The sequence below is a fragment of the Mytilus californianus genome, unplaced genomic scaffold (assembly GCF_021869535.1).
Source record: "Mytilus californianus isolate M0D057914Y unplaced genomic scaffold, xbMytCali1.0.p SCAF_10, whole genome shotgun sequence".
NCBI lineage: Eukaryota > Metazoa > Mollusca > Bivalvia > Mytilida > Mytilidae > Mytilus > Mytilus californianus.
Genome location: NW_026262582.1, coordinates 65,123,721 through 65,267,899, shown reverse-complemented (window position 1 = coordinate 65,267,899; position 144,179 = coordinate 65,123,721). Strand labels below are relative to the sequence as shown.

The 144,179-nt window shown below is 31.3% G+C and overlaps 2 protein-coding genes and 4 long non-coding RNA genes across 10 annotated transcripts; 4 read left to right on the top strand and 2 right to left on the bottom strand.

Annotated features, from left to right (window-relative positions):
• Nucleotides 1-3,962: 3,962 nt before the first annotated feature.
• On the top strand, nt 3,963-6,878 carry LOC127719004 (uncharacterized). Its single transcript, XR_007990086.1, has 3 exons — nt 3,963-5,026; nt 5,499-5,668; nt 6,454-6,878. It is a non-coding gene; the product is annotated as an uncharacterized LOC127719004 (long non-coding RNA).
• Nucleotides 6,879-57,598: 50,720 nt separating this feature from the next.
• On the bottom strand, nt 57,599-62,204 carry LOC127719012 (uncharacterized). Its single transcript, XR_007990097.1, has 3 exons — nt 62,098-62,204; nt 59,350-59,437; nt 57,599-58,374 (listed from the first exon to the last, which is right to left on the bottom strand). It is a non-coding gene; the product is annotated as an uncharacterized LOC127719012 (long non-coding RNA).
• Nucleotides 62,150-76,717, top strand: LOC127719005 (uncharacterized). 3 transcript variants are annotated; one of them, XR_007990089.1, is made up of 3 exons: nt 62,150-62,266; nt 75,408-75,513; nt 76,067-76,717. It is a non-coding gene; the product is annotated as an uncharacterized LOC127719005 (long non-coding RNA). The 3 variants fall into 3 exon arrangements; XR_007990088.1 differs by lacking the exon at nt 62,150-62,266 and adding an exon at nt 70,371-70,853; XR_007990087.1 differs by lacking the exon at nt 62,150-62,266 and having other exon boundaries at nt 73,784-75,513.
• A 1,805-nt stretch (nt 76,718-78,522) lies between these two features.
• LOC127718972 (uncharacterized) lies at nt 78,523-90,718 on the top strand. Its single transcript, XM_052225047.1, has 18 exons — nt 78,523-78,703; nt 79,845-79,890; nt 81,401-81,583; nt 81,931-82,049; nt 82,316-82,396; nt 82,765-82,880; nt 83,359-83,489; nt 83,861-84,060; nt 84,752-84,853; nt 85,184-85,302; nt 85,707-85,745; nt 86,417-86,480; nt 87,662-87,811; nt 88,519-88,637; nt 89,154-89,327; nt 89,811-89,921; nt 90,228-90,330; nt 90,588-90,718. The coding sequence occupies exons 1-18, from the start codon at nt 78,523-78,525 to the stop codon at nt 90,653-90,655; spliced, it is 2,106 nt and encodes a 701-aa protein (XP_052081007.1). The 3' UTR covers nt 90,656-90,718.
• A 2,175-nt stretch (nt 90,719-92,893) lies between these two features.
• Nucleotides 92,894-114,783, top strand: LOC127718975 (uncharacterized). Of its 3 annotated transcripts, none has more exons than XM_052225049.1 (5): nt 92,894-93,019; nt 103,572-105,360; nt 108,877-109,074; nt 110,617-110,778; nt 113,163-114,783. In XM_052225049.1, the coding sequence occupies exons 2-5, from the start codon at nt 105,343-105,345 to the stop codon at nt 113,745-113,747; spliced, it is 963 nt and encodes a 320-aa protein (XP_052081009.1). In that variant the 5' UTR covers nt 92,894-93,019; nt 103,572-105,342; the 3' UTR covers nt 113,748-114,783. The 3 variants fall into 2 exon arrangements, 1 of the variants encoding a protein (XP_052081009.1); XR_007990069.1 differs by lacking the exon at nt 92,894-93,019 and having other exon boundaries at nt 103,093-105,360.
• A 9,621-nt stretch (nt 114,784-124,404) lies between these two features.
• Nucleotides 124,405-128,439, bottom strand: LOC127719003 (uncharacterized). The gene is made up of 2 exons (XR_007990085.1): nt 128,335-128,439; nt 124,405-124,705 (listed from the first exon to the last, which is right to left on the bottom strand). It is a non-coding gene; the product is annotated as an uncharacterized LOC127719003 (long non-coding RNA).
• Nucleotides 128,440-144,179: the final 15,740 nt, after the last annotated feature.

Here is a 144,179-nt window from a genome sequence, read left to right as displayed (position 1 = left end):
TAGCTAAAACGAGCAAATTGGCCTGCTAGTTTTGAAAATTGGTTCAGAAATAAATATTTTATGAAGGTTAGCAGTTGACACTGAAATGCAACAAAAAAGTGATTTGGTGAAACATACCATGTCAAAGTGTAAATTCTCCTTTTTTAGTCAAATTTCTAAAACTATACCTTCTGTGCTTGTCTTTTCTTGTTTAAAAACTTAAATTAACCTTAACAGTAGACAAATTTTACAAGTTAAAGCTATTTTAAGACTTTAGAATGTCAATTTTGTTGTGTATTAGCATACCAAAGCCTTGGTTAAAATTTAGCAAATACTGAATTAATTTATAACAGCGGGAACAAATTTAGACTTAATTCATGCTAAATTGTGACTTTATACTTGCTAAAATAATAAATTTGATTTAGTCGCATGAAAAAATATAAAGCGTTCCCTTCTGAGGTTTCTACATAACGCGCATTGTTTCTTTTCCAAGGGGTAGCCAATAAAGTATCAATTTATGACCGAACCAAGTCTTTGTGTCAAAATGTCTATATTGGTTGCTAAGGACAATAAACAACAAAACTAACATATATTGTCATACTAAAAGATGTTTCTCCCTCAGAATTGTATCTATAATCTAAATATCAATAGATTTGTGGTATGATTTGTCTAAAAATAAGCAATTCTGTGCTTCGTCAAATGCCATAAGGTAGCAAAACACAGTTAGGAAAAAAACTTAAAATTGACACTCATAATTTTTAAACACCCTCTTTCCCTTCCTTTCTAACAAATAAGGCTTAATATTTGTGTTATGCATGTGTATATTTATAGAAAGAAAATCTTCAATAGATTTGATTTCTAATGGTTATAATGGTGAAATATAATCTCTTTTGGGTGTAACCATGGCAACAATCTGCATTTCTTTGATACAAAATATTGCAAAAAAAGGGGGTGAACATGTCACAAAAGTCTCCAAAATTTGGTCCAAAGGAAAATTTCAATCAATTACAGTGATACCTTTCCTGAATCCATAGACATATATCTATCAAGAGGTCCAAAAAAAAATCATATGCATTTCTGCTCGTTTGTCCATAAAATTGAATTGAAAAGATCGAGCGCAAAATCTTTGTTGACAAACACTACAATAATTTATGAACCTATGGGCGGTACGGATAGGAAAATACGGACTGTCAAACAGAAAAATGGCCTATAAAACATGTTAAAAACAATCTAAATGTTCATATAAACCCACTAAGAAGTCTATATTATTCTTCAATTATCTAAAAATCAATTTTATTGTACAAAAACTTTCATATTTAAAAAATTCACCATGGCCATAATGCGAAACTAAACTTCTAACTGTGTATTGCTACCTTAAGTTAAGGATAAACATTTTTTTTTCCAATTCCATTTTAAATGGATTTCTGTGTTCTGCTAGCTAAAACGAGCAAATTGGCCTGCTAGTTTTGAAAATTGGTTCAGAAATAAATATTTTATGAAGGTTAGCAGTTGACACTGAAATGCAACAAAAAAGTGATTTGGTGAAACATACCATGTCAAAGTGTAAATTCTCCTTTTTTAGTCAAATTTCTAAAACTATACCTTCTGTGCTTGTCTTTTCTTGTTTAAAAACTTAAATCAACCTTAACAGTAGACAAATTTTACAAGTTAAAGCTATTTTAAGACTTTAGAATGTCAATTTTGTTGTGTATTAGCATACCAAAGCCTTGGTTAAAATTTAGCAAATACTGAATTAATTTATAACAGCGGGAACAAATTTAGACTTAATTCATGCTAAATTGTGACTTTATACTTGCTAAAATAATAAATTTGATTTAGTTGCATGAAAAAATATAAAGCGTTCCCTTCTGAGGTTTCTACATAACGCGCATTGTTTCTTTTCCAAGGGGTAGCCAATAAAGTATCAATTTATGACCGAACCAAGTCTTTGTGTCAAAATGTCTATATTGGTTGCTAAGGACAATAAACAACAAAACTAACATATATTGTCATACTAAAAGATGTTTCTCCCTCAGAATTGTATCTATAATCTAAATATCAATAGATTTGTGGTATGATTTGTCTAAAAATAAGCAATTCTGTGCTTTGTCAAATGCCATAAGGTAGCAAAACACAGTTAGGAAAAAAACTTAAAATTGACACTCATAATTTTTAAACACCCTCTTTCCCTTCCTTTCTAACAAATAAGGCTTAATATTTGTGTTATGCATGTGTATATTTATAGAAAGAAAATCTTCAATAGATTTGATTTCTAATGGTTATAATGGTGAAATATAATCTCTTTTGGGTGTAACCATGGCAACAATCTGCATTTCTTTGATACAAAATATTGCAAAAAAAGGGGGTGAACATGTCACAAAAGTCTCCAAAATTTGGTCCAAAGGAAAATTTCAATCAATTACAGTGATACCTTTCCTGAATCCATAGACATATATCTATCAAGAGGTCCAAAAAAAATCATATGCATTTCTGCTCGTTTTTCCATAAAATTGAATTGAAAAGATCGAGCGCAAAATCTTTGTTGACAAACACTACAATAATTTATGAACCTATGGGCGGTACGGATAGGAAAATACGGACTGTCAAACAGAAAAATGGCCTATAAAACATGTTAAAAACAATCTAAATGTTCATATAAACCCACTAAGAAGTCTATATTATTCTTCAATTATCTAAAAATCAATTTTATTGTACAAAAACTTTCATATTTAAAAAATTCACCATGGCCATAATGCGAAACTAAACTTCTAACTGTGTATTGCTACCTTAAGTTAAGGATAAACATTTTTTTTTCCAATTCCATTTTAAATGGATTTTTGTGTTCTGCTAGCTAAAACGAGCAAATTGGCCTGCTAGTTTTGAAAATTGGTTCAGAAATAAATATTTTATGAAGGTTAGCAGTTGACACTGAAATGCAACAAAAAAGTGATTTGGTGAAACATACCATGTCAAAGTGTAAATTCTCCTTTTTTAGTCAAATTTCTAAAACTATACCTTCTGTGCTTGTCTTTTCTTGTTTAAAAACTTAAATTAACCTTAACAGTAGACAAATTTTACAAGTTAAAGCTATTTTAAGACTTTAGAATGTCAATTTTGTTGTGTATTAGCATACCAAAGCCTTGGTTAAAATTTAGCAAATACTGAATTAATTTATAACAGCGGGAACAAATTTAGACTTAATTCATGCTAAATTGTGACTTTATACTTGCTAAAATAATAAATTTGATTTAGTTGCATGAAAAAATATAAAGCGTTCCCTTCTGAGGTTTCTACATAACGCGCATTGTTTCTTTTCCAAGGGGTAGCCAATAAAGTATCAATTTATGACCGAACCAAGTCTTTGTGTCAAAATGTCTATATTGGTTGCTAAGGACAATAAACAACAAAACTAACATATATTCCCTACTGAAAATGAGTACGGGATTCCACTGGATTTCCAGTGAAATTACACTGGTATTCAGTGGAAAAAAATATTCCGATGGAATCCCATTAGAATTTCATCCAAAACATCTGGAATATTTTTCACACTGTAATTCCAATGGAAAATCAGTGAAATTTCCAATGAAACTTCCAAAGATTTTCCAATTAATTTCCAGTGGAATATTATTGTTTATATTTCAGTGGAGTTTTGATTTAATGCAAATATTCCAGTGGAATTTTGGACTTAGAAATTTAAAGGAATATAAACTTCTAATTTAAATTTTTCAAATAATTAAGTGCATGATTATTATATAAAGGATTTAATTTGTAACATATAATTTGCTGGCCTGATAAGAAATTAGATATTATAATCATGATAATATATGGGATGTAATGAATATTTCATAAACCTACATATATACATGTATATATGAAACGTTTGTTCAAAAAATGTTACATGGTTAAATGTAATATGAAATCACTTGCCTAGTAACAAATGAAAATAATCATTTGGTCTGAAAGACCCCACCCCCCCTCCCCCCCATATAAAATAAGTAAAATGGTAGCTCCTCAGATGTAGGGTGAATATAATGCATCACCATATAGCCTATGAGTATGACACATTGAAAGGATACATTTTAACTATTAAGAAATAAAATTAAATGTGCAATAATCAGATAATATAAATAAAGAAATGAATATTTTATATCAAATTGGGTTGAGAATAAGATTCTGTTTGATTTAACGAACAAAAACAATTAAGATTCTTTTTGAAAAATGTGCATGGCTCTTAAAAGGGCCGTTTTAAAAAGATCTGTAGCAGAAATTATCTTCAGACTGTACGAATTGTTAGGATAACTCCGTTTTTTTCTTCAAGTGACCGTACTGGCAACTGCCCTGCACTACAGTCTACATGTATACAATAATATAATTATTTCTCCTTTGACTTCATCATGTTCATTAACTGTTACTGGTCTACTGTTCTTTTGAGAAAAGTAAAGTGAACGGCTTTCATTTTCCACATTGTTCTATAAACTGTTTCGGTATCTTAACTTTGTCGGTGTGAAGAATTTTTCATCATTTTCATGTCCTGAACTCGGCACTGGAACTCGGGTCATATAAGTTAATCTATAGAAACATTTCACATATAATCCGCTCCAATCAATTGTACGCTAAATGTCAGTGTTTTGGCATAATTTGAGCAGAAAATTCGTGAAACTGTAGTCTTTAATGTTGTTTTTCAACACACATGTTTACATTCATGGAAGCTGCCATTTTTTTCTACCAGACTATATATATAACCGCTGATTTGATTGGATAACTCTATTTCCGGGATTTCCGATCGGCCAATCAGATAGTCGTTCTCATTAATACACGGAATGTGTTCAAATTTGAAACTAAAAATATTGTACGAGTATGTATCCTGTCCAGCATTGTCCAGCTGTGGTTACATTAATCATGTTAATAATAATTAATACTCAACAACCTTCGATAAATAAAGAAATAGACATTAAAGGCAGAACATTTAGGTATGACATTAGCTGTTGAACCAAGAATTTACGATGAGACGATGTGCTGATGTAGGGCAGACGTACAGCAGATACAGGTAATTTTTAAGAGATTTTACATTTGATTTTTACATCATGAATATTTTTAATTAAAATTTAAAAAAAAGATATACACCCCCTTTAGTTTCATTCATGGGCTCTGTTAGTTCACACTTTGAGAATGACCATTTGGTGTTCTGAAAAGGGGGAGGTGGGAATGTAATAATAATTTTATTATTCAATATTGAATTACATTGTGTGCCTTCACAATCAAGGAAAGATGTTTACAGTTTACTACACAATGTCAGGCACATTCAACTTAATTTTGTCATGTTCTGATTTGGATGGACATGCAACACAAAAAATCCCTAAAGGTTATAATATTGTGTTTTAGAGTCTTTATACTTAACTGAAAGAAGCTTCTTAATTATATATGTACATTGTATGATAAATATCAGTAATATATGATGCATACAGGTCATGACCAGAATTAAAAATTATTAATAAAATGTTTTTACATTTTTTTTTTAGGTTGTCCATATATTAAAAGGTATTGATCATGGTGAAGGTACAAAGCTGCAAAAATGATGACTGTGCATCGATCAATATCCACTCAATAATATGAAAACACGATGAAAACAAACGATGAAAACAAACGAACCAGCAGCAGAAAAGAAATTTGAGTATAAGATTATTGAAAGGTACTTATTGAATTATTTTTTCATCCTTCCCACACTTGAAATAAAAATACATTAATCATGTTAATCATTCACATCTATAAGCTGTAAACAGATCTCAAAAACATTGATCTGATCATCATGCACAATGGTTAATCATGGCTATTATGTAAACAAAATGAGGTGTCTGGTATGCTTCAACCAGATAGTAAACCAACAACAAACACAACACAAAGGGAAAGATAATATGAGGCTAAATAAAAATATATGCATGGTTCCAATTACCTTACCTACCTTTTTTTTTAGTCTTAACAATAGCCTACCCTAAAGATTTTTTTGTCATTTTTCAGTAAGTACTGTTTAAGTCAGAATGTTGCTCCCATAGACATGATAGACTCAATGTAAAAAAAAACCATAAAATAACAAAAATTCTTACCTACCTACCCTAATTTTTTTTTAAATGTAACTGGAACCACACATACTATTTTATTTGGCTTTGAGAGACACCTGATCAATGAACAATAAAAGTCTATTTTGATAAAAAGAGATGTGTGTTATAAGTCTAAGAGACAGCAACCCAACAAATATAGCCAAAGATATCTAGAGAACACATAGTCTTCAACAATAGACATACATGTGTCTAAATTGCTCTAAGTGTATAAATGTTGTGAATAAATTACACACAAACACAAATAAAATATGCCAGTAACATATATTTTTGAATAATTGCAGACTGGAGCATGGTATTGTAATGTTATTTTAATTCAAAATTCTATGCATGTTATGATGTATGATTTTTTTTCTTTCAGATTAATCAATGAAGACTTAATGGAACAGGATTGGAATGCAGAAACTGTGGACTTAATTCATGAATAATATCAATGGATGATGAAGAAAACTGACCAAACTGACAAAGTATTTCGTATGCATGTAAACTGGACATTTTTGTTTGTTTAATGCACAATAAACAAATTTGTAAAATTGAAAATTAAAACCATTTGTGAAAGATTTCAAGAGGACCAAAAGTTACCATGGACTTATGAATGATTTAACCAGAAAAATGATTTACATGTACAATTAAGTAAATACATCTTTGACTAAAAAATGATAATTTGTCAACGTTAATATTTTAAAGAGGTTGATCTTTTTGTTTAAAAGGTCTTAAATGTGGATGATGTATAAACTGTTGTAATTTCTTTAATTGTTGACTTGCATTAAAATGGTTATTGTCTTATTTCAAGTTTTCTTATTAATTCATTCAAAAATAAGCAGTGCATGCAAAATGATATCTAACATTTCAGTGGAATTGTCAATTTCCATTGAAATATCACTGGTTTTCTTTGGTTGATTGTTACAATTTCCAATGGAATTACCACTGGTATCCCAGTTGAAAACAATAAATGTCCAGTGGGAAAACAATGGTATTCCAACGAAGTTTTCACTGGTATTCCAATGGAATTTCCACTGTATCCCACTCGAGTATTCACCGGAATCCCACTGGATATTCCACTGATATCCCAATGGAAAACAATGAATGTCCAATGAAAATCCCGACCAAATTTCCCAGTGGTAATACAGTGGTATTCCAATGGAACTCTGATGGAACTCCACTGGTATTTTCAGTGAAATCCCACTTTACATTTTCAGTAGGGTTGTCATACTAAAAGATGTTTCTCCCTCAGAATTGTATCTATAATCTAAATATCAATAGATTTGTGGTATGATTTGTCTAAAAATAAGCAATTCTGTGCTTTGTCAAATGCCATAAGGTAGCAAAACACAGTTAGGAAAAAAACTTAAAATTGACACTCATAATTTTTAAACACCCTCTTTCCCTTCCTTTCTAACAAATAAGGCTTAATATTTGTGTTATGCATGTGTATATTTATAGAAAGAAAATCTTCAATAGATTTGATTTCTAATGGTTATAATGGTGAAATATAATCTCTTTTGGGTGTAACCATGGCAACAATCTGCATTTCTTTGATACAAAATATTGCAAAAAAAGGGGGTGAACATGTCACAAAAGTCTCCAAAATTTGGTCCAAAGGAAAATTTCAATCAATTACAGTGATACCTTTCCTGAATCCATAGACATATATCTATCAAGAGGTCCAAAAAAAATCATATGCATTTCTGCTCGTTTTTCCATAAAATTGAATTGAAAAGATCGAGCGCAAAATCTTTGTTGACAAACACTACAATAATTTATGAACCTATGGGCGGTACGGATAGGAAAATACGGACTGTCAAACAGAAAAATGGCCTATAAAACATGTTAAAAACAATCTAAATGTTCATATAAACCCACTAAGAAGTCTATATTATTCTTCAATTATCTAAAAATCAATTTTATTGTACAAAAACTTTCATATTTAAAAAATTCACCATGGCCATAATGCGAAACTAAACTTCTAACTGTGTATTGCTACCTTAAGTTAAGGATAAACATTTTTTTTTCCAATTCCATTTTAAATGGATTTCTGTGTTCTGCTAGCTAAAACGAGCAAATTGGCCTGCTAGTTTTGAAAATTGGTTCAGAAATAAATATTTTATGAAGGTTAGCAGTTGACACTGAAATGCAACAAAAAAGTGATTTGGTGAAACATACCATGTCAAAGTGTAAATTCTCCTTTTTTAGTCAAATTTCTAAAACTATACCTTCTGTGCTTGTCTTTTCTTGTTTAAAAACTTAAATTAACCTTAACAGTAGACAAATTTTACAAGTTAAAGCTATTTTAAGACTTTAGAATGTCAATTTTGTTGTGTATTAGCATACCAAAGCCTTGGTTAAAATTTAGCAAATACTGAATTAATTTATAACAGCGGGAACAAATTTAGACTTAATTCATGCTAAATTGTGACTTTATACTTGCTAAAATAATAAATTTGATTTAGTTGCATGAAAAAATATAAAGCGTTCCCTTCTGAGGTTTCTACATAACGCGCATTGTTTCTTTTCCAAGGGGTAGCCAATAAAGTATCAATTTATGACCGAACCAAGTCTTTGTGTCAAAATGTCTATATTGGTTGCTAAGGACAATAAACAACAAAACTAACATATATTGTCATACTAAAAGATGTTTCTCCCTCAGAATTGTATCTATAATCTAAATATCAATAGATTTGTGGTATGATTTGTCTAAAAATAAGCAATTCTGTGCTTTGTCAAATGCCATAAGGTAGCAAAACACAGTTAGGAAAAAAACTTAAAATTGACACTCATAATTTTTAAACACCCTCTTTCCCTTCCTTTCTAACAAATAAGGCTTAATATTTGTGTTATGCATGTGTATATTTATAGAAAGAAAATCTTCAATAGATTTGATTTCTAATGGTTATAATGGTGAAATATAATCTCTTTTGGGTGTAACCATGGCAACAATCTGCATTTCTTTGATACAAAATATTGCAAAAAAAGGGGGTGAACATGTCACAAAAGTCTCCAAAATTTGGTCCAAAGGAAAATTTCAATCAATTACAGTGATACCTTTCCTGAATCCATAGACATATATCTATCAAGAGGTCCAAAAAAAATCATATGCATTTCTGCTCGTTTTTCCATAAAATTGAATTGAAAAGATCGAGCGCAAAATCTTTGTTGACAAACACTACAATAATTTATGAACCTATGGGCGGTACGGATAGGAAAATACGGACTGTCAAACAGAAAAATGGCCTATAAAACATGTTAAAAACAATCTAAATGTTCATATAAACCCACTAAGAAGTCTATATTATTCTTCAATTATCTAAAAATCAATTTTATTGTACAAAAACTTTCATATTTAAAAAATTCACCATGGCCATAATGCGAAACTAAACTTCTAACTGTGTATTGCTACCTTAAGTTAAGGATAAACATTTTTTTTTCCAATTCCATTTTAAATGGATTTCTGTGTTCTGCTAGCTAAAACGAGCAAATTGGCCTGCTAGTTTTGAAAATTGGTTCAGAAATAAATATTTTATGAAGGTTAGCAGTTGACACTGAAATGCAACAAAAAAGTGATTTGGTGAAACATACCATGTCAAAGTGTAAATTCTCCTTTTTTAGTCAAATTTCTAAAACTATACCTTCTGTGCTTGTCTTTTCTTGTTTAAAAACTTAAATTAACCTTAACAGTAGACAAATTTTACAAGTTAAAGCTATTTTAAGACTTTAGAATGTCAATTTTGTTGTGTATTAGCATACCAAAGCCTTGGTTAAAATTTAGCAAATACTGAATTAATTTATAACAGCGGGAACAAATTTAGACTTAATTCATGCTAAATTGTGACTTTATACTTGCTAAAATAATAAATTTGATTTAGTCGCATGAAAAAATATAAAGCGTTCCCTTCTGAGGTTTCTACATAACGTGCATTGTTTCTTTTCCAAGGGGTAGCCAATAAAGTATCAATTTATGACCGAACCAAGTCTTTGTGTCAAAATGTCTATATTGGTTGCTAAGGACAATAAACAACAAAACTAACATATATTGTCATACTAAAAGATGTTTCTCCCTCAGAATTGTATCTATAATCTAAATATCAATAGATTTGTGGTATGATTTGTCTAAAAATAAGCAATTCTGTGCTTCGTCAAATGCCATAAGGTAGCAAAACACAGTTAGGAAAAAAACTTAAAATTGACACTCATAATTTTTAAACACCCTCTTTCCCTTCCTTTCTAACAAATAAGGCTTAATATTTGTGTTATGCATGTGTATATTTATAGAAAGAAAATCTTCAATAGATTTGATTTCTAATGGTTATAATGGTGAAATATAATCTCTTTTGGGTGTAACCATGGCAACAATCTGCATTTCTTTGATACAAAATATTGCAAAAAAAGGGGGTGAACATGTCACAAAAGTCTCCAAAATTTGGTCCAAAGGAAAATTTCAATCAATTACAGTGATACCTTTCCTGAATCCATAGACATATATCTATCAAGAGGTCCAAAAAAAATCATATGCATTTCTGCTCGTTTTTCCATAAAATTGAATTGAAAAGATCGAGCGCAAAATCTTTGTTGACAAACACTACAATAATTTATGAACCTATGGGCGGTACGGATAGGAAAATACGGACTGTCAAACAGAAAAATGGCCTATAAAACATGTTAAAAACAATCTAAATGTTCATATAAACCCACTAAGAAGTCTATATTATTCTTCAATTATCTAAAAATCAATTTTATTGTACAAAAACTTTCATATTTAAAAAATTCACCATGGCCATAATGCGAAACTAAACTTCTAACTGTGTATTGCTACCTTAAGTTAAGGATAAACATTTTTTTTTCCAATTCCATTTTAAATGGATTTCTGTGTTCTGCTAGCTAAAACGAGCAAATTGGCCTGCTAGTTTTGAAAATTGGTTCAGAAATAAATATTTTATGAAGGTTAGCAGTTGACACTGAAATGCAACAAAAAAGTGATTTGGTGAAACATACCATGTCAAAGTGTAAATTCTCCTTTTTTAGTCAAATTTCTAAAACTATACCTTCTGTGCTTGTCTTTTCTTGTTTAAAAACTTAAATTAACCTTAACAGTAGACAAATTTTACAAGTTAAAGCTATTTTAAGACTTTAGAATGTCAATTTTGTTGTGTATTAGCATACCAAAGCCTTGGTTAAAATTTAGCAAATACTGAATTAATTTATAACAGCGGGAACAAATTTAGACTTAATTCATGCTAAATTGTGACTTTATACTTGCTAAAATAATAAATTTGATTTAGTCGCATGAAAAAATATAAAGCGTTCCCTTCTGAGGTTTCTACATAACGCGCATTGTTTCTTTTCCAAGGGGTAGCCAATAAAGTATCAATTTATGACCGAACCAAGTCTTTGTGTCAAAATGTCTATATTGGTTGCTAAGGACAATAAACAACAAAACTAACATATATTGTCATACTAAAAGATGTTTCTCCCTCAGAATTGTATCTATAATCTAAATATCAATAGATTTGTGGTATGATTTGTCTAAAAATAAGCAATTCTGTGCTTTGTCAAATGCCATAAGGTAGCAAAACACAGTTAGGAAAAAAACTTAAAATTGACACTCATAATTTTTAAACACCCTCTTTCCCTTCCTTTCTAACAAATAAGGCTTAATATTTGTGTTATGCATGTGTATATTTATAGAAAGAAAATCTTCAATAGATTTGATTTCTAATGGTTATAATGGTGAAATATAATCTCTTTTGGGTGTAACCATGGCAACAATCTGCATTTCTTTGATACAAAATATTGCAAAAAAAGGGGGTGAACATGTCACAAAAGTCTCCAAAATTTGGTCCAAAGGAAAATTTCAATCAATTACAGTGATACCTTTCCTGAATCCATAGACATATATCTATCAAGAGGTCCAAAAAAAATCATATGCATTTCTGCTCGTTTTTCCATAAAATTGAATTGAAAAGATCGAGCGCAAAATCTTTGTTGACAAACACTACAATAATTTATGAACCTATGGGCGGTACGGATAGGAAAATACGGACTGTCAAACAGAAAAATGGCCTATAAAACATGTTAAAAACAATCTAAATGTTCATATAAACCCACTAAGAAGTCTATATTATTCTTCAATTATCTAAAAATCAATTTTATTGTACAAAAACTTTCATATTTAAAAAATTCACCATGGCCATAATGCGAAACTAAACTTCTAACTGTGTATTGCTACCTTAAGTTAAGGATAAACATTTTTTTTTCCAATTCCATTTTAAATGGATTTCTGTGTTCTGCTAGCTAAAACGAGCAAATTGGCCTGCTAGTTTTGAAAATTGGTTCAGAAATAAATATTTTATGAAGGTTAGCAGTTGACACTGAAATGCAACAAAAAAGTGATTTGGTGAAACATACCATGTCAAAGTGTAAATTCTCCTTTTTTAGTCAAATTTCTAAAACTATACCTTCTGTGCTTGTCTTTTCTTGTTTAAAAACTTAAATTAACCTTAACAGTAGACAAATTTTACAAGTTAAAGCTATTTTAAGACTTTAGAATGTCAATTTTGTTGTGTATTAGCATACCAAAGCCTTGGTTAAAATTTAGCAAATACTGAATTAATTTATAACAGCGGGAACAAATTTAGACTTAATTCATGCTAAATTGTGACTTTATACTTGCTAAAATAATAAATTTGATTTAGTCGCATGAAAAAATATAAAGCGTTCCCTTCTGAGGTTTCTACATAACGCGCATTGTTTCTTTTCCAAGGGGTAGCCAATAAAGTATCAATTTATGACCGAACCAAGTCTTTGTGTCAAAATGTCTATATTGGTTGCTAAGGACAATAAACAACAAAACTAACATATATTGTCATACTAAAAGATGTTTCTCCCTCAGAATTGTATCTATAATCTAAATATCAATAGATTTGTGGTATGATTTGTCTAAAAATAAGCAATTCTGTGCTTTGTCAAATGCCATAAGGTAGCAAAACACAGTTAGGAAAAAAACTTAAAATTGACACTCATAATTTTTAAACACCCTCTTTCCCTTCCTTTCTAACAAATAAGGCTTAATATTTGTGTTATGCATGTGTATATTTATAGAAAGAAAATCTTCAATAGATTTGATTTCTAATGGTTATAATGGTGAAATATAATCTCTTTTGGGTGTAACCATGGCAACAATCTGCATTTCTTTGATACAAAATATTGCAAAAAAAGGGGGTGAACATGTCACAAAAGTCTCCAAAATTTGGTCCAAAGGAAAATTTCAATCAATTACAGTGATACCTTTCCTGAATCCATAGACATATATCTATCAAGAGGTCCAAAAAAAATCATATGCATTTCTGCTCGTTTTTCCATAAAATTGAATTGAAAAGATCGAGCGCAAAATCTTTGTTGACAAACACTACAATAATTTATGAACCTATGGGCGGTACGGATAGGAAAATACGGACTGTCAAACAGAAAAATGGCCTATAAAACATGTTAAAAACAATCTAAATGTTCATATAAACCCACTAAGAAGTCTATATTATTCTTCAATTATCTAAAAATCAATTTTATTGTACAAAAACTTTCATATTTAAAAAATTCACCATGGCCATAATGCGAAACTAAACTTCTAACTGTGTATTGCTACCTTAAGTTAAGGATAAACATTTTTTTTTCCAATTCCATTTTAAATGGATTTCTGTGTTCTGCTAGCTAAAACGAGCAAATTGGCCTGCTAGTTTTGAAAATTGGTTCAGAAATAAATATTTTATGAAGGTTAGCAGTTGACACTGAAATGCAACAAAAAAGTGATTTGGTGAAACATACCATGTCAAAGTGTAAATTCTCCTTTTTTAGTCAAATTTCTAAAACTATACCTTCTGTGCTTGTCTTTTCTTGTTTAAAAACTTAAATTAACCTTAACAGTAGACAAATTTTACAAGTTAAAGCTATTTTAGGACTTTAGAATGTCAATTTTGTTGTGTATTAGCATACCAAAGCCTTGGTTAAAATTTAGCAAATACTGAATTAATTTATAACAGCGGGAACAAATTTAGACTTAATTCATGCTAAATTGTGACTTTATACTTGCTAAAATAATAAATTTGATTTAGTCGCAGGAAAAAATATAAAGCGTTCCCTTCTGAGGTTTCTACATAACGCGCATTGTTTCTTTTCCAAGGGGTAGCCAATAAAGTATCAATTTATGACCGAACCAAGTCTTTGTGTCAAAATGTCTATATTGGTTGCTAAGGACAATAAACAACAAAACTAACATATATTGTCATACTAAAAGATGTTTCTCCCTCAGAATTGTATCTATAATCTAAATATCAATAGATTTGTGGTATGATTTGTCTAAAAATAAGCAATTCTGTGCTTTGTCAAATGCCATAAGGTAGCAAAACACAGTTAGGAAAAAAACTTAAAATTGACACTCATAATTTTTAAACACCCTCTTTCCCTTCCTTTCTAACAAATAAGGCTTAATATTTGTGTTATGCATGTGTATATTTATAGAAAGAAAATCTTCAATAGATTTGATTTCTAATGGTTATAATGGTGAAATATAATCTCTTTTGGGTGTAACCATGGCAACAATCTGCATTTCTTTGATACAAAATATTGCAAAAAAAGGGGGTGAACATGTCACAAAAGTCTCCAAAATTTGGTCCAAAGGAAAATTTCAATCAATTACAGTGATACCTTTCCTGAATCCATAGACATATATCTATCAAGAGGTCCAAAAAAAATCATATGCATTTCTGCTCGTTTTTCCATAAAATTGAATTGAAAAGATCGAGCGCAAAATCTTTGTTGACAAACACTACAATAATTTATGAACCTATGGGCGGTACGGATAGGAAAATACGGACTGTCAAACAGAAAAATGGCCTATAAAACATGTTAAAAACAATCTAAATGTTCATATAAACCCACTAAGAAGTCTATATTATTCTTCAATTATCTAAAAATCAATTTTATTGTACAAAAACTTTCATATTTAAAAAATTCACCATGGCCATAATGCGAAACTAAACTTCTAACTGTGTATTGCTACCTTAAGTTAAGGATAAACATTTTTTTTTCCAATTCCATTTTAAATGGATTTCTGTGTTCTGCTAGCTAAAACGAGCAAATTGGCCTGCTAGTTTTGAAAATTGGTTCAGAAATAAATATTTTATGAAGGTTAGCAGTTGACACTGAAATGCAACAAAAAAGTGATTTGGTGAAACATACCATGTCAAAGTGTAAATTCTCCTTTTTTAGTCAAATTTCTAAAACTATACCTTCTGTGCTTGTCTTTTCTTGTTTAAAAACTTAAATTAACCTTAACAGTAGACAAATTTTACAAGTTAAAGCTATTTTAAGACTTTAGAATGTCAATTTTGTTGTGTATTAGCATACCAAAGCCTTGGTTAAAATTTAGCAAATACTGAATTAATTTATAACAGCGGGAACAAATTTAGACTTAATTCATGCTAAATTGTGACTTTATACTTGCTAAAATAATAAATTTGATTTAGTCGCATGAAAAAATATAAAGCGTTCCCTTCTGAGGTTTCTACATAACGCGCATTGTTTCTTTTCCAAGGGGTAGCCAATAAAGTATCAATTTATGACCGAACCAAGTCTTTGTGTCAAAATGTCTATATTGGTTGCTAAGGACAATAAACAACAAAACTAACATATATTGTCATACTAAAAGATGTTTCTCCCTCAGAATTGTATCTATAATCTAAATATCAATAGATTTGTGGTATGATTTGTCTAAAAATAAGCAATTCTGTGCTTTGTCAAATGCCATAAGGTAGCAAAACACAGTTAGGAAAAAAACTTAAAATTGACACTCATAATTTTTAAACACCCTCTTTCCCTTCCTTTCTAACAAATAAGGCTTAATATTTGTGTTATGCATGTGTATATTTATAGAAAGAAAATCTTCAATAGATTTGATTTCTAATGGTTATAATGGTGAAATATAATCTCTTTTGGGTGTAACCATGGCAACAATCTGCATTTCTTTGATACAAAATATTGCAAAAAAAGGGGGTGAACATGTCACAAAAGTCTCCAAAATTTGGTCCAAAGGAAAATTTCAATCAATTACAGTGATACCTTTCCTGAATCCATAGACATATATCTATCAAGAGGTCCAAAAAAAATCATATGCATTTCTGCTCGTTTTTCCATAAAATTGAATTGAAAAGATCGAGCGCAAAATCTTTGTTGACAAACACTACAATAATTTATGAACCTATGGGCGGTACGGATAGGAAAATACGGACTGTCAAACAGAAAAATGGCCTATAAAACATGTTAAAAACAATCTAAATGTTCATATAAACCCACTAAGAAGTCTATATTATTCTTCAATTATCTAAAAATCAATTTTATTGTACAAAAACTTTCATATTTAAAAAATTCACCATGGCCATAATGCGAAACTAAACTTCTAACTGTGTATTGCTACCTTAAGTTAAGGATAAACATTTTTTTTTCCAATTCCATTTTAAATGGATTTCTGTGTTCTGCTAGCTAAAACGAGCAAATTGGCCTGCTAGTTTTGAAAATTGGTTCAGAAATAAATATTTTATGAAGGTTAGCAGTTGACACTGAAATGCAACAAAAAAGTGATTTGGTGAAACATACCATGTCAAAGTGTAAATTCTCCTTTTTTAGTCAAATTTCTAAAACTATACCTTCTGTGCTTGTCTTTTCTTGTTTAAAAACTTAAATTAACCTTAACAGTAGACAAATTTTACAAGTTAAAGCTATTTTAAGACTTTAGAATGTCAATTTTGTTGTGTATTAGCATACCAAAGCCTTGGTTAAAATTTAGCAAATACTGAATTAATTTATAACAGCGGGAACAAATTTAGACTTAATTCATGCTAAATTGTGACTTTATACTTGCTAAAATAATAAATTTGATTTAGTTGCATGAAAAAATATAAAGCGTTCCCTTCTGAGGTTTCTACATAACGCGCATTGTTTCTTTTCCAAGGGGTAGCCAATAAAGTATCAATTTATGACCGAACCAAGTCTTTGTGTCAAAATGTCTATATTGGTTGCTAAGGACAATAAACAACAAAACTAACATATATTGTCATACTAAAAGATGTTTCTCCCTCAGAATTGTATCTATAATCTAAATATCAATAGATTTGTGGTATGATTTGTCTAAAAATAAGCAATTCTGTGCTTTGTCAAATGCCATAAGGTAGCAAAACACAGTTAGGAAAAAAACTTAAAATTGACACTCATAATTTTTAAACACCCTCTTTCCCTTCCTTTCTAACAAATAAGGCTTAATATTTGTGTTATGCATGTGTATATTTATAGAAAGAAAATCTTCAATAGATTTGATTTCTAATGGTTATAATGGTGAAATATAATCTCTTTTGGGTGTAACCATGGCAACAATCTGCATTTCTTTGATACAAAATATTGCAAAAAAAGGGGGTGAACATGTCACAAAAGTCTCCAAAATTTGGTCCAAAGGAAAATTTCAATCAATTACAGTGATACCTTTCCTGAATCCATAGACATATATCTATCAAGAGGTCCAAAAAAAAATCATATGCATTTCTGCTCGTTTTTCCATAAAATTGAATTGAAAAGATCGAGCGCAAAATCTTTGTTGACAAACACTACAATAATTTATGAACCTATGGGCGGTACGGATAGGAAAATACGGACTGTCAAACAGAAAAATGGCCTATAAAACATGTTAAAAACAATCTAAATGTTCATATAAACCCACTAAGAAGTCTATATTATTCTTCAATTATCTAAAAATCAATTTTATTGTACAAAAACTTTCATATTTAAAAAATTCACCATGGCCATAATGCGAAACTAAACTTCTAACTGTGTATTGCTACCTTAAGTTAAGGATAAACATTTTTTTTTCCAATTCCATTTTAAATGGATTTCTGTGTTCTGCTAGCTAAAACGAGCAAATTGGCCTGCTAGTTTTGAAAATTGGTTCAGAAATAAATATTTTATGAAGGTTAGCAGTTGACACTGAAATGCAACAAAAAAGTGATTTGGTGAAACATACCATGTCAAAGTGTAAATTCTCCTTTTTTAGTCAAATTTCTAAAACTATACCTTCTGTGCTTGTCTTTTCTTGTTTAAAAACTTAAATTAACCTTAACAGTAGACAAATTTTACAAGTTAAAGCTATTTTAAGACTTTAGAATGTCAATTTTGTTGTGTATTAGCATACCAAAGCCTTGGTTAAAATTTAGCAAATACTGAATTAATTTATAACAGCGGGAACAAATTTAGACTTAATTCATGCTAAATTGTGACTTTATACTTGCTAAAATAATAAATTTGATTTAGTTGCATGAAAAAATATAAAGCGTTCCCTTCTGAGGTTTCTACATAACGCGCATTGTTTCTTTTCCAAGGGGTAGCCAATAAAGTATCAATTTATGACCGAACCAAGTCTTTGTGTCAAAATGTCTATATTGGTTGCTAAGGACAATAAACAACAAAACTAACATATATTGTCATACTAAAAGATGTTTCTCCCTCAGAATTGTATCTATAATCTAAATATCAATAGATTTGTGGTATGATTTGTCTAAAAATAAGCAATTCTGTGCTTTGTCAAATGCCATAAGGTAGCAAAACACAGTTAGGAAAAAAACTTAAAATTGACACTCATAATTTTTAAACACCCTCTTTCCCTTCCTTTCTAACAAATAAGGCTTAATATTTGTGTTATGCATGTGTATATTTATAGAAAGAAAATCTTCAATAGATTTGATTTCTAATGGTTATAATGGTGAAATATAATCTCTTTTGGGTGTAACCATGGCAACAATCTGCATTTCTTTGATACAAAATATTGCAAAAAAAGGGGGTGAACATGTCACAAAAGTCTCCAAAATTTGGTCCAAAGGAAAATTTCAATCAATTACAGTGATACCTTTCCTGAATCCATAGACATATATCTATCAAGAGGTCCAAAAAAAAATCATATGCATTTCTGCTCGTTTTTCCATAAAATTGAATTGAAAAGATCGAGCGCAAAATCTTTGTTGACAAACACTACAATAATTTATGAACCTATGGGCGGTACGGATAGGAAAATACGGACTGTCAAACAGAAAAATGGCCTATAAAACATGTTAAAAACAATCTAAATGTTCATATAAACCCACTAAGAAGTCTATATTATTCTTCAATTATCTAAAAATCAATTTTATTGTACAAAAACTTTCATATTTAAAAAATTCACCATGGCCATAATGCGAAACTAAACTTCTAACTGTGTATTGCTACCTTAAGTTAAGGATAAACATTTTTTTTTCCAATTCCATTTTAAATGGATTTCTGTGTTCTGCTAGCTAAAACGAGCAAATTGGCCTGCTAGTTTTGAAAATTGGTTCAGAAATAAATATTTTATGAAGGTTAGCAGTTGACACTGAAATGCAACAAAAAAGTGATTTGGTGAAACATACCATGTCAAAGTGTAAATTCTCCTTTTTTAGTCAAATTTCTAAAACTATACCTTCTGTGCTTGTCTTTTCTTGTTTAAAAACTTAAATCAACCTTAACAGTAGACAAATTTTACAAGTTAAAGCTATTTTAAGACTTTAGAATGTCAATTTTGTTGTGTATTAGCATACCAAAGCCTTGGTTAAAATTTAGCAAATACTGAATTAATTTATAACAGCGGGAACAAATTTAGACTTAATTCATGCTAAATTGTGACTTTATACTTGCTAAAATAATAAATTTGATTTAGTTGCATGAAAAAATATAAAGCGTTCCCTTCTGAGGTTTCTACATAACGCGCATTGTTTCTTTTCCAAGGGGTAGCCAATAAAGTATCAATTTATGACCGAACCAAGTCTTTGTGTCAAAATGTCTATATTGGTTGCTAAGGACAATAAACAACAAAACTAACATATATTGTCATACTAAAAGATGTTTCTCCCTCAGAATTGTATCTATAATCTAAATATCAATAGATTTGTGGTATGATTTGTCTAAAAATAAGCAATTCTGTGCTTTGTCAAATGCCATAAGGTAGCAAAACACAGTTAGGAAAAAAACTTAAAATTGACACTCATAATTTTTAAACACCCTCTTTCCCTTCCTTTCTAACAAATAAGGCTTAATATTTGTGTTATGCATGTGTATATTTATAGAAAGAAAATCTTCAATAGATTTGATTTCTAATGGTTATAATGGTGAAATATAATCTCTTTTGGGTGTAACCATGGCAACAATCTGCATTTCTTTGATACAAAATATTGCAAAAAAAGGGGGTGAACATGTCACAAAAGTCTCCAAAATTTGGTCCAAAGGAAAATTTCAATCAATTACAGTGATACCTTTCCTGAATCCATAGACATATATCTATCAAGAGGTCCAAAAAAAATCATATGCATTTCTGCTCGTTTTTCCATAAAATTGAATTGAAAAGATCGAGCGCAAAATCTTTGTTGACAAACACTACAATAATTTATGAACCTATGGGCGGTACGGATAGGAAAATACGGACTGTCAAACAGAAAAATGGCCTATAAAACATGTTAAAAACAATCTAAATGTTCATATAAACCCACTAAGAAGTCTATATTATTCTTCAATTATCTAAAAATCAATTTTATTGTACAAAAACTTTCATATTTAAAAAATTCACCATGGCCATAATGCGAAACTAAACTTCTAACTGTGTATTGCTACCTTAAGTTAAGGATAAACATTTTTTTTTCCAATTCCATTTTAAATGGATTTTTGTGTTCTGCTAGCTAAAACGAGCAAATTGGCCTGCTAGTTTTGAAAATTGGTTCAGAAATAAATATTTTATGAAGGTTAGCAGTTGACACTGAAATGCAACAAAAAAGTGATTTGGTGAAACATACCATGTCAAAGTGTAAATTCTCCTTTTTTAGTCAAATTTCTAAAACTATACCTTCTGTGCTTGTCTTTTCTTGTTTAAAAACTTAAATTAACCTTAACAGTAGACAAATTTTACAAGTTAAAGCTATTTTAAGACTTTAGAATGTCAATTTTGTTGTGTATTAGCATACCAAAGCCTTGGTTAAAATTTAGCAAATACTGAATTAATTTATAACAGCGGGAACAAATTTAGACTTAATTCATGCTAAATTGTGACTTTATACTTGCTATAATAATAAATTTGATTTAGTTGCATGAAAAAATATAAAGCGTTCCCTTCTGAGGTTTCTACATAACGCGCATTGTTTCTTTTCCAAGGGGTAGCCAATAAAGTATCAATTTATGACCGAACCAAGTCTTTGTGTCAAAATGTCTATATTGGTTGCTAAGGACAATAAACAACAAAACTAACATATATTGTCATACTAAAAGATGTTTCTCCCTCAGAATTGTATCTATAATCTAAATATCAATAGATTTGTGGTATGATTTGTCTAAAAATAAGCAATTCTGTGCTTTGTCAAATGCCATAAGGTAGCAAAACACAGTTAGGAAAAAAACTTAAAATTGACACTCATAATTTTTAAACACCCTCTTTCCCTTCCTTTCTAACAAATAAGGCTTAATATTTGTGTTATGCATGTGTATATTTATAGAAAGAAAATCTTCAATAGATTTGATTTCTAATGGTTATAATGGTGAAATATAATCTCTTTTGGGTGTAACCATGGCAACAATCTGCATTTCTTTGATACAAAATATTGCAAAAAAAGGGGGTGAACATGTCACAAAAGTCTCCAAAATTTGGTCCAAAGGAAAATTTCAATCAATTACAGTGATACCTTTCCTGAATCCATAGACATATATCTATCAAGAGGTCCAAAAAAAATCATATGCATTTCTGCTCGTTTTTCCATAAAATTGAATTGAAAAGATCGAGCGCAAAATCTTTGTTGACAAACACTACAATAATTTATGAACCTATGGGCGGTACGGATAGGAAAATACGGACTGTCAAACAGAAAAATGGCCTATAAAACATGTTAAAAACAATCTAAATGTTCATATAAACCCACTAAGAAGTCTATATTATTCTTCAATTATCTAAAAATCAATTTTATTGTACAAAAACTTTCATATTTAAAAAATTCACCATGGCCATAATGCGAAACTAAACTTCTAACTGTGTATTGCTACCTTAAGTTAAGGATAAACATTTTTTTTTCCAATTCCATTTTAAATGGATTTCTGTGTTCTGCTAGCTAAAACGAGCAAATTGGCCTGCTAGTTTTGAAAATTGGTTCAGAAATAAATATTTTATGAAGGTTAGCAGTTGACACTGAAATGCAACAAAAAAGTGATTTGGTGAAACATACCATGTCAAAGTGTAAATTCTCCTTTTTTAGTCAAATTTCTAAAACTATACCTTCTGTGCTTGTCTTTTCTTGTTTAAAAACTTAAATTAACCTTAACAGTAGACAAATTTTACAAGTTAAAGCTATTTTAAGACTTTAGAATGTCAATTTTGTTGTGTATTAGCATACCAAAGCCTTGGTTAAAATTTAGCAAATACTGAATTAATTTATAACAGCGGGAACAAATTTAGACTTAATTCATGCTAAATTGTGACTTTATACTTGCTAAAATAATAAATTTGATTTAGTTGCATGAAAAAATATAAAGCGTTCCCTTCTGAGGTTTCTACATAACGCGCATTGTTTCTTTTCCAAGGGGTAGCCAATAAAGTATCAATTTATGACCGAACCAAGTCTTTGTGTCAAAATGTCTATATTGGTTGCTAAGGACAATAAACAACAAAACTAACATATATTGTCATACTAAAAGATGTTTCTCCCTCAGAATTGTATCTATAATCTAAATATCAATAGATTTGTGGTATGATTTGTCTAAAAATAAGCAATTCTGTGCTTTGTCAAATGCCATAAGGTAGCAAAACACAGTTAGGAAAAAAACTTAAAATTGACACTCATAATTTTTAAACACCCTCTTTCCCTTCCTTTCTAACAAATAAGGCTTAATATTTGTGTTATGCATGTGTATATTTATAGAAAGAAAATCTTCAATAGATTTGATTTCTAATGGTTATAATGGTGAAATATAATCTCTTTTGGGTGTAACCATGGCAACAATCTGCATTTCTTTGATACAAAATATTGCAAAAAAAGGGGGTGAACATGTCACAAAAGTCTCCAAAATTTGGTCCAAAGGAAAATTTCAATCAATTACAGTGATACCTTTCCTGAATCCATAGACATATATCTATCAAGAGGTCCAAAAAAAATCATATGCATTTCTGCTCGTTTTTCCATAAAATTGAATTGAAAAGATCGAGCGCAAAATCTTTGTTGACAAACACTACAATAATTTATGAACCTATGGGCGGTACGGATAGGAAAATACGGACTGTCAAACAGAAAAATGGCCTATAAAACATGTTAAAAACAATCTAAATGTTCATATAAACCCACTAAGAAGTCTATATTATTCTTCAATTATCTAAAAATCAATTTTATTGTACAAAAACTTTCATATTTAAAAAATTCACCATGGCCATAATGCGAAACTAAACTTCTAACTGTGTATTGCTACCTTAAGTTAAGGATAAACATTTTTTTTTCCAATTCCATTTTAAATGGATTTCTGTGTTCTGCTAGCTAAAACGAGCAAATTGGCCTGCTAGTTTTGAAAATTGGTTCAGAAATAAATATTTTATGAAGGTTAGCAGTTGACACTGAAATGCAACAAAAAAGTGATTTGGTGAAACATACCATGTCAAAGTGTAAATTCTCCTTTTTTAGTCAAATTTCTAAAACTATACCTTCTGTGCTTGTCTTTTCTTGTTTAAAAACTTAAATTAACCTTAACAGTAGACAAATTTTACAAGTTAAAGCTATTTTAAGACTTTAGAATGTCAATTTTGTTGTGTATTAGCATACCAAAGCCTTGGTTAAAATTTAGCAAATACTGAATTAATTTATAACAGCGGGAACAAATTTAGACTTAATTCATGCTAAATTGTGACTTTATACTTGCTAAAATAATAAATTTGATTTAGTTGCATGAAAAAATATAAAGCGTTCCCTTCTGAGGTTTCTACATAACGCGCATTGTTTCTTTTCCAAGGGGTAGCCAATAAAGTATCAATTTATGACCGAACCAAGTCTTTGTGTCAAAATGTCTATATTGGTTGCTAAGGACAATAAACAACAAAACTAACATATATTGTCATACTAAAAGATGTTTCTCCCTCAGAATTGTATCTATAATCTAAATATCAATAGATTTGTGGTATGATTTGTCTAAAAATAAGCAATTCTGTGCTTTGTCAAATGCCATAAGGTAGCAAAACACAGTTAGGAAAAAAACTTAAAATTGACACTCATAATTTTTAAACACCCTCTTTCCCTTCCTTTCTAACAAATAAGGCTTAATATTTGTGTTATGCATGTGTATATTTATAGAAAGAAAATCTTCAATAGATTTGATTTCTAATGGTTATAATGGTGAAATATAATCTCTTTTGGGTGTAACCATGGCAACAATCTGCATTTCTTTGATACAAAATATTGCAAAAAAAGGGGGTGAACATGTCACAAAAGTCTCCAAAATTTGGTCCAAAGGAAAATTTCAATCAATTACAGTGATACCTTTCCTGAATCCATAGACATATATCTATCAAGAGGTCCAAAAAAAATCATATGCATTTCTGCTCGTTTTTCCATAAAATTGAATTGAAAAGATCGAGCGCAAAATCTTTGTTGACAAACACTACAATAATTTATGAACCTATGGGCGGTACGGATAGGAAAATACGGACTGTCAAACAGAAAAATGGCCTATAAAACATGTTAAAAACAATCTAAATGTTCATATAAACCCACTAAGAAGTCTATATTATTCTTCAATTATCTAAAAATCAATTTTATTGTACAAAAACTTTCATATTTAAAAAATTCACCATGGCCATAATGCGAAACTAAACTTCTAACTGTGTATTGCTACCTTAAGTTAAGGATAAACATTTTTTTTTCCAATTCCATTTTAAATGGATTTCTGTGTTCTGCTAGCTAAAACGAGCAAATTGGCCTGCTAGTTTTGAAAATTGGTTCAGAAATAAATATTTTATGAAGGTTAGCAGTTGACACTGAAATGCAACAAAAAAGTGATTTGGTGAAACATACCATGTCAAAGTGTAAATTCTCCTTTTTTAGTCAAATTTCTAAAACTATACCTTCTGTGCTTGTCTTTTCTTGTTTAAAAACTTAAATTAACCTTAACAGTAGACAAATTTTACAAGTTAAAGCTATTTTAAGACTTTAGAATGTCAATTTTGTTGTGTATTAGCATACCAAAGCCTTGGTTAAAATTTAGCAAATACTGAATTAATTTATAACAGCGGGAACAAATTTAGACTTAATTCATGCTAAATTGTGACTTTATACTTGCTAAAATAATAAATTTGATTTAGTTGCATGAAAAAATATAAAGCGTTCCCTTCTGAGGTTTCTACATAACGCGCATTGTTTCTTTTCCAAGGGGTAGCCAATAAAGTATCAATTTATGACCGAACCAAGTCTTTGTGTCAAAATGTCTATATTGGTTGCTAAGGACAATAAACAACAAAACTAACATATATTGTCATACTAAAAGATGTTTCTCCCTCAGAATTGTATCTATAATCTAAATATCAATAGATTTGTGGTATGATTTGTCTAAAAATAAGCAATTCTGTGCTTTGTCAAATGCCATAATTATGGTAGCAAAACACAGTTAGGAAAAAAACTTAAAATTGACACTCATAATTTTTAAACACCCTCTTTCCCTTCCTTTCTAACAAATAAGGCTTAATATTTGTGTTATGCATGTGTATATTTATAGAAAGAAAATCTTCAATAGATTTGATTTCTAATGGTTATAATGGTGAAATATAATCTCTTTTGGGTGTAACCATGGCAACAATCTGCATTTCTTTGATACAAAATATTGCAAAAAAAGGGGGTGAACATGTCACAAAAGTCTCCAAAATTTGGTCCAAAGGAAAATTTCAATCAATTACAGTGATACCTTTCCTGAATCCATAGACATATATCTATCAAGAGGTCCAAAAAAAATCATATGCATTTCTGCTCGTTTTTCCATAAAATTGAATTGAAAAGATCGAGCGCAAAATCTTTGTTGACAAACACTACAATAATTTATGAACCTATGGGCGGTACGGATAGGAAAATACGGACTGTCAAACAGAAAAATGGCCTATAAAACATGTTAAAAACAATCTAAATGTTCATATAAACCCACTAAGAAGTCTATATTATTCTTCAATTATCTAAAAATCAATTTTATTGTACAAAAACTTTCATATTTAAAAAATTCACCATGGCCATAATGCGAAACTAAACTTCTAACTGTGTATTGCTACCTTAAGTTAAGGATAAACATTTTTTTTTCCAATTCCATTTTAAATGGATTTCTGTGTTCTGCTAGCTAAAACGAGCAAATTGGCCTGCTAGTTTTGAAAATTGGTTCAGAAATAAATATTTTATGAAGGTTAGCAGTTGACACTGAAATGCAACAAAAAAGTGATTTGGTGAAACATACCATGTCAAAGTGTAAATTCTCCTTTTTTAGTCAAATTTCTAAAACTATACCTTCTGTGCTTGTCTTTTCTTGTTTAAAAACTTAAATTAACCTTAACAGTAGACAAATTTTACAAGTTAAAGCTATTTTAAGACTTTAGAATGTCAATTTTGTTGTGTATTAGCATACCAAAGCCTTGGTTAAAATTTAGCAAATACTGAATTAATTTATAACAGCGGGAACAAATTTAGACTTAATTCATGCTAAATTGTGACTTTATACTTGCTAAAATAATAAATTTGATTTAGTTGCATGAAAAAATATAAAGCGTTCCCTTCTGAGGTTTCTACATAACGCGCATTGTTTCTTTTCCAAGGGGTAGCCAATAAAGTATCAATTTATGACCGAACCAAGTCTTTGTGTCAAAATGTCTATATTGGTTGCTAAGGACAATAAACAACAAAACTAACATATATTGTCATACTAAAAGATGTTTCTCCCTCAGAATTGTATCTATAATCTAAATATCAATAGATTTGTGGTATGATTTGTCTAAAAATAAGCAATTCTGTGCTTTGTCAAATGCCATAAGGTAGCAAAACACAGTTAGGAAAAAAACTTAAAATTGACACTCATAATTTTTAAACACCCTCTTTCCCTTCCTTTCTAACAAATAAGGCTTAATATTTGTGTTATGCATGTGTATATTTATAGAAAGAAAATCTTCAATAGATTTGATTTCTAATGGTTATAATGGTGAAATATAATCTCTTTTGGGTGTAACCATGGCAACAATCTGCATTTCTTTGATACAAAATATTGCAAAAAAAGGGGGTGAACATGTCACAAAAGTCTCCAAAATTTGGTCCAAAGGAAAATTTCAATCAATTACAGTGATACCTTTCCTGAATCCATAGACATATATCTATCAAGAGGTCCAAAAAAAATCATATGCATTTCTGCTCGTTTTTCCATAAAATTGAATTGAAAAGATCGAGCGCAAAATCTTTGTTGACAAACACTACAATAATTTATGAACCTATGGGCGGTACGGATAGGAAAATACGGACTGTCAAACAGAAAAATGGCCTATAAAACATGTTAAAAACAATCTAAATGTTCATATAAACCCACTAAGAAGTCTATATTATTCTTCAATTATCTAAAAATCAATTTTATTGTACAAAAACTTTCATATTTAAAAAATTCACCATGGCCATAATGCGAAACTAAACTTCTAACTGTGTATTGCTACCTTAAGTTAAGGATAAACATTTTTTTTTTCCAATTCCATTTTAAATGGATTTCTGTGTTCTGCTAGCTAAAACGAGCAAATTGGCCTGCTAGTTTTGAAAATTGGTTCAGAAATAAATATTTTATGAAGGTTAGCAGTTGACACTGAAATGCAACAAAAAAGTGATTTGGTGAAACATACCATGTCAAAGTGTAAATTCTCCTTTTTTAGTCAAATTTCTAAAACTATACCTTCTGTGCTTGTCTTTTCTTGTTTAAAAACTTAAATTAACCTTAACAGTAGACAAATTTTACAAGTTAAAGCTATTTTAAGACTTTAGAATGTCAATTTTGTTGTGTATTAGCATACCAAAGCCTTGGTTAAAATTTAGCAAATACTGAATTAATTTATAACAGCGGGAACAAATTTAGACTTAATTCATGCTAAATTGTGACTTTATACTTGCTAAAATAATAAATTTGATTTAGTTGCATGAAAAAATATAAAGCGTTCCCTTCTGAGGTTTCTACATAACGCGCATTGTTTCTTTTCCAAGGGGTAGCCAATAAAGTATCAATTTATGACCGAACCAAGTCTTTGTGTCAAAATGTCTATATTGGTTGCTAAGGACAATAAACAACAAAACTAACATATATTGTCATACTAAAAGATGTTTCTCCCTCAGAATTGTATCTATAATCTAAATATCAATAGATTTGTGGTATGATTTGTCTAAAAATAAGCAATTCTGTGCTTTGTCAAATGCCATAAGGTAGCAAAACACAGTTAGGAAAAAAACTTAAAATTGACACTCATAATTTTTAAACACCCTCTTTCCCTTCCTTTCTAACAAATAAGGCTTAATATTTGTGTTATGCATGTGTATATTTATAGAAAGAAAATCTTCAATAGATTTGATTTCTAATGGTTATAATGGTGAAATATAATCTCTTTTGGGTGTAACCATGGCAACAATCTGCATTTCTTTGATACAAAATATTGCAAAAAAAGGGGGTGAACATGTCACAAAAGTCTCCAAAATTTGGTCCAAAGGAAAATTTCAATCAATTACAGTGATACCTTTCCTGAATCCATAGACATATATCTATCAAGAGGTCCAAAAAAAATCATATGCATTTCTGCTCGTTTTTCCATAAAATTGAATTGAAAAGATCGAGCGCAAAATCTTTGTTGACAAACACTACAATAATTTATGAACCTATGGGCGGTACGGATAGGAAAATACGGACTGTCAAACAGAAAAATGGCCTATAAAACATGTTAAAAACAATCTAAATGTTCATATAAACCCACTAAGAAGTCTATATTATTCTTCAATTATCTAAAAATCAATTTTATTGTACAAAAACTTTCATATTTAAAAAATTCACCATGGCCATAATGCGAAACTAAACTTCTAACTGTGTATTGCTACCTTAAGTTAAGGATAAACATTTTTTTTTCCAATTCCATTTTAAATGGATTTCTGTGTTCTGCTAGCTAAAACGAGCAAATTGGCCTGCTAGTTTTGAAAATTGGTTCAGAAATAAATATTTTATGAAGGTTAGCAGTTGACACTGAAATGCAACAAAAAAGTGATTTGGTGAAACATACCATGTCAAAGTGTAAATTCTCCTTTTTTAGTCAAATTTCTAAAACTATACCTTCTGTGCTTGTCTTTTCTTGTTTAAAAACTTAAATTAACCTTAACAGTAGACAAATTTTACAAGTTAAAGCTATTTTAAGACTTTAGAATGTCAATTTTGTTGTGTATTAGCATACCAAAGCCTTGGTTAAAATTTAGCAAATACTGAATTAATTTATAACAGCGGGAACAAATTTAGACTTAATTCATGCTAAATTGTGACTTTATACTTGCTAAAATAATAAATTTGATTTAGTTGCATGAAAAAATATAAAGCGTTCCCTTCTGAGGTTTCTACATAACGCGCATTGTTTCTTTTCCAAGGGGTAGCCAATAAAGTATCAATTTATGACCGAACCAAGTCTTTGTGTCAAAATGTCTATATTGGTTGCTAAGGACAATAAACAACAAAACTAACATATATTGTCATACTAAAAGATGTTTCTCCCTCAGAATTGTATCTATAATCTAAATATCAATAGATTTGTGGTATGATTTGTCTAAAAATAAGCAATTCTGTGCTTTGTCAAATGCCATAAGGTAGCAAAACACAGTTAGGAAAAAAACTTAAAATTGACACTCATAATTTTTAAACACCCTCTTTCCCTTCCTTTCTAACAAATAAGGCTTAATATTTGTGTTATGCATGTGTATATTTATAGAAAGAAAATCTTCAATAGATTTGATTTCTAATGGTTATAATGGTGAAATATAATCTCTTTTGGGTGTAACCATGGCAACAATCTGCATTTCTTTGATACAAAATATTGCAAAAAAAGGGGGTGAACATGTCACAAAAGTCTCCAAAATTTGGTCCAAAGGAAAATTTCAATCAATTACAGTGATACCTTTCCTGAATCCATAGACATATATCTATCAAGAGGTCCAAAAAAAATCATATGCATTTCTGCTCGTTTTTCCATAAAATTGAATTGAAAAGATCGAGCGCAAAATCTTTGTTGACAAACACTACAATAATTTATGAACCTATGGGCGGTACGGATAGGAAAATACGGACTGTCAAACAGAAAAATGGCCTATAAAACATGTTAAAAACAATCTAAATGTTCATATAAACCCACTAAGAAGTCTATATTATTCTTCAATTATCTAAAAATCAATTTTATTGTACAAAAACTTTCATATTTAAAAAATTCACCATGGCCATAATGCGAAACTAAACTTCTAACTGTGTATTGCTACCTTAAGTTAAGGATAAACATTTTTTTTTCCAATTCCATTTTAAATGGATTTCTGTGTTCTGCTAGCTAAAACGAGCAAATTGGCCTGCTAGTTTTGAAAATTGGTTCAGAAATAAATATTTTATGAAGGTTAGCAGTTGACACTGAAATGCAACAAAAAAGTGATTTGGTGAAACATACCATGTTAAAGTGTAAATTCTCCTTTTTTAGTCAAATTTCTAAAACTATACCTTCTGTGCTTGTCTTTTCTTGTTTAAAAACTTAAATTAACCTTAACAGTAGACAAATTTTACAAGTTAAAGCTATTTTAAGACTTTAGAATGTCAATTTTGTTGTGTATTAGCATACCAAAGCCTTGGTTAAAATTTAGCAAATACTGAATTAATTTATAACAGCGGGAACAAATTTAGACTTAATTCATGCTAAATTGTGACTTTATACTTGCTAAAATAATAAATTTGATTTAGTTGCATGAAAAAATATAAAGCGTTCCCTTCTGAGGTTTCTACATAACGCGCATTGTTTCTTTTCCAAGGGGTAGCCAATAAAGTATCAATTTATGACCGAACCAAGTCTTTGTGTCAAAATGTCTATATTGGTTGCTAAGGACAATAAACAACAAAACTAACATATATTGTCATACTAAAAGATGTTTCTCCCTCAGAATTGTATCTATAATCTAAATATCAATAGATTTGTGGTATGATTTGTCTAAAAATAAGCAATTCTGTGCTTTGTCAAATGCCATAAGGTAGCAAAACACAGTTAGGAAAAAAACTTAAAATTGACACTCATAATTTTTAAACACCCTCTTTCCCTTCCTTTCTAACAAATAAGGCTTAATATTTGTGTTATGCATGTGTATATTTATAGAAAGAAAATCTTCAATAGATTTGATTTCTAATGGTTATAATGGTGAAATATAATCTCTTTTGGGTGTAACCATGGCAACAATCTGCATTTCTTTGATACAAAATATTGCAAAAAAAGGGGGTGAACATGTCACAAAAGTCTCCAAAATTTGGTCCAAAGGAAAATTTCAATCAATTACAGTGATACCTTTCCTGAATCCATAGACATATATCTATCAAGAGGTCCAAAAAAAATCATATGCATTTCTGCTCGTTTTTCCATAAAATTGAATTGAAAAGATCGAGCGCAAAATCTTTGTTGACAAACACTACAATAATTTATGAACCTATGGGCGGTACGGATAGGAAAATACGGACTGTCAAACAGAAAAATGGCCTATAAAACATGTTAAAAACAATCTAAATGTTCATATAAACCCACTAAGAAGTCTATATTATTCTTCAATTATCTAAAAATCAATTTTATTGTACAAAAACTTTCATATTTAAAAAATTCACCATGGCCATAATGCGAAACTAAACTTCTAACTGTGTATTGCTACCTTAAGTTAAGGATAAACATTTTTTTTTCCAATTCCATTTTAAATGGATTTCTGTGTTCTGCTAGCTAAAACGAGCAAATTGGCCTGCTAGTTTTGAAAATTGGTTCAGAAATAAATATTTTATGAAGGTTAGCAGTTGACACTGAAATGCAACAAAAAAGTGATTTGGTGAAACATACCATGTTAAAGTGTAAATTCTCCTTTTTTAGTCAAATTTCTAAAACTATACCTTCTGTGCTTGTCTTTTCTTGTTTAAAAACTTAAATTAACCTTAACAGTAGACAAATTTTGCAAGTTAAAGCTATTTTAAGACTTTAGAATGTCAATTTTGTTGTGTATTAGCATACCAAAGCCTTGGTTAAAATTTAGCAAATACTGAATTAATTTATAACAGCGGGAACAAATTTAGACTTAATTCATGCTAAATTGTGACTTTATACTTGCTAAAATAATAAATTTGATTTAGTTGCATGAAAAAATATAAAGCGTTCCCTTCTGAGGTTTCTACATAACGCGCATTGTTTCTTTTCCAAGGGGTAGCCAATAAAGTATCAATTTATGACCGAACCAAGTCTTTGTGTCAAAATGTCTATATTGGTTGCTAAGGACAATAAACAACAAAACTAACATATATTGTCATACTAAAAGATGTTTCTCCCTCAGAATTGTATCTATAATCTAAATATCAATAGATTTGTGGTATGATTTGTCTAAAAATAAGCAATTCTGTGCTTTGTCAAATGCCATAAGGTAGCAAAACACAGTTAGGAAAAAAACTTAAAATTGACACTCATAATTTTTAAACACCCTCTTTCCCTTCCTTTCTAACAAATAAGGCTTAATATTTGTGTTATGCATGTGTATATTTATAGAAAGAAAATCTTCAATAGATTTGATTTCTAATGGTTATAATGGTGAAATATAATCTCTTTTGGGTGTAACCATGGCAACAATCTGCATTTCTTTGATACAAAATATTGCAAAAAAAGGGGGTGAACATGTCACAAAAGTCTCCAAAATTTGGTCCAAAGGAAAATTTCAATCAATTACAGTGATACCTTTCCTGAATCCATAGACATATATCTATCAAGAGGTCCAAAAAAAATCATATGCATTTCTGCTCGTTTTTCCATAAAATTGAATTGAAAAGATCGAGCGCAAAATCTTTGTTGACAAACACTACAATAATTTATGAACCTATGGGCGGTACGGATAGGAAAATACGGACTGTCAAACAGAAAAATGGCCTATAAAACATGTTAAAAACAATCTAAATGTTCATATAAACCCACTAAGAAGTCTATATTATTCTTCAATTATCTAAAAATCAATTTTATTGTACAAAAACTTTCATATTTAAAAAATTCACCATGGCCATAATGCGAAACTAAACTTCTAACTGTGTATTGCTACCTTAAGTTAAGGATAAACATTTTTTTTTCCAATTCCATTTTAAATGGATTTCTGTGTTCTGCTAGCTAAAACGAGCAAATTGGCCTGCTAGTTTTGAAAATTGGTTCAGAAATAAATATTTTATGAAGGTTAGCAGTTGACACTGAAATGCAACAAAAAAGTGATTTGGTGAAACATACCATGTCAAAGTGTAAATTCTCCTTTTTTAGTCAAATTTCTAAAACTATACCTTCTGTGCTTGTCTTTTCTTGTTTAAAAACTTAAATTAACCTTAACAGTAGACAAATTTTACAAGTTAAAGCTATTTTAAGACTTTAGAATGTCAATTTTGTTGTGTATTAGCATACCAAAGCCTTGGTTAAAATTTAGCAAATACTGAATTAATTTATAACAGCGGGAACAAATTTAGACTTAATTCATGCTAAATTGTGACTTTATACTTGCTAAAATAATAAATTTGATTTAGTTGCATGAAAAAATATAAAGCGTTCCCTTCTGAGGTTTCTACATAACGCGCATTGTTTCTTTTCCAAGGGGTAGCCAATAAAGTATCAATTTATGACCGAACCAAGTCTTTGTGTCAAAATGTCTATATTGGTTGCTAAGGACAATAAACAACAAAACTAACATATATTGTCATACTAAAAGATGTTTCTCCCTCAGAATTGTATCTATAATCTAAATATCAATAGATTTGTGGTATGATTTGTCTAAAAATAAGCAATTCTGTGCTTTGTCAAATGCCATAAGGTAGCAAAACACAGTTAGGAAAAAAACTTAAAATTGACACTCATAATTTTTAAACACCCTCTTTCCCTTCCTTTCTAACAAATAAGGCTTAATATTTGTGTTATGCATGTGTATATTTATAGAAAGAAAATCTTCAATAGATTTGATTTCTAATGGTTATAATGGTGAAATATAATCTCTTTTGGGTGTAACCATGGCAACAATCTGCATTTCTTTGATACAAAATATTGCAAAAAAAGGGGGTGAACATGTCACAAAAGTCTCCAAAATTTGGTCCAAAGGAAAATTTCAATCAATTACAGTGATACCTTTCCTGAATCCATAGACATATATCTATCAAGAGGTCCAAAAAAAATCATATGCATTTCTGCTCGTTTTTCCATAAAATTGAATTGAAAAGATCGAGCGCAAAATCTTTGTTGACAAACACTACAATAATTTATGAACCTATGGGCGGTACGGATAGGAAAATACGGACTGTCAAACAGAAAAATGGCCTATAAAACATGTTAAAAACAATCTAAATGTTCATATAAACCCACTAAGAAGTCTATATTATTCTTCAATTATCTAAAAATCAATTTTATTGTACAAAAACTTTCATATTTAAAAAATTCACCATGGCCATAATGCGAAACTAAACTTCTAACTGTGTATTGCTACCTTAAGTTAAGGATAAACATTTTTTTTTCCAATTCCATTTTAAATGGATTTCTGTGTTCTGCTAGCTAAAACGAGCAAATTGGCCTGCTAGTTTTGAAAATTGGTTCAGAAATAAATATTTTATGAAGGTTAGCAGTTGACACTGAAATGCAACAAAAAAGTGATTTGGTGAAACATACCATGTCAAAGTGTAAATTCTCCTTTTTTAGTCAAATTTCTAAAACTATACCTTCTGTGCTTGTCTTTTCTTGTTTAAAAACTTAAATTAACCTTAACAGTAGACAAATTTTACAAGTTAAAGCTATTTTAAGACTTTAGAATGTCAATTTTGTTGTGTATTAGCATACCAAAGCCTTGGTTAAAATTTAGCAAATACTGAATTAATTTATAACAGCGGGAACAAATTTAGACTTAATTCATGCTAAATTGTGACTTTATACTTGCTAAAATAATAAATTTGATTTAGTTGCATGAAAAAATATAAAGCGTTCCCTTCTGAGGTTTCTACATAACGCGCATTGTTTCTTTTCCAAGGGGTAGCCAATAAAGTATCAATTTATGACCGAACCAAGTCTTTGTGTCAAAATGTCTATATTGGTTGCTAAGGACAATAAACAACAAAACTAACATATATTGTCATACTAAAAGATGTTTCTCCCTCAGAATTGTATCTATAATCTAAATATCAATAGATTTGTGGTATGATTTGTCTAAAAATAAGCAATTCTGTGCTTTGTCAAATGCCATAAGGTAGCAAAACACAGTTAGGAAAAAAACTTAAAATTGACACTCATAATTTTTAAACACCCTCTTTCCCTTCCTTTCTAACAAATAAGGCTTAATATTTGTGTTATGCATGTGTATATTTATAGAAAGAAAATCTTCAATAGATTTGATTTCTAATGGTTATAATGGTGAAATATAATCTCTTTTGGGTGTAACCATGGCAACAATCTGCATTTCTTTGATACAAAATATTGCAAAAAAAGGGGGTGAACATGTCACAAAAGTCTCCAAAATTTGGTCCAAAGGAAAATTTCAATCAATTACAGTGATACCTTTCCTGAATCCATAGACATATATCTATCAAGAGGTCCAAAAAAAATCATATGCATTTCTGCTCGTTTTTCCATAAAATTGAATTGAAAAGATCGAGCGCAAAATCTTTGTTGACAAACACTACAATAATTTATGAACCTATGGGCGGTACGGATAGGAAAATACGGACTGTCAAACAGAAAAATGGCCTATAAAACATGTTAAAAACAATCTAAATGTTCATATAAACCCACTAAGAAGTCTATATTATTCTTCAATTATCTAAAAATCAATTTTATTGTACAAAAACTTTCATATTTAAAAAATTCACCATGGCCATAATGCGAAACTAAACTTCTAACTGTGTATTGCTACCTTAAGTTAAGGATAAACATTTTTTTTTTCCAATTCCATTTTAAATGGATTTCTGTGTTCTGCTAGCTAAAACGAGCAAATTGGCCTGCTAGTTTTGAAAATTGGTTCAGAAATAAATATTTTATGAAGGTTAGCAGTTGACACTGAAATGCAACAAAAAAGTGATTTGGTGAAACATACCATGTCAAAGTGTAAATTCTCCTTTTTTAGTCAAATTTCTAAAACTATACCTTCTGTGCTTGTCTTTTCTTGTTTAAAAACTTAAATTAACCTTAACAGTAGACAAATTTTACAAGTTAAAGCTATTTTAAGACTTTAGAATGTCAATTTTGTTGTGTATTAGCATACCAAAGCCTTGGTTAAAATTTAGCAAATACTGAATTAATTTATAACAGCGGGAACAAATTTAGACTTAATTCATGCTAAATTGTGACTTTATACTTGCTAAAATAATAAATTTGATTTAGTTGCATGAAAAAATATAAAGCGTTCCCTTCTGAGGTTTCTACATAACGCGCATTGTTTCTTTTCCAAGGGGTAGCCAATAAAGTATCAATTTATGACCGAACCAAGTCTTTGTGTCAAAATGTCTATATTGGTTGCTAAGGACAATAAACAACAAAACTAACATATATTGTCATACTAAAAGATGTTTCTCCCTCAGAATTGTATCTATAATCTAAATATCAATAGATTTGTGGTATGATTTGTCTAAAAATAAGCAATTCTGTGCTTTGTCAAATGCCATAAGGTAGCAAAACACAGTTAGGAAAAAAACTTAAAATTGACACTCATAATTTTTAAACACCCTCTTTCCCTTCCTTTCTAACAAATAAGGCTTAATATTTGTGTTATGCATGTGTATATTTATAGAAAGAAAATCTTCAATAGATTTGATTTCTAATGGTTATAATGGTGAAATATAATCTCTTTTGGGTGTAACCATGGCAACAATCTGCATTTCTTTGATACAAAATATTGCAAAAAAAGGGGGTGAACATGTCACAAAAGTCTCCAAAATTTGGTCCAAAGGAAAATTTCAATCAATTACAGTGATACCTTTCCTGAATCCATAGACATATATCTATCAAGAGGTCCAAAAAAAATCATATGCATTTCTGCTCGTTTTTCCATAAAATTGAATTGAAAAGATCGAGCGCAAAATCTTTGTTGACAAACACTACAATAATTTATGAACCTATGGGCGGTACGGATAGGAAAATACGGACTGTCAAACAGAAAAATGGCCTATAAAACATGTTAAAAACAATCTAAATGTTCATATAAACCCACTAAGAAGTCTATATTATTCTTCAATTATCTAAAAATCAATTTTATTGTACAAAAACTTTCATATTTAAAAAATTCACCATGGCCATAATGCGAAACTAAACTTCTAACTGTGTATTGCTACCTTAAGTTAAGGATAAACATTTTTTTTTCCAATTCCATTTTAAATGGATTTCTGTGTTCTGCTAGCTAAAACGAGCAAATTGGCCTGCTAGTTTTGAAAATTGGTTCAGAAATAAATATTTTATGAAGGTTAGCAGTTGACACTGAAATGCAACAAAAAAGTGATTTGGTGAAACATACCATGTTAAAGTGTAAATTCTCCTTTTTTAGTCAAATTTCTAAAACTATACCTTCTGTGCTTGTCTTTTCTTGTTTAAAAACTTAAATTAACCTTAACAGTAGACAAATTTTACAAGTTAAAGCTATTTTAAGACTTTAGAATGTCAATTTTGTTGTGTATTAGCATACCAAAGCCTTGGTTAAAATTTAGCAAATACTGAATTAATTTATAACAGCGGGAACAAATTTAGACTTAATTCATGCTAAATTGTGACTTTATACTTGCTAAAATAATAAATTTGATTTAGTTGCATGAAAAAATATAAAGCGTTCCCTTCTGAGGTTTCTACATAACGCGCATTGTTTCTTTTCCAAGGGGTAGCCAATAAAGTATCAATTTATGACCGAACCAAGTCTTTGTGTCAAAATGTCTATATTGGTTGCTAAGGACAATAAACAACAAAACTAACATATATTGTCATACTAAAAGATGTTTCTCCCTCAGAATTGTATCTATAATCTAAATATCAATAGATTTGTGGTATGATTTGTCTAAAAATAAGCAATTCTGTGCTTTGTCAAATGCCATAAGGTAGCAAAACACAGTTAGGAAAAAAACTTAAAATTGACACTCATAATTTTTAAACACCCTCTTTCCCTTCCTTTCTAACAAATAAGGCTTAATATTTGTGTTATGCATGTGTATATTTATAGAAAGAAAATCTTCAATAGATTTGATTTCTAATGGTTATAATGGTGAAATATAATCTCTTTTGGGTGTAACCATGGCAACAATCTGCATTTCTTTGATACAAAATATTGCAAAAAAAGGGGGTGAACATGTCACAAAAGTCTCCAAAATTTGGTCCAAAGGAAAATTTCAATCAATTACAGTGATACCTTTCCTGAATCCATAGACATATATCTATCAAGAGGTCCAAAAAAAATCATATGCATTTCTGCTCGTTTTTCCATAAAATTGAATTGAAAAGATCGAGCGCAAAATCTTTGTTGACAAACACTACAATAATTTATGAACCTATGGGCAGTACGGATAGGAAAATACGGACTGTCAAACAGAAAAATGGCCTATAAAACATGTTAAAAACAATCTAAATGTTCATATAAACCCACTAAGAAGTCTATATTATTCTTCAATTATCTAAAAATCAATTTTATTGTACAAAAACTTTCATATTTAAAAAATTCACCATGGCCATAATGCGAAACTAAACTTCTAACTGTGTATTGCTACCTTAAGTTAAGGATAAACATTTTTTTTTCCAATTCCATTTTAAATGGATTTCTGTGTTCTGCTAGCTAAAACGAGCAAATTGGCCTGCTAGTTTTGAAAATTGGTTCAGAAATAAATATTTTATGAAGGTTAGCAGTTGACACTGAAATGCAACAAAAAAGTGATTTGGTGAAACATACCATGTTAAAGTGTAAATTCTCCTTTTTTAGTCAAATTTCTAAAACTATACCTTCTGTGCTTGTCTTTTCTTGTTTAAAAACTTAAATTAACCTTAACAGTAGACAAATTTTACAAGTTAAAGCTATTTTAAGACTTTAGAATGTCAATTTTGTTGTGTATTAGCATACCAAAGCCTTGGTTAAAATTTAGCAAATACTGAATTAATTTATAACAGCGGGAACAAATTTAGACTTAATTCATGCTAAATTGTGACTTTATACTTGCTAAAATAATAAATTTGATTTAGTTGCATGAAAAAATATAAAGCGTTCCCTTCTGAGGTTTCTACATAACGCGCATTGTTTCTTTTCCAAGGGGTAGCCAATAAAGTATCAATTTATGACCGAACCAAGTCTTTGTGTCAAAATGTCTATATTGGTTGCTAAGGACAATAAACAACAAAACTAACATATATTGTCATACTAAAAGATGTTTCTCCCTCAGAATTGTATCTATAATCTAAATATCAATAGATTTGTGGTATGATTTGTCTAAAAATAAGCAATTCTGTGCTTTGTCAAATGCCATAAGGTAGCAAAACACAGTTAGGAAAAAAACTTAAAATTGACACTCATAATTTTTAAACACCCTCTTTCCCTTCCTTTCTAACAAATAAGGCTTAATATTTGTGTTATGCATGTGTATATTTATAGAAAGAAAATCTTCAATAGATTTGATTTCTAATGGTTATAATGGTGAAATATAATCTCTTTTGGGTGTAACCATGGCAACAATCTGCATTTCTTTGATACAAAATATTGCAAAAAAAGGGGGTGAACATGTCACAAAAGTCTCCAAAATTTGGTCCAAAGGAAAATTTCAATCAATTACAGTGATACCTTTCCTGAATCCATAGACATATATCTATCAAGAGGTCCAAAAAAAATCATATGCATTTCTGCTCGTTTTTCCATAAAATTGAATTGAAAAGATCGAGCGCAAAATCTTTGTTGACAAACACTACAATAATTTATGAACCTATGGGCGGTACGGATAGGAAAATACGGACTGTCAAACAGAAAAATGGCCTATAAAACATGTTAAAAACAATCTAAATGTTCATATAAACCCACTAAGAAGTCTATATTATTCTTCAATTATCTAAAAATCAATTTTATTGTACAAAAACTTTCATATTTAAAAAATTCACCATGGCCATAATGCGAAACTAAACTTCTAACTGTGTATTGCTACCTTAAGTTAAGGATAAACATTTTTTTTTCCAATTCCATTTTAAATGGATTTCTGTGTTCTGCTAGCTAAAACGAGCAAATTGGCCTGCTAGTTTTGAAAATTGGTTCAGAAATAAATATTTTATGAAGGTTAGCAGTTGACACTGAAATGCAACAAAAAAGTGATTTGGTGAAACATACCATGTTAAAGTGTAAATTCTCCTTTTTTAGTCAAATTTCTAAAACTATACCTTCTGTGCTTGTCTTTTCTTGTTTAAAAACTTAAATTAACCTTAACAGTAGACAAATTTTACAAGTTAAAGCTATTTTAAGACTTTAGAATGTCAATTTTGTTGTGTATTAGCATACCAAAGCCTTGGTTAAAATTTAGCAAATACTGAATTAATTTATAACAGCGGGAACAAATTTAGACTTAATTCATGCTAAATTGTGACTTTATACTTGCTAAAATAATAAATTTGATTTAGTTGCATGAAAAAATATAAAGCGTTCCCTTCTGAGGTTTCTACATAACGCGCATTGTTTCTTTTCCAAGGGGTAGCCAATAAAGTATCAATTTATGACCGAACCAAGTCTTTGTGTCAAAATGTCTATATTGGTTGCTAAGGACAATAAACAACAAAACTAACATATATTGTCATACTAAAAGATGTTTCTCCCTCAGAATTGTATCTATAATCTAAATATCAATAGATTTGTGGTATGATTTGTCTAAAAATAAGCAATTCTGTGCTTTGTCAAATGCCATAAGGTAGCAAAACACAGTTAGGAAAAAAACTTAAAATTGACACTCATAATTTTTAAACACCCTCTTTCCCTTCCTTTCTAACAAATAAGGCTTAATATTTGTGTTATGCATGTGTATATTTATAGAAAGAAAATCTTCAATAGATTTGATTTCTAATGGTTATAATGGTGAAATATAATCTCTTTTGGGTGTAACCATGGCAACAATCTGCATTTCTTTGATACAAAATATTGCAAAAAAAGGGGGTGAACATGTCACAAAAGTCTCCAAAATTTGGTCCAAAGGAAAATTTCAATCAATTACAGTGATACCTTTCCTGAATCCATAGACATATATCTATCAAGAGGTCCAAAAAAAATCATATGCATTTCTGCTCGTTTTTCCATAAAATTGAATTGAAAAGATCGAGCGCAAAATCTTTGTTGACAAACACTACAATAATTTATGAACCTATGGGCGGTACGGATAGGAAAATACGGACTGTCAAACAGAAAAATGGCCTATAAAACATGTTAAAAACAATCTAAATGTTCATATAAACCCACTAAGAAGTCTATATTATTCTTCAATTATCTAAAAATCAATTTTATTGTACAAAAACTTTCATATTTAAAAAATTCACCATGGCCATAATGCGAAACTAAACTTCTAACTGTGTATTGCTACCTTAAGTTAAGGATAAACATTTTTTTTTCCAATTCCATTTTAAATGGATTTCTGTGTTCTGCTAGCTAAAACGAGCAAATTGGCCTGCTAGTTTTGAAAATTGGTTCAGAAATAAATATTTTATGAAGGTTAGCAGTTGACACTGAAATGCAACAAAAAAGTGATTTGGTGAAACATACCATGTTAAAGTGTAAATTCTCCTTTTTTAGTCAAATTTCTAAAACTATACCTTCTGTGCTTGTCTTTTCTTGTTTAAAAACTTAAATTAACCTTAACAGTAGACAAATTTTACAAGTTAAAGCTATTTTAAGACTTTAGAATGTCAATTTTGTTGTGTATTAGCATACCAAAGCCTTGGTTAAAATTTAGCAAATACTGAATTAATTTATAACAGCGGGAACAAATTTAGACTTAATTCATGCTAAATTGTGACTTTATACTTGCTAAAATAATAAATTTGATTTAGTTGCATGAAAAAATATAAAGCGTTCCCTTCTGAGGTTTCTACATAACGCGCATTGTTTCTTTTCCAAGGGGTAGCCAATAAAGTATCAATTTATGACCGAACCAAGTCTTTGTGTCAAAATGTCTATATTGGTTGCTAAGGACAATAAACAACAAAACTAACATATATTGTCATACTAAAAGATGTTTCTCCCTCAGAATTGTATCTATAATCTAAATATCAATAGATTTGTGGTATGATTTGTCTAAAAATAAGCAATTCTGTGCTTTGTCAAATGCCATAAGGTAGCAAAACACAGTTAGGAAAAAAACTTAAAATTGACACTCATAATTTTTAAACACCCTCTTTCCCTTCCTTTCTAACAAATAAGGCTTAATATTTGTGTTATGCATGTGTATATTTATAGAAAGAAAATCTTCAATAGATTTGATTTCTAATGGTTATAATGGTGAAATATAATCTCTTTTGGGTGTAACCATGGCAACAATCTGCATTTCTTTGATACAAAATATTGCAAAAAAAGGGGGTGAACATGTCACAAAAGTCTCCAAAATTTGGTCCAAAGGAAAATTTCAATCAATTACAGTGATACCTTTCCTGAATCCATAGACATATATCTATCAAGAGGTCCAAAAAAAATCATATGCATTTCTGCTCGTTTTTCCATAAAATTGAATTGAAAAGATCGAGCGCAAAATCTTTGTTGACAAACACTACAATAATTTATGAACCTATGGGCGGTACGGATAGGAAAATACGGACTGTCAAACAGAAAAATGGCCTATAAAACATGTTAAAAACAATCTAAATGTTCATATAAACCCACTAAGAAGTCTATATTATTCTTCAATTATCTAAAAATCAATTTTATTGTACAAAAACTTTCATATTTAAAAAATTCACCATGGCCATAATGCGAAACTAAACTTCTAACTGTGTATTGCTACCTTAAGTTAAGGATAAACATTTTTTTTTCCAATTCCATTTTAAATGGATTTCTGTGTTCTGCTAGCTAAAACGAGCAAATTGGCCTGCTAGTTTTGAAAATTGGTTCAGAAATAAATATTTTATGAAGGTTAGCAGTTGACACTGAAATGCAACAAAAAAGTGATTTGGTGAAACATACCATGTTAAAGTGTAAATTCTCCTTTTTTAGTCAAATTTCTAAAACTATACCTTCTGTGCTTGTCTTTTCTTGTTTAAAAACTTAAATTAACCTTAACAGTAGACAAATTTTACAAGTTAAAGCTATTTTAAGACTTTAGAATGTCAATTTTGTTGTGTATTAGCATACCAAAGCCTTGGTTAAAATTTAGCAAATACTGAATTAATTTATAACAGCGGGAACAAATTTAGACTTAATTCATGCTAAATTGTGACTTTATACTTGCTAAAATAATAAATTTGATTTAGTTGCATGAAAAAATATAAAGCGTTCCCTTCTGAGGTTTCTACATAACGCGCATTGTTTCTTTTCCAAGGGGTAGCCAATAAAGTATCAATTTATGACCGAACCAAGTCTTTGTGTCAAAATGTCTATATTGGTTGCTAAGGACAATAAACAACAAAACTAACATATATTGTCATACTAAAAGATGTTTCTCCCTCAGAATTGTATCTATAATCTAAATATCAATAGATTTGTGGTATGATTTGTCTAAAAATAAGCAATTCTGTGCTTTGTCAAATGCCATAAGGTAGCAAAACACAGTTAGGAAAAAAACTTAAAATTGACACTCATAATTTTTAAACACCCTCTTTCCCTTCCTTTCTAACAAATAAGGCTTAATATTTGTGTTATGCATGTGTATATTTATAGAAAGAAAATCTTCAATAGATTTGATTTCTAATGGTTATAATGGTGAAATATAATCTCTTTTGGGTGTAACCATGGCAACAATCTGCATTTCTTTGATACAAAATATTGCAAAAAAAGGGGGTGAACATGTCACAAAAGTCTCCAAAATTTGGTCCAAAGGAAAATTTCAATCAATTACAGTGATACCTTTCCTGAATCCATAGACATATATCTATCAAGAGGTCCAAAAAAAATCATATGCATTTCTGCTCGTTTTTCCATAAAATTGAATTGAAAAGATCGAGCGCAAAATCTTTGTTGACAAACACTACAATAATTTATGAACCTATGGGCGGTACGGATAGGAAAATACGGACTGTCAAACAGAAAAATGGCCTATAAAACATGTTAAAAACAATCTAAATGTTCATATAAACCCACTAAGAAGTCTATATTATTCTTCAATTATCTAAAAATCAATTTTATTGTACAAAAACTTTCATATTTAAAAAATTCACCATGGCCATAATGCGAAACTAAACTTCTAACTGTGTATTGCTACCTTAAGTTAAGGATAAACATTTTTTTTTCCAATTCCATTTTAAATGGATTTCTGTGTTCTGCTAGCTAAAACGAGCAAATTGGCCTGCTAGTTTTGAAAATTGGTTCAGAAATAAATATTTTATGAAGGTTAGCAGTTGACACTGAAATGCAACAAAAAAGTGATTTGGTGAAACATACCATGTTAAAGTGTAAATTCTCCTTTTTTAGTCAAATTTCTAAAACTATACCTTCTGTGCTTGTCTTTTCTTGTTTAAAAACTTAAATTAACCTTAACAGTAGACAAATTTTACAAGTTAAAGCTATTTTAAGACTTTAGAATGTCAATTTTGTTGTGTATTAGCATACCAAAGCCTTGGTTAAAATTTAGCAAATACTGAATTAATTTATAACAGCGGGAACAAATTTAGACTTAATTCATGCTAAATTGTGACTTTATACTTGCTAAAATAATAAATTTGATTTAGTTGCATGAAAAAATATAAAGCGTTCCCTTCTGAGGTTTCTACATAACGCGCATTGTTTCTTTTCCAAGGGGTAGCCAATAAAGTATCAATTTATGACCGAACCAAGTCTTTGTGTCAAAATGTCTATATTGGTTGCTAAGGACAATAAACAACAAAACTAACATATATTGTCATACTAAAAGATGTTTCTCCCTCAGAATTGTATCTATAATCTAAATATCAATAGATTTGTGGTATGATTTGTCTAAAAATAAGCAATTCTGTGCTTTGTCAAATGCCATAAGGTAGCAAAACACAGTTAGGAAAAAAACTTAAAATTGACACTCATAATTTTTAAACACCCTCTTTCCCTTCCTTTCTAACAAATAAGGCTTAATATTTGTGTTATGCATGTGTATATTTATAGAAAGAAAATCTTCAATAGATTTGATTTCTAATGGTTATAATGGTGAAATATAATCTCTTTTGGGTGTAACCATGGCAACAATCTGCATTTCTTTGATACAAAATATTGCAAAAAAAGGGGGTGAACATGTCACAAAAGTCTCCAAAATTTGGTCCAAAGGAAAATTTCAATCAATTACAGTGATACCTTTCCTGAATCCATAGACATATATCTATCAAGAGGTCCAAAAAAAATCATATGCATTTCTGCTCGTTTTTCCATAAAATTGAATTGAAAAGATCGAGCGCAAAATCTTTGTTGACAAACACTACAATAATTTATGAACCTATGGGCGGTACGGATAGGAAAATACGGACTGTCAAACAGAAAAATGGCCTATAAAACATGTTAAAAACAATCTAAATGTTCATATAAACCCACTAAGAAGTCTATATTATTCTTCAATTATCTAAAAATCAATTTTATTGTACAAAAACTTTCATATTTAAAAAATTCACCATGGCCATAATGCGAAACTAAACTTCTAACTGTGTATTGCTACCTTAAGTTAAGGATAAACATTTTTTTTTCCAATTCCATTTTAAATGGATTTCTGTGTTCTGCTAGCTAAAACGAGCAAATTGGCCTGCTAGTTTTGAAAATTGGTTCAGAAATAAATATTTTATGAAGGTTAGCAGTTGACACTGAAATGCAACAAAAAAGTGATTTGGTGAAACATACCATGTTAAAGTGTAAATTCTCCTTTTTTAGTCAAATTTCTAAAACTATACCTTCTGTGCTTGTCTTTTCTTGTTTAAAAACTTAAATTAACCTTAACAGTAGACAAATTTTACAAGTTAAAGCTATTTTAAGACTTTAGAATGTCAATTTTGTTGTGTATTAGCATACCAAAGCCTTGGTTAAAATTTAGCAAATACTGAATTAATTTATAACAGCGGGAACAAATTTAGACTTAATTCATGCTAAATTGTGACTTTATACTTGCTAAAATAATAAATTTGATTTAGTTGCATGAAAAAATATAAAGCGTTCCCTTCTGAGGTTTCTACATAACGCGCATTGTTTCTTTTCCAAGGGGTAGCCAATAAAGTATCAATTTATGACCGAACCAAGTCTTTGTGTCAAAATGTCTATATTGGTTGCTAAGGACAATAAACAACAAAACTAACATATATTGTCATACTAAAAGATGTTTCTCCCTCAGAATTGTATCTATAATCTAAATATCAATAGATTTGTGGTATGATTTGTCTAAAAATAAGCAATTCTGTGCTTTGTCAAATGCCATAAGGTAGCAAAACACAGTTAGGAAAAAAACTTAAAATTGACACTCATAATTTTTAAACACCCTCTTTCCCTTCCTTTCTAACAAATAAGGCTTAATATTTGTGTTATGCATGTGTATATTTATAGAAAGAAAATCTTCAATAGATTTGATTTCTAATGGTTATAATGGTGAAATATAATCTCTTTTGGGTGTAACCATGGCAACAATCTGCATTTCTTTGATACAAAATATTGCAAAAAAAGGGGGTGAACATGTCACAAAAGTCTCCAAAATTTGGTCCAAAGGAAAATTTCAATCAATTACAGTGATACCTTTCCTGAATCCATAGACATATATCTATCAAGAGGTCCAAAAAAAATCATATGCATTTCTGCTCGTTTTTCCATAAAATTGAATTGAAAAGATCGAGCGCAAAATCTTTGTTGACAAACACTACAATAATTTATGAACCTATGGGCGGTACGGATAGGAAAATACGGACTGTCAAACAGAAAAATGGCCTATAAAACATGTTAAAAACAATCTAAATGTTCATATAAACCCACTAAGAAGTCTATATTATTCTTCAATTATCTAAAAATCAATTTTATTGTACAAAAACTTTCATATTTAAAAAATTCACCATGGCCATAATGCGAAACTAAACTTCTAACTGTGTATTGCTACCTTAAGTTAAGGATAAACATTTTTTTTTCCAATTCCATTTTAAATGGATTTCTGTGTTCTGCTAGCTAAAACGAGCAAATTGGCCTGCTAGTTTTGAAAATTGGTTCAGAAATAAATATTTTATGAAGGTTAGCAGTTGACACTGAAATGCAACAAAAAAGTGATTTGGTGAAACATACCATGTTAAAGTGTAAATTCTCCTTTTTTAGTCAAATTTCTAAAACTATACCTTCTGTGCTTGTCTTTTCTTGTTTAAAAACTTAAATTAACCTTAACAGTAGACAAATTTTACAAGTTAAAGCTATTTTAAGACTTTAGAATGTCAATTTTGTTGTGTATTAGCATACCAAAGCCTTGGTTAAAATTTAGCAAATACTGAATTAATTTATAACAGCGGGAACAAATTTAGACTTAATTCATGCTAAATTGTGACTTTATACTTGCTAAAATAATAAATTTGATTTAGTTGCATGAAAAAATATAAAGCGTTCCCTTCTGAGGTTTCTACATAACGCGCATTGTTTCTTTTCCAAGGGGTAGCCAATAAAGTATCAATTTATGACCGAACCAAGTCTTTGTGTCAAAATGTCTATATTGGTTGCTAAGGACAATAAACAACAAAACTAACATATATTGTCATACTAAAAGATGTTTCTCCCTCAGAATTGTATCTATAATCTAAATATCAATAGATTTGTGGTATGATTTGTCTAAAAATAAGCAATTCTGTGCTTTGTCAAATGCCATAAGGTAGCAAAACACAGTTAGGAAAAAAACTTAAAATTGACACTCATAATTTTTAAACACCCTCTTTCCCTTCCTTTCTAACAAATAAGGCTTAATATTTGTGTTATGCATGTGTATATTTATAGAAAGAAAATCTTCAATAGATTTGATTTCTAATGGTTATAATGGTGAAATATAATCTCTTTTGGGTGTAACCATGGCAACAATCTGCATTTCTTTGATACAAAATATTGCAAAAAAAGGGGGTGAACATGTCACAAAAGTCTCCAAAATTTGGTCCAAAGGAAAATTTCAATCAATTACAGTGATACCTTTCCTGAATCCATAGACATATATCTATCAAGAGGTCCAAAAAAAATCATATGCATTTCTGCTCGTTTTTCCATAAAATTGAATTGAAAAGATCGAGCGCAAAATCTTTGTTGACAAACACTACAATAATTTATGAACCTATGGGCGGTACGGATAGGAAAATACGGACTGTCAAACAGAAAAATGGCCTATAAAACATGTTAAAAACAATCTAAATGTTCATATAAACCCACTAAGAAGTCTATATTATTCTTCAATTATCTAAAAATCAATTTTATTGTACAAAAACTTTCATATTTAAAAAATTCACCATGGCCATAATGCGAAACTAAACTTCTAACTGTGTATTGCTACCTTAATTGGTTTCTGATCTTTTAATTCACCATGTTCGTACATATGGAATACCTGAACTACTTTACTATAAGCCCTTCTTCCCATCATAGCCAGATTAATTAATGGTTGATAACTTCGTAAATCCTACAGAAGTCACAATGATATAAATACAAATACGCTACATATTTCTTCAAAAAGAATTTGCTTCTGCTTCGCCAAATCTATTGATAGATTTTTCATTTAATTAAATTTTGGCTATAACAGTTATGGTCCGTTTAAAAAAAAATAGTGTGCTTTGTCATTCGTAATTCTTTCAAAAGTGTTAATGCTAAGTAAAATTAATTTTTCCATGGAATTACATTATAGATTCAAAAGTAAGCAGTTATTCACTTTAAAGGATATGTTTTATTACTTTCCGCAGACAATTACACTTAAACCTAGAGCCAAAAGATGTTACCTTATTATATGCGGGAGTAATTTTGCAATTCTTTCTCTCCATATTCTTATCTGTACGAGATTGTTTACTCTTTCTTCAGAATTTGTGTTCAGTTGCCTTCTAAACAACTGGACCTTCAAAACAGTTTATTTTTAGTTGAATCATGAATTTCTGATAAAAGAGATGTTTCGGTGTATAAATATCTGAATATTGCAAGGTAATCTAATGTACCATAAACCATTAACCAAATAATGAAATTTGAAACACTGAATGATGACGTACGAATAATGATAGATTCTATATAAATAGCATATAAAAATAATATAAATGGCTGATTTATAAATAAAGTGTGATGAACTATTTACGTTAATTTGTCTGCAAATACAACAATTAATTTTAAAATGAAAATGCCAATCCATTCCTTGATGAAAAGCAATTTGTAATAGATTTGTTAAGCTTTCAATTATTTCCAAAATTTCTGTTAACTTGACAAGAAAGATGTATTACCATGTCAAAATTATTCAAATCTTTAACATAGTGACCAACTTCATTGTGCAACTTTGCCACGATTAGACACTCTTCGTCTGTCAGTTCTACATAAATTTTGGCCAATACATGTTTCTTATGCAGCTTTTCATAAGCACATTTGCAATAAAATATGAATAAGTATGAATAAAACGAATTCATAAGAAGCACAATAAGCATGTTGATAAGCATCGGTTTGATCTACAGTGTAAAGAACTTCATGTTAATTACTGCAAAACTTTATCTATATCTAATGGAAATAAAACAAAGAATAACCATATTGAATTAAATCGCGTGAAGAAGACCTATAAAGACTATGAACGTAAAGTAGACGTATATATATGCGACAAGAAGGAGATGCCCTATGTAAATTAAGGAATGACAATCCTGAGAAATATTATTCTGTAATCACAAGAAGCAGAAATGTGTTTTTGAAGAACTAGATATGGATATAACCATAGATGAATTTATTAAAGCTATTCACGACTTAAAACGTGAGAAAGGTTATGGCCCAGATGGTTTGTTAAACTAATTGTTTCATTGATTATAAATAAATAAATAAAATAAATAAATAATCTTTATTTCAAGAGGATTATCCCATATTCTAATGCAACATCGTTTGTAACGTTAGTTTTGATTGGATAACGTCACTGATTTTCATGGCATCAATTCACAATTGATGCTATGAAAGTGTACGCGCAAGCGCAGACGACGTATGACAGATTAAATGTATGATTTGACGTCGGTTTCTGTCAGTTACATTAGAATGAAGATAACAATATTGTATTTTAAGCTCAGACTCCTAACGCGTCGCCAGTAAACTTAATTTGCGACCATTAAATCACCAATTGATGCTTTCGGAGCTTAAAATACAATACAGTTATCTCCTAAATAGTTAAAACTAATCTTCCTGAGAGTCCTCAAAATAAAAATAACATACAGTTTTATAATCATATATTATACACAATATACAATTGTATCTAGATAATAATAAAAAGCATATTAATTTCCACAATTCATGAAAAAGATATCAGGGGAGTTATCTTTTCTTATCTGCTAGTCAACAGGAGTTAATAACATAAATGGAAACAGAATAGAAAAGTCAATCGAGTAATTTAGTCTTTAAATGTTCGTAATTCTTGTACATGACTGTTCTGAAGTATTTTATAATTAAGTTGGACATCATAATCGATTTTAGGATCACCTTAAATGATTGCCACCTAGGCAAATAAAGTCGTAAATATCCACATTTGATTCCTCAAATTCCTCTTCTTTTAAGTTTGGTATAAATAATGCCAGTGGCTGGGATACAATGTTCCCACACATTTCCATTTCTGTCTTTATCTTGAGTAAAAAAAAAAACCCAACTTACATCTATGAAAACAAGTTTACATATCTTAATTAGTATCATATAATATATAAACATTTTTGTAGTTCAGTGGTTGTTGATGGTTCATGTTTGTCAATTTTGTTTTCTTATTTTGTTTCACTCACCGTCAGATTCGCAATTGTTTTTTTATTTTTTTATTTTTCATGTCGGACCATTGTAAAGACGACCATACGGTATATGTTTTCTCATTGATGAAGGCCTTACAGTTACCTATAACTGTAAGCATACCAATCTTGAAATTTGGAGGATAGCTGTCTCATTATCAATCATACCACATCGACTTATTTTCATACAAATAGATATTTTAAACTTAACAAAATTTGTGCTGTTGTTTAATTGTTCTCATTGATTAAAAATATTTATTCAACAGCTGTTAAATTAACAAAATACCCTGGTCCAATAGTAGTTGTTAAGACAGCGATATATATTTACATTAATCATCTGTTTTTGATTTTTTTTTAAAAATGTGATAGTGTACTTATTCAATTAAAAATGTGCCTATCAACAATTGTCAAAATACCAGAAGCACAAAGCCGTGTTCTCGTTGTTGTTTTTCAACTTTACTAAACTATATTGATTCCATAATACTAAAGTGTTTGAAAAAAAATATACTTATATACCTGATCTACAAAGTCACTGTCAATATCCCTGAGGCGTATATTTTCAGGCGATTCACTTATCTGCTCCAGTTCAATTTGATATATTCCTTAAAAAAATACGAAAAAATTATTAAAAAAATATTCAAACAGGGACAATGTATGTTGTAAAATCTTTTTAGGGTATATGATACTTCTTGATAACATAAGCGAAACTTGACTACGCTTACTTACGATGTTTTACAATAAAAGCGTATACTCTCTATTTCTCTAAGAATTGGTATATCGTCCTAAAGATTAAGACATTTGACAACAATTTCCGATTAGTTTTATTTTGGTATTGATATAGGCTCATACCAGGCATGTAATACCATAATATTATATTTATTGTTATACGATACAATATGCTATAAAAAAAATACTTGGCATAATGCTTTTATACTTTACTTGTTGTAATTATTTAAACTAATATTCGATGATGCGCTAATAGATATATTGGGTGTGATTTGTAAATGATATACGTTAACTTTTGTCTTAGCTGTAAGAGGTTACCATCAAGCATTTTTTCTTCCAGTGACTTATTTTTTTTTATTGCTGGTTCCACTGGCGACATTAAAACTGGTATCAGGTTTTTTTTTTTGAACTGGTCAATGCTGTCTGCAAAATTAATTCAATTATGAGATATCTGACCAATATCAAGCATAACAATGTTATACTTTTTGTAGTTGTCACGTTATTTTTCAATCACAACTTAAATAAAATGCTCCGCAGGGCGCAGCTTGATACGACCGCAGAGGTAGAACCATGAACAGTTGGGGCAAGTATGGACACACCATTCAAGTTTGATACAGCTCTGAATTTGGATTGTGATTGAATATTTGACACAGCATAGGTTTCTGACACTTGAAAACTGGGCTCATAATCAAAAGAAATTTAAAGTATAGTTAAGTTAAGTTAAGATACGTTACATTTAATATAGGAAATGATTTTTCCACCTCCGGCAGTGACATTCGAACACGCAATCTTTCAGCCTTGGTATGAAGATCCTCACCAAGTTTGTTTTCTTTTAGAAATTATGTGTTCAGATCATATATTTTTGTTGACAAATGCATGATATTTACGCAAAAATAGAAGGAATCCACTCCTTAGTTTGTCATTTTTCCACCTCCACACGCAATCTTTCCGCCTTGGGTTAGTTCATAATACCCCTGAACCACTTGCACCGTGAAGAATATAGTCTACTACTCAAGAAATGAGAAAAAAAAAGAAAAAAAAACTTTTGAAGATTCTCACCCAGTTTGTTTTCTTTTAGAAATTATGTGTTCAATAAAACCCCGTTGAAATTGGTCAAGAAATAAGCAATTTTGATTTTGAATCTGTTAGGGCCATAACCCCAAATATCAATCCCAACCTTCCTTTTTTGGAATGGAACCTTGTGGTACAATTTCAGAAAGATCCATACACTTACACACAAGTTATTGTCTGGAAACTAGAAACATGCTTATTTGGACCCCTTTTTATGCCCCTAACTCCTAACCTGTTGGGACCATAACCCCCAAAATCAATCCCAACCTTCCTTTTGTGGTTTCAAACCTTGTGTTTAAACTTCAGATAGATCCATTCACTTTAACTAAAGTTATTGTCCGGAAACTAAGTGTCTTCGGACAACGCGGACGACGACGACGACGTGATACCAATACTGTGGATTTATTATTATTCGTTGGATATCAATTTTCGTGGGTTTCGTGTGTACAGCGTAACCACGAATTGAAATGTTCAACGAATTACAAATTTTCTATAGGCTTTGTATGCATAGATTTACAAAACCACGAAATCAAATATCCACAGTATACAACCGCAAATTTTTTTTTGCGGTCGTATAAAAACCATTTCCATATAAAACAAGTTATCTGATATACTCCACTTATATGATAATAAATAATCATTTCTGTTAAAAAAACAACTTAACGATGAGATGAATCAAAAAGAAAATATTCATGTATAGCAAATGATTTACAAAAAATCAAATTGTGCCGCAATTTTGGTACTGTCATTATAATAACTTAAGCCCATGTATCAGAAGTGCCCAATGGATATTTATAATCATAGTTTGTATCTCTGAATTTTATAAAAGTATGCAAGAAATCTGCATGTTAATGATACAGATAAATTTAAAAATGAATGCAATTGAATCATTATATGAGGAAAGCAAATTAATGTGGGATTTAAGCTAAAATGTAAATATTTACCTGTGTATTGAATGGTGCAGGTGTATCAGGAATTAAGTCGTCAATCTCTGCAATGTACAGCGGTTCTTGTGTCTCTTCTTCTGTTAAATAATAATAATTACATAAATAGACCTACCTTAAATATCTTTTCATACATGATTATTGAAAACTTTAATTAATTAAGTAAGACAAAGGATTATTTCAAAATTCAGTCTGAAATCTATCCTAAAAAATGCTAACTAAAAATGAAAAAAAAAATACAGCACATAAACCCTTCAAAATAATCATACCTGATGCACTAATATGTGTACGTTGTTCAAAACTTAGAACAAATTCTTCTGCTGTGGTTACATCCTTGAACTGTCTTGAAAATACGTTATCGTTCCATGTGAAGTCACAAATTTTCAAGACCACTCTCTTTTGGTTAGAAAACACAACCTAAAATAATGTTTATAAAAAATAAAAATGAGAGCAGATTTAATGCTATAAGAAATCGATTTGCGCAGTAATTATTATTGTCTGGCATCCCTAACCCTCTCCCCCCAAATAAAAATAAGGATAAAAAGTCTTTTGTTTATTTCGACCTTCTGACCCTTATCACGTTTGTCTCGTTACTACAAACTCATACATGTCTCTTACCAGGTAAAATATGGTAAAAACTCCAATTTGGTATTAGAATTATACAGATCATATCACAGGGAACAAGAATACAGTGAAATTTAAGTACTTAAGTCTACTACTCAGGAAGTGAAAAAAAAAAGAAAAAAAAACTTATGAAGATCCTCACCCAGTTTGTTTTCTTTTAAAAATTATGTGTTCAGATGATATATTTTTGTTGCCAAATGCATGATATTTACGCAAAAATAGGAGGAATTCACTCCTTCCTTTGTCATTTTAGTCCCTCCGGCAGTGAGATTCGAACACGCAATCTTTCCGCCTTAGGTTAGTTCATCATACCCCTGAACCACTGACATCGTGACAAAAATTGTGAAATTTAAGTACTTAACTCTTCTACTCAAGAAGTGAAAAAAAAATTATGAAAATCCTCACCCAGTTTGTTTTCTTTTAAAAATTATGTGTTCAGATGATATATTTTTGTTGCCAAATGCATGATATTTACGCAAAAATAGGAGGAATTCACTCCTTCCTTTGTCATTTTAGTCCCTCCGGCAGTGAGATTCGAACACGCAATCTTTCCGCCTTAGGTTAGTTCATCATACCCCTGAACCACTGACATCGTGACAAAAATTGTGAAATTTAAGTACTTAACTCTTCTACTCAAGAAGTGAAAAAAAAATTATGAAAATCCTCACCCAGTTTGTTTTCTTTTAAAAATTATGTGTTCAGATGATATATTTTTGTTGCCAAATGCATGATATTTACGCAAAAATAGGAGGAATTCACTCCTTCCTTTGTCATTTTAGTCCCTCCGGCAGTGAGATTCGAACACGCAATCTTTCCGCCTTAGGTTAGTTCATCATACCCCTGAACTACTGACATCGTGACAATATTGTGAAATTTAAGTACTTAACTCTTCTACTCAAGAAGTGAAAAAAAAATTATGAAAATCCTCACCCAGTTTGTTTTCTTTTAAAAATTATGTGTTCAGATGATATATTTTTGTTGCCAAATGCATGATATTTACGCAAAAATAGGAGGAATTCACTCCTTCCTTTGTCATTTTAGTCCCTCCGGCAGTGAGATTCGAACACGCAATCTTTCCGCCTTAGGTTAGTTCATCATACCCCTGAACCACTGACATCGTGACAAAAATTGTGAAATTTAAGTACTTAACTCTTCTACTCAAGAAGTGAAAAAAAAATTATGAAAATCCTCACCCAGTTTGTTTTCTTTTAAAAATTATGTGTTCAGATGATATATTTTTGTTGCCAAATGCATGATATTTACGCAAAAATAGGAGGAATTCACTCCTTCCTTTGTCATTTTAGTCCCTCCGGCAGTGAGATTCGAACACGCAATCTTTCCGCCTTAGGTTAGTTCATCATACCCCTCAACCACTGACATCGTGACAAAAAGTGTGAAATTTAAGTACTTAACTCTTCTACTCAAGAAGTGAAAAAAAAATTATGAAAATCCTCACCCAGTTTGTTTTCTTTTAAAAATTATGTGTTCAGATGATATATTTTTGTTGCCAAATGCATGATATGAGGATCCTCACCCAGTTTGTTTTCTTTTAAAAAGTATGTGTTCAGATTATATATTTTTGTTGCCAATCCTAATCAAATGGCAAAATCAAAAGCTCAAACACATCAAACAAATGTATTGAAAACAAATACATGCATGGGGATGGTTACATGTATGGGGAAGTCAGGTTACAATGGTTACTTGGTTAAAATGGTTACCTGCATGGGGAAGTCCGGTTATAATTGTTACATGCATGGGGAAGTCAGGTTGCAATGGTTACAGACATGGGGAATGGGGTAACATTGGTTACATGCATGGGGAAAGAGAACGAAAAACCGTGATAATGCCCCTCTACTATCGTAGCTTACAAAAAAGTTAATAAAGGTTACAAATTCGTATGTCCATTTCGTGTAGATTATCGTTGTGGGAACTAAAACAAATTCAACCAATCAATAACGAGCCTGATTTATTTACGTTGTAAAGTAGGTCATTGATAGTAAATTTGTACTATTTGTAGTAAATACTTTAACAGTCTCCGGGACAAGTTTGCACTTCCGCTGAGTGCAAAAGTTGTCACCTTAATTTTTGGAGTTAAGTCAAAATGAAGTTGATAACTTGGTTGGTATTGGTTCCCTGATATTTGTCCTAAAAATTTTTGACTCTAGCACCACTGTTGAAAAAGTTATGCCCCTTTTTTCAACAATTTCCTCAGAGGAAAAGTAGTTTTCCTCAAGGGAAATCAAATTTCCCTAAAGGAAAAAGATTTTTCCTTAAGGGAAATTGTATTTTCCTCGAGGGAAAAAGATTTCCCTTAGGGAATTTGCTGCATTTATATTTCCTTTGAGGAAATTCTATTTCCTCTGAGGAAATTTGCGGCTTCAAATTTTCCTTTGAGGAAATTCTATTTCCTCTGAGGAAATTAACGGCTTCAAATTTTCCTCTGAGGAAATTTGACGCTTCAAATTTTCCTTTGAGGAAATACTTTTTCCGGTGAGGAAATTTTGTCAACTGCAATTTCCTTTGTGGAAATTTTTAACAAACACTTTTCCTTGAGGGAAAATTCAATACCACAAATTTCCTCTAAGGAAAACATTGTTCTCCAAATTTCCTCTAAGGAAATTTCTGTACATCAACTTTCCCTGTAGGAAATGTTTTCCCTTATTTTTACTCATTGTAAATTTCTTCACTATACAAACAGTATGAACATAATGTTTACAAGACTTAATAAATGATACAAATGATATTTAAAACTTTAATAAATTGTTGACTCAAAATTATCATGACATACAAAAACAATACAGTGAGTCTGACTGTTTAGGTCAAGGTATTGTACATACTTTATATGACTTTAACTTTGATTTATAAAATATTTTTTTGAAGCAAAGTATTCTGTTTTCTTTGTTATTGTTTCAATTGTATACATTAATAAGCAACCAATTTGAATGTCATACCATTTGTGGTGTTCATAAAAATGCGTTCATATTTGCAAATTAAATAATAAAATAAACACTTTTCTTGTAAATTTTAATTTTCCTCTGTTTCAGCTGCTGTGTACAGTTATTCAATCCACTACGTAAAAGTTCAATGCATAAATTATTACATTCACTAAACAATTTCCTTCAATTCTTAGAGAAAACATTTTTGTAATTTGTTCTTCGAAGATCTTCTTCAGTATATTTGATATGAGGGAGCGATGTAAATGAGTGGATAAAGCTGGTGTTTCTTTCAACAACAAAATACTATTTTTTTCTTCATTTCTCCCTTCTTTTGACGAATATATTTAATATGTTGTTGCATTTATACAATTTTGTTTTTGCTGCATCTATGATAGAACTCCATTTTGTTTCTAGCCATTATCATGTGATTATGATGAAAGTTCCTATTTCTTTTTTGCAGGAAAGCACACATTCCATTTCACATTAATCCAATAAGCACACCATGTAGATAGATATCAACTTTCAGTTTCCTCTTCAGTATTGACCTATTGATCATGAAAACCAAGATGTCTGATCACCTATAAATACACAAAATAAACAAATAAAATGTTATAAATGGAGAGAGTAACAGCAATAAAAAAGCTTATTTTGTCATGTTTATGAACATTTTAAGAATATTTCCTTTCTTACTTGTAAGTTCTCTTAATTCCGTGCTTTTTGTCTATGGGTTTTTATATTAGTTGATTTTGTGCATTTTATAAATCTTTCGAGTTGAGTCAATTGCAACGGTTATTTTACAGTTTGTTCTTTATATGTTGAGCTGTTAAACCACTGTCCAAAGTTAAGGTAGGGTTGAGTGCTCACAAACCTGATTTTTTTATTACATGTATTAGTTTTTATTGATTTTTAACTAGCTGTCAGTAACTGTGAGTACTAACAGATCTTTGTGTCTTTTCGATTAAGGGAAAGGTATAAATTTCCTGCTTAGTCCGGACTGTTTATTTCTTTGCAGGAAATCTACTGGTATGTCATTTGTTGTCTGGTAAAGAGTTGTCTTATTGGCAATCATGCCACATCTTCTTATTTTTATATAACCTTGCCATATTCTGATTGTGCCTGTCCCAAGTTCGGAGCCTGTAGTTTATTCGAACACTAAAATTTAGTGGTTGTTGTTGTTTCATATCTGTCATATTTATTTTTTTTAATTTGGCAATTAGTTCTACAGTTGGGATTATTTCAATTTTTTGTCTGAGGGCCTTTTTGCCCTTTTATAGCCGACTACTTTGACAATAGGGTATGTATTTTATCATTATTGAAGGCCGTCACTGCCTATAATTGCTTTCTTAGAGCCATGATCAATAGTTTTCATATTTAATATACCACATCTTTTTATTTTTATAATAATCATGATAATCATCTTTCAAGGGCAATAACTTTTATAAAAATGGCCTTATGAGTCTTATCGAGCATCACTGAGGAGTGTTTTGTAGACAAAACGCGCGTCTGGCGTAAATACAAAATTTAATCCTGGTATCTATGATGACTTTACTTACCATTTAGGTTTTGTTGACTTCTGCAAATTTTAAATTGCCTTTCATTTCTGCTGTTTATAATTTCTCTGTATCTTCTATAGTTCTTGTCCTACACATAAAAAGAGTAAAAATTATTATTTAATGACATCTTGCATCAATAATTATTTTGCTGTTTGATGTATATATCAATACGTGTTTAATAAAAAGCTGTACCATGAGTTCTTGATAAGCTTGTTGCCCTTATAGCTTGGGTTTATGCTTTAAATGAATTTTAATGATTAACTACATTATAGAAAAACTGTGAGCACTGCGCAACTAAGACCCACCACCCCCCCCCCTAAAAAATACAAAACTACAGGCTCTAAAGAGCCTGTGTCGCTCACCTGACTCTATTAGGGTTTTTGAAATCATATAAAAAAGATAAAAATCATAAAAGATACTTTAATAATGATTGAGGCCATATTTGGTTTAATATTGTCCTACTCCGCTGGCGGCCATCTTGGATGATGGATCGGCTACAGAATAACAACACTTGGTCAACACCTCATAATGGAACATTCATGCTATGTTTGGTTTCACTCCATTCAGTGGTTCTCTAAAAGAAGACATTTGTATGTATTTCCTATAGGGTCCTATCTTAAACTAAGTCCCCCGCTGCCGGCCATCTTGGATGATAGATCGGCAACAAAGTAACAACTCTTGGTCAGCACCTCATAAGGAACATTCATGCCATATTTGATTCTACTCCATTCAGTGGTTCTCTAGAAGAAGTTCAAAATGTAAAAATTTAACAACGGCAACGGACGACGGATGCCAAGTGATGAGAAAAGCTCACTTGGCCTTTCGAGCTAGGTGAGCTAAAAAAGGACATGCACACAGAGTGGTATTCATTGAAACAAAGCATGAAAATAATTTGGCTCCATTTAGGGATATCGCAAGTGTATATAAGTTTAAGGCCGTGATTTTTGAACAAATACAATTCTGAAACCTTCCAAAGTGTGAAAATGGACAATTTTAAACAATTTTCCAACAACTAAAATTCCATAACTCTGCATCTTATATAAAAATAAATAGGGGATGATACTCCGGCTTGCATATCATATAAAGTTATAAAGGAAGATAACTGAAGAACAGTAAAATTAATACTACTAAAATTATAACTTTATCTGATTTTGTGGTAAAAAGTATTGCGTTAAAGTTTAATAAAATTTGGTTGAGGCAAACTTAATTTAGTGGACGGAAACGAAAAATTCATCATTTTTTCCATCTGTAAAGGACATAACTCTAGAACAGTAAAAGTGACACCACCAAAATTCAAACTGTTTTTTGTGGTAATAAGCATTGTGTGCAAATTTCATAACATTTGGTTGAGGCAGACTAAAGTTAAAGTTAGAGAGCAGGAAACCAAAATTCACACTTGATCTGAGTATTGTGGTAATAAGCTTTTGTAAAAGTTTTATAACATTTGGTTGAGGAAACTAAATTAGAGAACAAAAACCAATGACTTTGGGACAGACGGACAGACGGTCAAGGGTTGACCCACTATGGGTCATAAAAATGAAAAGGGAGTTTATGTCAATATATAAAATCAATTCACCAAAGTTTCATAAAAATTGGTGAAAGCATTCTTGAGACTATCCAAAGTCCCAATTTACAACAAAAACTTAAATCAGAATTTTTTTTAAATTGAAAGGGAAATTATCATCATTATGTTAATTGGCAATATTAATAAATGCATGCAATAATTTCTGAAATTTACAGTATATAGGCTTTTAACCCCAAGTCAGGAGCCTATGGCATTTGTCAGTTTTGTACGATTTTTAATTTTAGTTTCTTTTATATATTTCGGAGTTTAGTATGACGTCCATCATCACTGAACTAGTATACATTTTTGTTTAGGAGCCAGCTGAAACACGCCTCAGGTTGTGGGATTTTCTCGCTGCATTGAAGTCACATTGGTGACCTTCGACTGTTATCTGCTCTTTGGGCGGGTTATTGTCTCTCTGACACATTGCCCATTTCTATTTTCAATTTTATTTTAAATTCTATTATAAATGTTAAGCTTCTTGTTGATTTGTGTTACATTTGTCATTTCGAGGCCTTTTATTATATTTACAGCTTTCTATATGCATAGGTGCTTGAGGACAGGATCCTGTTTTGAGCCCCCCCCCCCCCCCCCCCCCCCCCAGTCCCTCCCCCTTATTATCATAAATCTTAGATTTTTCAATATATATCACTTATTTGTACCATATATATACTATTAATATGCATGTTTACTATCAACGTGAATCTCGACTCCTGTCCTCAAGCACCTATGTCTATATATGGTGTGAATTTTGCTCATTGTTGATGGTCGTACTGTTATCTATAGCTCAGCGAAGCAACATCACAACTGTTTCCAAGTTTGTGAAGTCAGAGGACTATATTCATCTTTCCGACTTTCGGATCATTTGTTGATTTTTCATGAATATGTGCCATTCCAATATGAAATATAGCTATATATATATATGATGTATATTAAAAAAACCTTTAAACTAGGATACTCATTTGGGGAACTAATGATTTGTTGGTTTTTCCCTAGTCCAAATAATTATGACGTCTGGCAAGGCTATTTTATTTTTTTTCTAAGACGCCTAAATAGCCTTGGAAGACGTCATAATTATTTGGACTAGGTTTTCCCCACCATCGACATCGTCCTGTTGAAGAAACGAGTTTGGCGCATTAACAAAAAGATCATGTCTGTAGTGACAAGTTAGTGTGTGTGCTTACCAATATTTGAATTTTATGAGCCTTCTTTTTGAATATTTTTTTTCATTTTTTGGTACAATACTGACGTCGAGTGCTGTTGTTGTTGTGCTGTTTATTTTTTACAAAAGCGATCAAGTAATGCAGGGGAAGGAAACTTACTTAAAAGACCAAAATGAGCCGCAACTAATAGGTACATAAATATTTTAATATGCAATCAGTATTCCGATGTACATGTATGATCATGTATATACTCTTAGACTCATTTCACAGAAAAATCGTACAAGTGAAAATACTCGTTAGTCATGGACATTTTAGATCACTTAAAATTTAGATTTTATAACTTAAATTACGAAAGATGATAATTTGTCAAATGAGCCCCTGTAACCAGGTGCTGCATTTTTTAGCACGCGTCAAAAGAGCCCATGTAACTAGGTGCTGCATTTTTTAGCACGCGTCAAAAAAACAGTTAAAAGTGCCGGGATCTGACAGAGCTTTCAAGAGCTATTTCTGTTACTGTGAGTTTATTATGTTTTTATCACAAAACTGAAGCTAATGCTAATTTCTTTTCTTTTAATATGAAGCCCCCACCCCTCCTCCAGCTTATCTGATTTACAGTTTACGATCACTCTGAGTAAAGAAAGTAAGTATTAATTGCTTATATCAGACATTTTAAATTCTGGTTGATAGTTGTCTCATCACCAATCATACTACATCTCCTTATTTTTTTTTACAATAAAGCTATATTTAGATGCGGTATAGTGATGAATGTGTAAACATGCAGCATGCTTGTAAATAATTGTTAAAATACAGCACAAAAGATGCATAATATATCAAACTCGAGTCAACGCCATGTCAAAAACTAAAAAAACAAAAAAACTATAGCATACCAAAATATATAATTTGTAAAGACTTGCATGCAACTAGGCCTATACAGTAGCTCTATGTTCTTATAGATCTCATAACATTACGATTAAAAGTCAGATTATGTGTGTGTAAGTTTATTAGAAAATTCAACGAGACACGTCCTAATCAGGTAAAATCCAAAATAACAATTTACAAATTCAGATCTACTGCCTGTTGTATATTGCTTACATGATTGTATATTGCCAAACGTATAGATATGTTTGGTACGGGATGGCGGCTTCGAATCGGAGACAAAAAGACCCAGATAAATGAAAGTGTAGAATTTTGTTGTTAAGAATTTTTTTTAAAGAACTAGATTCATATCTCAGAATTTGAATAGAGCATCTCGTTTTCTTTAGATAAATTGTTAGCTATTACTGGCTATAATAATTATCCCCTTATAAATATTCGCAAAACATGAAGTTAATGATCAATGAATATGAAAACACTTTATAAAGTATAAATATTGGTAAACGGACAGCAAGTCATAGGACTTTTATAGTTCGAATAAATTAGTTTACAATAACTGTTGAAAGGTTATGAGAGAAAAATCTGGATGAATTTATTTTTATTAGAATGATTTATTTTACAGTAAGGCTTCATATTTTTAATCAGTTATTTGTAAAAGAAAGGTGACATGTTTAACACCATGGAGCCAGTAAATTAACAAACTACTATGATGGATTTTTTTCTTTACAATCATTGATCATTATTAATATTTAAGAATAACTTTTGTTTACAAATTCGTTTTAATAAATAATGGTTCAAGAAAAAAACTTTTTGAAAATTAGTCTGTTAGTTTCCAAAGAAAAAAATATCTTAAAAACTGAACTGTAAGTTTTCAATCGTTACGTTTTGTTATACTATTTTAGTGAATCTCAGCAAAGACAAATTTGGTGATAAAAATCGATTTGTTGGTCTTTCCTAAAATTGAAAAAAAAACATACGTCATAATGTAATCTTATAAAAGGGGATGGAAGAAATTCAATATTGATCCTTCAAGGGACAAGTGGACGTGGGAGATATTCATTCCCTACTGTAAAATATTGAGTTTTTGGTTGATTAATGTCGGGTGTGTCTGACGTACCGAATAATATATGAAAGGTACATGTAGGTCTTGTAATTGAGACCGCCCGTGATACGGTCGGAAAATTTCGACTGCCAACGAAAAAGGAGGGACAGAAAATTGGCCTAATACCAGGCTACTTACAGTCCACTATGAGAGTTGTTGCAAGGATTCAACGTCCCCATTCGGACGTGGCTGAGCACAGCCCAATGGACGTTCCACTATCATTACTGCTAAGGATTTATTGCCGGTCAGAAGAAGACCTGTAACGACGCTATTTCTATAGTTACTCTAGTTCGCTAACGAATTCGCTTCTTGTTCCATTGAATATAAAGGAAAGAGTTATCTAATATATATATATATACAAGTCTAAATTGAAAACAACGTTCAAACCTATGATTGCGTTGGATAAAAACCGCAATTTTTATAAGTGTGCATACAAAACAAATTTCTTGGTAGTGGGGTCTAAATACAGCACAAACAACATTTTCCAAAAGACCAAATGAGTGAAAAAGTATATTTTAACAAAACGCATTTGACTAGCAGGTCGAACAACTGATGTTCTTAAACCCTGCTGACTGCAATTGGCGATTGCCAAATAAACGGATCACAAGATGTAACAAAATAGATCTTATTATTATTAATTTTTTCCCAAACAGAAAACAATAAACTTGCGGAAAAGATGGTAAACCGCAAACATGAGGTGCAAAAATTTGTACACCATATCCGGATTTCGACAATTATATATATATTTTTTTCTTGAACTACTATAAATAAAGTAGTTCATTTTAAAATGTATTCTTTAAAGGTTAAGAAAACAATAAGTTAAAATGGCTGGTACATACATGGCTTCATGGCTAATACCGAAAAGGTATAGCCAATTTCCCGTTTATTTTTTTTCGTTGTTTGGTTCACATGTTCAAATTAAATAAATTGATGAATTTAATAATTTATTGATATCCTAAATCCTTGTTAATATAGTTACTTCGGTAGAAAAGAAAGTTAATCTTCTCATCTGGACTTTAATCTGCATATCTATTATCTATTTTGGGATTGAAAAAAATATCTTTAAAAAATGCGGTTTCGAGCCTATTTCTTCATTTTAATTTGGTTACACGTTCAGCAATAACTGATACAAATATGATGTATTACCAATGATAAGGCCATATATTTGAAGCTCATTGTCAAGAATCAGTCCGGTCAATATTGCGCATGCGTGAATTCAGATACCCTACATGGATAAAATCGTTATATAGAAGTTATATGGAAAAAAATCTTTACAAGACGATATTCAAGTTTCTTCTCAATGGTTTTCTTAGCTGCTGCGATCCCCAGAATCCTTAATGTGTCTTCTTTTTAATGATATAGATTATTTTAAAATAAAGTTTGAACTTCTTGCAACAAATTTGGATTTTTTACAGTGATGTCAAATGGCTTACTTTTGCCGTTATTCTTACAGGAAAATGTCATTATTCGGAAGAGTGGTCAGCTTTGAAAAAATAAATAAAATACTTTTACTTATGATATACCTTAGCTGCTGCGACCAAGAAAAAGATGAAAAGTTAAAGCTTAACGTGGTGTAGTTTATTTTCAAATTGGATATTTTCTTCTTGCTCCAAATTTGATTTAAAAGTAGGCGATTTTTGTTTTTTTTTTCTATCAATTTCCATTTGACAACAGGACACATCGTGTGTGTAAACAGATAACAAATTGTTATACAATCGTGTTTATACTGTCATGCTGAGACATAATTATATTCCCAGAGTCATGTAATATAGTGTAAACGACATTTTGTATAAACTTGATTTAGAGTTGACAGAATAGCAAAACACCATATAATTATAATTAACGTTTTTTTATAATTAAAGACAAGGATTTGTATATCTCACCATACAAATCCTTGTTGAAGATGATTAGATTTTAAGTTATATTTTGTTTCTGTTTTCACGTGGTTATAACCGAAAATTAATAAATATATCATAAGAATGCAATCAAAATCTAAAACGCATTATTTTAAATAAATGCTTGCTCATCTGAATGTTTTATCAATACACAATCATATTTTTTTCAATGGCATTAAATGGTTTCTATTCACATTTATTTAAAAAAAAAAAGAAGAAGATGTTGTATGATTGTCAATCAGATAACTGGCTCGTTTTCTTGACAATCCCTATATAATCATTTTTTGAGGCAATTTTAACACGATTTGAATACACAATCATATATAGGAGAACAATTCCATTTCGTCGCACGTTAAAGAGTGCATAAAAAAACATTTAGAATACTTCACGAATTCGACCACTTGATACGTCAAGATGAAATCTTAAAATATATTTTACATCAAACCGAGTTTCTGTTATTTAGTTTCTTGAAACTAAATACACGAATAATAATATGTGCGCACAATAAATTGGAAAGTTTGCACCTTTCAAGACCCGTTAAATAGTTTTGAAATTCATTCATTACTTAAATTGTACATTCGCCGTCAAAAAGAAACTTGTTGATGACAAAAAAGTGTATAAAATGAATAAAAAAACAACAAAAAAACACGACTTTTTATTAAATTCCCTTTGTCAATTTTTTATCACTAGCTTTTCATCTCAATTAAAATTTATTGAATCGAAACAATATTAAATTAAAAATCAATAATTTCTTCACAAATCGGTAAAGATTGTTAGCTTCAGGGTATATACCTGTGGATATATGGTTGAAACGATGCTGGAAGCTTGTATGTTTTCTGTTTCTTGTTTAACTTCTATAATTGTTTGCGTCGTAGATGTTTATATAATGTGAGATATTAGGTAAATATCCACGAGATAACCTACCCTCCACCCACAAAATTCACAAGATAATAGAGGGTTATGTAAGCTTTAACTGAATAAATTGGTTATCATAATGTATGAAAATCTTTAAACCCCCCTTATATATATGGCTCTGGTTTAACTTAGAAGTAACCCTTAGAATACAATAATTTACAAAATAAGACGATGTGGTAAAATCAATCTAATTAAAATATAGAACTCGGATTTCGTTGTACTGCATACGAGTATGCAGTACAACGAAATCCGAGTTCTATATTTTAATTAGACTGTGGTAAAATTGGCAATGAGACAACTTGTCACCATAGACCAAAGGACGTGGTTGAAAGCAACTATAAGTATCTGTACGGCCTCTATCAATGAGCTAAACCCATATCGTATAGTAAGCTTTGTAGGATAGAATTGAGAATGGAAACGGGAAATGTGTTAAAAGAGACAACAACCCGACCAAAGAGCAGAAAACAGCCTAAAGCCACCAATGGGTCTTCAACGCAGCGCGAGAATATCCCATACCCGCAGGCAGGCTTCAGCTGGCCCCTACACAATAATGTATACTAGTTCGGCGAAAAGAACGCCACACCAAACTCCGAAACATATAAATGAAGAAAAATAAAAAAAAAACACACACAAAGGCTAGAGGTTCCTGACCTAGGACAGGCGCAAAAATGCGGCGGGGTTAACATGTTTTGAAAGATCTCATGTTTATTGTCGAAAAAATTAAAACGGGAAAAAAACCAACGAACTAGTTTATGCTAAAACAATAACAACAAGAAAATAAATATTTCAGACAGCAAGAAACGACAACCACATAATCACAAGTAATTTGTTCCTGACTTAAAACAGAAGTATAAACCGTGGCATGCGGCGGGGTTAAACATGCTTGTGAGTGCTCAAATCTATCTTAATCCCACTGAACCTGGGGCAGTGGTATAAAAGCACAACACAAGACCAAACTGTTGAAATTAGTAGGAAAATGCTTCTTTGTCAGATGGGCACGAAAAAACTATCTACAGAAGACAAAAGATCTAAAGTACCGATCTGAAGATAAATTATCTACCAGTACACATCCAACGTACATATAAAAATAAAGAGATGTGGTACGATTGCCAATAAGACAACTATCCACCAAAGTTCAAATGAAGTGGACGTAATCAATTATAGGCAACCGTACGGCCTTCAACAATGAGAAAAATGCATACCGTATAGTCGGCTATAAAAGGCCCCAACATGAAAAATATGAAACTATTCAATTGAGAAAACTAACGACCTAATTTATAACAAAACAATTTACGAAAAACAAATATGACAGACATTAACCAACAACAGTCCATTTAACTCGAGGAATTGTGCTGTTATCCTCAATCAATGTATACTGTTAAATTCAATAATTATGAACTGTCAATGGATGTTTAAAATTAAATAAAATGACAGACATTCCGAATTCTCGAAGTACCCGTTTTATATATATATAAAAAAAGAACCGTAAGTCAACGGCTTTTCGGCCAATTATATGTGAAATAGTTGAACTAAAATTTCAATTACATTTCAGTCAGTTTGATGCTAAAGAATATCTATTTTTATTTATATGCATTTTTCATTTACCAATTTGGGTAAAACATCTCATGCCGTTTCAATGTTTCAACTGGGACTAATACACTAATTCAGTAGTCCCAGGTTTCAACAAAGATCGAATAGGAGCTCCGGCCTTCAATTAATTTTACATATTACCATGGATTTTACAAACTACACCAAAATACAGAAAACATGATTCAAAATTATTTTATCGATAACATCTGGTATTGGTTTTCACTGAAGTTATCTTTACAGACCAGCGGGTGTTTAACCCCTAATTGTGCGTCTTATCGCATATGTCAAATTAGTAAGTGACCCCATATGGAGCGAGGACGGGTTATCGTCCTTGTCGAATCAAATAATTGTTTTCAAATTGGGTTATCTCCCTTAAACCGGACAGATTCTTGGCAATGTGTTCAAAATTTTGTACATTATAGGTACGTGTATCAGATCGGACATTTTTTTTTAATTGTTCTATATAAATAATCTTACTATAAGTTATCTCATGTCTAAACAAAATGTTACTATGAGTGACTTCTAATGAGTTATTTTTGATAATTTTTTGTTTAAGTCAGTTAAAAGTTTGTTTTTTTTTTTACATGAGAAGGTCTACTAAAAAGTTTATGATGAATTTTTTTCAGCATAACAAACGGATACTCTTTAATGTACACTAGGTGGACTTTCCTCTGTTCCGATGAAGGCAGTGCACGTCTTTCATTTAAAAGATTAAATCGTAGTTTTGCAACAGACGGCGGCACATCGGGCATTGACTTACCATTTTATAATTTGTAACAATTATGATTAACCATATATTTATGAGTTATAACAAAATTATTTTTTTGTACATCTTTATTTAAGATGATCGAGATTTGAGAATATGAAAATAATAAAATATATATTACAAAAAAAAAGTTATCTCAGGTCTAGTTATCTAGACTTAAGTATGAAATATATCCACTGGAAATAAGCCCTTTAAAACACAAATCCCCGTTTACTCATTTCGAAGTTTATTTGCTAGTGTCAGTTTTATTTTTTTTTAATCCTTTTTTAATGATTTTATTATATTATCTTTTTTGTGAAAATTTTGAGTGGTTGAACATGAAATAGACACCGATGCTACAAAGAAAATTTGTTTAATGTCATCTGTTGCAATATATACTAAGTATTACACGTGGACAGGATGTTCCCCAGAAAATTAAGGTATTCAAAATAAGTTATACACACCCCAAGGGTACACGCCACTGTCATATGGAATACTGGGTCACCAGTAAACTGGTAATCAGCCATGCAACTAATCAGTTGACTGACCATGCCACTACAATTTAAAAAGTTTGTCGTTAGATCAAAATGAAATATTTATTTTAATTTAAAATTGAAGAACTAAAAGGATTTATCATAATTATGAAGGGAAATAATTCAACAAAATCGGATTATTTCCCAAAAGATTATATTTTTTTTATTTTTTCCGGGGAAAATAGAAACTGTATATATAAAGGGTCCCATCAAGGATTTTATAGAAATCCTTGGTCTCATGAAATGGATCTCACACAGACATGCATAGGCCTAATTGAAATTTACACATTTATTGATTCTATGATTTCTTGAGAAATCAGGAGCGAAATATAACAAATATTTAGTTTTGATATTAAATTAAATTTACCTTTCCTCGCTATAATTCATTTGACATAACATTGAGGGATTTAAGGGTTTGTCCGTACAACGTGGTTGTCATTAGTATTTCACATGACTTATTGTTTTCGCGCTTCGCCTTGAAGCTCATTATTCTGTTTCAGACAAGATGATGAAAATAACGTGCAAGGCACTTTTTTCGATCATCGTGAAGTGCACTCTCCCCCTCTTCAAGAATTGTATATTAATAAATCCCCGTCCTTTTTAAAATTACCACACTCTTTGTGATTAACGTTATGCTATTATGCTCTACAGTAACCCGGGACTTGATTTACATGTAATATGATATCAGGGGCGATTCCAGCCAGGATAAAGGGGGTCCAAATATATGTCTCCATTAAATGCATTGATCGTTCACAAAAAGGGGAGTCAAACCCCCGGATCCCATCCCCCTTCGATCCGCCACTGATTGTGAATATAAATATAATTGTTACTTAAAAGTCATAGACTAGTACTAGCTCCGAGCACCTGTTTTGGGATATACAGCTAATTAACCGTAAATAACTGCGAGATAATGAATAACAAGTTGATAATTGTCTATTCTCTGCTAATTAATGAACCTGCAATTCACCCTGATTCATTTGTGAGACCACCGACACTAAAAATATTACCTCAAAGTTATAGGTTCTCCGTTACTGGGAACTTCATATCGGATCCGATCAATTTATTGGTTCCATTCCCCCAAGTATAAATGATCCATTTGCAGTGACGATGACAATCATAGCTAGGTATACTCAAAAATTTACTGTTGATTTTGCATGATAACATACATGTTATGTCAAATCACTTCTCCTTCCTACGGCGTCAGAGAGAAAAAAAAAGCCTTGCAATGCGTCATAATTATTTGGACTACTTCCATATCCATATGGCTTTAAAAAAAACAACAATAATTTATTTCACTGATTGAGATTGGGCTGACGAGACATTTCAGCATGTGAAATCTTTATTGTTAGTCCAAGTACACAGTTATCATCCATTGATTTTCATTTTTTTACAAAAAAGATTCCTTAGTGTGGACCATGTATTAATACTTCAAAATTTATTTATTTATATTTTTTATGCATAAAAAGTAAGTACAATGAAGTAGGGGGATGCAATTATTTTATTTTAGTTTGAGAATCACTCATATATACTTCTTGTATGATGTCACCTTAGCCTACAAATTACCAAAAAGAAACACATTTTTATTTCCTCTAGCTTATGTGTATGCCTTTTCATATACATGTAAAAATGTGTTACTGCCTATATTGACCTTAAATGTTATTCATAAAATAAAATTGAGAATGGAAATGGGGAATGTGTCAAAGAGACAACAACCCGACCATAAGAACAGACAACAGCAGAAGGTCACCAACAGGTCTTCAATGCAGCGAGAAATTCCCGCACCCGGAGGCGTCCTTCAGCTGGCCCCTAAACAAATATATATACTAGTTCAGTGATAATGAACGCCATACTAAACTCCAAATTGTACACATGAAACTAAAATTAAAAATAATACAAGACTAACAAAGGCTAGAGGCTCCTGACTTGGGACAGGCGCAAAAATGCGGCGGGGTTAAACATGTTCAGTCTTGCAATGCCTAATGTAGTCTAAATAATTATGACATCTTGGAAGGCTATTTTAAATTTTTGCTTTGACGCCTTCCTGTCGATGTAAGGTTTTTAAATATACATGAAGAATTTTTATATTAGCCGCCTCCTCCTTGAAATCTCTATTTTTAGGCTATGCTCATATAAATTCGACTTATGAAGAATTGAAATAAATCTGAGACAGCAAATGTCAGTATTCAGCTGCTTTACATTGAAATACATCATGTACATGCACAATTATATATAGATAGTTATAAAGACATTTAAAAAGCAATTTTTTGCAATATTTACATTATGTAGGCCCAAATCTTGATAGTTAAACGTTAAACTTTAAACGGCAAAAAATTAACACCCAAAGTTCAAACATAAGAATGAACTTATAGTCTTTAATGTATATATGCTATTGCCATGAAACTAGGTAAACTGTCTTATAATTCCCTAATCTTAGTTCATGCCAAGTTTGATTAAAATTAGTATTTCTACTCTATTAGGTCTCTAGTGTGGATAGTGTATAACTTGCAAATTATTTTCATACTCCTCCCAAAGTTATTGCTTTAAATATTACGGATGAACATGATGAAATTACATTGGAAAAAATGTGGCAATTTTTTTTAGGTTAAGGATGTTCGCTCCTCTTAATTTGGATTTTTACCAGATATTCGGAATCCTCTGGTTTTATCCATGCAGTGCCATTAAAAAATTTTGCCCGCAAACCCCTACTTTTCTTTTCATATTTTATTACATAGTTTAAAAAGCCATATTTGAAAATCTTATAAAATCCTTGTTATTTTTCCATAGCTTTTGAAAGAAAAAGGTACCAGTATTAAGTGTATGAAAAATATTGAGAGAATCACTTCCCGCCAAATTTTTAATGGCTTATATCTTAAAAACAAGCACACAGACCCTTCATTTTTTCTGTTTTTTTAGTTCCTTTATTCATATACTTTCAATTTATAACAGTCTTTTAAAATAAAAAAGCTTGTTATTTTGAAACAGAGTAGTGAACATCCTTTTTAAAGTAGTGATTTGGTATAGTTTGAAAAGGTCAAATATTAGTATGTCTGAAGTTGTCAAAACTAAATTATAGACCCTTTAAACATAATATTGTCCATATTTTGAGTTATAGCTTATAGATTTTTCTATTATGTTAATATGTCCTGTCCCAAAAGTAGTACACTACACTGTAAAAATCTTTTTTGGATAGAGCCAGCGCAATTTTTTAAATTTGTCTTTTTAGCTCATTGTTCCGAAGGAACAGTGAGATTTTGCCATCACTTGGCGTCCGTTGTCTTCTGTCGTTGTCTGTCATCAACCATTGGCGTACATCTTCTCCTCTACTGAACCAATTCCTACCAAACTTAAGCTGAATGATCTTGAGGGTAACTTCAATAAAGTTTGTGTATTGTTCTTTGTTTCTTCGAAAAACATGGTTGTCATGGCTAAATAAGAACATAGGCGTAAATGCAGTTTTTGGCTTTTATCTCAAAACCCAAAGCATTTAGAGCAAATCTGACACAGAGTAAATTGTTCATTAGGTGTTAAAAGTTCTATCAGCCCTGAAATTTTCTGATGAATCTAATAATCCATTGTCATGATTGTTGGGTTGCTGTCACTAAATTGGTAATTTCAAGGAAAATTTGCAGTTTTTGGTTATTATCTTGAATATTATTAATGATAAAGATAAACTGTAAACAGCAAAAATGTTCAGCAAAGTAAGATCTACAAATAAGTTTCTATAACCAAAATTGTCAATGGACCTCTTAAGGAGTTATTGCACATTAACGACAATTTTACACAATTTGTTTATCATGTTTTCTAACTTTAAAAAATCTTCTCCTCTGAAACTACTGAACCAATTCCAACCAAACTTAGGCTGAATGCATATGATCCTAGGGTATTTAGAATAAAGCTTGTGTTTTATTTTCTGTTTCATCAATAAACATGGCTGCCATGTCTAAAAATAGAACATAGGGGTAAAATGCAGTTTTTGGCTTATATCTCAAACACTAAGGCGTTTAGAGCAAATCTTATGTGAGGTAAAACTGTTCATTATGTGAAGTTCTATCAGCCATTAAATTTTCTGATGAATCTAACAATCCATTGTTGGGTTGCTGCCACTAGATGGGTAATTTTAAGGAAATTTTGCAGTTTTTATACGACCGCAAAAAAATTTTGCGGTCAAAATATTGGTATGATGTTGGCGTCGTCGTCGTCGTCGTCGTCCAAAGACACATTGGTTTTCGCACTCTAACTTTAGTTTAAGTAAATGGATCTCTATGAAATTTTACCTTTAGGTTCAATACCACAAAAGGAAGGTTGGGATTGATTTTGGGGGTTATGGTACCAACAGTTAAGGAATTAGGGGCCAAAAATAAGCATTTTTGTAACTTCCAGACATAACTTGTGTGTTAGTGTATGGATCTCTCTGACATTGTACCACAATATCCATATCACAAAGGGAATGCTGGGATTGATTTTGGGGGTAATTGCCTCAAAATTTAAGGAATTAGCATGATTAGGGGCCAAAAAAGGGGTAAAAAACAAGCATTTTTTCTAGTTTCATGACAATAACTTGTGTGTAAGTGTATGGAACTTTCTGAAATTGTACTACAAGGTTCCATATCACAAAGGGAAAGCTGGAATTGATTTTGGGGGTAATTGCTAAAAATGTTTAGGATTAAGGGGCCTAAAAGGGGCCAAAAATAAGCATTTTTCTAGTTTCCAGACAATAACTTGTATTCAAGTGTATGGATCTCTCTGAAATTGTACTGCAAGGTACCATACCACAAAGGGAAGGCTGGGATTGATTTTGGGGGTAATTGCCTCAAAATTTTAGGAATTAGGGGCAAAAAAGGGAAAACAAAAAGCATTTTTCTAGTTTTAGGACAATAACTTGTGTGTAAGTGTATGGATCTTTATGAAATTGTACTACAAGGTTCCATATCACAAAGGGAAAGCTGGGATTGAGTTTGGGGGTAATTGCCCTAAACGGTGTAGGAATTTGGGGCCAAAAAGGGGCCAAAAAACAAGCATTTTTCTTGTTTCCAGACAATAACTTGTGTTCAAGTGTATGGATCTCTCTGAAATTGTACTGTAAGGTACATTTCCACATAGGGAAGGCTGGGATTGAGTTTGGGGGTGATGAATCATAAGGGGGTTCACAAAATTTGGGGGGGGGATTTTTTTTCCTTTTGTTTTCTTTAAAATTTTCCATTTTGAATTGGTTATTTCTGATTTATATATGAGAGCAAATAATAATGATATGGTTTGAATAGGTAAATTAGAAATTTTTAAGTTCTTAGACCACATTCATTTTGTGAGCCCCTTGTTTTAATTGCTTTTGTAAGTAATATATTAATTTAAAATTTTGACTACAGACACATACAGATTATACCGTTAACAATATTTCAGAGTTTAATGTTGTCAAGCACACAAATCATGAAAGAATAGTTAATCACGTCATTGTTGTCCATTGAAAAATTAGTATGAACACGATGAAAAAGTACGGGAATGTTTGTTTGTTAAACTATTGACCGTGGTTATGTCTTTGAAACTGTTGACTGGCAAATAGTCTGTGAAATGAAATAGCACAAATACTTCATTCCTTTTTTATATCATGGTATATAGAAAAACACATACTGATGTATAATGATAGTTATAGTCATTAAATTATAGTTTTTACCTTTTTTAAGTTTAGGGCAAGAAATATAGAAGATAAAGAAAAATATAAACAATTACGACTGTACAGTAGAAATGATCGGCAAAACAAGATAAACAGAAGACAACAAGGCCTAAATGGTAAGACCACTTCTATATAATAAAAGTGATTGCCCTTGAATGAAGACTATTATAAAAATAAGAAGATGTGGTATGGTATTAAATGAGTTATCTATCCACCAGAGCTCAATGAAGTGGATGCAAGCAATTAAAGACCAATGACAGCCTTCGATAATGAGAAAACCCATACCTTATAAGTCAGCCAATTTAGACCCAACATGAAAAGATTTAAACAATCCAAATTAGTTCAAAGCCAATAACAATTAATAAAAAAATCATGTCTGTGAGGCTGTGAGCACTCCACCTAACCATAATCTAGGACAGTGGTTCAAATAGCACAACATATGAACAAACTGTAAAAACTGTTGCAAGTGGCTCAACTCATTATCACTGCAAGGCACTAAAACGACTGATATTAAGTCGTGGACACAAAGCACTGAAATAACAGAACTCATAATCATGATTAGTTAGAATATCAAATTTAAGTTTCTCAAAATGTTCATATTAAACATGATAAAATAAGCTTATTTCATATTGCTGTTTTTTTCTCAATTTATATATTGTGTATTTATAGGTGAGACTTCTTGGTTTTCATGATCATCAACAGGTCAATACAGAAGAGGAAACTTAAGGTTAATACTTTTCTACATTGTGTGCTAATTGGATTAATGTGAAATGAAATATGTGCTTACCTGGAAAAAGAAAATAGGAAATTTCTACAAAATGGCTGTAAACAAAATGGAATACAATCATAGATGCACAAGAACACAATTGTGTAATTGCAACAACCTACATATTCACTGAAGGATTATGGAAAAATGTAGAAAAAATAATATTTTGTCGAAATAAACACCTGCTTTATCCATTCATGTACATAGCTCTGTCATATCAAATATACAGAGGAAGATGTTTGAAGAACAAATTGCAAAAATGTATTCTTTACCAATTGAAGGAAGATGTCTGGTGGATGGAATTATTTATGCACTGAACTGTTATGTAGGGGATTGAATAATTGTATGCAGCAGCTTAAACAGAAGAAAAGTTAAATTAACATGAAAAGTGGTTATTTTATTTAATCTGCAAATATGCACAATATTAATAACATCACAAATAGTATGATATTCGTAGCATTTTGCTTATTATTGTATTGTCTCAAACAGCTAGCCTATTGTTTTTGTATGCCATGTTACTCATCAGTGAACATTTTATTAAAGTTTTAATTATCTTTTGTATCAATTATTCAGTCTCAGGAAAAATTATATTCATACTGTTTTTTACTGTTATGAAATTTTCATAGAGGAAAATTGAACAACAGAAATTTCCATGGAGGAAATTTGGAGAACAATGTTTTCCTTAGAGGAAATTTGTGGTCTTGAATTTTTCCTCAAGGAAAAGTGTTTGTCAAAAATTTCCTCACAGGAAATTGCTGTTGACAAAATTTCCTCACAGGAAAAAGTATTTCCTCAACGGAAAATTTGAAGCCGCAAATTTCCTCACAGGAAAAAGTATTTCCTCAGAGGAAAATTTGAAGCCTCAAATTTCCTCAAAGGAAATACATGAAATAGAATTTCCTCAGAGGAAAATTTGAAGCCGCAAATTTCCTCACAGGAAATAGAATTTCCTCAAAGGAAATATTAATGCAGCAAATTCCCTAAGGGAAATCTTTTTCCCTTGAGGAAAATACAATTTCCCTTAAGGAAAAATCTTTTTCCTTAAGGGAAATTTGATTTCCCTTGAGGAAAACTACTTTTCCTCTGAGGAAATTGTTGAAAAAAGGGGCATAACTTTTTCAACAGTGGTGCTAGAGCCAAAAATTTTTAGGACAAATATCAGGGAATCAATACCAACCAAGTTATCAACTTCATTTTGACTTAACTCCAAAAATTAAGGTGACAACTTTTGCACTCAGCGGAAGTGCAAACTTGTTCCGGAGACTGTTCTTTACTACGTTAGGTTAGCAAGATTGTAATGAATTTAAGCGGAACGTTCGAGTCAAATAGTAAACAACTTTTGTTTGCGTTGTTATAATTGCATGTCAATCTAAAAATGAGTATATGTAGGATGCTGTATTTTTTTTATCTGCTTTCTTGTTTGACGTGGATGCGTAACTTACTAGAACGGCATCTTCTGTCTTCACGTTGATTTTATTTCTTAACACATCTGATTCTGTTATAACCTCCACCTGGAAAACGTCGGGAAGCATATCATGCTTCCCAGAACTCATAACAATTCTTTTCCCATTGCGAAACACATAAACCTTTTCCTGTAAAGGAACAAAAGTCCAAGAAGTCGGCATCTCTTCAGTCAAATGTTTACATTCTGCGTCAATGTCGATGACGTCATGCTCCACGTTCTTGTAAATTAATGAGCATTGTTTTGATGTCAGTGATATTAAATAAGTTAATGTAAAATGAGTGAATGAGACTAAAAAAATAACAAAAAAAGAAAAATGTCTAAACTTTCAATTTTTCATGAATTATCTTATAATTTACATATGCGAATGGGGAAAAAAATTCAGCACTATATCGTGTGCAATATTTACTATTTGACAGTTGAAGTTACGCAGCTGCACGCTCCATTTGAAAACAAAAGAAAACAAAAAGAATCTTTGGGATTTGGAGCGATAAATTAATTTTGTCATGGATACCTCTGCGTAAATCCAAGGTAATATTTTTTAATATTTAACACATTGCTGATACAGAGAATGGATAGCAAACCGATGCAGTAGTAAATTGGAAAAGGGGAGAGGAATATAATGGGGGGGGGGGGGGTCGTAATGAGCAGTGAAGAATTTGCAACTGAAAATAGTAATTTTTACACGCCTGCAGAGACAATAAGACCAATATATTAATTAGCATTCCAACTACTAGGAACCCCTCAAAAATTTAAAGGGGTGGGGGCGTTCTAGTCTGTTGAAAAAGTGGGGGGGGGGGGGGGGGGGGGTTTGGGGGGGGGGAATTATAGAGATCAATTGTTTTCATGTCTTAAAAATTGCCAAGACCAATAGTTTTTTGTTTTTAAATTTATAGGATGGATACAAACGATGCATTACTTCTGGATGATGATATTTTTTTTCTTGATGACAATAACGAAGCTGCGTCTGATGAAGAAGGCGTATATTTTATTGACGAAACTGATGATGACAATGACGAAGCTGCATCTGATGAAGAAGATGTGTATTTTCTTGACGAAACCGCAGAAAAATGTAATGGTAAGTTTAAACATTTCATTATTATTTTATTTTATTTCAATATTTAGATAGAAAATTATGAAGATTACTGGACATTATTCAACTAAAAATTTGGAAACTAACCTTCTGTAGTGGTCTACCTGCAGCAAAACTTAAAATAAAGGACAGACATGATCATGAAACGAAATCAAACGAAAACCACTAAATGTACACGCTTCTGAATTGAGACAGTCAAATTTATAGCTGACTATGCGGTATGGGCTTTGCTCATTGTTGAAGGCCGTACGGTGACCTATATTTGTTAATTTCTGTGTCATTTGGTCTCTTGTGGAGCGTTTTCTCATTGGCAATCATACCACATCTTCTTTTTTTTTTATACATACAGATTGTGGGGTTAACTATGCAATCACAAACTTGAAAAGCGCGAAAAAGTCTTTGTCATTCATTACAAAAATCATTGAAAAGAGACCAAAATACCTAAAATATTATTATGAGCAATTACGAGCATTTCTGAATTACTTTCTCAGGTTTTTTCTCTTTGTCCCTTTTTTCGGCACAAGAGCCGGAACATCTATAATGTCACGGAAATTATTAGCGGAGTCGGAAAAATTAGCAATAACAAAACTTTGTTTTTTCAATGCCAAATTATCCGGAGAAAGTCGGACTGCACATCGCTTAAATGAAGAAATAGCTACATATCAATGAACATACCAAGATTTCCGAATTTCTTTCTATAAATTTGTTAAAAATAAATGGATAAAATGTGATAAAAAACTTTAGTTACTGTTTTATGATATCATTTAGGTAGTTCAGGGGTATAGAAAAAAAATGACAGAATTTTCTTTTACTTTGCCAAAATGAAGATTTTATTATGCTGTTTTTAAAAAATTGTTAAAAAGTATGGGTCACCGCGCTATTTTTCAAGGTACGAGTCGTTCAAAATTACCAACATTTTCGATAATGCAATGAATAACTAAGTTTTCTTTACATAAATAAACAGTGTAACCAATAAATTGCAAATCTGTCTCCAAATTTGCAGATTTGGGCAAAGAACTAGACCGATTATTTACTGTGATTGTACAATTCAAGATGGCGGTATATCCCTTAACTACCTTAATTCAAAGAATTATAGTCTTACATTTGATATAATTCACATTTTCAGATACAGAAATTTGTTGTGAGAAAAGCTGTTCAAACCGGTTGTCCAGGTTGGTATTTCATATCTTATTGCGTGAACCCCTGAGGGTTCACGCATATTTATTAGTTAGAAATATAGTCTATGGAGGAATATTTGGAAGCTAAATTATTGTTCATTCGGAACACCTATTCATCTTATCTGTATTAGCTTCCTTAAATTAAGAGCACCTCCATACGGTGTATCTAAGATATTCAAAACATGGCAATAAAGAATTTTCGAAGATCGCTAATTCACTTATCTGATATATGATAATAAACAATCTATAGATCCTTTTCAAACATGTATATTTATTGTAAAGCTACATTTTATGCATTGCAAGGGTTTACTGACTTGAGCAATGTTGACAGTTGTACCCTTTGATAAACAAGTGAAAGTTAAATGGTCAAGATTTTTATAGTTCGTTCTTATGTTGTACTGTTACACCACTGTCCCAGGTTAGGGGGATGGTTGGGATCCCGCTAACATGTTTAACCCGCCACATTCTATATGTATGTGCCTGTCCCAAGTTAGGAGCCTGTAATTCAGTGGTTGTCGTTTGTTGATGTGTTACATATTTGTTTTTCGATCATTTTTTGTACATAAATTAGGCCGTTAGTTTTCTAGTTTGAATTGTTTTACATTTGTCATTTTGGGGCCTTTTATAGCTGACTATGCGGTATGGGCTTAGCTCATTGTTGAAGGCCATAGGATGATCTATAGTTGTAAATTTCTGTGTCATTTGGTCTCGTGTGGAGAGTTGTCTCATTGGCAATCATACCACATCTTCTTTTTTTATATCTATAATTAGATCAAGTAAGTATCTATCGCGGGAGAGTTACACTTATTGATGATTGGTCGGTAACGAACATTAATGTGTCCTGCTAGCTGATCAGTTCGCAATGCCTCATTACTTATTTCTAGATTAATTTTATGAATTTTTGGAAGAATGTACATGTGTCCTCCATGTTTTGAATTATTATTATTCTTTAAGAAGTTATGCGTCTGGGAATCTTTTTTTTTCTCTCCTTGCTTTATATTTAACACTTCTCTCAACATGCCAAAATTGTAATGATTTACAATAAAAAGAAAATATTATCCTCCACACACATGGCCAAGATAACACTGATATATAATTTCTTATTCAGTTGAATTAATAATTAGAATAAAAAAGTTCTAAGGTTCACGTATTGTCTTTTTTTTTTAAAAGCAACTTGTCTAATCTTCTTTCGATTAGTATATCAAGTGCAAATGGTTCTTTTCCTTAGAAGGTTATTATGTATAAAATTATTTATGAAAGAATGACGCTCAAACAGTTTAACTGGTATAAAGGGCCGTTTTAAACTTGCATTATGGCGAATTTTTTTAGCTCTGTGTTGAAGGCCTCACTAATATTTTGAGACAGACTTAACAGCAGTAACTGTGTTTACATTGTGTGACCTTTTGTGTTTGTGGTTATTTTTTTTAGCTGTTTTTACTGCTTTTGTATCATGGATGGATACCCAATATCTTTTGTTTATCTACTTGTCTTCTTTACTTTCTAGATGTGATATTCAAAATGCCAAATTGGACTATCCAGAAAACACAACTCAACAAAATAATTGGATAGTACATTATCTATCAAAATTCTCACAGAAAAAATTGATAACGAGAAATAAAATTATATCAGAGGAAATTGAAACAAATTTTTATGTCGCTGGAAAATGTATCTGTGAGATGACGTGGAGGTTGGTATTTGTTATTTGCAACTATTGTTTTGGATATTAGATTGAGAAAAAAAATATGATAATTTGAAGGTTCATAGAAGGCAAAGTACTTGCATACTGTATATAGTCAATAGTCAATTTGTCAAATGAAATAATAAAAATGTACCTCTGCTACATATACACTAACAGGGAACGTTAAATGGTGTTGTTGGTATCGTTCATACATATGGGAATTGGGACTTTGCAAAAAAAATCACATCGAAAGAACAGAATTACAAGATGTAGAGTAATTGAAGTTCAAGTAATGATAGCTTCTAAACAAAATATTTCAAATCATAAATAAAACTTGTATAATTTCGTTGGTATAGAAACATATATGGAATATCAAAGTACAGATTTGATAAAGCAAAAGAAAGATTTATGACGGGTCAAACGATCCATATTCATGGAAATGCAGACAGATTCAAATTACATAAGAATTCAACAGGTAAATCATAATTTTATCAAAACGGTACCAATGTAACACATACATTTTAAAGTAATTATTACACAATAGGAATAATTAATGCTATTATTTGTAGAGCACATTTAAAGAAATAAAATTCAGTCTGAAAAATATTTTGAGATTGCTTCATAGAAATATATGGGTATTTATGTGATTTAAACTGTGTTGAATATTAAGATGACATAACAATAAATTAAAATTTACAGAAAAAAGTATCGTTATTTATTGCATACTTTTTTTTGTTTCAGAATGCGTTGGGTGGTTACTCAACTATCTTCATCTCATTGGAGAACATTTGCCAAATGAAGACAAGATAGAATTGCCCGCAGGTATGGTTGTAAGATTTTGAAAAAAATTAAATATTAAGCGTGAGTAAACAGAAAATATGTAAATGACAAACGACTATGACATTCATCCATAACAAATTCACAAAGAATACTGATAAGTGTAACTTATATCGATTTCTAACATATAAACAGCAAAAAATCGGAAATTCTTATATCTTCGATATCTATCTTTGTTATATGTTGACCATACACAACCTTATTCTTTTGAGGTTAGCTCACTTTTTTATTAATGCAATAAAATTATTATAAGGTTGAGTACTATATAAATAGCATGCAGTCATATAATAGATAGCAGGGATGTCATCAAAACTGGTCTTACTAAATGATAAAAATTTTGTTTTATGTAACAGGCATGACCAAGAAAGATATATTCCAAAAGATGGACCAAGAAATTGAATCGTCAGTGCCAGTTAAAACCAAATACAGATTATGGCAAAGATTTTGCAGTAATGTGAAAACAACTAAGGTATCAGGCAAATAAATCTATCTGATTTATGAGAAAAACGAATTTACATAACCTTATCTGAAATTACATTATTCTTTATTTTATTGTATCTATTTCTCGATCGAAGATATTTTTTTTTATTAATAAAAATTCAAGTGGAAGTGAGCTCACACTTTGAACGAATTTCACTGATAATACATCCAATATATGATATGCGTATTTGATATACAGAAACTTATAAAGTGGTGGCTGTTAGTCAAAATAAAATTTATGGAACCTCCCATTCCGAGCTGTCTTGAAAAATGCGTAACAAATTTCATACTTGCCTACAATGTATAGGAATATGTTAGTATTCAGTAAACAGCTTTGTTGGTATTTCATGTTCACATGAGGCTTGCTACCAAATTAAAAATTGATACACCGGCTCTCATCCGGAGCGGGCTATTAGCTATAGACTTTTAAATAAGATATTTCATGCCTCATTTCTTTTCAATTTCAGGGTTCATCTTTCAGCAAATGTCATTACTGCATATCTCTTTTGAAAAATATCGAGACTTCAAAGTTAGAGAAAAATACAACAAAGATGAAATTGATACAAGAAGAAAGAATTGAACATTGGAATGACATAAGGTAATCAAGTCAGCAAATCTGTATCTATATGCACACGCGACAGGAGAGCCTTCATTGAGATATTGTATTTTAAATTGTTAAGAGGTTAATAAGTTATATATATATATATCAGGTCATGTTATTGCGATTTCTACTATAATAAACAAATAATATGACCATATGTAGACCTGAAAAAATTATAACGATTTAAGTTCAATGATAAAATCATTAAACCTACCGGTTTTGACCTTGGAAAAATAAAAAAAAAAATGTGAGTGGATTGTTACAGGCAGTTTGCATTATCTATGGTATAATTATGTTTTTATGATGAAACTGAATTAATAATGTACAAAATCATTCGTATTCATTAAATTTTAAATGTCTACTTTTAGAGATGAGAGGTTAGACTACTACCAAAGACGTGATGCATCAAGACAAGACCCGAATGATTCCATGTGCATAATTTTTGATGCTATGGATCAATGCAAGACATCTGTGCCAATTTTGCGCAGGAGAGTTTCAAAGGAAATTCAAAATAGATCTGTGCCTCCGATCAAAACTTATTTAACAGGTGCATTAGTTCATAGACAAGGTAAATGCTCAATTTGTTGAAAATTGCAAAGTATAAGTTTATTTTTTACATTAATAATTAAAAAAAAATTGCTAACTTAAAATTTTATTTTCTCCTACAATCAGCACTCTATTGTACAAATAACAGGTACATGCATGAGATTGTGTTTTAAGTTTATTTGTACTGGTCTCTGTTACAACGCGGACCGCGAAGAGGACCCGTTACGCTAAAATATATTTTCACATAACGGTTTGCTCAAAATGGGAAAGGAGCAACATGTGTCGGTTTATACTTAGAGACGATTATATGAATTTAAAGATCAGGAGTCGGTTTCACAAAAATACTTAAGACTAAGATTGATCGTCATTTTTTTTATCTATAAAATATCTGATAAATATTACTTTGGCTTTAACTATCTTATTACTATTATTGGATTTTCACGAACAATTCAATATACTTACGATCAATCTTAGTCGGAAGGTTTTTTTGTGAAATCGACTCCAGAATTTGAAAGCACCGGTTATAAAGGACATGATAAAACAGCATATGATCGTTGTCGGATATAAACAAAATAAACATTTTGTAAGTTTTCTACAAAACTACCGAGAAAATGGCCAAGCATTGCTTTTACGTCCTGTTTATAAGCTCGTACACATACTTTGATATTTTCAGACAATGTACAATATGAAATTAATTACCTATTTGATTCCAGGTGTCAACGCATATAAAAAGATTGGATATTGCTTCTTTGATTTCACTCAGTATACCCACGATGTTAATCTCAATATAAGTGTGCTGCTTGAAATATTGAAAGGTAATAAATAACGTTTGAAAGTGATATATACTCAACAACCAAAGTAACGCACAACTGTTTCCCATATACAATAGTTTTTTGTAAAACAATCGTACACCTCTACTTTATATATTATAAAGCGAACATAGAAATTAATCCACAGTTTCACGGAGAAATTTTAGAAATAAATTAATAGTCTTGATTATAACTTTCACTTATTTTCATTTGTCATGTATTTCAAATCAATTACGAATAATATAGATAACCTAACTGGTCAGCTGAGTATTCCAAATAAGAAATGAAAGTTTTAATTTTTTGTTTGTGCCAAAACCTCTATATTTTTCATTTCAGACTTCAAGCAGTCCCATGGTAAAGTGTTGCATTTACAAATGGACAGTGCATCAAACAATAAAAATTGCCATATGATCGCATTTGGAGGCGTATTAGTTCATAGAAAGATTTTCAAAGAGGTCAATAGTATATTATATAATTGTGCCCGAACTACGTCTGGCATTGTAAAATTGTTAACTAATAAAAATCAAAGTTTAAAAAATCGTATGAAAAAAGTTAAATTTACACTACCAGAAACTATGATTTGTTGTGTATTACATAACAACTGAAACTATATTATAATGTGTATATTTTGACAAGTTGCCACAGTTAATTTGATCAACAAGAAAAATCTTTACTGTTTAAAAGTTAATGGTAATAGTTTTAATGTTGTTTATGGAATTGTTTTGTGTAATATATATATGTAGCTGCTGTCGTTGATTCATTTATTTTTTTATCGATTCACAGTGCTAACGGTTCCGGTTGATTAGGAAATATGACTAAAAAAATGTCGTTTTATTTGAACTATTCGTTATAATTGTAGGTTTACTTACACATGTTACCAGTTGGTCACACGCACGAGGTTGGTTTTTTAATTTAATGGAATGAATAAGTTTATCATGCTTTTTATTCAACCTACAAAAATTACATACACAGTATGTAATCAGGGGTGGATCCAGTCAGTTCAAAAAGGAGGGTCCCAACCCAGGATAAAAAAAAGGGGGGGGGGGGGTCAACTATATGTTCCCATTCAAATGCATTGATCGTCCAAATAAAAGGGGGGTTCCAACTTATATACAATTACACGAATCAATACAATGCCTTTTTTTGGATATAAGAAGATGTGGTATAAGACAACTCTCCATCCAAGTCACCATTTATAATAGTAAAAGCTGCAACATTTTGCAAAAGATATGACTTTCTTTGTTTTTGAGCTACAAAAGGAGTCAAATTTGCTTCGTTTATAGAAATTATAGATGAGCAATAGAATTTATATTGCGTTTGATAACTTCATATTTAACAAGTAACAACAAATATTACAAGCATATAAAATAATTTGAACGGTACCAAGATTATGGCTATTATCATTTCCGGCCAGTCATTTTCTAAATATACAATAAAAAAGAAATAGGAGTCATTCTCCAAGTGACTTACATGCAAGCATATGTTTTATGAACGAATAGCTTATTTTAGATGAAATACCATAAAGATATTTATTGTATGAAAACAATGTTAAATATAAGTTTGTTTTAGGATGTTGACGCCATGTTTCACAGCATTGCAGAAGTTTTAAAAGTTGATGTTATCACCTTCAAAGGTATATACAAATATATCTCTATTAGTATGTTTAATGGAGAATGAATTATTTCAAAAATAAGGTTCTCCATTTAAAAAAAAAAAAGAAGTAGGAAAAACAGTATTCTGGATTTATATAATTTAAATAATGTATATGTTGTTTGAATATTTGATAAGAAAATTACAAACCTCATTTTATTGGCAAAACTCATGACCACCACATGAGGATACGAAAATGATTGACATTCAAACACAAAATTCATTTGGAATATTTATTTTTTAATAAATTTAATTTTTGACATTTTAAGAGTTTTCACCTTAGAAACAAATAAAAATACATAAGAAAAATAAATGTCGCGGTTTGGCAACGATGCCCGAAATTATTAAATTAATTTATATATATATGTGTACATTGTATACAATGACAATATCCAAGCATTTAAAATGATTTTGTTGAAACTATTCAACTACATAGAATGAAAAAATAGATTTTTTAAACGCCCGTCAATTTTTGACGGGACGTATTATGGTATACAAATGTCCGGTGTCCGTCCGTCCGTCTGTCTGTCCTTTTGTCCGTCTGTCTGTCCGGCGTAAATATGTCGCACCGTAACTTGAGGATGACTTATCCAAATTTCATGAAACTTAACATAGTTGTTTCTTATGATGGTCAAACGATCTGTATACTTTTTGGTGAAAATAAGATTAAAAATTTTTGAGTTACGGGACTTACTAACTAAAACAGGTGTGTGCTTTTTTTTTCACATGTCGCGCCTTATCTCAAAAACAATTTATGATTATTGCTTAAAACTTTACACACTTCTTAGTTATATTAATCTTAAGATCTGTATTCTTTTTGTTGATGATTCAAAATTTTATTTAAGAGATATTGAGTATTTTGTTAAAAAAGGGGGATGGGTTTTTCACATGTCGCGCCGTATCTCAAAAACAGTTTATGATTATTGCTTAAAACTTTACACACTTCTTAGTTATATAAACCTTAAGATCTGTATACTTTTTGGTGATGATTCAAAATTTTATTTTTGAGTTATTGAGTATTTTGTAAAAAAAGGGGGATGGGATTTTCACATGTCGCGCCGTATCTCAAAAACGATTTATGATTATTGCATAAAAATTCACACACAAGACGACGGGCGTATCATGCGCTCATGGCGCAGCTGTTTATTTATAAATATATTACAGATCTTATTCAGCAGATTAAGAAGGTAGGGTTCATAAAAACCGCTGCAAGCATACAGACCGTATGGGATGTGAAATCTTGGTTGGAGCCAACAATGGCGGGTTGCCATAATTTTAATGACTGCTTTCACATACAAATTCATTATAATAAAGGTAATATTCCATACAACATTAAAAGGCAAGACACTTTTTTTTACCAAACAAATATTAATATTAATATCTGAAGTGTTCAGTAGGATTTGTTAGCTTACAAAATTTTGCAAGCAGTCATATTGCCTTCTGCGGTTGACACACCCGTTCTAATGCTAGAAATCAACTGTTAACCAGTGTATACTTCATAATTTGAAAATTGAAGTTTTAGTTCTATTCAACTTTTTTTAAACGACGAAATAATGAGTCCAACATTTATTTCAGTTTGTTGCCAAATACAACGTTTATTTCAGTTTATTTCAGTTTGTTACCATTAAACTTAATTTGCGACCATCAAATCACCAATTGATGCCGACGGAGCAGAAAATGCATTACATTTATCACCTAAATATAGGTTATGCACTTGACACTTTTATTTTACTAGTAATATGTCTGTAAATGCCATTGTTTTGAGATGCATATTATGTTTGTTATTCCTCACCAATTAAGACATTGGGACATATCAGATAAGCTTATTCCGTTTCAAATTGAATCAGTAAATCACATGTTATGAATTCATTATCTAAGAATTCAGTTGCAGATTGTGTTTTTAAAGGTCACCATTCCCTTAAATTTATAATCTTTCATTTTTTTTATTATCATTTTAAGATAGTGTTAGAATATTGATCATTGTACAATGAAACATGAAGCGAATACAATCTTTATTTAAGACGGGAAGATAGTCTGGAATTATAAGAAATGGGCAAAAAGTCAGAAATGGTTGCCTGACAGCAACGACAGAACGTCATATTTGAATGACCAAGACAAGGATGGCATTGTCATATTCAAGGTAAACACTTATTATTCAAATAGGTAATGGTATTTTGTCAATAATTACATATAATTCATGCAGATGTTTATCACAGTTTTTAAAGTGCGTTTTTAATGTAGTTAAACCAAAAATTAAACTAAGAGAAAATCTTTAATTTTAATACCATCCTGTTATCTGGACTGTCCATCTTATTTTTATCATCATCAGTTTTAAACTTTCTTATCTAAACATTTTTTTTACAAATTACACCAAACTAGTAAGGAATGATTTTTTTCTGTAGGTATACTGTGTATTCATAACATTATTTACTGTTCTCTCACCATCAACAATAAACAAAAAGACAAATTCGTGCTAAACATCAATTAATTAAGGGCCTTTTATATCTAACTTACTAATTATGAGGTATAAATGATTGGCTCATTGTTGAAGGCCGTACAGTGACTTGTAGTTGTAAATTTCTGTGTCATTTGAGTTGTCTCCTTGTAAATCATACCACATCGTTTTGTTTTTATAAACAACATTGTTATATTTTAGAATTTGCCACCAGAGGATAATCCATTGATAAAAGAGCCATGTTGGTCGGAAGACCTAAAAAAACAATTGCAGAACGTGAAAAACAAGCTTCTTGCAAGTGGTCTCTTGTATGAAGAGGAGCAGGACTGGTGGGAAAATGTAACAACTGAAAACCTCCAAGAACCAGTTTTGGAGGTATATAAAGTTAAATAATTTCATCGTGATATTTACGTTGTTTTGCTTCTTTATTGGTGTAAGTGAAAATTAAAAAAGCAAAAGTTAAAACAAATCTTAACAGTACTTATACATTTATAACATGCAACATGCTATGTGATTTTAAGTTTATTCTTCTTACTGCATTATTTTATAGGTCTCTGGGTGTATTTTTATTAACAATATGTTAATTTGACGAGAAGAACTTATCATAGTTTATCACAGAGACTAGGTTATTATTACTAATACAGTTGGTTGATACAGGATAAATGATTAATACAAATATACCATTTGTTAAAGTAAACAGCAATGACAGAGCTGTTCCTTTGCTTTTTGTCGCTGTTTTTGTTGTGCATGTACAGAACTTTTCAATGTCTTATAATTTCTTTTTTTCAGTTCTTACCATTTACATAACATAGATTTGCTGACATATTCATTACGATATTTTCGAAATTTGTGTTTTAGGTACCAGAATGCCCAAAACAGTTTTTAATACCATACGATGGTATTAGAGAGGAATCAGCGGTTCCAGAAGAACTGACCCATTTAAAACAACGTCAAAAAAGAGTAAACGTTGTAAGTATATTTGTATATTTTTTTATTTTCTATTTTTTTTTTACGTTAGATATTATCCTGTATCGTAATAATTGTTTTTTATCAAACTTTAATTGTAATGTTTTTCACTGAAACGTACCATTAAGTTGTATTTTCCGGAAATTGCCGAGTTTTGCTGCTATAAAACACCATTTCGGAAAAAAATGGAATTGACGTGAATTTAAGGCTATTATCATATACTGTAAATATTATATGCTATTTGCTCTATGTATATGATAAAGTGTTGTAACATGCTGTATCATTAAATATCTTCTATTTTGTTTGCAGGTTTATTCAGGAAAGTACGTACCACCATGTAAAAGGCTAAAGTTGGAACAATCCGAGTCGGTTAATTGTCACGATGCACAAATGCAAAGTGTCAACGAAATAGGTAAATTCATTTTGTATTTACTGTTTTGGAGAAGACGACGCTTCAAAAATTTAGGGAAAATTACATGCAAATATTTGAGTGAATAGGACATGTCTAACGTAAAATGAGGAAAATCTGTCACAGTCGTTTTTTTTTCCTGGTGGAACATTCCCTGTTTCCATTCTCAATTTTAGTTTATAAATATTGGAAAAGTATAGTTTTTTTCATAGTTATTTGAAATATAAAGAAAATAATACAAATTATGTTATTACTTTCAGATGGCAGATTTCCAGTGGTAACAAAGAGTGGGAGAAAAGCAACAAAATTTGTATCTTTACATGACTAGTATGACTAGGAAAAGTGATGAAATCATACTTAAAGAAACAATGATACATACTGTACAAATATTTTTATTTTGTTTGTTTTTACTACAACAACCCAACCTCCCTATTAATTGGATTGGTAACAGTTAAGAGTCAAAATAAAATTGAGAATGGAAATGGGGAATGTGTCAAAGAGACAACAACCAGACCATAGAGCAGACAACAGCCAAATGCCACCAATGAGTTTTCAATTCAGCGAGAAACTCCAGCACCCAGATGCATGCTTCAGCTGGTCCCTAAACAATAATGTATACTAGTACAGTGATAATAGACGTCCTACTAAACTCCGAAATATACACAAGAAACTGAAATTAAAAATCATACAAGACTAATAAAGGTCAGAGGCTCCTGACTTGGGACAGGCGAAAAAATGCGGCGGGGTTAAACATGTTTCTGAGATCTCAACCCTCCCCTATACATCTAGTCAAAAGCATTCATATAGTAATATATAGTTGTCATAGTCTATGTCAGTTAGTCCCCGGTAGAGAGTTTATCATTTGCAATCATACCACATCTTCTTATCTATATATACATATCGTTTTCACAATACACGTAAATGCTATTTTAAACAGATTAAACACAGGCACTAGTTCAATGTGATGATAATGCCCGCTTCTTTTATTTTTTTAAGAATACATTGTGTTATCTAAACACACCATACGTCAACTGGGTGAGCAGACACACCGGCTAAAGAAATTAAAAAGAATCCAAATATTTTTGTATCTGCATGCAATTATATTGAAGTGATCACATATGTTCAATATTAACATCTTTGCACTACAGACCAAAATACCAATGTATGGAAAAAGAAAGGAACAGAGACTAAAGGAAAGTGTATACCCATCAATGACACAAAATCAAGACATTCACATCAAAAACAAAACAAAAAAAAAGCAAATAAACGGCGCTTCCTGCACACTAACAATTATGCCAAAACTGTGAATAAAAGACCATGGAGTAATGTCATAATTCTTCATCCATCATATGTCCGTATATATGCACTTTGATTTGTTTTTTGTGGCGGCAATTTTTTATTAGTGGAGGAAGCCGGAGTGGCCGAAGAAAACTTCCGACCTTCGATAGGAAAACTGACAATCCTAGTCAATTAAGATTGGAGTCACAACCTCAATGTCGAGTCTAGTGATTACAGTAGTAACTACTAGAGCCACTCGTCCACCGAGGCCCCTATGTCCGTATGCATTCATACAAACTTGATAAATAAAGTTGAAGGTTCTCCATACAGCGGGTTGGTATGCAGGCATACAGATCTAAAAAATAAAATAAGAAATAAAATAGAAGGTTAAACACACCAGGTTGGTATGCAGTCATACAGACCTGAAAATAAAATCAAGAATAAATAGGGTGGTTCAGCATACAACAGGTTGGTATGCTAGCATACAGACCTGAAAAATACAATCCTAGTCAATTAAGATTGGAGTCACAACCTCAATGTCGAGTCTAGTGATTACAGTAGTAACTACTAAGACCACTTGTCCACCGAGGCCCCTATGTCCGTATACATTCATACAGACTTGAAAAATAAAGTTGAAGGTTTTCCATACAAAAAATAAAATGTCAGGTTCAGCATACACCAGGTTGGTATGCTAGCATACAGACCTGAAAAATAAAATCAAAAAATAAAATGTGAGGTTCAGCATACACCAGGTTGGTATGCTAGCATACAGACCTGAAAAATAAAATCAAAAAATAAAATTTGAGGTTCAGCATACACCAGGTTGGTATGCTAGCATACAGACCTGAAAAATAAAATCAAGAAATAAAATGGGAGGTTCAGCATACACCAGGTTGGTATGCTGGCATACAGACCTGAAAAAAAATTTAAGAAATAAAATTGAAGAGTCTGCATACACCAGGTTTGTACGCAGACACATAGACCTGAGAAATGTAAGTTAATTGAGTTTAGCATACACCAGATTTTCAATATGCCAGATTCACAATTTTCAAGTGTTCGATAAAAAGAAAAACATGTTTTCCTCTATTTTTCTCCTTTTTTGCATACGTTTGTCTTATGAGTAATAGTTCGGCCTATTTGAGTACGAATTTTGAAAAATTACCGTGAATGAGAATTTTTAATTTTAGATGAGAACGTGTTATGTTTATGCATGCAGCTCAGTTGCAGTACTGTTTTTACCTATTCCCCTTCCATAAAGAGATTGCTCTCTTACCTCCCTTTACACAAATACTTGTATAAATTTAGCCAGAGATGTGTATATATGTCTCTGATTTAGCTACGTTATAAAATTTTAACCATAAACTTAAGATGTACAGCCAAGTAACACATTTGCCCTGCAGAGTCCAAAACAAATGTAAGTATGCACATTTGTCAAACAACAAAAGTATGAAAAAGTGTTCTGATTTAAAATTGAATATCAACCAAGACTACTGTATAACTTATATAACTTATAAGACAATAAGTTATTCACTTATTCAAGTTATTGCAACAGTTTCTCCAGTTTCTCTTCAATGGTCCACAACCACTTTTTAGATGGGGCCATTTGGGTAGACTTTATGTGGGCATAGGCGGATACAGCGGGGGGCCCCCCTTTGGTGGGGAAAATTTGGTTGATTATATAGGGAATCACTGAAGCATGACAGGAGCCCCCCTTCCCTTATGAAAAGTTCTGGATCTGCCACTGGTGGGTATGTAGGATTTAATATTGTCCACCGGACACTTTTTCACAGAAAATTGTGTCCACGGACATAATGTAATTATGAAATATACTATATAGGATCCGGACGATATTTTTCTATGAAATTATATCCACAGATGTGAAAAAGTGTGCTCAAGTCCCTAAGTTGGTTTCCGTTTTCTAACTTTAGTATGCCTCAACCAAATGTTATGAAACTTATACACAATGCTAATTATCACAAAAACAAATCAAGTTGGAATTTTGGTGGTGTCACTACAAATGTATAACCATTCAAGAGTTATGCCCCTTTACAAGCGAAAAAAAAATGATTTTTTTAATCCGTTTTCTTACTTTAGTTTGCTTCAACCAAATGCTATGAAAATTATAATTTATACACAATGCTTTATTATAATATCACAAAATATAGATCAGGTTTGAATTTTGGGGGTGTCACTTTAACTGTGAACTGTTGCCCCTTTACTATTGAAATAATTGCTAAATTTTTTGTTTCCGTTCTCTAACTTTAGTTTGCCTCAACCTTATTATGGTGGCTGATTAACTTTTTAATTATCTCATTGATATAAAAAGATGTGGTATGATTACAAATAAAACAACTCCACAAGAGACCTAATGATACAGAAATTTACAGCTACAGGTCACTGTACATCCTTCAACAGTGAGCAAAGCCCATATCACATAGTCAGCTTTAAGAAGCCCCAAAATCACTAAACTGGGACATAATAAGAACAAACTATAAAAGTTAAAAGAAAATGGCTTAACTCATCAGATGGATACAAATAGAAATACATGTGTGTATGTGACAGGGTACTTGTACATCCCAACAACAAAAAGACACTAAATTCAGATCTAAGAGTCTATAGTTACAGCTAGTTCAATGTACACTCGTTTAAAAGGATTACAAAGAATGCATTTGGTTTTTCAGTGCTAGACTATATCATTAAGTGATAAGTCAATATATTGATTCTTTTAAAGGTTAAATATTACTGGTCAGAAAGAAATTTATAGTAGTACATATTTTAGGAAAATAGTTGATATGCAAAGCTTACTTTATAAATAAGTGTAATATTTATAATAAATTTCTTAATGTTAATCATGTTAATAGAATTTGGAAAAAACATTAAGCATACTTGAATTGGTGGAGAGGGGGACCTTTATCGGGACTCCAGGATCGGGTGTTTTTCGGTAGTGATCCTTTTTGGGATCCAGGAATTCTTTTTTCTAATTTTGGGATGTAAATTTCTGTAAATTCGGGACCATGTTTTTAAGCCCGGTATTTCGAGATCAGGACCCCTCCAACCCCCCCTCATTGGTTGTAAAATCAACATCTTAATTTCATTTGGTGACAAAAAACATAAGCCCTATAGTTTTTAATTTGTCTGCCTTTCTGTCAAAATTTTAGTAAGCTCAAAAACTCCAAAAGTATTTGTTAGAGACATTTTGAACAGTAAATGGTATTTATTATGTTGACACAGTAAAAGTGACTCTGAAACAAAATTAGTGCTTTTCATGTCATTGTTTTAAAATAACCATCAAAATTGCAGAAATGAAACTTTTGATGAAAGAGAAATAAATTTAGACCATTTTGACCCAAAATTTACTTGTTTATGAGCATGATGAGTTTGCATCAAAAATTGATGATTTATGCACTCCCTTATATATATTTATTTAAGATTTCCAAATAACCAGGGGTTATTTTTAGTAGTACTTGACTTCTGAAAGACAGGTCTTTCTTAGAAGACTTTAAACATCTGTTGAACATTTGCATTTAGAAAGGTGATTCAGATACATGTACAACTCAGGATAATCCTGGTTTTTATGAAGCTTAAATTTTAAGGAAACTGTAAAAATTGCAAAATTGGGTTGAATGGATAGGGATTTTTTAAATTGGTGGTATGACACCTAAAGGATAACTAATCATAACTTTTTTTTCTACAATAAAAACAGCTGTCAGGATTTTTATGGAAATAAGTCCATATCTGTACAGTGCTTGGTAATTGAACATTTATAACAATCATATATAACTTTTGTACATAATTTTTTTACATTCTTATTTGATATTGGGAAATTAAACTCACATTATAACCTCCTTTTCTTTGTATAAATAAAATAAAAGTACATACCTGTAATAATTGGTAAGCTGAGGTTTTGGGCTTGAAGTAATCATCTTTCACAAAGTTCTTCTGGACCTGGTCTGTCTGTGTAGCGATGGAGACTTTCTGCTGATTGCATGGACATGCACAATTGGTCATCAAGTACATGGCACAACATTTGCAGTTCAAATAACACATCTGAGTAGGTGTCTGATGGTGTTGAGTGGTCTGAACATAGGGTCTAGGAACGAATAAATTCTGTGGTGATGCAGTTTGGTTGAAGTGTTGATGACGCGCTAGGTATTGTTGACTTTGCTGTTGGGAATCCATGTTTAAGTTTGTGTTGAACAATAATTAATTTGTAAGAAATGAAGGTACTTAGATTATAAATGACTTGTCTTGACCAATCAATAATTAGTTAATATTTGATATCAGCTATTGGTGTAATATAAAAACTTGTTTTATTTCTCTTCTTTAATGATTGGTCAATTGTCATGACAGCATTGTTAAATGCCAAATTTAATAGAAGCCATACAAACATTTTGAGGAAATGAATTGTTAATTAAGATATTGCATGTATTCTTGTGTTAATTGCTTTGTTTTCCTGGTGCCCTAGATGACACCAGGGGTTATACAATCTGACCTGTGTCTATTTTTTATCCTTTACAATTAAAAAAAAATTATGCCACATTATACAACTGAGAATACTAATTCTTACTCACAATATATATATTTATTAATGCTATTTTACCTAGCTTTTCTTATTTGCATCTCTTGATATCTGACCATTTATTTCAAGTTTGGTTTATCATGTTTATTGGTCTATAAAAGGGAACATATGGCAACAGGGGATAAATTTAAAGAAAACCTCTTCTATAATCTCAATTATTTTATCTTTAAATGTGAATATTATCTTATATTGACCCAAAACCATGAAAACAGTTTAATTGTACTCCTTGCATAGAAAAAAGTAAGGCTTTGTGGAATATTAAATTTATGTTCTATTTTGATCGATCATGAAAGTATCACATCAACAATCCTATTTTTTTGTGAAGGAATATATATATGAACTCATTAAATTATTACATAATATTAAAACATTGCACAGATATTTTTTATGTCTGTGTATTAAGTGCAAACTTAATTCATTCCATGAATTAACCTTGCTACTACTAAAATCTTTTTCATGTTATCCATAAATTTCAAAATGACTTTTGGTTATTTTCATTTATAATTTTCAAGATTGATTGTTTCTTATCTTTCAAAATTAAATTTCATTTCAATTTAATTGTTTGTTGATCATTAGTTGAAAATTAGTTTCAAAACATGAATATATATATAATAATGTAATGGCTTCAAAAATATGAGTGAATATTAGCTTGTGTCCCTTTTCAATTTGCTTTTTTTCAAATAGAAATTCCCTTTGACTATTAAAGAAATGCAAATAATTATTCCTTTGATGGTTAATTAACCTCATATTTAAGATTTACAATTACAGCATAATTAAATCTATTAAAGTTTTTCAAATTGCAAAATAAATTAACACTTTCAGCTGGATCAAATCACTACTTCACTTTAAAATTCATGACCTAAATTTTTTTACAGTGTAATTTCATCCCCCTTCTTGCTATTGGAGGCATAAAACATGAAGAAATACATTTGGGAGGGGTATAAAAAAAAAAAGACTGTAAGACAGAAAGTCAGAGGACAAAAAGTCACAATTCAGTTTTGAGATTATTTTTCTTTGAACAAGAAAACACTTATTTTAAAAATATTTTTTCTGTATTTTTCATGAAATTTTATAAACGAAGCAACTTTGTTATTACAATTTATTCAATAAATATCAATAATGATCAAATAAATGTTATGAAAACAAAATGTCAAAGTGGCTTGGTACTTAAATGGCTTCATTGTGCCAAGTAATATATCCTTTTCATGATTAAAATTAAATACATTTTCATTTATCAAGGTTTATGAGCAATTTCCTTAACCATGTTAACTTAAAAATGAATATATGTAATAAAAAGCAAATATTTCAAAATATATTCAAACAATTGTCAAAACATTATTTGTGACTTTTTGTCCTATCAAATTTGTGACTTTATGTCTTGTGACTTTCTGTCCATTTAAATGGCAAGTAACACGCTGTCCACACTAGGGACTATATTCGTGGACAACGGAAATCGAGGGACAATAACTGTGTTCCTGGACCTAATAGGATAGAATTATTTATCTTAATAAAACTTGGTATTACTAAAGCTTAATAAATTATGTGATGCTGACAAAGTTTCATGGCAATAGAATATATCTTATAGACAATATGATACATTTTACATTCAACATGGCATGTTAAATTTTGACGTTAAAATTGAAAAATTTCAACTATCAAACATTTGGGGCTTTGAAAATTAAAATATTGCGAAAAATTACTATTTAAATGCCTTAATATTGCTTAATAAATATATATAACATATCATGTATTTAAAACAATAGAATACTCATTTGATTTATCAGACTAATCACAATTATTCAAAAGTCAAATTTATATGAGCCTGTGCCAAAAAATGAAGGGGGACCTTGCATGAAGATGTAATATTTTCCAGCAATTTTACATTTGTGAAGTTTTTTGGTTATGAATAATTCTTACATATTTATGTAATGTACTTTAATGGAAAGAAAAATTACAAATAGCATACCATATTAGTATAAAAGGGTCTTCAGCCAAGTAAGACTGAACAAAATTTAGGGTCAATTTTGGCCGTAGCACTTATTAAATTTAAAAATGCATACTGAAGCTATATATAGGAAATAAAAAATTTGTGTCAACTTTTATGTACCAAGCTCCTCACATTTAACTTGATCCAAACAGGGCGTTAGACTAGGGTCATTTTTACAACACATTTTGCACATATTGTATGAGATAATCTTCTATTTTGTAGATTCAGAGTTCACAAATGAGTAATACAACTTGATTAAAGCATAGAAACACAAATATTGACACATGAAAGCCTGTCACATAGAAAGTCAGAATGCCACTTATGCATCAAAATTGAAAAAGCTTTGAAATGTTTATTTTGACCATATAATGCCAAAATGGGTCATTTTTGCTGAGTTTCTATCAAATAAAAGTTTAAATCCTTTTGTTTAAATTGCTATTTGACAAATAGGCACCATTAAATCATTCAGGGAAGTTGCCAAAGTACAGATTCTATATTTTCTGATTTCACCTCTTAGGTTCCTAGACCATGTAGACCACAATTCTTTTGTAGTGCATTTTTTTAAGACAAAAAATGAAAATAAAAAAAATCCCACCTGCGCTTTCTCAATAATATATTTACAGTGTGTTGTACTACTTTTTTGGACAAATTATATCAATATATATAGAAATTTTGAACAGCTCTAACTCAAAATATGAACAATTTTATGTTAAGGGGGTCTTGAAATCTTTTGACAGAGTCCGAAGTGCTAATTTTTAACCTTTTTCAGCTGGACCAAATCACTACTTTACTTTAAAATTCATGACCCAAATTTTTTTACAGTGTAATTTCCTTCCTCTACTTGCTATTTGAGGCAAAAGACATGAAGAAATACATTTGGAAGGGGTATAAAAAAAAATGGCAAGTAACACACTGTCCACACTAGGGACTATATTCGTGGACAACTAAAAACGAGGGACAATAACTGTGTTCCGGGACCATGTAAATTCAGAAATTATTGTGTGAATTTGTTATTGCAATTTTTGAGAAATAAACAATAAGGCATGTTTGATTTACCGGTATGCCATTTCAGGAAAATCTTAATACCGATATATGTATAAGACATTGTAAGATATATCAGAATGCTGGTTTTTATATGACCGCAAAAAATTTTTGCGGTTGTATATTGGTATGACGTTGTCATCGTCGTCCGAAGACACATTGGTTTTCGCACAATAACTTTAGTTTAAGTGAATGGATCTCTATGAAATTTTACCATAAGGTTCAATACCACAAAAGGAAGGTTGGGATTGATTTTGTGGGTTATGGTACCAACAGTTAAGGAAAAAGGGGCCAAAAATAAGCACTTTTGTAACTTCCAGATAATAACTTGTGTGTTAGTGTATGGATCTCTCTGACGTTGTACCACAAGGTCCCATATCACAAAAGGAAAGCTGGGTTTGAGTTTGGGGTAATGGCTCTAAACGTTTAGGAATAAGGGGCCAAAAATAAGCATTTTTCTAGTTTCCAGACAAAAACTTGTGTTTAAGTGTATGGATCTCTCTGAAATTGTACTGCAAGGTACCGTACCACAAAGGGAAATCTGGGATTGATTTTGGGGGTAATTGCCTCAAAATTTTAGGAATAAGGGGCCAAAAAGGGGCAAAAAACAAGCATTTTTCTAGTTTCAGGACAATAACTTGTGTGTAAGTGTATGGATCTTTATGAAATTGTACTACAAGGTTCCATATCACAAAGGGAAAGCTGGGTTTGAGTTTGGGGGTAATTGCCCTAAACGTTTAGGAATTTTGGGCCAAAAAGGGGCCAAAAAACAAGCATTTTTACAGTTTCCAGACAATAACTTGTGTTCAAGTGTATGGATCTCTCTGAAATTGTACTGCAAGGTACCATACCACAAAGGGAAGGCTGGGATTGAGTTTGGGGTAGATGAATCATAAGGGGGTTCAAAAAATTGGGAGGGATTTTTTTTTCCTTTTTTTCCTTTTTTTTTTTTCTTTAAAATTTTCCAGTATAAGTTGGTTATTTTTGATTTATATTTAAAAGCAAATAATAATGATATGGTTTGATTTCATCAAAAATTGAAATATTGGGGTTCTTTGATATGCTGAATCTAACCGTGTATTTAGATTCTTAATTTTTGATCCCATTTTCAAATTGGTCGACATTTAGGTCCAAAGGGTCCAAAATTAAACTTAGTTTGATTTTAATAAAAATTGAATTCTTGGGGTTCTTTGATATGCTGAATCTAACCGTGTATGTATTTAGATTTTGGATATTGGACCATAATAGGTAAATTAAAATTTTTTCAGTTCTTAGACCACATTCATTCTGTGTCAGAAACCTATGCTGTGTCAAATATTTAATCACAATCCAAATTCAGAGCTGTATCAAGCTTGAATGTTGTGTCCATACTTGCCCCAACTGGGTTCGACCTCTGCGGTCGTATCATGCTGAGCCCAGCGGAGCATTTTATTTTATAATGTAAAAAGTCACAATTTAATCCTTTGGAAAAAAAGTCACCTGAAAAAATTCATAGGAAGTAAATTTACAGAGTAAAATTATCTAAATAGGGTGTTTGAATTTCACCATAGAAAAGGGACTAAAAACATATGAATGAAATAAACAAGTTGCTTTTTAAAAAACAAAAGACAATACATGAACCTTAGAACTTTTTTATTCTAATTATTAATTCAACTGAATAAGAAATTATATATCAGTGTTATCTTGGCCATGTGTGTGGAGGATAATATTTTCTTTTTATTGTAAATCATTACAATTTTGGCATGTTGAGAGAAGTGTTAAATATAAAGCAAGGAGAGAAAAAAAAAGATTCCCAGACGCATAACTTCTTAAAGAATAATAATAATTCAAAACATGGAGGACACATGTACATTCTTCCAAAAATTCATAAAATTAATCTAGAAATAAGTAATGAGGCATTGTGAACTGGTCAGCTAGCAGGACACATTAATGTTCGTTACCGACCAATCATCAATAAATTCAACGTTAACTCTCCCGCGAGAGATAATTACTTGATCTAATTATAAAACCATTATTGAAGAGGCATAACTTTTACATTCAAGATAAAAAGATTTCATTAATAAAATAGAGTCCACGAGGTCAAAAAAGAATGCATTCTTATTGCCTATGATGTACGTCAAGGTACACAAATATGATCATTGATAATTTAGAAGAAACTGTTATCAATGCATTAGAATTAATTGACACACAGGAGAATATACTTTAAAGATTCTCAACAAAATAGATTTAACTTCATTTGTTAAATTAATTCTTAGAAACAATGAATTTGAGTTTAATGGACTGTTATACAAACACATTATATTTATAGGAGCGCCCATGGGTGGTATATTTTCACCAACATGCACAGATCTGCATCTGTCTGTCCTATTTATTAAAATCTTAGATAAGTTCCAATGGAGAGAAAACATCAAATTACACTGTCAATAGGATTCCAATAGGGATGACGGTGTTATGGTCTTCACAGGCAAATTAGAGCAAGTTGAAGATTTCTTTAACCTAGCAAACTAAATTGACCATCTACTTTAGTTCTAATATGAGGTGTCGACATCTAGTATGACCTATTTAGAGGGTGGTAAAGGCTTATTTTCGTGCAACGTTTTCAGCCTTTTTATTTACGTGATTTCGTGTTTCAACGTTTTATTTCTCGTTTTCACGTGTTTGGTTCGACGTGCGTGCTTCGTGTTTTCCCTTAATTATTTTCTGTGTTTCGTGTCGGTACTCATATTTTCTCGTGCTTGTCCCGCATTTGATTAAAAAGTAAACCATGCAATACTCACAGAATGCTTGTTTTCTTAAGCTTTGGAAATTTAGATAAAAAATTTAAAGCAAAAGAAATTTGTACAAGCTCAGACAGGTGTACTGATACATGTTTAATTGTACATTTGTAATTATTTTTGTTTTCATATCTTTTTTAAAGTAGATGTGAGTTAGACAGCTCAATATTAAAAAGGGGCACTAGCTGTCAAATTCATGTTCACCGATTTGACTCAAATTCTCATATTTGTTTTATAACAATGTAAAACATTTATCCAAATTATAAAAAGTCTAAAATAAACAGTTTATAGGGCATGGCCATGATAATATGTAGCTTCGTTTCATGTGTATTTTAGTCTAAACGCCATCTAATAATAAAAGTTCACATGAATACAGATTCAATGAGGTCGAATTATTCACTTGCAAGTGAATAATTCATCATCAATGTTTCTCAGCTTATTTTGACCAAATTGGACCATACTGGCTGCTTAAAGCGAATTATTATTCCATTATTTCACTTTCATTAATGTTTGAACCAAAAAAAAATCATAATTTATTTTTTTTATGTATCTTATAGCTAGTGCCCTTTAAGTGAATTTGAGTCATTAATTCTATTATATGGCTTGCCCATATGTCATTTTGATTTTTTTGTCTATATAGCTGTGTTTTTACCAATAACATGAGAATTCTTCAATTTAGTGTTAAACATATCATCCCCATTAATGATGGTTTAGTGATTACAACAATTATTGATAGGGACTGTTAAGATTATTTATAGTGGCTATTTGTGGCACATTTCCCCTTTTTGTAGACCATTCGCTTCTGGTCTTTGTAGGAAGCCATACTGATGAAATACATCTTCATTATTACAGAGAAGGAAACAATAAGCTTTTTCTGTTTCTTTAAAACTAAATTTTGAAAAAAAACACCATAATAACACTTTTATTATAGTTAATATCTATGTATTTAATTGTTCAATCATTTATAAAAATATGAGGAAACGTATTAAATATAATTTTGTTTACTTCAACTCGTTTATATACATTAAAAAATGTATCACTGAAAATAATTGATCTGTTACAAGTGTTTTATGAATTTTATCTATGCATTTAAAAACTCCATTTTAATTGTTTATTTCATACATATGACTTTTTGATTTGCATTCCAACATATCATATATAATTGTGACTTTTTTCCTAGGCATTTTGTGACTTTTTTCCTTTTTCATAAATGCACAAAGAGACGTTAACTCATTTAATTTTCATTTACATTTGGAAAGGTATTTTGATATGAATTTAAGTTTGCAACTTATTTTTATGCCCCATTATTATGCCCCATTTATGGGCATTATGTTTTCTGGTCTGTGCGTCCGTCCATTCGTTCGTCCGTTTTCCGTTCGTTCGTCTGTCCTTCCGTTCTATCAACTTGAAACTTTGTACACATGTTCCTTATGATATGGTCTTTCTAATTTTTATGCCAAATTAGAGTTTTGACCCCAATTTACGGTCCACTGAACATAGAAAATGATAGTGCGATTGGGGCATCCATGTACTATGGACACATTCTTGTTTAAGAAATGAAATAATATATATTTATTTATTTCAGTGAATCAGACCTATGTGGTACAGAGAGGTCAACAGTATTATTATACAACATGGCATCAAGCAGCAAACAAAAGTGCATGTGTACAATCTGTAATGGAAAGACTGTTCCAAGAAAAACATTCAAAATACATTGCACAAAGACCCATGCTAGTCATCTGAACTCAATATCACAATTGGACAATGTTTCAACGGACAGTTACAGTAAAAAAGTACAGGCACAGCAAGAAAAGAATGATCTTCAGGAACCATTGTATAAAGGATCTTCTAGAACATTGATTGAAGCTATATCAGAACATTTTCTTATATTTTCATCAAACAGTGGAATGTCCAAAGCAGCTTTAACTGAGTGCTTACAGCACGAGAAACGCATCATGCCTCAACCGAATAGTTTACCAGCTTTATACAAGGAAGCAGTTAAAATGATCAAACCAAGTTTAATTCCTATTAAACAGTACAAATGTTGTGTGAATGACTGTAAAATATATCCAATGAATGACAGTATCCGTGAGTGCACCATTTGTACTGAATCACTTCTGTATAAAGACAGCAATCGTTGTAAGAAGACATTCAGCTATATGCCAGTTGTTCCAAGACTTGCTCGTTGGTTCGGAACAAAAAATTTTGCGAAAATACTTTATGCAAAGAAACTCGACACAAATGGTAAACTGTGTGACTATACTGATGGACAAATATTTCAAGCAGAATTAGATAATGGTATATTTAAAGACACTGATGTTGAGCACTGTGTACCACTTGCACTATTTACTGATGGTGTTAATCCCAACAAAAACAATGCTGCTCAGAAGTCTATGTGGCCTATCATCTTGACTTGGATATCATTGCCTCAGGAGATTCGCTACCTTCTGGGACCAATGATGTTGGTTGGCATTATCCCAGGGAATGGCAGAAAAGAGCCTAAGTCTTTGGATCCATATATCACAATATTGGTTGATGAGTTGCTATCCAATATGGAATGTCAGCTTTATGATTCCCACAAAGATGCTCCAGTGACAGTTAAGATAGCGCTTCTTCAATATCTGTGTGATATTCCAGCCTTTGCAAAATTACTGCACTTATCAGGTCAAGCAGCATTAAGATCATGCACGTTCTGCAAAGAAGTTGGTGTAAGGAACAATTCCCTGAACAAAACAATCCACATATCAAACAGACAGTTCCTAAGTGATGATTCTGCCTATAGACTTGACTGCACAAACTTTGCGCTTAAAACTGTTGTCAACGGTCCAAAGCCTGCGTTTTACTCTAAAGATGAAGAAATGGCAGCACGTAAAGATTTTGATTCGAAACCGAACAAGAACCAAAAGACCATCCACCAGAAAGAAACTGGTTTAAGAGGCATTCATCCCTTATATCCACTTCCTTATTTTGACAGACTAAAGCAAATGCAAACCGATGGTATGCATACCATTTCAGATGTTATTTCAAATGTGTTAGATTTCATTAGTGGGAAGACTGACAGTGCAAAAGTGCGAAATTGTGAGAAGCAATACAACAGATTTGAGCAAACTTGGGTGAGCAATAAGAGAAAGAGTACAGATCAGGGAAAACAACCAAAAAAAACCCAGAAAAAACAGTCAGAGCCCCAGCCTACAAATGTTGTCACAGAAGAAGAAATCAGCTTTCCAGATGCTCCATGGTCTCTCTCAAAGAGTTAAGTAAAACTTGCTGACAAAAGAGCAGAATCTATACAGTACCCTCGAGGTTTTGACTATACACCTGCTGACCATTTCTCCAGACAGTGGACACTACGTACAATGCATGGAAAGCAACAGGTAAGTTGTTTAATAAAATTTAATAATAGAACATTTCTAGTGCTTGAAACAGAAAGTAGACAATAATAGAACTTTATGCACTTTCTTACCAAACATAAATCAGAAAGTGTTTTTTAATAAAAACAAAATTTAGATTAATATATGACTCATAATGTTAAAAATTATGGAAATGTATCATTTCAATTATTTGTGCTTGTAGTTAAGTCTTTCAGTTTTTATACGACCGCAAAAAAATTTTTGTGGTCGTATATTGGTATGACGTTGGCGTCGTCGTCGTCCGGCGTCGTCGTCGTCGTCGTCGTCTGGCGTCGTCCGGCGTCGTCCGAAGACACATTGGTTTTCGCACTCTAACTTTAGTTTAAGTGAATGGATCTCTATGAAATTTTACCACAAGGTTCAATACCACAAAAGGAAGGTTGGGATTGTTTTTGGGGGTTATGGTACCAACAGTAAAGGAATTAGGGGCCAAAAAGGGGCCAAAAATAAGCATTTTTGTAACTTCCAGACATAACTTGTGTGTTAGTGTATGGATCTCTCTGACATTGTACCACAAGGTTCCATATCACAAAAGGAATGCTGGGATTGATTTTGGGGGTAATTGCCTCAAAATTTTAGGAATTAGGGGCCAAAAAAGGGGCAAAAAACAAGCATTTTTCTAGTTTCATAACAATAACTTGTGTGTAAGTGTATGGATCTTTCTGAAATTGTACTACAAGGTTCCATATCACAAAGGAAAAGCTGGAATTGAGTTTGGGGGTAATTGCCGAAACATTTAGGAATTGGGGGCCAAAAAGGGGCCAAAAATAAGCATTTTTCTAGTTTCCAGACAATAACTTGTGTTCAAGTGTATGGATCTCTCTGAAATTGTACTGCGAGGTACCATACCACAAAGGGAAGGCTGGGATTGATGATGGGGGTAATTGCCTCAATATTTTAGGAATTAGGGGCCAAAAAGGGGCAAAAAACAAGAATTTTTCTAGTTTCAGGACAATAACTTGTGTGTAAGTGTATGGATCTTTCTGAAATTGTACTACAAGGTTCCATATCACAAAGGGAAAGCTGGGTTTGAGTTTGGGGGTAATTGCCCTAAACGTTTAGGAATTTGGGGCCAAAAAGGGGCCAAAAAACACATTTTTCTAGTTTCCAGACAATAACTTGTGTTCAAGTGTATGGATCTCTCTGAAATTGTACTGCAAGGTACCATTCCACAATGGGAAGGCTGGGATTGAGTTTGGGGGTGATGAATCATAAGGGGGTTCAAAATATTTGTGGGGGGGGGGATTTTTTTTTTTTTCATTTTTTTTTTCTTTTAAAATTTTCCATTTTAAGTTGGTTATTTCTGATTTATATTTAAAAGCAAATAATAATGATATGGTAGGAGATACACACCAAAAAGGATGTGTAAATTATTATATAATAAGTATTGTGCAATAGCAAGAAATTTTCAATTGCGCAGTATTGCACAATAGCAAGAAATCTTCAATTGCACAGTATTGCGCAATAGCAAGAAATCTTCAATTGCACAGTATTGCGCAATAGCAAGAAATATCCAATAGCACAATATTGCGCAATAGCAAGAAATTGTCAATTGTACAGTATTGCGCAATAGCAAGAAATATTTAATTGCACAGTATTGTGCAAAAGAAGATACTTCGTATAAATTGCTTATTTCTTGACCAATTTCAATGGGGTTTTATTCTTGAATTCTTGGGTTTCTTTAATATGCTGAATCTAACCGTGTATTTAGTTTTTTGATTTTGGGCCCCGTTTTTTTAATTGGTCCAAATTGAGGTCCAAAGGGTCCAAAATTAAACTTTGTTTGATTTCATCAAAAATTGAATTATTGGGGTTCTTTGATATGCGGAATCTAACCATGTATTTAGATTCTTAATTTTTGGTTCCGTTTTCAAATTGGTCTACATTAAGGTCCAAAGGGTCCAAAATTAAACTTAGTTTGATTTTACCAAAAATTGAATTCTTAGGGTTCTTTGATATGCTGAATCTAAACATGTATTTAGATTTTTGATTATGGGCCCAGTTTTCAAGTTGGTCCAAATCGGGGTCCAAAATTAAACTTTGTTTGATTTCAACAAAAATTGAATATATGGGGTTCTTTGATATGCTGAATCTAACCATGTATTTAGATTTTTGATTTTTGGGCCGCGTTTTCAACTTTGTCCACATTGAGGTCAAAAGGGTCCAAAATTAATCTTTGTTTGATTTCATCAAAAATTGAATTCTTGGGGTTCTTTGATATGCTGAATCTAACCATGTATTTAGATTTTGGATATTGGACCATAATAGGTGAATGTCCAATTTAAAATTTTTAAGTTCTTAGACCACATTCATTCTGTGTCAGAAACCTATGCTGTGTCAAATATTTAATCACAATCCAAATGCAAAGCTGTATCAAGCTTGAATGTTGTGTCCATACTTGCCCCAACTGTTCAGGATTCGACCTCTGCGGTCGTATCAAGCTGCGCCCTGCGGAGCATTTTATTATACCTAGCTAAGGTAGGCTAGGGGTGTTGTTTACACCAGGGTAATTAACATATATACGATTTCAGAACTCCTGGCTCATAGGGAAAAAACAATTATCCATCACAGTCCAAACAACATACAATGTATGTGTAAGCCATATAAGTCAGTGCACAATTACATCCTTAAACATTGAGCTAAACACATACTGAAAAGTAACAGACATACTTTGATCTATAATGGTTTACCTTTTACTAATTGTGACTTGGATGGAGAGTTGTCTCCTTGGCACTCATACCACATCTTCTTATATCTATGCAAACAGTCAGTCAAACTTATAAACTGATGAAGCAAAATATAAAAATTATAATGTTGTATGATCATGATGATTACTAATTATTATAAGACAACTGTCCACCATAAAAAATAAAATTCAAACTTGATCTGTAGTTTGTAGTAATATGCATTGTGTATAAGTTTCATAACATTTGGTTGAGGCAAACTTAAGTTAGAGAACGGAAACTAAAAATTTAGCAATTTTCCATTTATAAAGGGGCATAACTCTAGAATGGTTAAAGTGACGCCACCAAAATTCAAACTTGATCTGTGTTTTGTGGTAATAAGCATTGTGTATAAGTTTCATAATATTTGGTTGAGGCAACCTCAAGTTAGAGAACGGAAACCAATTTTGGGACGTATGGACAGACATACGTACGTACAGACGGACAAGGGTAAAACTTAATACCCCCTCCGCTACGGCGGGGGCATAAAAATGACAAGGATGAAATCAACAAAACAAAGATAAGATTGGTTCAGATATTTGAATGCACACATTTAAACAAAATTTAAACCATACTTTAAAAAGAATGATACAAATAAGAAATAATTTAGAGATGGGAGAGGAAAGGATTTTATGAAATAAGCTTTTTTTTTTAATTAACAAGCTTGAACTTGAAAAGTTGGCAAATATGAAAAATGGAATGTGCTGAAAATTAGAATAGCTGTATGTACATTTACATTTTTAAATGAACTTTTCAGTTTGTGACTCAAAATGTTGCTTCATGGTGTCTAAGAGGTCTACTAGGACAGCAACAAGAGAAGACACTTTTTCAACTATTTGATGTGTTGAGCAGACTTGTTAAACCTTCATACCTGAAAGATGAAATTCCAACTTTGATAGAAGACACCCATATTGCTGTGACACTACTTGAGAGAGATTTTCCACTTACGTTACAGGTATTTTGTTATAATATATTTGAATATGCATGTACTGACAAATTAAAGCACTGCAAAGATGATCAAATAAAAAGACCTACTGTAAACAAACTTATTTTCGCGAGTAGAAAAATAACCATATATAAATCATCGCAAATATGTAAAACTTGGATCTTTTCTTATCAAACTACATCAAGTAAATTAGAAAATTGCTAAATTAAATGGCCGTGAAGTGGACCAGAAAGGGTAAAACGCTAATTAAAGTATCCGTGAAAATAAGTTGGTATACAGTAATTGAATAGGTTTGTCAATTTTCCTATCAAAGGTCAGTTTTTTTCCAGGATTTGATTTGTTCTTTTTATGCTATTATTTTTATCTCGCTAGTAAGGAATACTTATTTTTAACTTTTATATTCAAAGGAAGATGTGGTATGATTGCCAATGAGACAACTCTCGACAAGAGACTAAAAGACTCAGAAATTAACAGCTATAGGTCACTGTATGGTGCTTAAAATTGCTTTTGTGTAGATTATACATGAAAAAGCATGTTTTTTGTTATAAGAAAGAAAGCTTGATAAAAGTTTTTAAAAAAAAAGAGAAGTTATAAAATTCATGTTCTTGCGACAAGTAAAATAAGAAATTTCTTAAGCATTCCTATATAAAATTATTTATTTTAAAAGTTATCTCCCTTTCTATGGTTATTTGATAAGGAGCAAAAATTAATAAAAGATTGAGAAATAGTCGTTTTGTTTTTAATAGTTTCTTCTTTATTTATATACGACAGTCTTATACTTGAATTGTCTAAAAATTGACAGCATTAGGTAAAGAACAATAGGATTATGTAAAGGTACACTGTAACAGTGAGGTTTTTGAAAACAGAAAAAATCTCAGCACGTTTCAGACTGACCCATAGCATTGATTAAAATGTTTTTCAACTGAACTTGTTCACCATTTAAATTTTACATGACCAAAGTAGTTTTAAATTGCACTGTCCAGTGTCTACATGATGTTTGTGATAAGTAATTAAGCTCTCATGTCATTTGCCATATTTTAACTACTAAATCAATTTTTAATAAGACAGCTGTCAGCATTAAATATTGGAGGTTCTATACAAATTCCGAAATGTTTCACAGTTTGTCAAAATTATACACTAGAAACTTTTTACACTGTTCAGCTGATTAGGGCACTTTGAAACTTAATAAGCTTATTGTATTGTTACAATCTATCATCATAAATGATTTAATGTAAGTTTTGGTTGAACTTATGTGTGTATTTAATTAAAGAAGTTGCATTGCACATTTTTATGAAGAAAATTCATGAAAAATCGTTTTTCATATTAAAAAAGGACAATTGAATGTTATTTCTTTTGCAACAATATTTGAAATAATGATACTTAAAGCAAACAATGATGAATTAAAACAGAAAGTATTAATTGGATGAGACATAAAACAATAAAATGTCTTAAAATGCGGCATATATATTACTACTATTTTTTTTACAAATAGCATAAATCATAAACAGCAGATGTAATTTTCTATAAATCTATATTACATTAACATTACAGAATTTGACGACACATTTACTTCACCACATACCTGAGGGGTTTATGGATTTTGGACCATTATATGATAGGTGGTTGTATCCACTAGAAAGAGCAAATAGCTGGATAACAAGACAGATTTTACAGCATGGGCATGAAGAATCTACAGTCATGCAAACATACTGTGTAAGCAACTATTCAATAGACCATTTTCATATTACCAACTTTTGGCTCTAGGTTCTACAATTATTTGACAGGTTTCCTACTCTGTGGTAAGACATTCTGGTACTCGGTCAATAACGAGCAGCCAAAAAAAGTAATATCAGATATATGATCAGTGCAATTTTTTGGGGAAATTTACTATTTTCGGATTATTTAGTCATGTATAGAAAGCATTTAAACAGTTAACTTTCCCTCAAAATTGTACCAATCAAAATCTTGAATTTACTCATTTATGTTGCTCTTGCTTGACTGAGTACCAGGATGTCCTGCCACAGAGAGGGTAACCTGTGGAAAAAAATATTGATTCCATTGCCGAAAGTAGGTAATATGAAAATGGACTATTGAAACTAAATTAATTAAATTCCAATCTTATAGAATCATTTTCATAACAGCCTGAACAAAACAATTTCTTGGCGCACTCAGGTTATCAATTGACTGGGTCAGATTAGAACGTTCGTCTGTAATGCTCGCTTGTCATATCGTACATGTTATAGGCATTTAAACAGTGGTGTCGCCAAAGGTTGAAAATGCCTAAATCAAATAATATGAATAACTAGCAGAGGACTAAACCTTGTGTGTTGAATTAAATATTGAATAGTTAAACTTTCTTTTTTCTTCTCATGCACCTGAATGTACTTTACTCTTTTATTCTATTTAAATCCCGATTCGAAATCCTCTAACGAACTGATTGAGCATAAAATCACTGATATCAATAGGCGATGACAAACAAGTTAAACATAAATGATTCAGTAATATTACTGACATAAATATTGTGGTTGTCCACTCTGTTATGAACAAGATTCAATCTCTGAACATTGGATTATCAAGATATCATTCTCATTCAAAATGATAACAGATTCATGTTGTCCATTTTACTTGAATAATTGATTATACATGTAGAAACAAAGTGGTATTTGGTACAATTTTATTTTCCTCGCAGGGCCCAGTTATGAAAGAGAAAAAAACAGTTTCAAAAATGTGAACCACAATGTCAACAACAATGAACATGCTGCAATGAATTGTTAATAATAAAACATTAAACAATGAACCATGCACACGAGTGCAGTCAGATTAAACCTGCCAGAGAAACAAGCATACTTTCTATACACCAAATAAAGATAAACATTTATACCTATTCAAACAGATCGCCAACTATTCCGATTTTCATGCCTCAACCTCAAACCTGATATCGGGATCATAAAACAAGTTGAAAACCCGAAAAATTATTGGTTACCGATTTTGAAGTTTTTCTGATCCGTTTCTATAAATCTATAATTTTACATGGGGACATATTTTATGACAACGCTGATCAATGGTCACAACAGGTGTCATAATTTGTTGTTACATGTAATCTGATTATCTGATAGGTCATAACAATCGTCAAAATTAATTAATTTGTAAACAGAATCAATTTATCATACGATCACAATTTGCAGCGTTTACCGTATTTTCATGAAAAAAATCATAAGTAACTACTGAAAGACGAAAACTATAATGAACTCATTAGAAAACAGCATTGATCTTGAATTCCGTTAAAATTTTGAAATCTGACGTGTTTCTGTCCAGTCCTGATGTAAAATTGACGCCATTTTGTATTCACTTCTACCGTGTATAAGCCTTCGCCAGTAAAAGCACCTTTGATCAGAAAGAAAGATAACTAAAATTTTATCCATTTTCTCATTAATACTGATAGATTAACTCAAAATCTGTCTTCATCTACATCCTTCTAACTTTAGGACATTTAGGTTTAGGTCATTTGAGTCATGGTGCAAAGATAAGGAAGTCTTTGGAGGGGGAAAGGGGGTTGGGGGGGGGGGGGGAGAGTCTTCACTTTGTATCCTTTATTTATTAAGGCCATTTTTCTCTATTCTTTAAGTTATTTTGCCAATTAATAAGTACAAGAATCATGCAACTAAAGAAATCAAGGCTCACTAGCTCATCATCAGTTTACCAAAAGGAAAAAGAAGAAAAATGAGACTATTTCAAGAGTAAAAAATAGTGCATACAGAAACGCCGCAAAAATTGTAACCCTTATTAATCTGGTCTTGCACTAAATCCCCCATGGAGATTTTCAAAAGTTGGCATGTCTGCACAATATATGAAAAAGCCCTATATTTTTGAGTATAAAAAATGGGTTGGGTAATAGAACTCCAGCGTCACCCCTTATCAAATGAGTATTGGAGTGCCCCCTCCCCCCCCCTCCCCCAATTTTGACTGATTAAAAAGGACTATGTATACAGTATAACAAAATAAATAGGATTTTGATAATAAGTTATGTCATCAGTCATACAGTTTAAATAATCTATTACAATTCAATTTTGTTTTATTATCATTTATCTTTTCTTCAGATATATGACTGGAGTGTTTTCAATTTGCTCAATAGAACAGTAAAATCTGACAGTAGCAGGAAGAATGCACTCCATAAAGTTGCAGAGAAAGTTCTGCCACGTGAGGAATATCCTGCTACCAGTGTCAATAGTATATTATCCAACAGCTTATTACCAAGGGAGGACATTAAAAATCTACATTGTAGATACAAAGAAATTTTTACAAACTTAGAGTTTGAACCATTTGAGATAGATCCAATAGTAGAGAAGAAAAATACAGTGTTCAGATATGATGAAGACCGCAAGAGAGAGGTGTATTTCACTACTTATTTGTATCAGTCAGTGTCTAGATCATGTGACTACATTGTATGTGTAAGACATCCAACAATGCTGTTTGGAAAAATCAAGCAGATATACCAACACTCTTTCATGGACAATGTCTTTACTTGGGTACAACTAGATGTATTTCCTTTACCAGAGGCAAGTGGATCTTTTTGGTTTTCAGAGAATGTAACCTTAACTTCAAAATTATGTCTTTTGAAAGATATCAGCAATCCTATTGTCACAGCAGTTGAAGATGGTGTTATTTGGTTTTTAAATGCTTAAACCACATGTTAAAAAGTTAATTGTTGTATATGTTGTGTACAAATTATAATTTGTACAGACTTTTTGTACAAGTTGTCAGTTTTCTGTGAACATCTTTACATAAATAGATAAAATTATAAGCATACTGTCTTTGGTTATGCCTATCTCTGTCATTATTTTAATAATAACTCTATGCTACAGTCTTGTATATAGAATTTCAAGAACGTTTTTATACAAGAAGACTATATGGTATTTTGTGAACATCTAGTCAAAGAGGACAGCACTTAATTATAGATCGAAGTATATAAACTTGCTTGCAAACATAGAGCTGGATATTTTAAGAAAATAGTCTTGTAGCACCTTCTGAAAGAATGGGTATAACAAAATACTGATGACCTTTATAAATTATAATGTTTTCAAAAAGTGATGATAAAAACGACTGATAATTTACTTGATGCTTTGTTAGAAATTTTTTTTTGTAAGAAAGTGTATTACTTCGCTGACTTACAATGACTAAAATGTGCTAATTAAACTTGTATATAATTTATGATTCCTGTACATGTGTCAATCATATATAAAGTTTTATTTATTGAACATGTTTCAAATCTGTTGATAGTTATTTAACAGATATTTAATAACTTCATAAGGTATGCCTGTGCCATGTGCAAGGATCTCTGTAAATTGAAGTTTTCCTAATTTAGATAAATGAATATGTCAATAATTAGACTGTGTTTGGTATGCCCGTGCTTTGTGCAGGGTACCTTTGTACTTTCAAATTTTCCTATTTGAAATAAATATTTTTTTTTGGTGGACTGCGTTTATGGTATGCCAATGCCAATGCCTTAAATTAGAATCAGTAAACATGTAAGTCCATTTGAAAAAGCTGTTATACAAAAAAAAATGATTTTTTGTAGTAAACAATTCATAAATTTATTTAAAATACCTTTTAAGACATTTTTCTCTTTCTTTTTTGAATATTTGTATCATATCATGTTTAAATTCTTTTAAATTGGTGAAATCCTAATGAATTTAAATTTCCTACCATGAAAACTTCATCAAGAGTGAACAGACTAGAAATCACATCCTTTGATTATCTTGTTATTATTTCCATTTTAGGGATTGGATATATTATACTCTAAAGTCTAAATATATATTTATATATATATGTATATTATATTTTGTATATAAGTGTTGATAAATGTTGAATTGACGATTATATTATGTTTATTGTGAAATTTTGGTTCAATGCTGTAATAAATACATTATGGATTTTAAATTGTTGTTCAAATTTCTTGCAAAGAGAAATAACTGTTGTTAAATATAGCTCCTAAATTGATGAAATACAGTAGAAAGGTACAGAAATAGGTCTAGGTTGGTCAAGACTAGGTCGAGTATGATTCAGACTAGGTCGAGTATGGTTCAGACTGGTCGAGTATGGTTCAGACTAGGTCGAGTATGGTTCAGACTAGGTCGAGTATGGTTCAGACTTGGTCGAGTATGGTTCAGACACACATAAAATGGTTAAGTACTGGTCGAGTAAAGGTCGAGTACAAGTTCAGACTGTTAAGTATGGTTCAGACTACAGTCGAGTACTATCTAGTACGTTTCAGATTAATTCAGACTGGTCGAGTAAAAATCAGTACAGTCGAGTACAGATATAGGCCATTTCAGACTTTTTCTGGTTTGTAGTGATAGTCACATTAAAAAATGTCACCAGGTCACTTTAAAGAAAATTTGCCTGTTATTATCATTTATTATGACTATAGCATTCACGGTTTTGAACATCTGAAAGGTCGCAGGTCTATTTAAATGAAACATCCGGTCACCAAGTCATCATAAAAACCTCAAAGGTCGCAGTTTGGCTTTGACCACTTTCAATAATGGTTCAAAGCATGAAATTGCATCGACCTCTTCACGTCCCTCTTATTACAACTTTCACACACTGATGTTATACTGTACTTGGATTCTTCATTGTGCTAAATAAAAATTCTAAAAGTGTTTAATTATCTCTGTTCAATTCATAAACCTTTTATCGTCTGTCCAGTGTTTTCTTATAGGAGTTATTGCTCTTAAATGACGATTTATTTTACTTGAAAACAATAACAGATAACGAGAAAATGCAACTATAAATGTAGTTTTATAGTTCAAATTGCATCGACCTCTTTTTTTAATCAGTGACGCTCATTGTTATATTATAGTTCGTTTCTGTGTGTGTAACATTTTAATGTTGTGTTTCTGTTGTGTCGTAGTTCTCCTCTTATATTTAATGTGTTTCCCTCAGTTTTAGTTTGTAACCCGGATTTGTTTTTTCTCAATCGATTTATGAATTTCGAACAGCGGTATACTACTGTTGCCTTTATTTATATGGATTAAATCTTCAGTCGACTCTTTATATGAGTTAATATCCTTGCATGACAATTTACACCAATTTTTATTTTATTTTGCATCAACTTTTATAGCAAATAAAAGAACCATCGATTAGTTTTGACTTTGAACGAGAATTTTTATTCGTATTATTTGGTTTTTATTGTTACGTTATATATATAATAGTAGATAAAGAAAAACTGTAAATTGCAAATCTTAGCATTAGGAAAAAACTCATCATAGATACCAGGATTGAAATTGTTAACACCAGACGCGCGTTTTGTCTACAAAAGACTAACCAGTGACGCTCGAAACAAAAAAGTAAAAAAGGCCAAATAAAATACGCAGTTGACGTTTTTTTAAATTAGAAAAAAGAGGTGAGTAATAAGAAAATGTCAGTATAGTCGATAGTTATGCTTAAGTTGGGATACCCCTCTTTATAACAACTTTAACTGGATTCCTGAAAGAGTTCCCTCGTTCTGGATGTACCGTCATCAGGAACGCTCAAAGCCGAATATTTGAGAGCCAATGATGTATAAGCACCGAAAAGAACCTTTAAAAAATAGCCAAATCCATCTCAGGCCAACTTTGCCTAAGTGAGTCGAGACCTTATGTTGAAACTTTAAGGTGCATGATTTTATGCCCAGCGTTTAATAATAGTTTTTTGTTTGGCACATACAGAATATTGAGGGCCCGGGGTTAAACATGTTTGCATGTTTGCTCTCGCCAATCCTCCCTAACCCCCACCGCCCACTTCCCCTATAACCAGGGACAGTGGTGCAATAGTACATCATAAGAATAAACTATAAAAATTAGTTGAAAAGGGCTTAACTCATTAGATCGATACAAAGCACAAAAACACAAAAAACACAAAGTACAGATCTGAGATTACTCGCAGTTACTAAAAGTTGATTCACAGCCAATAACAACTAATAAAAAAAATCATGTATCCAAGACTAAATTATCAGTCATTACACATTACACATCCAACATCGAATTCATTTAGTGTAAAAACGTTGTTAAAAAGTCAGAGAAAAACATTTTGTACATTGCTAATAAAAAAAAAAGGCATCGACAGATTGTAGGACTGTGAATTTGTGTATAACAATAACATTTAGTTAAATTTTAATTTATTGAAAACAAAATCATTTATACCGATAAAAACAATATTCAAAGATCGAACCGTGTTGAATTGATAACCTTTTAGAATAGGTTTATTTAAACGATCCATCACCGTAAACATAAAATGTGCTATCCCGTTTGTACAGGTACAACCAAACTTACAAACCAAATCTTTTCAAACGTATGCTTTCTTACAATAGGAAATACGAAATTTCAGCGTAATGGTTTATCTATTAAGAAAAATATAGTGCTTTCGTAGATGTACAAGAACAGAAATGTGTAAATGCAGCAACATAAATAGTAATCGAAAGGTGCCTATAAATGTAGATAAGTTTTTTGTTGTCAAGATGAACATTTGTTTTGTCCCATCCAAACATATAATTAACAGGAAAAGATCTGTTTGATTCAGTCGTTGCCGTCAGTTGCTGTCTGCCATATTTGATATTCTAGAAAATACCAGTGAACAAAACAAACCCGATGATAAGTCTTATTTGATAGGCCACATTTACATTCGAGGAAAACGCACGGCATTGTTGTCATGACTAAAGGAACATATCCATCATCATAAAGGAGAAAGGTATTCCATAACGATCAACTAAATCGGTATGGCGTCTGTAACATTTTCAAATGGATGATTTCAACTTCACCACTAGGAACTCTTAGTTAAATGGTTTCCTTGTAACCAGCAACCTATATCAAGGAAATCATGATAGGAAATGCAAGCTCTGGAATACCGTATAAATGGCGCTTTATATTAAATCATGTTTTTCATAATATATTGTATTGTTGTAAGTTAACTCTTGTTTAGCAGACGATATTCTAACTTTATTAAAATGATTGAATGCGTAATGATAAAATCTTATTAAAAGGCCACGTGCTACATTACACTTGTATTGTTACCTGCTGTTTACCTATGTTTTACGTTGATCTTTTAATTTTGATGCGAACTGATTTCATAATTTTATGACGATCAAGATTATATATAGCATTATCGATATAGCAAAATTGAACAAAATCCTTTCTTAGTGCTTTTACCAATAACACACACATATATATATATATATATATATATTGCGGTTTTTATCCAACACAATCATAGGTTTGAACGTTGTTTTCAATTTAGACTTGTTTGTATTTTTTCGTTTTGGGCTTGTATTATATTTGCCTTCGGGTTTATATGATCAGTTCATCCTATTTTGCCTCCTCAAAATTCATGAGTCTATCCTAAATTGAGGTAAATTGTATGGCTTTCCAAATACCGTTTCGATTCTTAACATCACTGAAGAGACATTAATTGTCGAAATCCGGATATGGTGTACAAAAACCTTTGCACCTTTTGTTTTCGGTATATCATCTTTTCCGCAAGTTTATTGTTTTCTGTTTAGTATTTAATTTATAATTAAGATCCAATTATGACATCGGGATCCATTTATTTGGCAATCGCCAATGGCAGTCAGCAGGGTTTAAGAACATTTGTTGTTCGACCTTAAGTCAAATGCGTTTTGTTAAAATATACTTTTTCACTTTTTTGGGCTTTTGGAAAATGTTGTTTTTGCTGTATTTAGACCCCTCTAGCAAGAAATTTGATTTGCATGCACACGTATAAAAATTGCGGTTTTTATCCAACGCAATCATAGGTTTGAACGTTGTTTTCAATTTAGACTTGTATATATATATATATATATATATATTTCTCAAAACCTACCATGTACATTACAATGATTTGTTTGTTTCGTATAATTCGAAAGAAATATTGTCTTTATTTGTGTGTAAGATGTGGGTGCATTGCATTCCTAATTGGTTCAACGTTAAGAATAAATACAGAAAAGGCATACACTTTTCGAGAACAGGAATACGTGTCACGTTGTAATCTTGAATTGCTATCTAAATTCAACGATTTTCTTGTGGAGTCAGAGGTTTGTAAAATACGTAGAGTGAATCCCTTTGACCAATCTACAAAAGAATTTTTACCTTATGATCCACACATATCATTATGCAATGACAGTATTTTGTTAACATATGTTGACAATAACATTCTGTATATAAATTTCACGAAAGCCGAAACCAAGTCAAATATTGTTCATATGAACCCATATATTACATTAGTAGTTCGTTCAAACTCGGTAAAATCAGCGAGAATTTCAAAAAATCTGTTCGGGTCAAAGATGAATTTATAAAAGTTCAATGTTTTGATTCCTTTAATAAAGTCATAGCTATGAATTTCCACACCGTATTTGTAAAAAAAGTTCTAAACCGGAAAGCCGCTGACATACGAAAACATGTGGTTCAAGGGAAAAATATACCTAATAAAAGTTATCATCGAAAAAGCCGTCTAAATGTGTTACTCATAATGTTAGAGTCGACTTCAAGAATTAATTCTTATCGATACTTACGCAAGACTAGGAAGTATTTGTTGAAAACATTAGACGCAACAGAACTACTTGGATATAACAAAGTAGCGTTAAATACTAGACCAAATATGGCTGCTTTGTTGACTGGAGATTTTTTAGAAAACTTATCGTGCTTTAAAGATAAAGAAGGAGTTGACCAATGACCATTTATTTGGAAAGAGTTTTTATGGACACCATCACGAATTGGTTGATCCGTACAATGTGTCTGTGTCTAAACTAACTAAGGACATGTTTTCCACGTCTTAGATTATGGTTTACCATTTACGTCGTTTTTTTACGCCTGGTTTTTGAAGTACCGAACGTGACCTATTCCCGAATATGACTGTTTTACTGAGTGTTAATTCACATTGATATAAGACGTGTCTCTGTATTTGTTTATCCGGCGTTCATGTATTTAGTTACGAAGTTTTATTTGTAATTCTGATCGGATATTGTTTTGTGTCTTATCGTTTGTAGTTGTGATTCTATCTTTTATTTTCTATTCGTAAAAGTAAAGATAAATAATCACCCAGTTCATTTGTATGATTTTAGTTTAAATCAACTATGTGCACAGGATTTATTTGTTTTTCACAGTTTGATTTGGAAGAAAGGCCGACATAGTTAGTTGCACTATGACTAACATAATTCTATTATTATATATTTGTGATTGCTATAAAATATATCAAATAACATTATTAGAACCCTAATCTTGATTTATATCCAATTTTTAGAAATTTTCCTGTGACGTTCCTTTTGTGACGTTGATCCATTCGTGTTACAGACACACACTTCGTAATTCCATTAAGCTGTTTGTGTGTACTGTTCTTAATTATTTAAGTTATTTGTTGTTATTCTGTGGTTAACATGTCGAAATGTACTATTATATTTTTTATTTATGTATTTCTCTGTCTTTTGTGTTTTTACATTTATTTGTACTCTGTTCCCGTCATGTATTGTTGTCATTTTTATAATAGTGGTATATTTAACATTGCCATAAAGCGCGGAGGTTTGGCTAGCCACAAAACCAGGTTCAACCCACCATTTTTTCTTATAATGTCCTGTACCAAGTCAGGAATATGGCAGATGTTATTCAACAGTTCATTTCTATGAATGTTGCATTGTTGTTTGTTTTTTGTTGCACTTCTGTGTTCTGTTATTTCGTTGTTTTCCTCTTATAGTTGATGTGTTTCCCTCGGTTTTAGTTTGTAACACGGATTTGTTTTCTCTCAATCAATTTTTGACTTTTGAACAGCGGTATACTACTGTTGCCTTTATTTGCCTTCGACTCTTCAAAAAATGTGACGCGCCGTGTTTACCGTATCGAAACAGATTTGAATATGTTTAGAGCTTATTCATATATATTACACATTCTAAGAATAGTAAAAAAAAGGAAAGTGTTCAAGAGTGAAAAAAGTGAAGGTCATTCCAATAATTGTCGTGTAAAGAGAAAAAAAAGTAACAGTTTCTCTGTATTTATTTAACCGTTAAAATATGATATTTAAGTTTGGTCTTTAACAAATAAAAATCCTTGGGTGTTTTACTTATCATAATACACCTTAAATTGTGAAATTTCATTTACTCTGTACGCTGAGCCCTATTATTTAACATACTGTGAATCCAAAAAATGTAATATATGCGAAAAATGACATACGCGACGTTATCTTAGAGTAAAATAATATACAGTGACCTTGGTATTCCTTTCAAGGTATCTGCGGGGTATTTAGGGGGAGTCATAGATGCCTGTAAGTTGTGTAAGAAAATTGAAATGTCAAACGGTGTAAAACGAATACTATTCATATAGTTCCATTCCTCACCTGGTAATCTACAAAATATTAACTGTAATACATCAATTGAACAATTTATAACCTTACTACCTTTTAAGATGACGCATAAATTAACATACCAATGTTCCCGCAAATATTATGATATGTTAACATAAAATACAGCAATGTTTACCGTAGCTCATTTACCAACCCAGTGAATGAGTTGCAATGCATAATGGACTACATGAACTATGTCCTTAAACTTTACAGAGAGGAGGTGTTTTACTGTCCTATAGCAAACATTTTCACAGATTACAGAAAAAAAACATACTACGTTTTCTTTTTTGTAATTACATTTACAGACCATGGTATAAAGCATTAGTTCCATGCTCAGATTTACGAACAACTGTTCCAAGAAAAGAGTGTTTGAAATACCTGAAATATAATTAAGAAAAAGGACAGCGCACACAGATGTTTAAAACATTAGTTCGCGTGAGAGAAACTAATCGACAAGAAAACTTTAAAACATATATGTACATGGTGTACTTCCATTTTGATTGTTTTAAACGAGATGCTCCTGAATCTTTATAACTTCGTCGTAAAATTTGGTAAACGAGCGTCAGGTTTCTGTAAAATAAAATCAAACTGACTTCTGTCTCGGTTTAAAGCAAATTATGAGATTGCAAGAAGTTGCGTTTTGTATGACATAGTTACATACTTTGAGTTTTTTTTTTTCATTCATTATTTTGTTAGACCTTACTACTCATGGTTTCATAACATATGGACAACGAACCCAAAGAGAGGCAGAAGATACTAACAGGACTTGCAAACTCTTTAGTCGAAATCAATCTGAAAAAGACATTAAAAAAACAAAAATGATCAAAATACAAAAAACAATCTACAAAACACAACATAAAACAACTAAAGACTGAGCAATACGGACAAACACTAGATTGATCACAGGTGCTCCGGAAGAGTAAGCAGATCCCGTTCCCATTTGGAATCCGCCGTGATGGTTACGCATGTACGTAAACATTCGGTGATGTTAAATTGGAGGGAAATATAATTGAATTACGATTAAGACAATTGGTACATATTTGTTAAACAGGTATTTCACACCAATCTTAACTGTGACTTTAAGATCGAGAACAAAAACAGCATTGTTCCTTACATTTAGTTGTTTTTCATATACGCGTAGCGATTTTGTGCCTTGAATTGAAACACTATTTTCTTCCTTTCCATAGTTTTTCTAATATATACGGGTACTAATATAATCATTGTTATGATGTTATCGCATCTTATTTATCAAGGGTAAAAGAAGATATAGTGTTTACGTCAATGAGACACCAACTAAACGATAGAAATGACAAAAAATATATCTATAAGGCAAAATACAGTCTTTAACAAAGAAGAGTTTCTGCACAAAATGTCAAGCTCTTAGACTTTACACTGGCAAAAATGCCACACATGTGAACATGCGTGACACATGCGTTTCACATGTGTGTCACATGCATGTGAAAGAGACGTTTCATGCCACGCATGTGACACATGTGTGAAAAACACATGTGATACGCATGATACACACATGTGATCATGCGTTTCACATGTGAATTACATGCGTAAGGAAATACACCTGTGATACATGCGTGATTACTACATGTAAAAGGCATGGTGCCTGTATTAAATATTTTTCAAAATGTCCTCCTATTTGTCCAATTACCATGATTGTTGACATGTATTTCAGTTCTCATGTGAATTACATGCAATTTCTAACAGATTTTTCTAACACATGCGTTATACATGTGTTTTCTCTGGCAAACACAGGCAAATTTTGTTCACGTAAATTTCATGTAAGATTCACCTCCAACAAGTTTATACATGAAACTCTCGTGCAATTAATGTTAAATTTTTCATGTGAAACTAACGTGAATCAAGCTTTCATGTTAATTTTTCTTAAATGTAATTAAGGTGAATTGAGCATCAATCACACAAATTCACAGTATTTGAGCATATTTTAGATAAGTTAATGCTAATCTAGTACACATTCTATTTTGATATATATAAATATTTTTCTTTGTCTTGACTATGTGTTTGTACTTCCATTATATTTTACTTTCTTGATCCTAAACAATACAAAAAATATTTATCTATCAACTCCCAACGCACAATATCTCCAATGCAAGAGATAAGATGCAATAAAACAAAGAAGGCAAGCAAATATCCAGGTCACCTTAGTTCACTCCTAGAATTTTTTTTCGGTTATGTTCAAGTCTCAATACTTTTTTTAAAAGTGATGTAAGGATTGGTGATTCATTTAAAGAATATGTATGCACTAATGTATATTTCATTTTTAATATGTATGTACAAGTCATTTTGTGGTTATCAGTCATGAGACAATCCAATCACATTATGGAAATTGTCTTACTTGCAAAAGATGCCAATTTTTCTTTTGAAAGTTTTGAAGAAAAAAAGTAGTTCACTCTGCCACATATCCATGTGCCTGTTTCAAGCCAGGAACCTTTTCAGTGGTTGTCTAAAGTCTCATCCAATAAAAAAAAAATATTTAAAGAATTTGATGTTGATGGCAGCTCTTTGATTGGTATAGACTCTGGTAAATTAAGTAGATCATGACATTGTTTAGACACCTGTTCATTGTTGAGGACTGTATGTTAGCATCTTAATGCCTTTCATGTGTTTTTGTTGTGTAGCTGTCTGATTTATTTATACCTCATATCTCATTGTATTAATAAACTGAAATAGAAAGTTCTGTGAAATATATTTTGATATACCATATTGAAAGTCTTGCTGTTATTTACAACCATTAATATTTCCTTCTTATTTCATATATGTATTTCAGTTTTATATTTTAACACCAATCTTAAGGTTAAGGCAAAAAGAAAACAAATGTTGATAAACAACAGGCATATACCATTAGAAGATCTCATAGTTTGGCTGCACAATAAACTAAAAATTCTTGTTATTTCAAATATTTATATAAAATTCAGTTTAAAACATGCATTTTCCATTTTTAGAGTGTAATTGTCATGTTGGCACAATAATTTGAATTTGAATTGTATTATATTCTGAGAGTACTTGTGGTTGAAAAAATATACACAATATTTAATTCCATGTGTTTTAGATTTCTTGAATACACCCCTCCCATATAATGACTACATGTCTGTTAGTAATGTTTAAGAGTTCTCTCCTGCATGTAATTGCTGTAGTTGCTATTTGTACCCAAGGCTTCCTTCATACAGTTGCACATATCCTTCTAAGATATTGCTTGAATGATAAAATCCTGTAATACATTATCAGCCATCAGACTCTTGGAATACAGTTGCTGTAATAAAAAAAAATAAACTGTAATCACAGGGATATGTCTCGCTTTTTGGTAATTTCGATAATGCAAATGTTGAAATGAAAATAGCAACACTTTAACATGTAAGATTTGAAAATATTCAAAGTCAATGAACCATGACTGAAGGTACATGGCTAAACAATCTCCATGGAAATTAGATGTGCCAATGCTAATACAACGCAAAACCTAAACACAAACTAATACATGTAAACTAAGAAAATTTTAAAGTCAATAAACGATAACTTAGGGGGCGGGGTCAAATAAACTCCATGGTAATGAGATGTGCAAATGCTAATACAACTGCATACCAAATATCATTGACTTACCACTAGTGGTTTCCCATGAGCCGACCTAATCACAAACTAATACATGAAAACTAAGCAAAAGTTTCAAAGTCAATAGACCATGACTGAGGGGGCAGGGCCAAATAATCTCCATGGAAATGAGATATGCCAATGCGTATACAACTGCATACTAATTATCATAAACTTACCACTAGTGGTTCCCCATAAACTGACCTAGTCACAAACTAATACATGAAAACTAAGTAAAAATTTAGAAGTCAATAGACCATGACTGAGAGGGCGGGGCCAAATAATCTCCATGGAAATGAGATATGCCAATGCTTATACAACTGCATACCAATCATAATTAACTTACCACTAGTGGTTCTCCATAAACTGACCTAATCACAAACTAATACATGAAGACTAAGCAAGAGTTTCAAAGTCAATAGACCATTACTGAGGGGGCAGGGCCAAATAATCTCCGTGGTAATGAGATGTGCCAATACTAATACAACTGCATACCAAATATCTTCAACTTACCACTAGTGGTTCACTATAAACTAGACCTAATCACAAACTAATACATTGTTGACGCCGCCGTCGTCACCAACACAAGAAACAGCATACCTATGTCTCGCTTTTTGACTTTGTCAATCGAGACAAAAACAGCATATATTTTTTGTAAAACATACATCAAATATTGGCTTACCAATCAGGCAAAAATGATAACATCAATTTAATCTCCAATGATTTACCAAACTTACATATATATATATATCATGTGAACAACTGGAGTGGAATATAATAGTTGTTGTTTATCATATTTATTTTTCATTTAATGTCTTTTACGTAAATTAGAATTGTTTTACATCTGTCATTTCAGGACCTTTTATAGCTTGCTAGATGCAGTATCAGTTTTGCTCATTGTTGAAAGCTGTTCATACAGTGATCTATAGTCATGATAGTTGCTAACATTCAGTCATTTGGACTCTGGTGGATAGTTGTCTCATTGAATTGGCAATAATACTACATCTTCTCATTTTTATCAAAATAAATTAATAATGAAAACTAACTCTATTCATGCATGTGTACTACACATTACCTGTATATATAGTATATACTAGAATACTCCCGGGACATCATGGGTCGTGACTGAAGCAAAGTACCTTAGCATTATTTTTAGCCTGGATTTTAAGTTTTCGTTTTGTCATTTAATAATGTCATGCTGGTCATTAGGTGCACAGTTTTCTCTGCTTTCAAAATCTTTCTTTTTGAACCCTTCGACCCAGAACTTGTTAATTATCTGTAGTAATAATTATGTGGAAAACAAATGGGCCTGGAATGGTGTAATTTTTAATCAACACCATTGTCCTTATATATAAGTTATATATAAAGTTGAATTCTTTGAATCATCATTTTTATGTCATGCCGGCTCACAAATTGGACCTTGTTATTTTATTATTATAGATCTAGATTACTAAGTGCCTATAGAAACACAATTCCTCATTTTTCAAGCCCCTTTCTTACATGTCTTAACCTCAATTAAATTACAATACCAACTAAAGGCTACAAGGAGTCTATGTCGCTCACCTGATATTTTTTTTATTTTACAATCGATGCATGAAATAATGCAACCGTTATACTTTTGCTTTAGTTTCAAAAATATGTCAAAAACTGCATTTTTCCCCCTATGTTCTATTTTTAAACTAGATACCCTAATGCTTATTATGGCCAAATTTGGTTAAATTTGTCTCAGTTGTTTCAGGAGAAGACTTTTGTAAAAGATAACAAAAATTTACGAAAAATTGTTAAATTTTACTTTAAAGTGCAATATCTCCTTATGGGGTCAATTGACCATTTTGATCCTGTTGACTTATTTGTGAATCTTATTTTGCTGAACATTATGGCTGTTTACAGTTTATCTCTATCTATTATAAAGTTCAAGATAATAACCAAAAACTGCAAAATTTCCTTAAAATTACCAATTCAGGGGCAGCAACCCAACAACGGGTTGTCTGATGCGTCTGAAAATTTCAGCACAGATAATTCTTCACATGATGAACATTTTTAACCCTGTCAGATTTGCTATAAATGCTTTGGTTTCAGTGACATGAGAGATATAAGCCAAAAACTGCATTTTACCCCCCATGTTCTATTTTTAGCAATAGCGGCCATCTTGGTTGATGGGCAGGGTCATTGAATACATTTTTTTAACTAGATACCATAAGGATGATTTAGGCCAAGTTTGGTTTTATTTGGCCCAGTAGTTTCAGGGGAGAAGATTTTTGTAAAAGTTAACGGACGACGAAGACGACGGTGACGGACTACGACGGACGCCAAGTGATGAGAAAAGCTCACTTGGACCTATTGGGCCAGGTGAGCTAAAAATGGTATGTCTATAGCTCTATGCATTCTGTAAACATCTAGTTACAAAATTTGTGATTTATCTTCTATAGGGGTATAAATCAAAACTCCAAATGCTCTGCAAATTGTTTATCTGCACTACTTTTTGATTACCTCTGCTGTGGAGGTTCATTATGGTTGAAATTTGCTATGAAAGCGGGAATTTGTAAACATTTCAGGTGAAAATCAAAATGTTCTGAAACTTTTTGGTGATGTTGCAGTTGTTTGTATATACATTTATTAATTATAATAGAAGAAAAGAGTTCCAATGTCCCCATTATTGTACATATTTTTTCTATTCAAAGTATAAGGGCAATAACTAAAAAAAGCACTTTTTTGATGTTAAAATCCAGCAGCTACCACCATTGACCTCCCTTTTTGTCGAGCCTTCGACTTTTGTCGAAAAAGCGAGACATAGCGATCCTACATTCCGTCGTCTGCGGCGTCCACAAATATTCACTCTGTGGTTAAAGTTTTTGAAATTTTAATAACTTTCTTAAACTATCCTGGATTTCTACCAAACTTGGACTGAAGCTTGTTTATGATCATAAGAAAGTATCCAGAAGTAAATTTTGTAAAAAAAAATTCTGTTTTTCCGTATTTTACTTATAAATGGACTTAGTTTTTCTTCCAATTAACATTACATACAGTCTACAGTTAAAGATTTAAAACATTTATTTGATTCATAAACCATCCTGGATTTTTACCAAACTTGGACAGAAGCTTCTTACAACCAAAAGATAGTATCGAAAGGAATATTTTTATTAATTTCTTTCTTCATTTTTGTTGAGCCTGCGATTAACAGCAAAAGTAGGCGAGACACTGGGTTCTGCGTAACCCTTACAAATTTTTTAAAATTGCCTTGGAATTCAGTACTTTTGTTATACCATTTGGAAATTAAATACTGTAACAAATACATACCAGTTACATTTATATATACTGTAGCTATAGGATCTCCTCAATATCTAATCCTGTTGTTAATTTCATTTAAACATATAATGTATATAGCTTCCCTTCCACTTACATCTGAGGTGCTAATTCTGAAAATTAAAATTCCTGTGATTATTATATAAAATCTGAACCTGATGCACTGCTTTCCAATAAAAATAAATTGGCAATACAGTTTTCCCTTGGTAAAGAGAGAGAAAACAAGTGATATTTTTATATTATAACCAATACTGCACATGGTAATTGGAACATCACTAGTTTCTTGGATTGGATTGTTGCTCACTTTGTCAGGATCTTTTATGCTGACTATATAGTATGGTTTTGTTTATTGTTGAAGGTCATACAGTGACCTAAATTTTTTTACATCCTCTTCGACTAATGGAAAGTTTTCTCATTGACAATCCTACCATACATTGTAAGACCTTATTTCTAAAATGCAAAAAATTTCAATCTGTGACAATAACATTTTATTAATTTAATAAGGTAATCTGATCAACATTATGAAGCAATGTTCAAAACACTCTGTCATTGTCTGACAGCGATCAAAGTAATTTTAACTCCTATGACAATGTACAATGATGTATATATGTGCAAGACTCAAAACTAAGTATCACAATTTAAATTCATACATATATCCATATACTTTTACAAGGTACTTAATAAATCATTGAGACTGACGCATAAAATGTAGGTAAAAAAATATGCTTTTTGTTGGATCCTGCATCATAATTATTACAAGTTAAATGGAGGCAAGTCATAATCATTGAGTACATGTACATTATATTTGAACTTAAAGTAAAGGATAATCTGAGTAGTCTCTAATCAGTTATGAAGCCACACAACACTGTGTGATAACAGTGACATATAAGTCTCCCATAGATGCACATACTATTATTTTAGGTCTTTTGTATACATATGTTTAAGGTTACTTAGAATTGGCTGTTGACATACATGTACACATGGACTGTCAGGCATGGAGTCATTGGACCCTAGGTTACTCCAGTCCATTATCAGTCACTATCAATAGTCAACTCCTCTGTCCATTTGTTGTAATACAATGTACTGCTGAAAGGGAGAAAACAGTACTTTATTAATAGCATGTGGATGCAAGACTATAATAAGTATTCAAAGAGTTTTGCAAACAATTAGCTTATACATTTAGAAGATATCTGTATTTACCTAGTGATGTGACAGTAAAATCAAGATTAACGAAGGCCAATCTTAAAATACAATACAGTTATCTACATTCTAATGCAGCATATTAAAATAAATACCATTTAACAAATATTGTGAGAAATTACATACCAAAAAAAATCAGAATTCAAAATGGTGGCTTTCTTAGTTACGGACTGGTAGAACGTGGAATTTTACCCCTTCAAAATATATATATGTCAAAGTCCAATGAAAATTATCATAACCAACGAATTGCATAAGAATTATTTTTTACTAATATTAAACTTGTATTATCAAATATCAAAAAGCAATGGAGTGAAGTCATAGAAGTTGCTAAGAACAATGAAGAAAAAAATAAAGTTAATTTTTGTCCCTTTGAACCTTTAATTTATGTAGGGGTTCAAAATAGTGCAAGTCTGAGGTCCGGGACCTGTCTTTTCTAGGAGGGGACTTTTTATTTTTAAATTACAAGTCAAGAACCTACCATTCTTAACACAGATTATATGCTTTTTTAAACAGAACCATTAAATTTCTTATGGAGGACCTTTTACTGGACTGAAAATTTCAAATAGTCCAGGACCTTTCATTTTTAATGCAAATTTGAACCCCTACATGTAGACCAATTTGAAAACCTGGCCCAAAATAAATAGACAGCTGCACCATGAGCACATGATACACCCATGGCTTAATCAAAGAATAAAGTTCAATAACTTTTCAATGTCATAATCAGACATTCATGAAAAACTAAAGGGAGGTTATCTTAATAGATATAAACCAGTCACCAAACGCAAAATCAATGAAACCCTTAAAGTATTTTGAAAAAGATTATTATTTTCATATACTGTTGATTCATTAATTTTCGTGGGTACCAATTTTCGTGGATTGATGAAAACTTGCATTTTCGTGGATATTTGATTTCGTGGTTTTTCAAAAATCTGCATATAATCATACAGCAAATTTGTAATTCGTTGAACATTTAAATTTGTGGTTTCCCTGTACCCACGAAATCCACGAAAATTGGTATCCAACGAATAATAATGATTCCACAGTAATATCAATATTTGGGCTTCAAAAATTACTCTGGTTTATATTTAAAAAGGATTTGAAAAATAACCCCAAGTGAAACATAGTTTAGACATCTGATTGTGACACACCCGGATAACAAAATCAATATTAATACCAATAAAAACAATATTCAGTGAATGACTGAGGGATTGGGACCAAATAATCTCTATGGAAATGATAAGTGCATATCCTACTATAACTGCACACCAAATATTATTGACTTTATATATATAATTACCATAAGTTATTTCTTGGTTTCCTTAAACTGACCTCATCACGAATATCAACAAATTTTTTACGACTATGCCTCTATTGAAAACAGCATGCCTAAGCCACAGCTTCATAACTGTTGTGGCTAGACAAAAAAGAACAAGCAATATAGCGATTAAGAGAGCTTTGAATGCAATTTTCTATAAAAATGACCTGTAAAAAAATTAAATTTGTCACTTCTAACATGGATAATTTTCGAACTTGCCCACTACAAGAATCAAACTTTAAACTCTATGACCTCAAACTTTTAAAAAAATCTTCGAAACTACATGCACAGAGTCTGACAAGAACAAATTATTCAAACATAGTTATCATTTTCATTACATACCTTTCATCACAAAATTATTCATTGACTACTGCTCCTGTTTGGTGGTAAATACATTGTACATGTACCTTGTTTTTGGCTTTGAACTAGGTGTTAGTAACTGGGAGTACTCTCAGATCTGTACTTGGAGTCTTTTTTGTTGTGGGGATGTATAAATACCCACCACGTCTTGTGTGTGTTTTTGTTAGATGTCTTTCTGCTTTGTATAGATCTGATGAGTTAAGCCCTTTTCACATCAATATCCCAGGTTAGGAGGTGAGTTCGGCACCACAAACTACTAGTCTAGCCCCACATCTTGTACATTTGTATGTACCTGTCCTATGTCAGGAGCCTGTAATTCAGTGGTTCAGTTTGTCGTTTGTTGCTGTGTATCATATTTTGTTTTTTTTGTTCTTTGTTTTGTATATAAATTAGTCTGTTAGTTTTCTTGTTTGAATTGTTTTACAAATTTGTCATTTTCATTTGGGGTCTTTTATAGCTGACTATATGGTATGGGTTTGCTCATTGTTGAAGGATGTACAGTGACCTATAGTTGTTAACTTTGATGTCATTTGATCTCCGATGGATAGTTGTCTTTTCTCATGAGTGTAAACAATATTTTATTTTGAAAATAATTAGGTTATTTAAACATGACAGTTTTATTAGGATTGGAAAACAAGTGAATTTTCACTGACTTTTACCAATTCCTCTCTTTTCTCATTGGCAATCATACCACATTTTCTTATTTTTATATTTACATTACGTACATGTAAAGTAGACCTTTCATCTTCTCGAGGGGTCCGATTCCTAAGTACAACAGGGGGCCCTAACAGCATGATTTTGAGTCGGCTAAAAAACAATCAGATAGATTATGATACAATTAACAGGTTTCTTTGCAATTATTTTGCAAATAACTACATGTAAGCTAATGCGAGAATAAAGTTATTCTGCAATAACTACATAAATTAAATAATAGTAAATAATGAATCTACAATATTTTTTTAGAAGTGAAACATCATTTAAATTCAATAAATATCATATATTAATTTCAAATTTTTTTTTAATTCTGGGTAAATAAGTTTTCATTTTTTTAAAGTAGGGCGAGTTGGTAGACCTTTATAATATATTTTTTATATATTATATTCATTTGGATTTTACCCAAGTTAGGCGAGTTGCCACTGTTGGCAGAATCCATATCACGTTCGCCCCCTTTCACTTTCACACCCTACACGTTCGCACCCTACAATTCGCGCCCAATTTTTATTGGTTTTGTGTTTAATAATTTGTAAACGAGTTTTGGTAAGTGTATTGCTATAAATATATATGTTTTCATTGTTTCTAAATAAAGTGAGATTCTGACAAGGTTTTTTTTTGTGTCATGGTACTGACTGTATTACTATAAAAAAAAATTTTCATTGTTTTTAAATAAAGTGAGATTCTGAAGACCAGTATTTTATTTTTGTGTTGAATAATTTTTTATCATATTTTCGTTAGTGTATTGTTATAAATATTTTTTTTTTCATTGTTTCTAGTAAATAAAGTGTGAATCTGACAACGTTATTTTGGTGTTGAATAAATGGTAAGCATGGTAAGTGTATCGCTATAAATATTTATTTTTTTTCATTGTTTCTAAATATAGTGAGATTCTGACATCGTTTTTTTAATGTGTTGAATAAATCTTAATCATGTTTTGGTTAGTGTATTGCTATAAATATATCTTTTTTATTGTTTCAAAAGGAATTGGGATTCTGACGACGTTTTTTTTATGTGTTGAATAATTCGTAATCATGTTTTGGATAGTGCATTCCTATAAATATTTTTTTTTCATTATTTATGAATAAAGTGAGATTCTGACACACATGAGATCAAAGGAGCCAAGCTGTTAAAAACAATTATCTTTCATGTTTTTTAATCTTCAAAGTTTTACTCATACCAAGCTTAATACAAGCATTATTTACATCAAAGCAAGTTAAAACAACCATGACAACAATCATGATTTTTAAACACTCATCAATAACACCAAATTAGGCTGTGTATAAATACAAATTAGCAGTAATCATACATAATTAACATTTAATAATTCATCATCAAATCAATTTAAAACAATATTTCATTTAAAAATTCCCGAATTTTTATTTATGAAAATAAAAATATTTTGATATAAACATCTACAAAACATCTAAAAATTTATCAGGTTTTTGAATAAACTATAAGCTCTAAAGAGCCTGTTTCGCTCACCTTGGTCTATGTGCATATTAAACAAAGGACACAAATGGATTCATGACAAAATTGTGTTTTGGTGATGTGTTTGTAGATCTTACTTTACTGAACATTCTTGCTGCTTACAATTATCTCTATCTATAATGAACTTGGCCCAGTAGTTACAGTGGAAAATATTTTGTAAAAATTTACAAAAATTTACAAAATTTATGAAAATTGTAAAAAATTGACTATAAAGGGCAATAACTCCTCAAGGGGTCAATTGACAATTTTGGTCATGTTGACTTAATTGTAGATCTTACTTTGCTGTTAACAGTTTATCTCTATCTATAATAATATTCAAGATAATAACCAAAAGCTGCAAAATTTTCTTAAAATTACCAATTCAGGGGCAGCAACCCAACAATGTGTTGCCTGATTGGTCTGAAAATTTCAGGGCAGATAGATCTTGACCTAATGAACAATTTTATCCTGTCAGATTTGCTCTAAATGCTTTGGTTTCAGATATATGAGCCAAAAACTGCATTTTACCCTATGTACTATTTTTTAGCCATGTTGGCCATCTTGGTTCGCGGGCAGGGTCATCGGACACATTTTTTAAACTAGATACATGTACCCTTATGATGATTGTGGACAAGTTTGGTTAAATTTGTCTTAGTAGTTTCAGAGGAGAAGATTTTTGTAAAAGATTACAAAATTTACGAAAAATGGGTAAAAATTGACTATAAAGGCAATAACTCCTTAAGGGGTCAACTGACCATTTTGGTCAAGTTGACTTATTTGTAGATCTTACTTTGCTGAACATTATTGCTGTTTACAGTTTATCTCTATCTATAATAGTATTCAAGATAATAACCAAAAACAACAAAATGGCTAGGATGAAAATGTTATCCTGCATTTTTTTTGGTTGAAATATCTGTCCTGCCAGTTTATTTTTCACTCTTTTCGGTCCTGGCTTTTATTATTTTACTCATACTCCTGTCCCGCATTTTTTTCAAATTTCGTCAAAGCCCCCTTTCCCATACATGCCATAAAAATCTAATGGTAGCTCCCTAAACAAGAGTGGAGCGATTTTAAAATAATGGGGCGTTTTGCCAATGGCAATGGGGTGAGTTGACTTGCCGGTATCTCAAATGACCGAATAACACCGTTAATATCCGAATAACACTTGTAATGACGGAATAACACTTGAAATTTTAATATTAGCACATATTGGTGACTTTTAAACATTGATTATTGAATAATATTATATTATAAATGTATTTTATAGCTTGAAAATGATATATAGAAAGCAGGTAAATTCATAAAGATCATTATAAATATAGTGTGTACATCCAACATGGCGACCATTGCATTGGCATTGTGATTTCTTATAATATTATTTTATAATCAAGTGTTTTTATTAAAAGTCACCAATATGTACTAATATTAAAATTTCGATTGTTATTCGGTCTTTTCAAGTGTTATTCGGTTAAAAACGGTGTTATTCGGTCATCCGTGTTACTCTTGACTTGCTTCCGTTTTTGCCAATCTTTGACTGATTTTCGGGTTTACATGCATGACATGGATAAAGTCAAATGGTTTTTCGTGAAAAGTATAGCAATAGCATCTTCCTAAAAATGTGCATGATTATATTTACCTTTCATTGCGCTTTCTAAGTACAATAAGTTGGTACGTAATCCATCAAAACGAAACACTTTCGTTGCGTTGACTTTCTTAGTTTCTAATGTCGTAATATTATGACGGGTATCGGGTCCGTTCGCGCCCAATACACGTTCGCACCCTACACGTTCGCACCCCACACGTTCGCCCCCTAGGTCCGTTCGCACCCTACACGTTCGCACCCTTTTTTTTATAAAAAAACCTGATAAATTTTTAGATGTTTTGTAGATGTTTATATCAAAATATTTTTATTTTCATAAATAAAAATTCGGGAATTTTTAAATGAAATATTGTTTTAAATTGATTTGATGATTAATTATTAAATGTTAATTATGTATGATTACTGCTAATTGGTATTTATACAGAGCCTAATTTGGTGTTATTGTTGAGTGTTTAAAAATCATGATTGTTGTCATGGTTGTTTTAACTTGCTTTGATGTAAATACTGCAGGTATTTAGCTTGGTATGAGTAAAATTTTGAAGATTTTAAATAAAAAACATGAAAGATAATTGTTTTTAACAGCTTGGCTCCTTTGATCCCATGTGTGTCAGAATCCCACTTCATTCATAAACAATGAAAAACAATATTTATAGCAATACACTATCCAAAACATGATTACGAATTATTCAACACATATAAAAAACGTTGTCATAATCCCAATTCCTTTTGAAACAATAAAAAAGAAATATTTATAGCAATACACTAACCAAAACATGATTAAGATTTTATCAACACATGCAAAAAACGTTGTAAGAATCTCACTTTATTTAGAAACAATGAAAACAAATATTTATAACAATACACTAACCAAAACATGATTAAAAATTATTCAACACAAAAATAAAATACTGGTCGTCAGAATCTCACTTTATTTAAAAACAATGAAAAAAAATGTTTATAGCAATATATTTACCATGACACAAAAAAAAACCTTGTCAGAATCTCACTTTATTTAGAAACAATGAAAAAATATATATATATAGCAATACACTTACCAAAATTCGTTTACAAATTATTAAACACAAAACTTATAAAAATTGGGCGCGAACGTGTAAGCGAATGGACTCTGGGTGCGAACGTGTAGGGTGCGAAAGTGAAAGGGGGCGAACGTGCATGGGGGCGAACGTGATTGGGCGCGAACGGACCCGGATTCGTAATGACGTATTGTTTCGTTCCCCAGTTAATCGACAATGTAACCCATTTCAATATATCTGTTTATAATAACTTTTTGACCCATCAGTTTGAAAAACCAAAGGTCTTTGTATCAACTATCTGACTATCTTTGTCCATTCTTTTTAAACAGTAAAACTTGAATTCAGCAGCAGACGCATGGATTTTGCGTCATAGTATGAAAACGGCAACGGTGAAAAAATTTCCGGGTTTCCGTATTCGACGTGCCAAGCTTTCGTACATATGAGAGTTAGTCTGGTATCAAATATGGGGATTTAAATAAGGACAACAAAAAAATAGATAGTTGAAAAGCAAAAATATAGAATGAAGGATCATAGAGAATAATTGAGTATATCTAATTATGAAGAATCATGCAGAGAAATTATTCTCAGAGCATATACATGTCTCTGGAAGAATTGAGAATAAAGAAAAACCTGGGACTATTATACTAGTATAATAGTCCCAGGAAAAACGAAATAAAGAATATTCAATCATTTATATATTATTTATAACTCATTCACATTTTGTTCCATTCAGAATTAAATAACTCTGCTGAGGGGAGCATGGGAAGTTGGGACTTGAAATTGACAAACGAGAATTACTGTAATCAGAGAAGAATTAAATGTTAGACAGTTAGAGTGTAATTATTAATAAATAAAATATTAACATATATTTTTCAAAATGTTGTCACAGAAAACACAGATTTTTTTATTACTAATAAGATTCTGCAATTTGAGAATCTATGTCCAACAGATGTCAGTGAATTAGAAATTTTACTAATCTGATAGACGTTTGGTTAAGAATCTGTGACAAGTTCTATTGTAATATTATTAGGAAATTGCATACCGCCTCCTTGATTTAGAATTGCATACTCTTCAAGGTTAAGCTAGCCTACACAAATAATAGCCAGTTTTGGACTTGATCATTTTGTCCAAGGTTAAACAATATATTTTGTTCTATAATTTTCAACTCATGAAGAGGGGCGTAAAGGGGGGGGGGGGTATCTGCATGGAAGAACGCGAAATAAAATTGCCATTTCACGATGTACGAACAATTAAAAATTTCTTGCACGTTGATCTTTTTACCGATTTCACGAAACACGGTGAATAACGAACCTTTTTCACGGCAGCACGTGAAATAAAAATGGCAAAACACGTTGCACGAAAATAACCCTTTACCACCCTCCATGAACTATGCAATTATTTTTAACACTATCTCCTCATGATATTCGACGAAAATCTCACCAGATCTTATCTTCACATGTTTGCCAATATGGCGAATCAAATGAAAGTTTGACTTACTTAATTTGGCAATTACATGTATACTCAAACCTAGGTTGCCACATGTTGAGCAGGAAGTTCCTAACTTTATCATTCACAGTTCTTGAGTTCACCCCATGTCAGAGGCGGATTTAGGGGGAGGGGGCCCGGGGCCCCCCTTTTTGGGGAAAAATTTGGTTGCTTATAAAGGGAATCACTGAAGCATGACTGGAGCGGGCCCCCTCTTAGGCAGTCAGTGGGCCCCCACTAATGAAAATTTCTAGATCCGCCACTGCATGTATTTTGGAGGTTCGTGTTGCACATAGAGGCGGATTTAGAGTACCCTGCCCCTCCCCTTTTTGTGGGGAAAATTTGATTTATTATATCGGGAATCAATGAAGCATGACTAGGGAGGCCCCCTCTTTAGCAGTCAGTGGGCCCCCTTTATATGAAAATTTCTGGATCCGTCACTGGCACAATCTTTAGTTTTTGTGTAATGTTAAGCCCAACGGTTACTGTTGTTTTTATCGTTCATTCTTTTAACTTTTCTCATTTTATTGGATTTATGGTTATAAATTACCACTTTAATTGGTATCCGCTTTCGATTTCACGGTTAACAACAGACCCACAGCTAAAGCCATGTACTGTAAAAAAAATCATCTTCCCGAAAAATAGTTTTATTTTCACCTGCAGGCCGGAGATTTCTGTCCAGAATTTCATACCAAGGTTGTTTGGGTATCACAGTTTAAAAATGTTATCACCGTTGATCCAATAAATAAATCCTTGGTTGATCTATTCTTAAACGACTTCTTTCCAGTAGTACAATGGTAATAATGACATTAATGCCTCCAACCTGGGACTATTATCGAGACTATTATACTTAGTATAATAGTCCCAGATCCGTGTCCCCTCATAAATAGAATAGAGAAATTGAGGATATTTGTTCCACATTTTATGAACTTTGAAAGAACACAAGCACGTGTAACTTTTGACACCACCTGCGGGCAAGTGCCTGCAGGACACGGAGGTGGTGGTAAGTTTATAACAGTAAACCCCTCTCAACCCACCAAATGCTTGCTTGAAACACAATTAAAATATAAGCAGGTAATTATGTCATTTGCTTTTATTCCACACCAAAGATGAAGAAATGTATGATAAAGTTATAATGGTATATTATTCTGTACATTGTATAAGGGACGAAGTATATAGTGACTATTGTTTGTCGTGATTTAAACACGATAATATTGTTGCTTTCCCCTTAATCTTATGAGCCGTATTGAACAGGACAGACAACCTCAAACACTCTGAAACTTTTCAAGTACTTTCTATATGCTCATGTGTATTATCTTGTTAGCATAGTTTTGTACTTGGACAGATAATCAGAATGGCCAACAATCAAGTATTGACAATGTTAATTGGTCACGTTTGTTTGAACTACCAAAACTGGCAAAAGGTAATTTTTAATTTAGCTTTGTACAGTCCAATGTCAATATTACATACAATCAGTCATTTTTGTAACACAAGGCTTACAAATAAGAAATCCTAAATAAAATATGCAAATGTATAATTTAGTTCCATAACTGTATGAAGCACCTAAGACTTGAATATATCTACTTGTATCTGTCTGTCTTTTGTCCAAGATAGTTGGCAGATACATAGGAATAAAAAGAGATGTAAGGTTATTGTAACACACCTTTGAGAAAGTTATTCAATAACAATAATAACAAAAACACAACACAACACATCTAGATATTCCAAGTTCTAAATCATTTTTTTCAAAGTGGTGAAGATCAAAAGATCTGCCATGAACACCAAATTCTCCCAATAATGCATACTTCTTTTACCTGTGTATATGTATTAAAAGAAATACCAATGAAAATCTTAATTAAAATAAATGTTTAAAGATTAAACTTTTAATTGTTCAAATAAGAAGAAGATTTAATGGGGGAAGGGGGATGATTCGCAGAATCCCCTGGCCTACTCCCTTTAGGAATTATATATATATATGTATTTAGAGAGACAGAGAGAGAGAGACTTTTTACAAGTCTAATCTCACTCTTTTTCAAGATCCTGGACCCATATCTGACAATTATTGCAACTTTATTTACTTTGCCTTTTTTTCCTGCGATTATTTTCCTAAGCTGATTGGATAAAATACCATTTATTATGGTGACAATTAAGGATAATCAGGGGCTGATCCAGCCATTTTTAAAAGGGGAGGGTCCCAACCCAGGATAAAAGGGGGGATTTCAATTATATGTCCCCATTTAAATGCAATGAGCATCCAAAAAAAGTGGGGTTTCATGTGAAAATAATTTTTTTAAAGTAAAATAAGATTTTCAATGGAATACATGTCTTATAAGGTATTAGATGTTAATAAACAAGTTTTAGTTTTGATGTTAATTTTTTTCAACTTGGACACAATTAATTTTTTTTTCATGTGAATTTCACATGAAAAATTTAACGTAAAATTCACGTGAAAAATTTAACTTGAATTCACATCAACAAAATTTGCCTGTGTAACACATGCGTTTGACAATACATGTGTTACACATGCAAATATCGCATGTGTCACATGTGTTTTCCAACACATGCGTGACACAGGTGTTTTTCTGACACATGCGATTCACATGCGTGTGTTACGCATGTGAACGCATGTGTACCACGCATGATTCCCATGCGTGGCAAGAAACATGTGTATAACGCATGTGATACACCTGTGACACATGTGTGTTTAGGTACATGCGTGACACATGTGTGGCATTTTCGCCCTAGTATCGTCCCGAGTCTATTCATATAACTCATTTTTTTTATAAAGTGATTTAGATGAACTTACTTACAGGTTAGGTCTTGTCAAGATGTCATCGCAACTAGTGAGGACATTTCTGCGTCTGTTCAATCCTTTTGCTGCCACGGTCGCAAAATGCTTTCTATCCAATAAGATGACTGTGTCCTGTTGTCGGTACTCATCTCCGAAAGCCCGAATCTGATTTAAGATTTACAATGCATTATTTCCCTTCGTTGTAATAGTTTCATTTGTCGGTCACTTTATTTGGTACATTTATTTATTTCATTATTAGTAATTTTTATTTGTTTGATTTATTATCATTATTTTTTATTTTTTTTCCAAATTTTTCATTCATTAAACTTAAGTGAAGTAACAAACCTCGCATTAGCATTCAAAATATTTTTCCCTTCTCAACCAATCAGAGAGTTAGATTACGTTCTGGGGGAAATTTAGCTCATGCAGTGATTGTCTTCTGGAAATCATTCCCAGTTCAGATTCTCAGGTGTGTAGACTTATAGGTAAAAAGGGAACTTTGCTTTAAGTGTTCTCGGGGTGGAATCTCGCTCTATTGTTGTGTTATATTTAGTGTACCGAAGAACATGTGTATTTCAGCTTTTATTAGGTAAGATGTCCCTCTCCCGTTTGATGTATATTTTGGTCGACTAAAACTGGCTAGTTTTGGTCAGGGTTTGCATTAAATATTTAAGCGGAAATTTCAATACGTATTGAGACGTATTTTATTTAGAAAGCGGTTCGCGGGTTAATTGAATTAAATTATGAGCAGAGTTTTTGAATAGTTCTTTGAACTGAATAAAAAAAATCAGTTTCGAAATATCGAGATTAGATTAACTGTTCATCTTGTCATTTGTTTAGGTTAAGGATTGTTTGAAAAAGTTTAAAGCACGGGGTCATTATTTCTTGACATTATCGTAAGTGTCTCAAATCTATGACTCTAAATTTAAAGTATTAACACGTAAGTTGAGTTTCTGGTATGATAGAAAATAGAGACATTGCTGAAATAGAGACCATTGAATAAGAAAAATAATACATGTACTTGAGACGCAGCTGAATGATATTGTCTAATAACAATTGTGTGTTGTTTAATAAAATTTGTACTTCACTGAATTATTTAATTACAGATTCAAACCTTGTTTGTGGCCTGAGTTTTTTGATTAAAATTACACCTTGTTACTCCCCTTTGTATAGGAAATTACCTCCTTGAGAACTAACTTTCATGGTTGGATATTTGGTGCCTGTCTATTCTGAATTTTGCTATGAAAGTTTGAGTTGCAGAAATGTGTTTGAGTCTTTCCTGTCTTCAGACTGTTTGTGTGTGAGCATTTTCAGGACAGAACGAGACTGATTTTGTTTCAACTTCCCTTCAGTGATTTAAACGCTGGTTCTTGCATGTTATTTGAATATTTGGTATTCTTGTTAATTCACTGGCATTGAGAAACCCAGAACTAGTCGAAAAGTCTGACTGTACGTTTATTGTCCCGTGCTGAAACGACCACTTTTATCAGGCCGGGCTAGTTCTATTTTGTTCGTCGGTCTGTCAGACTTATTTATATGTTGTAGCTTTTAAGTTTTACTCTGAGACTTGCTATACAGATTTATTGGGATTGTTCTCCATATTTGAGTTAGAATTAAATATACTGAGAGATATTCCATTCGAGATGCAGCTTGATGCTTGTTGTATGAAACTGATGGAACAAATAATATACTGAACTTCTACAGTACACTTAAGTGTGCAACTTCTCCTGTAAATTTATTGAATATCCTCGATGACCTTTTATTTGTACACCGTTATGTCCTGTTCTATCTTGTGACGAACCAGATTGGTTCACCTTTTGGTATAGATAGTCCTATACTATGAAAGTCTGACTGCGGTCAAGGTCAGAGGCTGGCATATAGTTAGTCGTAAAAGCAGACTAGTCACTCTTTATCAACTGTTTGAATAAGGTTCCCGAAGCTATGTGTGACAGTTGATGTCTGAGTTTCATAACCATTGGATATATTACTTCTAGAATACGCAGGTTTAAAAATGTATAAACTTGTGGCATAAACCGGTACACAATAAAACTTTAAAATATTCTAAGGATGGGAATAATTATATTTGTGAAGTCATAGAGCGAGAGCATAGGCCGAACCCTACCCTAGAGTTAGACTAAATGGAATGTTGTTTGGTTGCTGTCTAATAAATACAAAGTCCTGTTAAGGGTCCATAGACAGTACTCCGGCTTCGTTTCATTATGAGAAAAGTTAAGTAGTAAACTGAAATCAACGTCACGTGCTACTTTATTCTAAAAACATTTCCAGCTATATAGTCGAGATTGAGATTGAGCATGTTGAACAAGAATGTTAGATTAAACATTTCTATAGTATATGAACTAAATATTATCTTAAGACCCAATAAAATTGAACTCACTAATCGATGCATGATTATCAATTTAGCTGTATCACCGTGAATCAGTTCTATTTCCTTTAAATGGAAAAACCCCCGCTAAAACTAATACTTTTTATGACAACAATATTTGAAATATTTAGCAATACGCTGTTGTGAAGGGATCAGTATGAAAAAGGCAAAATTATTTGAAAGTCCAAATGTATATATTTTTTTGTCATTACTAAAAAAGGAAAATAAATCTGTAGTAAAGTACAGACAAACTTGTTTTGCTCTAAAAATATTTTAGGCAAGGTACAATATAGATAAATAAAATTCAAAGTCATTATTCGTTTCAGAACATTAAAAACTTAATTGGATTTTGGTAAAAGAAAAAGAAAACCACTTGAGTTTCACTTGATACGTTGCACTCATTCACACAGTTTAAATCACCTGTTGTTGTAAATATATCTATTGTCCCTGTATTGTCAATATCAATCAATACAGTTTACTTCAAGTATTACACCAGGGGAACTTCTCAAACATCTTTCTAAACGTAGTTCATTTTGGCATTTTCTGCAGGATCTGCAAAGGTACACTGATGACGATAGCATAGTTCCCTATCTTACCGCCTGTCCGATTCCCTCTTCAATAATTGTGAAATATCTTGACAAACTGTCACAGAAATGTTAAATTATATTAGCAAAGAGATTTGGAAAGTCAATTTTGATAGCAAGCAAAAATTTCAACATTTAATGTTCGTCATTTAACAGTGTAAGATCACATTTAAATACTGATATTCAACAAGAACGATTCTATTGTAAATTGGCTGATCAAAATGTCACTGCTTCTTTTATTACAACAATCTTATTTTGGTAATAAGACAAATAGTTGACTGAAGGTGTTTTTTAAATCGATTATATCTGTAAAACCTGAGTAACTTTTGAAATTTGAAGCCTTTTCTTACATGCAGAAGTGGGCTTATTTTGTTCTTTTAATTGACAAGGTAAGTAATATTTAGGTTTAAACAATATTAGAAATAACAGAACAATGCATACAATTAATTAATCTTTCTGTTTCAGTTTATAATTCAATTTATAATAAACACACGAGTTTCACTTGATATGTTGCACTCATTCACACAGTTTAAATTACCTATTTCTATGTATATATCTATTGACCGTCTATTGTCAATAGCAATAGAATTATAATATCATGGGAAATTCACCAATATCTTTATCGATTGAGTTCATTTTGGCACATTCTCAAGTCCTGCATAAACGACAAACTGTACACGGATGAAAAGAGCAATATTGGTTGTCTCATAGATTGTGTCATTCTCTTTTGAACTCGTGTGAAATTTTCGGTCAACTGAAAACAGAAATGCTCAACTATTTTGGGAAAGATATTTTAAAAGTCAAGAAAAAAAATCAACATTTATTATTTTGTCATTTAACAGAATACGATCACATTCAAATAATGATATTCAAAAAGAACAATGTTATTCTAGGTTAGTTAATAAA

Bases quoted from the DNA above. Each gene is read 5' to 3' on its own strand.
- LOC127718972 (XM_052225047.1), top strand. From the start codon at position 78,523: ATGGATACAAACGATGCATTACTTCTGGATGATGATATTTTTTTTCTT. The intron at 83,490-83,860 runs GTAATCAAGTCA...GTCTACTTTTAG, and splicing joins GAACATTGGAATGACATAAG to AGATGAGAGGTTAGACTACT. The intron at 88,638-89,153 runs GTAAACACTTAT...GTTATATTTTAG, and splicing joins ATGGCATTGTCATATTCAAG to AATTTGCCACCAGAGGATAA.
- LOC127718975 (XM_052225049.1), top strand. The intron at 109,075-110,616 runs GTATTTTGTTAT...TTAACATTACAG, and splicing joins ATTTTCCACTTACGTTACAG to AATTTGACGACACATTTACT. The intron at 110,779-113,162 runs GTAAGCAACTAT...TCTTTTCTTCAG, and splicing joins CAGTCATGCAAACATACTGT to ATATATGACTGGAGTGTTTT.